Source organism: Manis javanica, chromosome 4 (genome assembly GCF_040802235.1).
Source record: "Manis javanica isolate MJ-LG chromosome 4, MJ_LKY, whole genome shotgun sequence".
In the NCBI taxonomy this organism is placed as follows: Eukaryota; Metazoa; Chordata; class Mammalia; order Pholidota; family Manidae; genus Manis; species Manis javanica.
The window spans coordinates 130,695,169-130,806,332 of NC_133159.1; the positions used below are offsets into that span (position 1 = coordinate 130,695,169).

Below are 111,164 nucleotides of genomic sequence, written 5' to 3' on the forward strand. Positions count from 1 at the left end.
TCATTTGATACTTCTCGTCCATTTGTTTTTATGGTTAAACTCTGAAAAAGCTGTCTATTAGTACTTAAGTGAAAAGGCTTGATATTTTGAACAAGGAACCTTCTATTGGAAGTCCAGAAATTGGGGTACAGTTGAAAGATGAATATAGGAGAGCAGTAATCATGTAATTCGGTGGGCAGTGAGGGGATATGTGACCAAATATCCTGAAATACTTAAACTAGTAAGAGGAAAATTGGTCAAGTCAGATACATGAGGAGCTGAAGGGACAAGTGGATGGTGTGAGAGTAGTGGAAATTTAATATTGGTAAGAAAATATGGGTCAAGCATTGGAACTCAATGGAATTGGGGACGTCAAGGAAGTATGGGGCATTTCAAGGATCTCAAGGTATAGAAAATGGACTAATGGGGGAGAGTAAGGGAGTGGGGAAGAAAGTGATTGATTTTGGGATTGCAGTGAGTTTAATATTGTGGACAACAGCGATGGGGTGAATGTTAAGGAAGGCTGCAGCACGATATTGGAGGGATAGTAATCCAAATATTTGGGGAACAACAGAACGGATCCTGAAATAAGGGGATCAGATGGGACTGGAAATTTCAGAGACTATTGGAGCAATGTTAAAATTGTAGGGAACTGAAAAGAGGAGACTGAAAAAGAGGGATTTATTACATCAGAGGTACCATAATTACAGACATTTCCAAGTACAATATATGCAATATTAGAGCACTGCGTTTTGACATATAACATTCGAGAGTAAACAGAGATGCAGGTGGGTGAATAACCTGCTAAGGTGGGTTTGGCATTAGGCCTTTTTGGGTCTGAGATGACAAACACTTAGGGATCGGGTAGTTTTCCAGCACGAATTCTTGTCAATGACTGATTCCCCAACCCCTTCGTTTTGGGTCGCATAGCTCTGGAAGGGCTCTGGGCCAGAATGAAGCCACCCTGCAGTTCCCAAAGACACAAAGACAGCCCTCCCGTGGACTCCACCGGGGCCCCAAGGTCTCATCCCACGCAGCGCATCAGCTATGGGCCTGCGTCCCAGGAACTCTGCAGCAGCGGATCCCAAGCCATCCGAGGAACTCTGCAGCAGCGGATCCCAAGCCGTCCGGGACGCGACGAGCACTTGGCCTCCTGGCATGACAGCTCCTCCGGCTATGGGCCGCAGCTCGGCTCCGCAGCGACAGCGGCAGCAAAGCCTAAGGCAGGAAATACGCGAAGTCCGGGTCAGCGCAAGCTCCTGGGTGCGCTGCCCGCTACCCTGACAAACGCTGCTCACCTTGTCCTGAGCTCCAGCGGCGTCCGCTGCGCGCTCAGGTTCGCCAGCTCCCGCCCCCCAAGCTCTGACTGCGCCAGCGCGGGGACACAGCTGGATCCTCCTGGGGGCGATGCAGCATCACAGGGCTCCTGCCCAGCCAGGGGCCAGGGCGCCGACCCTCCGCACTGGGCCTTCTCTGGAAGGCCAAAGGCTCAGGTCTGGCTCATCCCTTATAGAACAGAAGGTTGGGCTCGCTGTGCGCGCCCCAAACACAAAATGATGGGCCCCCTGCGCATGTCCCTACCTCAAAATTGTAGGGTCCAGGAACATTATCCTAACGATAAATAGGGTTCAACTGCACCCGGAGATTCTAAATGTTGGGTTCTGACTGCCTCCTCCCCTAATCTTCAGGTGCAAACAGGCCCTTCCTTCATTATTAGCAGCTGCTTCGGACGCTCCTACTGATGGACAGTTACACAAAGGTAGTGACAAGCAGGGAAGAAAAAAAGCATCAAAAGCTAGATGAAGGGGGGTACAGCGTGTCTCCAAAACACAAAATGACGATCCTCTCATTCCCGCCTCGCGCCCTTCCCCACCCGGTCCCGCCCTGGCCGCTCAGGCAAGCTGTAAATGGATATAGGTGAAGATGCAGGAGGTGATGGAGAAGGCGATGGCCGCGTAGATAAAGATGGAGAGGTGCGGGAAATGGTCGAGATAGCAGCCCTCGTCCAGTGGCGGCGCCTCGTCCTTGGGTGGGGGTCGCGCACCGGCCTTCGGGGGCAGCCCGGCGCGGGCCCCCTGCGCTCTCCCGCCCGCGCGCCGCCCAGCCTTCTTGCCCGCGGCCGACTTGGGCGCGCGGGCAGCGGGGGGCTCTTCCGGGGGAGGCTTGTCAAACAGGCCTTCGGAGTCAGCGTCGGGGTCCCAGGGTTTGCGCTGAAAGAGTTCGTCAGCCATTGGCGAGAAGAGCGGGGTGGCGGGTGTGCGGGGTCTGGCGGTCGCGTCCGCGCCGGGTGCGAGCGCAGTGGGTCGCCGCGGCTGCTGCAGCGGGGTTTATACCCCTGAGGGGCGGAGCCAGCCGAGCCCCTTTCAGACGTGGCTCCTCTTTCCCTGGCTCCTCCTTCCGCTGCCAGCCTGTTGCAGAGGTTGGCTCTCCAGGTTCCAGCTCCGGGATCTCCAGGCCTGGCGGCTCGGAAGTCTCCGTGAACCCTGGTTTGTTTCCATGGCAAACTAACGCGCGGGGGTTCGGTGGGTGGGGCTCAGGAGGGCGGGGATGCGAGCAAGGGGTACCCAGGGGCCCGGGGAGCGAGAACCGGGCTTGGCGAGGAAGAAGCTGAAATGGAGACTGCCAGGATCCCAGATGACTGCGGAGCTTCTCCAGGGATCTCGCTCTCCTTTTAAAATAAATGCTTATTGTGTGTGTCTTTTAAATTTAAAATTTAATGCATGAAAAAAACTAATACAAATTCTTTGTAGAAAATATGAAAGCACTATGAACAAAAACAGTAACAAAATGAAGGTTCCTACAAGCCCAAGGTCCAGAGATAGCACGCACGGTCAACATGTTGGCATTCTTCCCCTCCTCATTTCCCTCTTTCCCTACATCTACTCCTGTTTCTGTTTATCCTGGGGTTTGTCTTGTGTGCTTCACCCATAAACGCAGGATCCTAGCCTTTAGGGCATCTCCCAGATGATTAGGAGCAAGGACTTTCAAAGGCCACCTGATCTGAGCCCTCCTCTCACCCACCTCTTGGCATCCACCAGGCCCTTCTCTGGCTTCCACTGGTTCTGCCACAGACTCCTAGGCACCGCCATCTCCTGGCACCTCTGTTGCACCCAAGGTTCCAAGGCTGGTTGTTGTCCCCTTGTGGAATGTGGGGAGAACAGCCCTAGGACTTGTTTGGGTCTCAGTGGGTTGGAGGGGTAAGCTGGAAGGCCCTGCCAGTTGCAGCACAACCAACTTAAACTGTCACCAGGGGACTCGTGGCCTCTTGCAAGTGGAAGGAACCAGAGGCAGGGTGCTGGAACAGTGTCACCGGCAGGCTGTTTCCCTTCTCTCCATCTTACAGTATTGTCAAGTATTTCCTGCGGGGCCAGAGCTTACCACATAGTGGTAGGTGGGCAAACTGTGTTGAGTGAGTGGCTGTTGGCAGCTGCAGACTCACAGGGTTGCAGCTTAGCAGCTCCACCTGCAAGAGCTGCTATTTGGTGAGGAGGTGGAGAATATGGGGCCCTCTGACACTGTTGTTGGGCATGTAAAAAAGTGTAGTTCTAGTTTCTGTGGAAAAGAGTTCGGCAGTTGTATGAAAAGTTAAGCATATACTTACCTATGGCCCAGGAATTCCACTCCAGAGAACTGAAAACATGTCGCGCGCCCCGTCCTCGCCGGCAAGAACAGCACGCAACAACAGCAGGATTCTTCTGCAGAAAGCTTTATTCTTCAGCTCTTTGTGAAACAAATGAGTTGGGCAGGACCTAGAGGGGAAGGAGAGGCTTGCTTATATAGTTCTCATGCTCTGACCTGGTTGGTGCGGCTCCATATGCCTTATTAGCATAACAATTTGGTGGGTCTCATTGGTCCTTATGCCAAGGCGCAATTAGCATGTAGTTTAGTGGTGTGGGATGATTTGTCATTAGGAAGTTCGGGGCCTTCCGGCTGCCCTGCATTGGGCGCTATTTTCTGAGCGCGGCTGCCAACAAAAACATATTTTCACAAGAAAACAGGCTTGTACATGAATGTCCATAGCAGCATTATTGGTAATAGCCCTGTCTTGTTAATGGGTTTCAGCCCTGGACAAGTTCACTATGGAGTCAGTGAGACGGAAAAATGACAATGGAACATTCTTGGGGTGAAAAGGTTTATCCTCAACTTTATTCCCATGATGGCAGGTCAGTCAATAGAATCCCATCACTCAGAGTGAATCTGCACGCAGCAAGCCAGTCTCTGTCTCTGGGCCTCTCTACCCCTCCAGCCATCTCTGTCTCTGTCCTCGGCGCTGCCACCACTCCATCTCTGTCTCTGTCCTTGGTGCTGCCACCACTCCAGCCTCTGCTCTTCTGCAGCCTTGCAGCCGTGTCGCCCAGAGCATTGGGCAGAGCTCTTTATATAGAGTCAATAACAACGTATTGCTCACACATGTGTAATGAGCAAGCCAACCAGGGCCAGGAATCCTGGCCATGGAAACCTTCACATTATCCACAAGCCCCAACCTGGAAACAATGAACTGTCCATCAAATGGTAAATGCATAAACAAAATGAGGTTTATTTGTGCAATTGAGTAATATTCAGCAATAAAAAAGTGAACTACCTATAAATGCTATGACATGGATGAACCTCAAGAACATTATATTAAGTCAAAAAGGCCAGATGTACAAGACCACAGATTGTATGATTCCATTTATGTGAAATGTCCAGAAAAGACAAATTTACTTATGGAAACAGAAAGCAGAAAGCTGGTTGTGGGGAGAGGGAGAGGTGCATAATTGCAAAGACGTGCAATGCAACTTTTTAGAGTGATAGAAATGTTCTGCATTTGGAATGTGGTAATGGTTGCACAACTCTTTAAATTTCCTACAACTAATGGATGTGTACAATTAAAGCAGGTAGCTCTTATGGTATATAAATTATACTTCAATAAGACTATTGTTTTTTAAGAAAAAAGCTGCACTGAGTTATCATTTTTTCAGATACCAGATAGGCTAAAGCCAAATAAATTAAAACATAACTATGTGATTTTATTCACAGTTTTGTGGGTCATTTGGGATGGTCTTCTGGTTGGAGTTGATTCAGCTGATCACCATTGAGTTTTGTCATTTGTCTGACATATCAGCTGGAGGTTGGATGATCTAGGATGACCTCATGCCCATGTCTGGAGGTGGGCAAGCTGTTAGTCATCTGACCTAATTCTCCTGCACATGGCTTTTCATCCTCTAGCAGGCTAGGGTGGGCTAGTTCACATGGTGGTCTCAGGATTCAGAGCACAGCAGGAAGGTGAGCTATAAAGCATAAACACTCCAAGTCTCTGCTTGCATTATATTTGCTGTCCCACTGGCCAAAGTGAATCACATGGCCAAATCTGGATTCAAAGCCTGTGCAAAGTCACACTGCAAAGTTGTGGGCAGAATTAATGGCCAATTTTTGCAATCTACCACAGAGAAAAAGAGAGTTAAAAAACTCCTCTGTGGCTATATGGCTAGTAAGTTGCAGAGCCAGGATTCTGGTGCTCAGTTTTTACCTATGATGCCATATACTGAATGGCGTTTTCAAGGAGTGGTGTTTGAATGTAGTATGTGAGATGGGGAGGGGTTGGATATATAGCCAGAAAGAAAGTGAGACTTTATCCTAAAGACACTAGAAATCCATTGCAAGACTGAAGTCATTTTGGCATTTTAGAAAGCTCACTCTGGCCATAGTATGGAGTCTGGACAAAAGGGGAAGGGGTTGGTGGCAGAGTGACTGATGAGGACTTTATTGCATTAGCCTAGGTTAGAGATGAAGAGAGGGTGAAGTGGCAGTGGGGACGAAGAGAAGAGGGCAGAGTCAAAGGATATTTTGGAGCTAAAATAGGATTTTGCTGAGCTCTGACAAAGGAGGGAAAGGGGTAACTGAAGCTTCCCCAGCAGGTCTGGAGGGAAAATTATGAGTTATTTTGTGGCCATGTTGGCTCTGAGGTCCTTATGGGACATATGGGAATAAATGACCCTTTGCCAACAGTATCCCAAGGTGAAAGGTCTAATATAACAATCTAGATTTGGGGATTATAGGCATGGGGCTAAGGTTGAAGTCATAGGCATAGATGGTTTGCCCAAGATGGTGGGAAGAGATGAGGCTTTGCAGAGCATCCTGAGGACCACCAGCCTTTACAGGATGGGCTGAAGGAAAGACACAGATGAGAAGTCAGAGGAACTCAGTTTGGGGATAAAGAACTCCAGGGAGTGGTTGAGGTCAAATTCAGCAGAAAAGTTAAAGATGATCTGAGTGGAGAAAATGCCATCTAATTTAGCAATCCAGTCATCAGAGACCTTTGCCAGAGCTTGATGTTTGGGTGGTGGGGGAGATGGGCAATAAATCATGGATGGCTGAGATGTGAACAGGAGGTGACGAAATGGAATATTCTTTTAGGGAGTGAGAACATGTTTCAGACTTGGAACAGAAAGTATGCTCTCCAGTCATTCTGATGCTTTCTACCTGTAAAATATTTGGAAAATCATTTCATCTCTATAGGTCTTGGTTTTCTCCTCTGTAAAATGGGCTTCAGAATATATACAAATTGAATTCTAATAACAATAAAATTAGGTTCAGCATTTCCCTAATGATTGAACACCCCTAGGGATAAATGAGACACTATTAGGTGGCACATGAACGCATTTAAAAAAATGGCTCTGTATTTATTTTGCTGTGTTTCAGAAAAAGATAAAGCCAGCATACTGAATTCAAGATTTCACAGATGTTATTACTGCTTAGAAGTCTAAACATTTCTAAGTGAGTTAAAATTAAAGAAGACCATTAAGTAAAGAAGCTAACAGATGTCCTACAGTTACGGCAAAAATCAACAAGCCTGAATCAGGAATACCTGAAATTTGGGAAGTGCTGGGACAATGCATGTGCAAATGCTCTTACACTGTATGGTTCTTTAGAAACATGAGTGATTATTATTAAAAAATGGTCTTGCTTCACTGAAGGTAGTGGTGAGTCCCAGGAGAAATGGAGGAGGGGAGTTCAACTCCCCCATAATCTCCACCAGTCACCCATTCTTTGATATGGCAATGTAGATTTTCTCAGTTTTATTTGAAGTGTCATGTGAGGCAAACAGTTTTAAGTCGCCCTTATCTCCTTTCAACCGGATTTATTACTTTCAAGTCTCTTTGCTGTTGGAAATCCTGAAGCCACCTCTGCATTGGTCCGTGTCTGGAGCCTCGGTTCTTCCACTGGGCCCCAAGGCCCTGGGCCAAGGAAGTTTTCAAGTTGCAGACCAGAAGGAGAACATGAGAGCATGCATGGAAGAGCTGTGTGTGAGGCTGAGACATGGAGAAAGCCACAGCAGGTGGAGTAAGCAGTGGGGGAAGGCTCAGGAGCAGAAGGGAGCCTTCAGCAGGGCCAGGCCAGGACTTGGTGGGGAGCGGCTGGCTAAGTGAGGGGTGAAGGTACAGATGTGCTTAGCCACTGCAGGGGCCTACTGCATACTAAGACGCATGAGGCTGAACAGCTTAGAAAGTGTCCCTAGGAAGAAACTGTTATCTTCCACCTGGTCCATCTGTACAGAAATGAACATAGGGCAGAACAACTCTTGTCCCAGCCCAGGAGGTCTCCTGGGGCTCTATTTCTCAGAATTGCCAACTCAGTGGGCTCACCTTCGAAGACGCTTGGCCTGCGCCCAGCAATAAACCTGCCCCAGACCAGGGAGCTTGGGGACCCAGACAGCCCTGAAAAGGCATATTCCTGAAGGTCACCAGCTGACCTCCCTCTCTGCTTGGTGCCAGAGTATTCCAGGAAAACCCTCGTGAATTCAGGCCCAAGAGCCAGAATCCACCAAAGGCCCTGACTGGACAAAGGCTGCCTTGAGCTCCTGCCTCTGGACCTGCCCAGAGCACACATCCCTCTCGGAGGTGAGAGAGCCAGCCTATTCAAGAGGATCTCTGCTCCCAGGCTGATGGCAGGTCTCCATCCACTTAGCGGGATCTGCCTGCAGGAAAAGGTATGCCACCTGCGTTAACACCAACTGGGGATCTGTGTCTGCCAGGCTAAAGGCCAGCTCTGAAAAGGCCTCAGTTCAGCCTGGTGGTGATGCCCCTATGGGGAATCCCAGAACGCAGATACTAATGCTAATACTAGTACGGGTACCAATAGCAGTAGCAATACTAATACAGTACTAATACCAATATGAATATCAATTCCAATACCAATAGTCACAGTGACCAGTTACTGAGCACTGATTGTGTGCTAGGAACTGTGTCCAAAATATCTGCAAAGATGGCCTCAATTTTTATTATGACTCTGTAAGTCAAGCACCAGTATTTTCTCCAGTGTTTAAATGATGAAACTGAGGCTGGAGAGATGCAGGAACTTGTCCAGGATCTGCCACTGGCACTTATGGTGCTAGGGCTCCAATCCAGGCCCCTCTGACCAGAGAGACAGGGCTACACCTCGAGCCCTTTCACCCACTCTAGCTGCCCATCCCAGGCCTGCCTACCTCCAAGGACTATGTCCTGCCAGCCTTTCCTGGGTCTCACCCTGAAGCCAAACAGGACCATTCCCTTTAGAATCTATAAGCAAAGCAGCAGTAAGATTCACAAAAGTCCTTTTAGCTCACAGTGCTCATGCCCAACTGAGGAGACAAGCTTTGGTGATGGTGGTAGTAGTGGTTGTGTGTGTGCAGGGGAGTGTGTGTTTGGCGGGGAGAAGGCCTTCCAGGAATCCCTGCTGTTTGGGGTGTAGCTGTTTGTCCTTCTGGAAACCATGACTGCTTTTAAGCTGGCTGCTGAATTCTCTCCTGCCAGCCCCAGACCTGTGCTCCGTGTTTTGGATGGTGGCAGGGAAATCAAGCCAGGAATCTCTTCTCATGGGCTCCCACCCACACCCACAGAAGATGGGAAATCTCAAAGTGTATTGTGGTCCCCACACTGAGATGTACTTGGATCAGAGGGTGAGGGGCTGAATCAACTGTGGAATGTATCATGGCACTTTCAGCTCACAGCTGGGACCACTGGTGCCATGCCCCATCCTGAGATGCTTCAAGGGCTCATGCCCAACCCCAGTCATCCCTGTGCCATGTCCAGGCCCCTACTGAGAGTGGAGGGCAACGATAGTTGCTGAGTAGAGCTAGAGAAGGGGAGGCTGTATGGAGACTGGAGCTCCAGGGGGCCGGGAAGCAGCCAGGAACCTCTTTCCAGGAGATGTGGGGAGGCACTTGGGAGGTAAGACCCATGTGGGCAGAGGCTCTAAACCTCTCTGCTCCCTCTACCCAGTTCTATGCATGTTTCATTGTCCCATCAGATTTCACTTACAAAACACAAAGTCAAATATAATTATTTAGAATTTCAAGACAGTGACCACAAACATTAAACCTCAAGTTGGGGCCATGTGCAGCTCTACCAATTGCACACACATGAAACTGGCCCTACTCACACCCTACCCCAGGCCTAATTTAGGACTTGGGCACTGACGAGTTCTTCACCATCATCATTGAGCTCCTGTATCGAGTTATTAACTCCAGTGGGTTTTCTCATACTAGACAGAATTTAGAGCTTTCAGCTCTCAGCTTCACTCCATGGCCTAGTAAGCAGTATTTAATGACCAAGGCTGTGCCCCTAAAGACTCTTTGTAACATGTAGATCCTGGGGTTCTTCTTAAGCCTTGTGCTCTCAACAGCTCATCACAGCCTGTAGTGTGTGGATGTCTCGTCTAGCAAGGAAGGCAGGATCTGAAGGAAAGAGAGAACCCCCCAGGTCCCTGGGCAGTGGCATGGCCTGGGGAGACAGGATGGAATCAAGGGACTCCCTTGGTCAAGCACTTGTCTTACTCTGTCTCATTGCTCCATTCATTTCCTATGAATGACCCTGAGCTCCATGTACTCAAAGACCATGGGAGATACAGGGTCCTGGCCCCAAACTCTGCTAGAGAAACTTCTATTGTATGATGGGTTGTTCTAAATATTCTTAAGACCAGCCAAAGACAGCTCCAGGGCCAAAGGTGACTTGCCCTGCTACCCCTAAGGATCCTCTCCTTCAAACCAGGACTTTCCAAGTACTTTTCCATCTTTCCAATCTATAGTAAATTGTCAACACAAATACACCCTTGAAGTGTTTGAGTGAGAAAAGAATTGTGCGAGACTGTGGATTGGTCAGTAGGAGCTACTGGATCAACTAGGAGACACACAGGATGTTCTTGAGTTCACTCCAGCTCAGTGACAGAAATGGCTGTGTTGATGTCCAAGGTTGGGGTACAGGCCCTGGACTTAGAGCTAAGGTTAGCTCTGGCTGTGTTACTTTGGGCCCAACCTTTCTCTTCAGAGGGTCTCTGTTCCCCACTACCAAGTGAAGGAATTAATAGTTCTATATCAGGTGAGGTGAGATTAGTCCATTTCAACATTGTCAGTGCTGAGAAAACTGGTACCACCTCTAAGGGAAGCAATTTAACAAGACATAGAAAGTCATGAGGATATTCATGTATTTTGATACAGTCTTCTCACTCCTTAGTATTGATTTCAAGGCAATGATCTAAGGATACAAGCTTGCTGTAAAAAGACGTGTATTGCAGTACTTACTGTGGTAAAACGCTGGAAGCAAACTCAATGTTGGAAAAAGAGTAGGATAGTTAATTAAGTGTTGGTGCATCCATTGTACTGAATCATGTGTAGTCATCACAGAGGATTATTTTGAAAACTCTTAAGCAGCTTGAGAGATGCCTGTGATGATCTAGTTCAAAGTAAAAAAAATCAAGATTTAAAACCACATGTGCTAGGTTGACAGCTAGATGAAAATGTGTTTCGACAGAGAAAGGCTGGAATTGGAAGGGTAGAGATGGTCATTTTTAAAATTTGTTTGGGCAGTAAGATCATGGGGCATCTTCTTTCACATTTTTCCAGATGTTGTGTACCATTGTTATATTATTTTTTGTCAACAAAAGCAATTAATAGATGAGTAAATCTAAGTAATGGTCCCAAGAGCCACTTTCAGGATTAATAATACCCTGCAATGTTCTGGTTGGTGCCCACACAGACTGAGGACCTTACCCAACTGTCTGGATGGCCCTGCATTGCCTAGCAACCACCAGCTCCATAGCAGTTGCTAGGCAACCAGGGAGAGCACCAGAATTTCTCATAGCCTATCATCCATACTACTGCCAGTCTCTTCCCTTCAAATTCTCTCCTTAGTGTCATTCTCTGTTCTAGGTGTTCCTCATCCTCTCCTGCTCTCCCTCCAGGTCCTCCAAGTGCCTGGGGCTAACCTGCCAGCAGCACTTAAATGGGCCCCCACAATCACATAGCCCACTATGGCACAGGTGACCGCTGGTTCCATAGGACCCTCTTTCCCTGTTCCAGGATTAGGGTCTGTACCAGAGTATGTGTGTGGTTTAAAGCCTGTAGTTATCTTTTCACTGAGACAAGTATTGCCTACAGCCTCCAGAGGCCCCTGGCCCTGGCAAATTCTTCCCCCCTTAGGGAGTGATTCGAGAAGGGCACTGAGATCAGCCCCAGGCTCCCAGACAGCAACAGAGTGTCTGACCCAAAAGAAACATTAAATCCACAACTCTTGAATAAATTCTTTGATGGGGCCCACATGGACATCTCCCTGTTCTAAGGAGCTTACCTTAAAGAGAAAGAAAATTCATCTTTGGATTCATCTGAATACAGTAATCCTGGGGAACCCCCAGCTTCCCACCTATGTTCAGAGTGATCATGCTGCCCTGCACTTCTCATTTCCATCCTCCCCAGAGTGTTGCTCTGCCATCCATCCTGAGGAAGTCACCTTCCACCTCTACCTGATCCCCACTGACTGCTCCATTCAGAGGGGGAGCCAGAAAGGCCAGACCAGGTGGGCTGATGGCAAACATGAAATGCAGGCAGAGGGCCCCCTAGACAGGTTCTTCCCTGGAGTGGCCTTTTATAAGTGGGAACAGTGATGTTGTTGGGGGTTGGGTTTGTTCTCCATTCTTCTCTCTGCTGCAACAAAAAATTGAAGGGCAAAGACACAGTGGTGAAGCACAGTCAAAGTTGTATTTGAGTATGCTCCAAGGGAGGAGGCCAGAGTCAAGGCAGACAAAGGCAGGTTTATTTGAATAAAGCAGAGAGTTAGGGGAAGCTCATTGAACTCCTGCTGAGCATTAGGCAAATCCCTTGCCAACTCCTGAAGCCAAGGTCACCTGACATCCAGGGTCTATTTGAATCTGCACAGCGTGGGAACTAAGTTCCTACCACCCCAGGATTTGGGGGAGCTGCAGAGCACTGGATGGAGTGAGATTATGTTCTGAGATCTTCCCAAAGGCAAAGAAAGAAGATTTTCAGGTCAGCTACTAAAGAGCACGATGGTACAGCTGCAGTCCTGTCTGGGTCACCCAGACAATGAGAATTTGCAAGCCTCAGATCAGAGCTCTTAGCAGGCCCTCCCTACTTACCTGGAGTCCAACAGAACAAAGGGGAGTAAGAGCAACCTCAGAAAGGAGGTGCACTTAGGCGTTTGGGGTCTGGGGTTTTATAGGGCTTTTTGGGTAAGGGCCAGCATAAGGCATGATATAAACAAGTGATTCATAATTCCTTTGAAGTTTTGTCTTAAGAATAGGGTTATTTAGGTGACTGTGTTGGTCCTGATCTCAGCATTCTTTGTCCACATAGGTTTATTTACAGTTCAAAGGTCTTTTTCCTGCCCTGGTTACAAAGTTACTTGATTAAGGGGATGGAAGATGAGGAAGAAGAGCATATAGGTTAAATTAAAGAATAAGCTAGGCCTTTTCTGGCAGGCTAAGTAGATTTTACAATGGCATGATCTAACTGGTACAATGAAGACATGGGCTGCACTGATACTTTGCTTTATCTGGGGAATATGCGGACGTTCCAAGACATTCCTGGCCTTTGAACTTGAACTAATCATCTCATTAACTCTGCCAGTCCTTTCTGGCTCTTTGGTTTTATCTGGTTAACTCTTTGAGTCTCCTTTATTCTCACTCCACCCACTCATATCTATTTTTCTGCCTAACAGTGTGAGTGAAAGAATATACCCTGTGCTCAGCTATGGACTGGCTTCCTGGGATGGTTCCTAGATTACCTGGGATATGCAGATCACTGGGTCCTAGATTACCTTTTGCCAACCTACCTGCAAATCAAAAGTATCAGTGGTATTTCCAATGTTTATGACCTGAGATTCTGAAGGATTGTACATGTCTTCTGAGAACCCAAGGAGGTGGCAAGAGAGCCAGGTAAAGGGCAGGCCTTCTTTTTGAGGTTGGGATGATGGCTAACCTGATTGTCAGCCAAAGAACTCCTAGGGTAAAGGGTATTTACTGTGCAAGAGTGAGAGGCTTGAAGGATGTGACACATTGTATTTTCTGAAGATGGCTGTACCAATATATATATATATATATCCCATCCTACATGCTCTTCCTCAAATGTCACCAACTGAGAGGTGGGCTCTATTTCCCTTCCCTTGAATATGAGCTGTAGAGGGTGGGGGCGGGCAGTTGTGATTGCTCTGATCTTCAGAATATAATGGAAGAGATGGTATTTGACTTCCAAGGCTGGGTCATAAAAGGATACAGCTTCTGCTTCTCTCCAGCCAGCAGCCCCAGCCTAAGATCTCAGCCCTTCCAAATTTTTAGTGTCTTGAGCAAAATAAATATGGTCATTTTTTAAGCCACTAGGGTTGAGGATGCTATGCTAGGTAGCCATAATACCTGGAAGAGTGGACAACTAGAATTAAGGAAGAGCATGGCTACATGAGAAATTAGGCAGAAGACTCAGTTGGAAATGGAGACAAGTCACGCAGCAAGGAGGGCCACCTGAGCCCTGGGCTGTTTAACAGTATGATCTTCCCAACTAGAGAACAGCAGCCTCTGGCACAGTGGAGGCTCTCCTGTCTCTTATAGACACCAACAATTCTGTCTATTGGTGCTGGATCTGACTGCTGAGAAGACATGTCAGTCACCACATTCGGTGTTGACTTTGCATGATCCATGGGACTTTGCTGAGCTGGCACAAGAGTATCATTGTACACATGGTTCAAAACCAAATCACTCCCACAGAAAGAGGTCAGGGCTCTACCTGCAGCAGAATGTTCAAAGTCACAGCTGCCCAGAGGTGAGACGAGCTTGCTCAGAGGTTAGTGGGCTTCCCATCACTTGAAATGTTCAGGGATGGGATGGCCATCCCTGTATGTGGTAGCATTTTACAGCTTTACTCAAGATAACTTGACATACAATGGACTTTACATATTTAATGTGCAAAGTTGATGTGCTGCCATGTGTATAGATCTGCAAAACCATCGCCACAATCATGATAGTCAACATATCCACCATCTGCCAGATTTTCTTGTGCCCCTTGGGAATCTCTCCTTCCTGTCCCTCCTGATGGCCCCTTCATTCATCTCTTACTACAGGTTTGTTTGCACTTCCTAGATTATTATGTAAATGGATCACTCAGTGGATACTTACTTTGGCTGCTTTCCCTCCCCATCATTATTTGAAGATGTATTGTGTTTTTATGGCTTTTGCCCTTTTTATTGTTGGGCAGCATTCCATCATCTGGATATACCACAACTTGTCTCTCTATTTATCTGTTAATGGGTATTTGGGTTGTTTCCAAGTTTTGGCTATTACAAATTAAATGTCTATGAATATTTGTGTACAAATCTTTATATGGACATGTGTTTTCATTTCTGTAGGGTAAGCGTCTGGGAGTAGAATGGCTTCCAGCACCTGAGAACCTAATGGGAAAGGGTATCAGGGTGTGTGTGGGCCTCACTGGAAGGATGCAGACCCTCTATTAAGTTCCCTTCCTCATCACGGTACAATACCTCACTCTACTTTTTCAGCTGTGGCTGATATTCCTGAACCATCTGTCTGGTTCAGCCTCTGCAGAGACTAAATATTTTAGCCTTTGGAAGGGTAAGGGAGCAGCAGTGGCCCCTGCTGTGTGTGTGGGCATGGGAATGGGGGAGATCTGGGTGCCTACCTGCTTCTAATACAGACTTTCAACAAACCCTGCCACCTTCAGCTTCCCATGCTTCAGACTTCAGAGGGACTCAGAGCTACAGTTCCCCTCCTTCCGGGGTTCTGCAGTACAAATAGGCTTCTTTTGAACTCTGCAGGCTTAAGTTTTCATCTTTCCCTGAATGATGAAGTTGTAGTCATCTGCTTTCCATCTTCTAAAATTTTTGTTGACATCTCTCATTTGTTCTTGTATTTTCTCCAGTTCTCAATTCTTCTGGGATTGTACTTGTTCTGTTACTTCACAGATGTTTTAGGGGGATGTCAGGATGGAAAGGAGATAACTGTGTATATAATATCCATATTTAACTGGAAGTCACTGCTGATTTCCATAGTATAAATAATGTATATGCATGCATCATTCAATTTATTGAGTGCTTTCAGGTGCCAGCTATCCTCTAGGCACTTGAGATGTATCACTGATTCATGCTTTGAAAAACAAACAATTAAGGCAGGGTAGGGAGGACTGGGATATATATTGTAATATTAGAAAGGATGGTGAGGGTAGGCCAGATTGAGAATGTGAGATCTGAGTAAAACCTTGGAGGAGATGAGGGAGTTAGCTACATAGTTATGTGGGGTGGGGGGGAGATCAAAGCAGGCAGATAAAGTAGTCAGGAGAAAAGCCGTAAGTGGAGGCATGTCTGGCAAGAATAGGTTGGGGAGAATTGGAGAGGTTTGGAGAAGGGCAGTAAATCTTATATGCTTGATTCTATTTTTTTAAGACAGTTAGAAATTCTGTGTTTTGTATAAAGACAAAACGTTATTCATGACACTTGTTAAAATGGTAAAGCAGACTTTATTCAGGACTATTGTGATAGGTATAGAGACTACTGTTACGGCTTTTGCAGGAGGGGGTAGAGAATGGGCTCAATTCCAAATAGAAAGAAACTTGGAGATTTATAGCCAAGGAACAGAGTGGGCTGGGGAGGGGTAGTGGTGCAGGGGTTGGTGGGAGGGGGATGTTTGTCCATAGGTAGAAAACTACTAAGAGGGTAACATCATTCTTTCCTAAGCTGACCTAATAGGATTCTTGCTGAAGGCAGGCTGCAGTGACCAGACATCACTTGGGGGATGTGGGGGATGTGAAATTTGATTTGATATTGGGGGTGATCAGATATTGAGGGTGGGGGATTCTGGCTGACCTGATTTAGCAGGATTCCTGCTAAAACTAGACAATGCAAAGAAAGACATGGAAGCCCAGAGGTCAAGGCCTCGTTGGGAAGAGGTTCAGAGGAGCCTGAGTAAAACTGGGTCAAGGACAGGCAGTGTGTACATAAATGTATGTGCTTATAGAAATTGCAAATAAGTGTGGAAGGAGACACATAAGGTTGTTATCAGAATTCCTGTGTTCGTAGGCATCCATAGCAGTACTACAAACAGCAAGGATGCCTGTGGGCCAAGGGCTGGCTGAAATGTCACCTCCTCCGGAAAGTCCTCCCTGAGCATCCCAACTGAAGCTGTGCACTGAAAACCCCTGCCCCCAGCTATCACACTCCCCAATTTTTATTTTCTTGAAAGCACCTAACAGTACCTGAAATTATATTCTAGTGGCAAGATAAGAAATCGGTACGTAACACATTTATAAGATAATTTCTGTAGCTTCTGTTATCATTAGCACCAAAGAACAACCTCAGGGACAAGGAAGGCAAGGTTTGCTGCCTGCCTGCCTGCCTGATGTTTACTCACCTGAGTAGTTGTGTACCAGCCCTCACACACATTGGCCCGTGTCATCCTTAAACAACCCTTTGAGGAAAGCACTATTATCCCCTTCTTATAATCTGATAACCGAGGTTCAGCGAGGTCAAGTTTAGACTTTTCCAAGATCGCTTATCTGGTGGGTAGTTAGGATTTGATTCCCAGCCCCCTCCCTTTCCCTCAGAATCCCAGCCACAGCTGTTAGAATCAGGGTGCAAAGCAGACAGGCATCAGTTTTTCCCTTCTCCTCTCCCAACCGTGTTCTCTTCCGGCTTTTCTGAGACTCGCCCGACTTCGCAGCTGGCTGTCATGGAAACGGCTCCAGATTTGGGAACAGTTTTCAGAAGCTTCGCCAACAACAGGCCGCGACAGGCTGGGGGCAGGGTGTGTTGGCGGGGAGCTCCGTGGAAGGGGCCCAGCGGCTGTCGCCAGCCCCTCCCCGCGCCACCATGCAGGTCCCTCTGGCTTCCCGCGCACCCCCCGTGCCCCGGCACCCGCCCGGGGCCAGCCCGCGTACCTGCCCTCGAGGACCGAGCGCCGCCGCTGGGGGTTTGCCGGGACATAGCCGGCAGGGGGAGCGAGCCGACCTTGCACGACGTGGGGGAGAAAGCCCGGCTGGGCGCGCGCCCCGGGGCGACGCTAAGGGCCCTGCGGCCTGGCGGCTCCCCGTCCCCTGCCGCGCTCTCCGCTGCCAGGAGAGTCATTCTCGAACTCGGCACACATACAGCTCGCCGAGGCCTCCGAGCGTATTGGGAGAGGGCAGGTGGGTGGGCACACAAATAGGTGAGGCGCTCGACTTTGGTGGTTTGTGTTTGGGGGTATTCGCTACCGTGATTTGGGGGAACAGCATTCAGTGTCTAGATATCGGTCTCTGTACTTGTCTGTCCTTTGTTCTCCCAGGAGAGAAGAATCAACTACCATCACCAGAATAAGGTGCAGTTTGCCCCGGAACATGTCCGCTCACTTTATTTGGGGTTGCTGCTGCATCGTATATTTTTGTGCACTCAAATGTTTTGTGAGTTGGGGAATGTCCTTGCATCACCCAACGTGTTTGTTGGTCCGCGTGGAACAGGGTGTGTGGGGGTAGCCTTAGAGGTAGCCTCAAGAACCGTAGCCCCTTTGATGGCAGGGCCTAGGGTTGTGAGCTTGGGGACCGTGGACAGTAGAGACCCCTTTGGCCGCTCGCTCTCAGTCGTTGGAGTCTTTGCGTCCCTTTGTTTTCCTGTGCTGTCTGCAAGTCTGTGGCTGGGTTCGAGGTCTCCCAGGGATGAGCCAGACCTGGGCGGTTCAGAGAGCACCCCACGGGGAGAGTCGGCGCTCTGGTCCTGGTCTGGGCCGGAGCCCTGTGATGATGCACCCAGGAGGAGGCAGCTGTGTCCCTACGCTGGTGCAGAGCCCAGAGAGCCAGAGTGCCACGGACGCTGCTGGAGCGCGGGACACGGTGCGTGGAGTTTGTCCGGGTAACGGGATGCGCCCCCAGGAGCTTGAGCTGACTTGGACTGTATGCTCTAGGCTTTGCTGCCACTGCAAGCCGGGCCGTGAGGAGCTGTCCTGCCAGGAGGCTACGTTCCATACGTGTCCTGGATGGCATGGGACCCACAACTGCAGACCTCTCGGCATGCAGGCCCGTAGCTGGAGTGCTGCGCAGAATGCAGGGCGTGGGTGGGGTCCACCAGAGGGTTGTCATCTGGGACTGTGGAGGCAAGCTTATACTGTGGGGAGAAACCCGGAGGCTTAGACACTGAAATTCGAGAGATCTCTTGTTCAGCACTAAAATAGCTAAGGTGCAAGGTGGTGTTTCTGCTGCAGGAGGCCACAGGAGGGGAAAAGAGGTCAATAGCGCAGAGGGGAAGAGTACCTGCGGCTTTTATGGAAGCAGTGGGAACAGGTGGGAGGAGTAGGGGTGGGGGATAATTTATACAACTTTTTGAAGAATGTCCTCACTTGAGAATTCATTCATTACTTAAATAAAGCAAACATTGGTTGAATCTGCCCTGTGCCTACTGGCCGAAGTAGTGGGGATGTAGGGTTTTGCCTAAGGAGGGTGTGGGTGGAGGGGACTACTAATGGATCATCTTATTAGCTAATTGTGCTGGGAGGAATTGTTAAGGGATGCATATGAGGCAGGTATATCAGAGGCTGGAGGCTTGTGGATATTGCCAGGATTGTATCCCAATGGCACTGTATAGTGTAGAAATCGTCTTGGAGCAGGAGCAATAAAGCTCTTTTCTCTGCACAAAGATCAGCTCTGAGCTCTTTTTGCACTCCCAGGGGCTGAAGCTGCCCACTTAGGGAGGACTGAGGACCTACCTTTGAGCAAAGACAGGGATCTCGGTGCTGGTCAGACCATGTCTCCCAACGGATTGGCTGGTCTATTCAGAAAGGGCCTAGGTGCCCCTGGGAGCAAAGGCTATTGAGAAAATTCTAGGACATGGCTGCTCACACTCAGGCTTTAAGCAGTAGTGCCCAGCCTCACAGGACCAGAGTCCTTCCAATTGGCCTTTCTCTTTCTATTGACCCATCAGTGTCTAGGCTCATGCTTTCATGCCCCTTCTTGCCTCTTTTCTCCTAACAGCAGGCCTTCTGCCTTCCCAGTGGTCTATTCTTGTCTTTCCATTAGAACTCAAAAGCTCCCTGGGCTGCTCCTTTGCATTAACTCACAGTTCAACACATCTCTAAATTCTAACGTCTTCCCCATATTCCTCAACCTTAGGGTCCCTGTCTACCCAGCATTCTGCCTTGCTGTCCCCAGTTTAAGAATGCTGTTTCATAATATGCAAAGGCCTGCTGACCCCTAATAATAGGGTGGTGGGGAGGTCATGCTCTGATAGTGCCCCATTTGGGGCCCAGATAACCAGGAGTCAATAGAACCCAGAGTTGATGTTATAAGGAGAAGCTGGATATACTGCATTTTTGAGAGGGAGTAGAGATTTAAGGGACACCGGAAAGGCATTAAATTCATTAAGTTCCTGTCTTATTCCAAAAGAGACTGAAAGCAGTGTTTTTTGTAGGACTGGTTGCAAACAACAGAAAAGACATTGGAACTAAAGCAAAAAAGGGAAACTATAAGGAAGCAGAATGTCTCATAGGATACAAGGGTTCAGATGGATCATGGCTTTGGCAACTCTGGAAGCAGCAACTGGAAGCCTGGGCATTCCAGGTCATGTATGGTCTCCATCCCTCTTCCCTGCTTCTCTCTCCCATCTGCTTCAGTTGCTTTCCTACTACAACCTGGCTTTCTCTATTATTGCCAGAAACTAGCCCCTGCTAACTTCTCTGTGGCTCATCTGCTGGGGCTAGGAAGAGAGGGTCAGTTGTACAAGCATGGCTATTTCTGCTACAGTTTAGCCTGGCTGTGGCGGTGGGGGGGCTTTCTGAAAAAGGGAGGGCTGAGCAGGCATCCCACGGAGTGTCCATTACACTCCTCTCCCACAGGGCTGCTGCCCATGACACCAGGACACACACATACACCATCACAGTGTACACTGACATTACATACCCCAACTTCACAGCCCAGCTTTTCCTTATCCATGGTATTTCAAGGATGCCTGGGCCTAACAATCTATCTTTGTTATTTGAAACGACAAATAGTTCCTGCCTGTGCTGAAGGGACCCAGTCCCCAAACATGCCTGCATCTTTAAGCAGAGGTGAGGGCGGCTCCTCTGAAGGAATGGGCAGTCCCACCATAACTGTCCTGGGAAGTGGTTAATCTTGGGGTATCTGGACCTCTCCCTTGTGGGATATGTGGGTCTGGTCCCCACACCGAAGCCATTTTTGTCAGACTTTGGTAAAGTACATTGGCACAGGTGATCACAAGTGGAGCAGAATACAGAGCTTGAAGACAGCTCTGCTTTTACCAGCTGGCTACATCCCACCAGTTTAAAAAAAATAGGATTTATTGGAATTCAGTGGGTGCCATAGGGAATTTAAGAGAATAATTTCAGGCCTGGAAAGAGGAACAGAAGCCTATGTGGGCAGCTGGAGTCTGTCTGACAGTAAGGATGTCCTACTTCCAAATTTATGTTCTCAGCTCCACGTCCTGGGAATGTCCATGTCTAGAATGACAGTGAGCCACTTATCAGACAGGCACCTGTGTGGTAGGTAGGAGGGTGGGCTATGGAGCCAGCTTAGCAGGGGCTGAATCCCAACTCTACCACTTGCTCTCTGTGAGACTTTAGGGATGTTCCTTAACATCTCTCTGCCTCAGTTTCTTTGTAAGATGAGGATCATAGGAGTCTCCATCATAGGGTTTGTTATGGTTAATTGTATGTATCGACTTGACTGGGCCACAGTATCCAGATATTTGGTTAAACATCATTGTGGCTATTTCTGGGAGGGTGTTTTTGGATGAGATGAACATTTCAATGAATGGACTTTGAATAAAGCAGATTGCCCTCCACCAGCCTCATCCGATCTGTTGAAGGCCTGACTAGAACAAAAGACTGAGCAGGAGGGAATTCTTGTGGCAGATAGCTTTCTTTCCGAGTTGCACTGCAGTTTCAACAGGCTCTTTGCTGGGTCTCTAGCCTGACCCTGCAGATTTTGGATATGCCAACCTCCATAATCAAGTTCCTTCAAATAAATCTCTCCCTATAACACATCCTATGGGTTCTATTTCTCTGGAGAACCCTGAAAAATAAAGAGTTGTCCTTAAGTTTAATGATTTCCACATATAACACTTTTAGAATAGGGTGGGGACAGTGGCTGCACTAGCAGACTGTAACTTCAGTGTTTGCACATGTCTGGGTTCAGGTTCAAGGATGCCTTTGAATACACCCTTGGGCTATTGAAAATACCCTCAGACCCTCAGCAAGGGAGTGAGAGTTGTGTGAGTTTCCCCAAAGGTCAGGCACTCTAGCGATGGCATGGCAGGAAGTGGGAAGCTGCCCCCAGACGGCCTGCCTGCCATGACTCTACTATTGTCACAGCACCAGCTGGGGAGCTAAAACCTGGAGGACAGGGCCTTGGGGAGGCTTTGAGCTGTCAGGCTCCACCTGCAGTTTCCTGGGGGAGAGGATCAGAGCTTCCTCTAGGGGAATCTGGACTTTACCTTGAGAATGGCGCATACTAGAATCAATGAATGGACGCTGGTCCGTGCAAGGGGATGCCGGAGCAAGGTGACAGAAGTGAATAGTTTTGTCCTGACAGTATTCTCTCATGCTTCTGGGGACTTACAATAGGGCACTAGCCATTTGGAGAAGAAACAAAGTCTAAGACAAATATGGCATACATATTTTTTCTTTTAAAAAATAGCTGAGGACATCAAATCTAGAATCAAGTTATATACCTGCCACATTCAGCAGAAAACTGCCGACAACAGGCCGCTGATCTGGCTTCTGTTCAAATCAGCAAGGTCATTGTGCAAGCTTTCTTGTTATTAAAGTCATGGAGAGCCAGCGTTTTGGGTGCAGTCCTGACAGTTGCATGCTTTCTGCACAAGCTTATCTATTTTATTTGGGACCAGAAAGCAGCCACAGTTACCAAGATCTTAGAAGAGAACAGCCTTCTCAGGATGTATGGGTGTCCCGCTAGGCTCCACTTCCATTACCAGACAGCTCTAAGAGTTGGGATACAAAAGTTTGGGAGCACTTGCCTCTCCAGAGGATGATCCTGACAGCCAGCCAGCTCTAGTGAGCAAGTTAGTAGTGTGGCCTGAGCCAGAGAGTCAATGGGTCCCTCTGCACCTGCTTATGCAGTACCTGGTATTGAGGCCACAGGTGTGGGCCCTTCCCTTTTCACGTGTTTTAGCATTTGTGCACTAGCCCTATTGAATCCTCTTTTGGGGTAGTTGTGGGAGGTTGAGGAGATACTCTGACCTATCTCACCCACCCAGTGAGCGGTGACAGCAAGAGATCATACCTACCACTGATCGCATACTTAACTTTGTGCTGATCACAGATCGAAGCACGTACACACATAATCTCATTTAACCTTCCAAACAACCGTCTGGGCCAGGGAGGCCTTAGAAGACACTCTGCAGGGCCATGTGGTTGAAAGTAAGGGCAGTGGTGTGGTCCCAAGGGGACAGCAGGGGGAAGTGACTCTGAGCGGGGGGGTGACTCAGTGGGAGGGAGATCCAATCAACCTGTGCTTCTCGATCTTGGGGTAGCATGAGTGAGGCTTTGCTCTCCTGAGGTGAGAACAACATTGGTATAAATGTTTCAATACCAGTGAGTTCAATTCTAAGATTACTCATTCACTGGGGCCGTGGGGTGGCCCACTAATGTGGAGGTTGTTGCTAGGATGGTCCACAGTATCACGAGGATGGTATGGTGGCCAGGAAGGGAATGAACATGTCTCTGGGGAGAGTTCCTTTACCATCTGCCTATTAATAACCCTTAATACCCACCACAAGCCAGGCACTGTGCTAGGCCCTGAGACTAAATGGGCGAGCCCCTCAGACATGGCTCCTGCCCTCGGGGAGCTTACCTTCCAGTGGGGGGAGGCCGGCAGTGAAGTAGGAGGGACAATGCCATGTGCTGAGTAGTGTGGGGGGACAGAGGTGCTACAGGACCGCAGGGCCCAAGTCAGGCGTAAGGGTGCAGAGTCACTCTGCAGGAGGAGACATCTGAGCTAAGACCTAGACTCCTTTCCCTTTGTGACCTCCTCCTTTTTCCCCTCTCCTGGCTCTAGGAATCCACCTAGACTTTAGAAGCAACAAAGCACAGTTTGAACTAGTAAAAACATAAGCTCAACATGGACAAGTGAAAAACAGATCTGTTCTTGCCACTATTCACAAGCCATTCAACACCCCCAAGGTATCCGTTTCCATGGTCTCCAGCCAGAGGTGGCCAGCGTCCCCTACCCCTCCTTGCATCTGCCTGGCACAGGGCGGGCTCTAGGCTTAGCTGCTGTGGTCACCAGACTAGGCTCTTGGGTCAGGCTTCAACAAGGTCTGCAGAAGTCCTGCTGGCCCAGGTGGATGTTCCCTGAGCAGCCATCATCCCACCTGGACAGGTGGCCTGTGGAAGCCAAGAGGCATCATTCGAGTCCTGTAACCTTAGAGCCAGGAGGCAACTGACGGCAGCTTGTTTATAGATGAAGAAATGGAGACCCGAAGAACAGTCAGGCAGAGCCAGGACTCACAAAAAGGTGTTCAGACTTCAGCTGCCAGGCTTGTCAGGAGCGCCCCAGTCTCCACCACTCCACTTCTCCCAGAGCTCCACAATTAGATGAGGATGGGTCTCCCTCAGGGCTCGGTAGAGTTGATCTTTACAGGCCCTGTTCCAGGACCTGCTGAAGCTGAACAGGGTGCGCATCTGGCCTGGCTTTGTGGCCTCAGCCCGCACCCTCTCATACTGCTCCTCACTCAGCACTTGTCCGTGTAGCTTGTCCAGGACAGGGTCCACTGATGTCACTCGAGCCACCAGCTGCTCCCGATACTTGTCCACGAAGTGCAGCAAGACTGGGGCATCTGGGGGCGAAGGTGAGGCTGGCAGTGAACAAAGCAGCCTCCCACCACAGCCTCTCCCTCCCATTACCCACCTCCAGCTCCCCTTACCCTCCTCATCTGCATCCCTGGCTCCTTCTCCCCTGTAATGGAATTTGGCCACCAGAAAGGCCCCTCTGTCCTCCTCATGTCAGCATCTAGCCTAGCACTCTGCTTGAGCTGGGGCTGGGGTAGGGTTCACAATGGAGGCATTTGAGGCTATCTGGTGGGAGGTGCCAGGGGCCAGGAGTAAGGGGGATGGGAAGGATCTTGGCTGCAGGGTACACGCCACTCTTCAGGACCTGATCCCTTGTGAGGGTGGCAATGATGGAGTCCTCTCCTTTCTCTCTTCTCTCCCCTCCAGGACCAGATAGTACACCCGGAAGTGCCATGGCTCCTGTGGTCTCTAAGAGCTCTTACTGACCTATTAGGGCTGGAGGGACCAGAGTGGCTGCCGGTCTGAGATCTCCTGGAGGAAAACAGAGATGAGGAAGCATGTGTAACAGTGCTGGTTATTAACACACATGATGATCCCTGAAACTCTTACCCACTTCTGAGAGTCTTTCATTGTGAGACGAAGCTATAGACAAACTCTGATAGAACCTGAAATAAGGGCTGGAAGGGGCCTTAGAGATTATGTAGGTGACTCTCTTACGCTTATAGGGAACTGAGAACCAGAGGCCATGATCATAGTGTGTGTGTGTGTGTGTGTGTGTGTGTGTGTGTGTGTGTGTATGTGTGTGTGTAGGAAAGGTGTCCAAATGAGCAACACCAAGTTCTCCCACAAGCCCCCAGACATGGTTTAATACAGTCTTGGCCTGAATGGAACCCTGGTGGAAAACTAACCAAGCCCCTTGCTAGATAGCTTAAACTATTTGAGATCTCCTTATTCTGAGCAGAAGTCTACTTCCTTGCCTTTGTTTGGCCTTCTAGACTCACACAGACTAAATCTATTTGTTCTGGATTGTGGTGTCAAAATTGAATCAAAATCAAGAAAATCTTAGCACTTGGGAGTTTGGAAAACAAACAAACAATAGCAACAACTAAGGGGCTTGAACAATTCTTGCATAAGGAGAAAGGGTAGTCCAGAGCAGTTCATGTGGGCAAAGCCTGAGGGTATGAGCAGTCCCGCAGTGCATGTGACCTAACACTACAGGGAGGTGAACACAGGAAAGGGGAGCCTTGGCTGTGGTCCTGGGGGCACCAGGTTCATTTCATGGGAGGTGTTCCACATGCTCCGTGCCAACTGGACAGTCTTGGAGTCTCTCCTGACCCATCTGCAAACAGGAGCATTTACTGAGGAAGGTGACTGAGATGGTAATGAATAAAAAAAAAAAATAAGAAAAGGAATGATGGAAGGAATTGGAGATATTTAACTTGCATAAGAGGAGACTTAAGGGAGGCCAAGATCACAGTCTTCAAGTATTTGAAGGGCTTTCCCTTGGGTAAGGAGATAGACTTCCTCTGTAAGCTCCGAGGAACAGAATTAAGACTGTGAGGAGGAAGAGACTGGCTTAATACCAGGAAAAAAATATGTATATCCATCCCCCTTCCTAAGTCACATCCAATACTGCTGCAGTTCATCAAGGATCACTGTATGAGACAGTACATACAGTACTTTAATATTTCTAACAATCCCTCAAGCTAGGCATTATGATCCTCATACTGCAGATAAGGAAGCTGAGATTCAAACAAAGTAAGTAATTTTTCCAAGATCACCCAGCAAGGTAAGTGTTGGAGTGGAATTCAAACCCAGGTTGGATGCTGAGGGGCCAGTTAGTTCTCCACCTGTGGCTGCACCCAAGCCAAGGCTGCGCAAAACCCTCCTCTTTCCACCACACTGGGAAGCCTGCTTGTGGCAGCTCAGAAGGCAGAGTCACCATATTTCAACACCTGACAAAGGCTGGTTGTCCTAAAAGGACTGCTTAAGGGATTTTGGTTCTTGGGGGTTTTGGTGCTGGACTAAGAGACTATAAGATTTCATTCCTGAAATTTCATTATTTGATTCTCTCGTCTACCTTGAAAATATCTGAAAGATCCAGGTCAGAGTATCTGATATTGCCAAGATTGGCTTAATTAATACAACCATATAACCATCTAGTACTTATTCTTTCATCTTACATCCACGCCACCATGGGAAGCTATGCCAAAGGCCTTGTGGATGTCAAAATCTGTTAATTCAAGGGCAGCATGTAGACACTCTGCTGCATGGGAGAGAGCATGGGGCTTAAAGTCAGACTGGCTTGAGTTCACATTCTGGTCACACCAGCCGTTATATAACTAGAAAAAGCCCCATCACCTCTCTGGGCTATCTCTTCTCATCAACAAATTGTGATAATATACAAACTCTCTCTCTCTCTCTCTCTCTCTCTCTCTCTCTCTCTCACACACACACACACACACACACACACACACACACACACACACACACACACACACTTTAACTGGCTTTCCCTCCCACTCTGAGCTCCCTGGCTTGACTTTACCTGGTCTCACCAAGGCTTCCCATACCACAGCCCCATTTTTCTTGTCTCTTATTTGCAACCTGATCCCTGACGCCAACTGGTCAGTGTAGAACTCAGAGAAGAGCTGGGATTCTCCAGGACTCCGATAGCAGAGCTCTAGTTCCTGAAGAGAAGAAGGGGTGTCACGTGAGTTCATCCTCTTTTGAGGTCCTTCCCGCCCTACTCAACCTCACAGGGCCACACATGCTCTCATGGACTGAACCTCGTTGCCACCTTTAAACACTGCTCTTTCCCTGATTTTCTACCAATGCCGACTCAGAAGGGTGGGCACAGCTGGGTGCTCTGTGGGCGAGTCAGGCCTCATTTTTAAATGTATTGCTCACACAAACTAAACTAGATCCTTCTCTCCCCCATCTTGAACCCGAACTCTCATTTCTCCAGCCCAAAGTCTGTCTTCTCTATGGGTCCTAAACTTGGCCACTGTCAAGCAACAGAACATGTATATCCATCCCCCTTCCTAAGTCCATCCAGGACAGAACTCCTGACTCTTAACTCTTTTCTAAACATCTTCCCTCTCCAATTTCCCCAAACTCAGGAAGGGGCACTGCTGCCCACTGAGCCCTCAGACTGCAGATTGAGGCATCAACCTTAGCTCCTCCCTGTCTCTCCCCACATGCCAAGTCCTATCGGCTCTCCCTACAATTTACCCTGAATCCAACAGATTTCCTCCATCGTTACTGCTACCTCCCTAGTCAAGCCACCATCAACTGCCTGCAGTGTTGCAACAGCCTTGGGACTTGTCTCTGTTTTGACTCTTGCCCTCTTATCATCCATGTTTACCCAGCAGCAATAGCATCTATATGAAAATAAATTAGTGTGTGTTACCAGATTTAAGACCCTGCAAAACTTGTCACTGCACTTAGAACAAAATCTAAGCTCTGTGCCTGGGCTGACAGGGCTGGTGGGCCCTAGGCAGCCTTGGCCTCTTGCTGATCCCCCCTTCTCCTCTCTTTTGCTACATTCATCAGACTGTCCACATGCCTCTGTGTTGTCACCTGGGGCATCCAGCTCACTCCTGCCCCTATGCCCCTTCGCCTGAAGCGCTCTGCTGTGGATCTTCAGGTGTCTGGACCTTCTTGTCACTTGGACCTCAGCTCAAATGTCACCTCCTCAGAGACGCCTCCCCTGACCACCCAGTATAAAGTACCCCAAGTCACTCTCTTACATGGCCTGGCTGTGTTTTCTTCACAGCACTTCGTGGGTCTGGGTTGCTATTTCTTCAGTTATTTATGGAGGGCTCACCCCACCAGGAAGGCGTCTCCCCAAGGGCAGGGACTTGTTTGCTGTGTTCAAACTATCCCCGCTGAAGACAGCCCATTGGCAGGGGGTAAATGTTTTGTGGGGTGACTGAATCATGTCTCTCACTCCCTGTTAACTGACACAGCAGGAAAAGTCAAGGTATTCATCCCTGGATTCATGTTTCCCAACTCAAAAGATACATATCACTTCCTCTTAACTACTAGACATCTATTCCATCTGCCATTATCACAGAAGGTGGTTCAAAGACTCATCTCTGAAAGAAAAGAGGAAAAAGCCTCCTACAGGCTGCCAGTCATTGGATGTGCTGACCCTAAGCAGCAAAATCTGGGCAATGGTGAGGATTTGGACATCATGGATGAATGTCCAGAGGTCTGATGTCCTCATAGGCAAAAGGCAGACCGAGCAAGAACAAAAGGCAGCACCTGATGGTCCAGGAAGTGACCTGATAGCCACAGCCAGACCTTGGTGCTGACACACAATGACAGGGACTGCCAGCTCGGCTGTGCTGTCCTCCTGCGGACATTCACAGTCTTGCACACTATCCCTTTTCAGACAGGTCACCATGCAACCCACAAAATCCAAACATCCCTCTTCTCTTGCTAAATGCTGCTTCAGCAGGACAGCTTTCTCCTTGCCCTGCCTAGAGAGAAGAGGAATTGAGGTTCCCAGTCATGGAATGGCCTTTGCCTTCTAACAACACCCAACCTAGAGCAAGCCTCCATTTCCTTGACCTTCCCACAAATTACCCAGCCAAGCTCCAAATCTTATAATTTGTTCTTTCTAACCCTTTTTTGAGAGATCCTGCGGTTCCCGTGGTGCATGTTCTCTTGCTGCAGCGAATACTAAACCCAGTGTGTTCAGCTTCAGGCATGTTCCTGTGGGTTTTGACTGCAGGGCATTAATATCCTATAACCCAACACATCTTGGTGCCCCCAGGTCAAACCCCTCCTGAATGTGACTCTCCCTCCCACTAACTTCCTTTCTCCCAATCTTTGAAGATTCCTGGTCACCCACTTGTCTGCCCATCAGTTCACCCTGTTCCTGGAGAAGCCCTGAGACTGGCTCCACAAGTATCCCCAGTTTGACCTCTGATCCTGGGGAGGGGTGAACATCCTGGGCTGCTCACCTTGGGGATTATTTCCAGTTTCTCTGAACCAGACACAGTGTAACGGGAGCCCATGTAGAAGGAGGTCAGTGGGGGTGGCTTGTGTATTCGCACAAACTGGAATTTCTTTTCTTCATCATCTATGGCCTGAGAAAGCATACAGAACGTGTGTGTCTGGCATCCTGCTCAAAGATTATGCCCCATGGCATCTGGAGTGAATGAAGGTTGGCACCCCTGCACCTCCCTTCCCCCACATGCTGCTACACAGAGAGCCCAAGCACTTGGCCTCTGCTATGTTCAGGATGGGAACTGGAGCATTGCTAGAGAAGAAGTGGGAATGGGAGAAAGGAGACAGTTCTGGGCATGGAGCCTTCCCATCCTTTTGACTTCTGGGAAGAGGCTTCAAAAAGCTGTCTAGAGATGAGTATGGAGCAGCAAACCCAGGTGGAGACCTCAGAGAGCTGGGAGCCAGGATCCCTGTCCGCAGCTGAGCTGGTCAGGATGGTTTGCCCACTTCTAGGTTCCCGCTTATTGGAAGTCCACCCTTGTCCCCAGTTGGCTCAGCAGGGGGTGCTCTGGCTGCCCTTCCTTTTGGCCTACAGTGCTCCCCCCACCCCCTCTGCCAGCCTTTCCGGCTCTAAGGGCCACCTTCCGAATGGAGCAGTCACTGGGGATCAGGTAGAGGTGGAAGGTGACTTCCTGAGGATGGAGGTGATGGTAGAGCAGTACGGTGGCAGTGATGGGGATGAAGCGCAGGGCGGCATGGATCACTCTCAGTACAACGCCCACGGGGGAGAAGCTGGGGTTTTCCAGGACTATGTAACAGGGCTCCACCCTTGCTGGCTTCTCCAGGAGCATCCCCTCCTCTTTAAAGTGGGCCACTTGGAACAGGCTGATGTCCACATGGCTTCCTGTCAAAAAATGGATTCGAGAGGTGAGGGTTTAGTGCCCCTGATTGGGTAAGGCTTGGCCAGGGCAGTGGGGTCCTGGGGCATAGGCTTGGGTCCTCCCTGGGGGACCCAGCCAAGGAAGGAGACATGCCTTTGAGGGCTGCAGGCAATAGTGTCTGCAGGGTGGGGGCACTGCAGGAAGCCCCACAGGCCAAACCCATACACAGGCCCAGATCCTGCCCCTGGAGCTGGGAAAGATATTGACCCCAGGGTTGCCTGTGCTGGTGTGGATTCTGTAGCTGTGAGGGCTGCTGAGAGATGCTGGCAGGTTTGACTCCAGGCAGGTAGAGCACAGGGAAGTGGGAAAATGGAGTAACTAAGGTTAGTGTCTATTTTTCAAGTGTTTGGCTGCCTACCATGCAGACTCTTTTTTGTGTGGAGAGCGTCTCCCCCCACCATTGTGTGGGTCTTGGGAGGAGACAAGCTGGGCCTCCCCCTTGGGAAGCTGCTCTAACATAGGCACATGGCCAAGACTTGATTAAGTAGCTGCTCCTCATCAGGACCTTGATACAGAGGGGGTGAAGCCCAGATGAAAATACAGAGATTCTTTTGTTAGCAGCAGTGGGGTGGAGCCCAGCGCCCGCCATGGCAGGAGGGTCCTGCAGTGTCTGCAGCAGAGTTCCCTCCTTATTTTGCTTGGTGTGACCTTGGCTGTGTCCTTAGTCTCTCATCACTCTTTGGTCACTGCCTTCTTTTAAAAAACAAAGACTTGTTGCCTTCTTTTGTTAAGTCTATAAGCTATTCAAGAATCATTCTCTACATTTTTTTTCTGCCTTAATCAGCCAGAACTGGTTTCTTTGATTGCAGTCAAGAACTCTGAGCGACGATGCATCAGGTGAGGACATGGATGCCACAAGAGAGGGCTTGAGGAATGCAGGATGGTAGGGGGAGAGACACTGGCCTAGAGGTCAGGAATCCGAGCTGCATCTCTGCGTTGCCTGGCAATTTGTGGCAATGCAGGTGGTTTCTGGGCAACAGAGGGAAACATTCAGCAAGCCGGACAGGGGACACCAGGCAGAACGTCACTGCCCGATGTTAATCCCAGAAGGGGCCATGGAGACCGTTACTTAAGTCTTCTCATTTATTCCTTGCTTTTTTTTGTGTGTGTATGAAAAGTAATAGCACAGTGGTGTATACCGTCTGAAAAAATGAAGATGCCTTCACCTCAGATCTCACCAAACAACACATCCAGGATTATACCATCTTTCCCTTTTCCATTAGTCTTTCTCTGCAGCAACACCTTTTCATGTTTCCATCCTAGTTCATGCAGCTTTGCCTCTCGCCTTTCCCGGAAAGAGTTTAAATAGTCACAGGCATCTGTCAGACCTTCCTAATGACTGCAGCATGTGACCTCTGCTGGTGGGATGAAACATCCTGTAATAAAAAACAACCACTGCCTCGTTTGTTGCAGCGTTGATGTTGTTTCCAGTTTTCCGCCACGATAAACAGTACTGCAGCGCGCATATTTCTGCAGAGAGCTTTTCTTTCCCTTGGGCTGTTGCCTGGGAATCAGTAAGTCCCAAGGGATGAGAAAAGCATGTGGAAGGATGCAAACATTTTTATGACCTCCCGTGTTTTGCCAAATTGCTTCTCTAGGAGGAAGTGCCACTTTGCACTGCCACTGGTGACACCGAATGGATGCTCTAACCTGACCCTCACGGCACTGAAATGTCCCTGCATGTTAGCTGGTGGAACTGAAACCCTTGGGGGGAAGTGATTTTCCCAAGGCCACATGCCAGTCACACTAGGGCCAGACCCCTCACTCTGATCATTGTCCATATGGACTCTCTGCACCACTCTCTATTTTTGGCTGAATTCTGGGAGGTGCTATGTGCCTCTGAAGCTCACCTTGCTAGGGTGACCAACTGTCCAGGCTTGCCCAGGACTGAGAGGGTTGCTCAGACACAGGGCTCAAATCAGGAAAATCCCAGGCACACCTGGGGGAGTTGGTCACTCTATTTCACAAACATATTGCCCTTTCCATAGACATACGCATATGTCGCAGAAGAATTTTCTCTAAGCCTGCTGACCAGCAGAGTATTTGTGCTGGTAGATTGGAGAGAGAAGGAAAACAACAGGGACAATCCTGGTCTGAAGGGGCAGAGGCTTGACTGGGGCAAGTATTGGCAGAAAGTCATCTGCCTGGAGTTGTCTTCTGTGCGTCTCATTAGAAATATGCAGAACCAGCCACCTTGGGGTGGGGTGTTTCTGTGGCAATAAATCCAGGCCCTATGGATACAGCTGTGGACAGGGATGACACAGGCATTGCCATCCTGGAGCTAGAGGTCCAACAGGGAAGAGAGACAGCAAATAGAACAATGACCAGTGTCACAAATGCTGTCCCTCCTCTTTTCCCAGCCTCGAGCCACTGTGGCTCCCACTGTCCAGGGGCCTGGGGGCTCTCTTTCCTTTAGACCCTGCCCCTTGGGCATGTGGCCTGATCCTGTGGCCCTGCTCTCCCTGCTGAGTGTGTCACTAAAGGCTCAGGTGAGCTGTTGAGGGGCAAAGCGACTATCCTGCTCAAGGAAGGACTCGGGGATCCCCACCAGCTAGAGGTGGGGGTGTAGAGAGCTGTTTAGCAGGGTACTGATGCAATGGCTGCTGGATTTGACTCCCAGCAGAAGCACTTACCAGCTCGGAGTGTCTGAGCAAGTTACTTAACCTCCTTGTGCATCATCTGCAAAGTGGAGCCAACAGCCTCCACCTCCTAGTTGGACCGTGAAGACTGAAGGAGTGTGTCCGCAAAGCACTTGGAGTAGCAAAGGTTCCCTGTTATGATTATGGGCAAAATGTGGCCTGACCAAGGACATCATAACTTGGCTATTGTGGTTCTTTCTATTTCTTCCTTCAATGGCTTGGCCCACTCCTCCTGGTAACCCTTGGCATCTGTGAAGAAACAGGCACTAAGAGCTTCTGAAGATGCATTTTGCTGAACCTCAGTCATTTTGGGACTCCATCACTGCACAATTCAGAAGGTGTTGGTTCCAGAGAGGCAACAGTTTTTTGAAGCATGTGGGATGACACAGTGGTGCCCAGCCATCTGGAGCAGCTGTGTTCCTGGGACAGGGAGGGTGGCAGGGGAGCTGGGAATGATCCCACTCAGGTGACTGGCTGTGTAAGCCTCCTTCTCCCCCATGGACAGCACAGAGAGTGAGCACACCAAAGTGAATCAATTCACTTTCCTGGATTAATGGCTGCATGGAGAGCAGAGGTCTGCATGTGCTGAGGGAGTTGCATGGTGGGGGAACAAAGGACCCAAAAGGGCAGGGCTGGCTTCATGGGTGCATGGCCCATGCAGTCAGACACAGCTCTGCGCTCAGAAGGGCCTTGTGCATGATTTAATGCTCTATTATTGTCTTGAAACTCTTAATTTTTGAAAAAAGAGCCACCCGCTTTCATTTTGCTCTGGGACCCGCCGGTTAGAGGTGGTCCTGTGGGAGTATGAGATTGCCCAGATCAGCGAGGCCTGTGAAGCTGAGATGCCAAAAGCTCTAAGTTCTAGTTATAGTGGGAGAAAACTCATCGTAGAAGTTAATAACTTGATGTAGGACCTCACCAGTGACAGTAAGGAAGCAGCCAGGGTCCACATTAGGCAGTGAGGTCATCGTTTCCAGGACAAAAAGCAGCTGCAGCCCAGACAACAAGTGGCTGAGGTCCCTGGAAGGGGCATGGTTCCCTGGCTGGGCATGGGCACAGCAAGCTCCAAGCAGCCTTTGTGCGTACTGCCTCTTGCTCTGTGTACAGAATCCGAAGGGAACAAGTCCTGTCTGGCCACAGGGTGAGGTCCAGAATGTGGTCCAGAGAAGGTTGGTGGGAACTGGGCTTGGGCAGGCCTGGGGTGGGTGTGTGGTTAAAGGGACCTGAGTTAGAATCCCAACTCTGGCCGAGCATCTTCAGCTCTCTGAGCTTCCGTTTCCTCATTGGTACATAAAGGGAAACTATAGTACCTAACTCACTGGGTCATTGAGAAAATCGTGATGATATGAATATAGATGGAACTGCCTTGCATGATATCTGGCATAGGATGCCCAGTATTGCTCATGGGTGTTATCATTAGCCATGTCCCAGGAGCACTCAAATGGAAGTGCCACTAACTTGCTGATTTCACTCCTGTCCAGATCTCGCCCATTGCCTGGTAGGCTCAGGCTAGATTCCTGTGTGCTTGGAGAGCCACCTCTTCCTTGGCAAGTCCCGTTTCCCAGGCGCATCAAAAGGATGTACAAGACTGATCGGGCACAGCTGGGGTGTCCTCATAATGGAGACGGGCTTCTGGCTCACCTACTTTTGAGAGGGTGAGGGTGGTGTGAAGGGGGCTGGGAGCAGGAGTGAAAGGCAGCTGTCCTCTCTCCCTGTGGGTGCATCCTGGCTCCAGTCTTAGATGCATGGGGATGTTCCTAGGACATCTTGGTGTAGAGCAGGGAGTGACAGTGTCGCCCCAAGCATCTCAGGCCGAGGGCAGACCAAGTTGTGCCACTGCTCTGCAGAGCTCAACCCACTGGCTCCACTGTCCACACCTCTCTCTTTGTGACAGAACCCCTCGGGAGTCCCCAGGCCAGGGTCTCACCCTATGGGGCAGGGTGGTAACCGTAGAGGCTGTATTTATTTATCACTCTTTGGATGGTCAGGTGGGAAGAAATAATTTGTCCCAGCTTGTTGTTGGGGCCCTCCGTGCTTTTCCCCCAGCTATTCCCCATGCAGATGGACTTACCCAGCCCGAGAGCGATCTCACTCCTCCCTCCTCCATGCTTTATTCTGGAATATTCCCTAGTGACCCTGTCTGCCAGGCCAGATGCCTGTGGACTCCTGCATCCTTTTCCTTGGTCCTGGCCTTATTTCTAAGTTTTTGTGGTCTCAACAAAAACTTCCCTGCTCCTGGGTTACAGGGAGGTCCTTGCTTTTCATTTTTCTCATTTCTGTTTCTTCTTTCTCCTAGTTTGTAAATTATTCTTCTTACGTATAGATTCTTTGATTGATGACCTAATATTTTAATGTGCATACTTCGAGTTAAGGCAAATCAATAACCTTACCTAGAGGTGATACTAAATATATTTAGTGACTCAGATGGCACCATAAGTTAATATATCAATCAATTCATAAATGAAACACTAAAAATATATCCCTCTTTGTTCTCTAACAGAACCATGCATTTCATAAACATGCTTACCACTGATAGAAGCTGTACCAAAAGTTCTTGATCAAGTCATTCTAGGATAATTAAATGAAGCTCCTTGTCTGAGTCATGATTTAACACTTTCTCATTAAATTGATTGACTTAAGGTCCTAGGCTCCAGGCACTGGGTGTGCCCCTGATGCCAGCTGTGCCCACACGGCCCAGTGTGGAGAGCGTGGCCCACAGTGCCGGTCAACAACGCTGGTTCTGCTGCCCAATAGACTCAGACACTCCTGCCAGCCTTGTCTGGGCTGGAGTGAGGCTGCCTCGACCGCCCATCCATGTCTGCACCCCACCCAGGCCCCAGTACTCGCCTCTGTGACCGACACGGTGGATGTTGTTAGATCGTTTATGGTCTCAGAAAGTGGAGAGTTTCACTTTCCTATACAGAAGTGTTTCTGCATTTTTAACCTGGACCGGCACAGCCTTTACCTTCCTTCTGAATTACTCAAAGACCTTAGAATTCTTTAACACTTTAGTTTGCTATTGTTGCAGGCATTTTAGTTCTCTCTCTCAAGTCCCCTGTACCGGACATTACTTGTTGCTCCATCCAGTCAATGTTTTGTTAGATTTGTCCATGCATGTCTTAGGAAATTGACTGCTCATTCCACCTTGCATCTCACACCTTCCACGTAGCATCGTTTTCCTTCTGCCAGAGGTACATCCTTTGGAATTCCCCTCAGGATCGATTTGTTTGTGGAAAGCTCTCTGGTTTTTAGTTTGTCTCAAGAAGTCTGTTATTCTCTCTTCTTAGAAAAATAATGTTTCTGTGTTTACAAATCTTGATTGACAGTTATTTTCTCAGTGCATTGAAGACACCACCGTTTTCTCCCTTCCATAGCTGCTGTCAAAAATCAGTTTTCAGCCTACTTGACAGATAACTTGTCTTTCTTTCTGGCTGATGTTAGGACTTCACTCAGACTTTGGGACTCCGTAATTTCACTATAATGGGTCAAGGGCTGGTTCCTTTCTCTCTCTTGCTTTGGAGTTTCGGGATGTTTCATTCTGAGAAGTCACATCTTCCAGCAATTCTAGAACTTACTCGGCAGTTCTCTCCTTGAATATAGCATCTTCTCCATTCTCTCTATCACATCCTTCTGGATTCTGATTCCATGTGTGCTAGGCCTTCTCATGGTATCATCCATCTTTTTTTTTTCATATTTTCTATAAATTTAGTTTGTTTCCAAACTTGACTTATCATTTTTAGTGGCTTATTACTTCTTGCTCCTTTTTTTAAGTCTACTTATTTCTTTAAGCATAGGAAGCCTACTTTATTTTGTGTTCTGTTTCTGATCATTTCAATATATGAAGTCTGTATGGCTTCTGGCCCCTGTATTTTCCACTGGTTCGCATTTATGGTGCCTGGTTTACTGTTTGTGAGAGTTTTGACTGTGAACTTCTATTTTTTGGGACTTTTCTGTGGGAAGTCTTTGGAGGCCAGAGAGGCTGAGATAAGTCTGTTACCCTTTATGGCTGCATTCCTACTGCAAAGGCCCTGTTTGATGGCTCCGCTCTCAGATGGGTCTGGTGACTGTGTCTTCTCCCTGCCTGCAGGAGGAGTCGTGGCTTTCCCTTTGTTGCTAGGCCCTAGGTCTCCCCACATTCCTGGGAGTTCACTTAGCCTTACTTTGCAAATAGTCCTGTCTTTGAAAACTCTTCAAAAATCTCAACTGGGTCTATCATCTTTTTCCTGCTGGGACCATGACTGACAGTCTGAGTAAAAAGCACTTAATAAATGCTAGTTATTATTGTTATTGAGTAGACCACTTTCTATTTAGGGAAACTTTCAAGTAATTCAGGAAAAAATAAATGATGAGCCTAGAGACAGACATGCTGCAAAAAAGGTGTGCCCAGAGCACTGTGGAATGAGGGGAAGCTGTCTCCACTTCTGTAATCCTCTCAGTCTCACTGAGGCAGCCATGAGCTCCTCCCTCAGGATGCTGCCATCCCAGGCCTATCAGTACCACCTGCCCTCTCACCCTCCCTCTTGCTTACCTTGGAGGGACACAAAGTGAGGGAGGTACACAGCCGCCAGGGCTCCTGGCTCGGCCTTGATGTCAAAAAGAGGCCCTGCAGGCACCCAGCTGTTCTGTGGGGCAGATCTGTCCAGGAACTGGTCCCAGGCACAGAATTCAATCTCGATGGTCACTGGCCCTTTTGCCACAAACTGGAGACCTGTGTTGGGCCAGTGGTAGGAGCCGGCCACAGGGAAGCGCACTCTGGGAGGAGAAGGGAGAGACAGACACTGACTTACTCTGCACCAGCCCACTGAGCACCTGCTGGCTGCCAGACCCCACGCAGGACACTGGGTCTAGCAGAGTGGCTACAAGCCCAGGCGTCAGAGCCAGATGGATTTGGGTTTGCGTCCTGGCTTCTCTGCTGTCTGACTGTGGACCCCTGAGCAAGCCACTGGACCTCCCTAATCTCAGTTTGCTCATCTGTAAGTAGGGATAATAATTGTGCCACCCTCACAGGGTTGTGAGGAGCCAGTGGCCTCAGCATGCTGACAGTTTAATATATGCCTGCAGGAGGTGAGCTGCTTCTGTAACAAAGATGGCGATGAGGATGCAATAGGGCCTAATGGCCAGTGATTAAGAACAATTACATGGTTACATTAGTGATAAACCCTTGGGACTAAAAACACTGTACAGAGATCTTAGGTGACTTTCCCAAGGTTCCCCATGTGGTAAACGGTGGGGTCCTGGGATGTCTTATGTAGGTATAAACTGGATGTGACATTATCACTCAGCTGAGAACGCCTGTGACAGCATTTGATGAATGGTAATGTGTTATGTAAGAGATCGTGAGTATGACTGTAGACATTTATTCCTTATGACTGTAAACCTTTGGAAGGAAAGGCTGTCATTATTATCTTAGAGCTCCTAGTTGCCAGTATGGTACTGAGCACATAGAAGATACTAATAAAATAGGAGCATATTGATGAAAAGAGATGTAAATGAAATTTAAGAGGTATAACAAGCCAAATACAGTGAGTGGACTTTGGTTGGATCCTGATTAGAGCGCATCACTTGCAAGGACACATTTTAGATAGTTGAGCACATTTGTATATGGATTGGGTGATTTGTATATGTATCAAGTGATTTGAAAGACTTATGTAAACTTTGTTCAACGTGCTAATGGCATGTAGTTTCAGATGGAAACATCTTTGTGGTTTTTGGAACACATCACAAAATATTTAAGAATAAAAACCATCCAACATCTTGGATTTAAAATACTGTAACAACAACAAAAGAGGGGAAAGTGAACAGTTGAAATAAATTTGGCAAAGCAGTTGTTCAGCTGGGCAACATGTACGTGCAAAGTCCCTGGGTTCTTTCTTTGGTGTAGGTTTGAAAAATTTCATCAGAAAACTGCCTTTCCCATAATAAAAGCACCTACCCAGGATCTCAGCCTGCTGCCCGACCCCCCGATTTGTCATCTGGGAAGGGGAGGGGATCCCATGAGCCAGGGTGGGGTGCTATCTGTCTGCAGGACCCAGGGTGGGGATGGCGGGGTGGCAGAGGCCTGCCTGGGACAGCAGAGCCCTTTACTCACTGGTATAGGCTTCTCTCTTTGTCAACCACCTTGGTAGCCACAGGCCCCGTGGGGCCCCAGAAGTCATCTTCAGTCCCCAGAGGCTCCTTGTGTGGGTCCCCAGGAGGCGCAAGAGACGACAGGCAGAAGGGTTCCACCTGTGCTACTTGAGGGGAGCTTCCCTCTGGAAACGGCAGGGCAGAGGTCAGTTCTGGCTTCTCCTGCTGGGGGTCCCCAGGCCTCAACGCTGGGCCATGGGAGGCCCCTCCCAGGGTGGTGTCTGCAGCCTCCGTCCCTGCTCTTGGGGGTGCGGCCTCTCTCTGAGGGGGCCCGACCCTGCTGCTCCTGACCCAAGCCCCATGGCCCAGAGGTGTTATTCTGCCTTAGCATGATGTGGGCGGACATGGCTCAAATGATGGCGGGGCTGTGGTGGAGAGGTGATTCTCAGGCCTTAGAAGCCCAGAGTGGGCCTTGGAGACTGGGGCCTGGTTCAGAGGCTGAGACATGCCACCTGTGTTTTGGGGAGGAGCAGCCCTGCCCCAGGAGCTGGGAGAGAGGGAAGCAGAAACCTGCAAGCCCTAGGAGTTGAAGGCTGTGCATGGGGTGAACTCTTTCCAAGTGGAAAACTGCCCTGTCCCACACCAGAGGCAGAGGGATGGAGGGGGTGACCTCCCACAGCTGCCCTGCGAGCCACCCTGTCAGCATGCTCCCAGCCTGGCCCCTTCAGATCACCTGATTTTAGTCTCTGCCGCTTGAGTGAAGATGTGTCACTCTTTTCTTCTCCACCTGGGTCCTCTTCAGGAGCACTTGTTTTCCTAGACACAGAGCTGCTCATTCTCTCTGACATCTTGGAGGGGGTGGGGACTGTCTACCTGACGTCCCCATTTAAATCCAACTCATCTTCTTGAACTCATGGCCACTGGTCCTTCTCCTGCAGTGTGAGTCTGTGACTGGCCCCCAGGTGCCTGTCCCAGGGCATCACCGCGGCTCCTTCTGTGTCCCTCCGAGAGCTGCCTGAGCGCCCCGTCACTACCTAGCACATGGCCCTGCTGTCTGTCCTCTTCTCCCACCTCCATGGCCTCTGCCCTAGTCCCAGGCTCTGGCATCTGGCTCAGACCATAGAATCCCTCTGGCCTTGTTGCTCTCCAGCCCATTTTCCATATAACTGATCTTCACATATGAATCTGGCACATTATTTTGGGGCTGAAGCCCTGAAATGTCTCTCCACTGCTTTTGGGGTAAAGTGGAAAGTTCTTAACACGACCCAAAAGGCCTTTTTGTGCCTCTGCCCCACCTCCCACGCGCCAACCCCACCTGTGCCACTCTCCCCTGCTCACTCACCTCTAGCCCAGGGGTTCTCAAACTTGGTGCAAAAAGTCACTCAAGGGCTTGTGGAAACACAGATTCCTGGGCCCACCCCGGAGATTCTGATTCAGCAGGTCTGGAGTTGGGCCTGGGAATTTGCATTTCTAGTGAGCCCTGCCCAAGGTGACTGCTGCTGCTGGTCTGTGCAGCCCACTTTGAGTAACACTGCTCCAGACAACTGGTTGCCTTCTATTCCTCAAAAAAAGCTAAGCTCAGAGCCTCTGCCTCTGCCTGGAATCAATCTCTCTTGGCCCAGCCGACCCTGCCCACTTTCAGAGCTCAGCATGTTCCTCCGGACAGGGTCAGACAGACCTGTTGATGCATTCACACCTCCACTGGGTGTGCTTACAGGTTGGGGGATGGGCCTGTCTCCCTGCTAGACTGAGCCCCTGAACATGGGCTCTTGTTCACTGTGGGGTGCCTGTCACACACGGTGGGCCTGCAGGGAAGCTTGTCCAGTGAGGAATGGCTCTTCCTCCTGAGCCTAGGAGCCCTTTCCCTTCCATTTCAGGTGAGGCAGAGAAGCCAAGAACCCTGGGCAGATGCACTGTGCACTCACAGGCCAAAATGCACCATACTTGCGGAACCTGGCATTGAGGGGAGGGGGCCGGCTGCCGTAGATTGCTCAGGAGCCAGAGGAACTCTCCTACCCTGCAGGCTCACCCCTGAAGCCCCAGGAGAGTGTCTGGAGGTGTCTGTGTGTGTGGGTGGTGGGGGTGGGCTGATCCCCAGGGCTCTCCCTGTCTCTGTGTCCCCCTGGTGGTCACTGCCTTCCACTTTTCAAACCTCACCCACTTAGCCGTTCACCGCTTTTCATTTGTTCATCTCCTTGCTGGAAGATGCTTCAGGCCGGAAAGGTTTAAGCAGAGGAATGATATGATTCTATTTACACTAAAAGAACAACCAAGCCATACCCAGGCTGCTGTGGTTTCTGTCTCTGTCTCCACCCCACATCTCTTTGCCCATCTCTTGGTTCTGGACTGGCCTCGGGGTCTCAGCCCTGTGCCAGGGTCAGCTGGAGGGAGTTCTGGGTCCCCCCACCCCCCTTACCATCTGTTGGAGATGAGCAGCCGAGGCTTCTCCTCCTCCAGGGCCCTCAGCATCTCTGTCACCTCCTCACTCAGCTGGGTCTGGTCCAGCCTGCAAGCACAAAGGAAGCCTGCTTGTCCCGGGACACCCACATGTTCCCGAGGTCCCCAGGGCTCAGAATCCTGGCATTTGCCACTTCCTGCAGGAACCTGGCGCATGTTGGGTTTCCTGGGTTCCCTGAGATGGAAAGTAGAGTGAGGAGACTTACTAGGGAGTGTTCTTGGGTCAACCCCAGGGAAGGGGAAGGGAGGTTGATAGAGGGAGAAGCTGGGCTGCAGTGCAGTCTCCATGGAGCTGACTCTATGGGGGTTCCAAAGCAGTGACGACCCTGCAGAGTGCTTCCCAACTGGGATGAGGGGCTGGGTCCTTATACCTCAACACAGGCCCACCCTAGGAAGGGGATGTGGTCTTGACCGAGAGGGTCTCATCGACAGCCCCTCCCAGTGGTTAGGGGTCAAGTTTTCATCCCTGCAGGGGGTCTGGGCAGTGCTGCACAGCACCCACCACAGGACAGCCATTCCTGATGGCCTCAAGGTCACCACTGGTGGGTCCTGGGATTTTCTTCCTGGAGGGTAGAAGGGTTGCTGGGAAGAGGGCACCCTGTTTCCATTCCCACAGACCTTGTGTTCCAGGGATTTCCTCTGGGCCTCTGCGTCCTCATTGCTAGCACAGGATGGACCTGCTCTGCCTGTTGTGAGTCACAGACAAGGCAGCAGGTGACAAGCCCGTGCACCCTACATGGGGCAGGGCACACACGCCTCACTCATCACTGCTATCAGATCTACTCTTCCCTGGCCGGGGAGTGGAGCCCACCACGTAAAAGGTTGTCCCAGAGCTCCTGGAGGGCAGGGGGCAGAAACCTCTGTGAGCTGGCTGCAGTGTGAGAGCAGGACCGGAAGCGTGGGGATGCAGAGTGTGTGACAGGCCCCCGTCGAGAGCCCCAGGGAAGCACACGGCCAGAAGCAGCCTGTGGACGTCTTTCAGGATGTGGAGGAGAGAGGAAGTGGCCAAGAGACAGTGAGGGGGTGGTGGCTCAGGGAAGGATGTGACTGGGTGGGCCTGCAGGATGGGGAATGAGGAGGGCTGGGGCTCGCTGCCCTGCCGCCGCTGAAGTCTCCAGGGCTCTGGGCCTGTTTCTGTCCCGCAGTCTTCCCCCAGGCCATTCTCTTGGCTGGACTGCTGCCCGGGACTGGGCCTGGTCACCTCTGTTCCTGTGTTTCTGCTTTGGTCTTGGTGTGACATCACTTCCTCAGAGAAGCCCTCCCTGGCCCCTCAATTTAATTCCATAGTTCCCTCATGCTATGTGTGCATAACACCCTGCACTTCCCCTTCACTTGGAGCTTAGAAATACATTTCTATGTATTAATATATGACTAACACCTTTCTCATCCCCATAGGACGTGCAGCCTTACTCATAGTTATTGCTTAATCCCGCCCCATTCTCTTCCAAGCATTGTCTTAGATTTTGCATGTATTTTATTTCATTGGAGTCCATGAGGTGGATATGATAGCCCATTACTCAGATGAAGAAGCTGAGTCTCAGATGAAGACCTGCCCAAGTCACATGGCCTGAGAGGTGGAGCTGGGAAGGAACCCGGACCTTGATCTGTCCCTTTCCTTTCCCCGTCCACTTCCACAGCACCCACATCCCTTGCCAGTACACCTTGCTCCCCTGCTCTGCCCTCTGCCCAGAAGGTGCCCACAGGGCCTTACTGCAGGAGCGTGAGTTGGCAGGCAGGGTCCCTGAGCCCTTGGCAGAGCAGCGTCGCGCCGACATCGTCCAGGTCATTCTGCCGCAGGTCCAGCTCTGTCAGGCTGGGGCTGGCGCTGAGCACAGAGGCCAGGTCCTGGCAGCAACTGGACGTGAGGCAGCAGCTGACCAGCCTGTAGGAGAGACGGACGTGGGCCCCCAGTCATCGTCCCCCAGTCGTAGTCCCGGAGCCCCGCCTCCTTGGGTAACTGGAGTCTAGTTCCCCGTTTTAGTACCTGCGGTGTTTTGGAGGTTTCCGGGGAGATACTAAAGGAAGACCAAGACTTGTCTGTCTTGCAGTAACCTTGGGCATTTTAATTTTCCTCCTGCAGCCAAGGAGCCACTCAGGAAGTAGGCAACCTCCTTTCTCACCCTGAATGATTCCCACGAATCCTGCCCACTCCTCCTATCAACCTTGTAAGATTCATTTGCCCAATGTTCCTCCTGTAAACCTGGCTCTAATCGTTAACTGTATCGACCATGCTAAATGCCCAGAGGTGGCTGACATGGGATGCTCTGGTGGGTTTCAGCAATGCAGGAGAAACAAGAGTGGACGTCTAATAGGAGAACAAGTGTTAAAGGGCAGTGTGATAGCTGCAGGCAGAATTGAGGGCCTATCCTGGAAGCCCCCTGAGTCCCCACCTTCTCTCTACCCCACGTGGAGGTAGGGCTCTCCCTCTGCCTCCCTCTGCCCACCCCCACTGAGAAGGGCCCGAGAGGAGCAGTTACAGCAGCTGCTGGAGCTTGCAGCCTGGCTGCCTCAGCTCCATGCAGAGGTGCTCAACGCCAGCATCTGTGAGCATGTTGAAGCTCAGCTCCAGCTTGGTCAGGGTTTGGCTGGCACCCAGCCCAGATGCGAGGTCTTTGCAGCCTTCAGCCGTGAGCCCACAGCTGGCCAACCTGTGGGAGACACACGCCCATGGCCTTGAGTTTACTCACTTACTGATCCCACAAACACCCACAGCACCCACTGAGCACCCACTCTTGGCCAGGCCTGTGCGCCAGGGGGAGGCCAGTAACACCCCCAGGTCCCCGAGATGCTCAGGTACGGGGGGGTAGACACAGAGACAACTGTCAGTTCAGATCCCTTTTGATCAAAACTCTCCCATGTCATTGAAGTTAAATTCAAGGTCCTTTACCTTGAATTTCTATGGGACACTGGAGACATCGCTCTTTGTCATCTCTCTCCTTATCTCAATGTCTTTTAGCTCTATCCTCCATGGCCTCCTCACCCTTCCTTAAATATTCCAGCCATGGTCCACCTCAGGGCCTTTGCACCTGCTGTTTCTTCTGCCTGGAACAATCTTCTCACCTAATTTCTCATGGCCTCTTCTCTCACATGCTTCAGGTCTTTGCTCAAAAGTCACCTTGGTTAAGATTCCTCAAGGGAGGAACAACCTAAGACAGGCACAGTCACAGGGGGGCCATCAGGTAAGAAATTGGGGATCAACAGAGGTGAGGCTTAGAACCTCACCCCCCCATCTTGAGAGAAATCTTCTGCATCCATGGATGTTTTGTTGCCCTTGTCTAGCTTGGATTAACACATAGTCTACAGGCACACACCTGATCATCTACATTTGCCCTCTTACAGCACTAAACTATGTTTTCTATCTTTAACTTGCATCTACCTACCACTTCAGTATTTTATTAAAAAAAATAATAATAATAAGGGAGAAATGTGGGATTCACATATAAATCAAGTATAAAAATCAAACGAATAATCATAATTGACCTGATTGTTTATAGTTCATGATGCGTGATCAAAATTGAAAGTTTCTGTGATGACTGCCCTTGCACTGTTCACCATGTAAGAACTTAATTCACTATGTAAGAAATTGTTCACCATGTAAAAACTTGTTCAATATGCTTCAGAAGATTGGAGACTGTTGAGAATCAGGCTTGGGGTTGATTAATGATTGTGCATTGAGTCCCCTATATAGAATTTTATTGTTGTTAACAACCATATGATCAATAAATATGAGAGATGCCCTCTCAAAAAAAAAAAAGTCACCTTGGTGAAATCTTGCTCATCCCCTCCCCTATTTAAAATTGCACACCCAGCCTCAGCCCCCTTCTTCTTTTTGCTTTCCTTTTCCCTACAGCCTACATCACATTTTATTTTACTTATTTAATCAGCTTTTTGTCCCTCACCCTCCAGGATGCAAGCTCCATGAGGAAGGAGTTTTGCCCATTTTTGTTACTAGCTGTCCTCCAGTGCCTAGGGCAGTGTCCGGCACATAGTAGGCACTTAAGAAGTATGTGGTGAATGAGTGAATGAAATAGTCTCAGAAGGACTAAGTCAGGTGCCACTGAAGGCAGAGGAGCAAGTGATTGATTCTGTTAAAGGAAGGAGGAAATGTCCAGGAGTGCCTTGGACGGTGAGTAGGAATCCATCAAGATGGGGGGTAGGGGGCACTTCTGGCTGGCAGAGTAGATGTGAAATTACAGCACATGTTCAGTTTAGTGAGGTTGGCATAAAGGCTACATGAGGGAAAAGTGATGTTTGAAGCTAAAGCTAGAAAATATCAAGGCCATGATAGGTCTTCAGTGTCATCATTAGATACCGGGACCTTGTTCAGGTGGCAGTGCTGAGCCAGTGAAAGATCTGGAGTTGGGCAACGATATGTCCTCTGCATCGCTTTGGAAGGATCCCCGATGGCAAGTGGGGCATGGCTGGACAGGGCAAGGCGAGAAGCAGGTGTTCCAGGTGGGAGATGAGTCCGTGGTCAGAGCAGGGCCACGGGAGATGTTTCATGTGGACCTGACAGCATTCAGGGCTTCTGTAGATGTGGGGCTGGGGAGGCTTCTAGAGTAGGTACAGAGTTGCTGCCACTGCCACTTACCGAGAGAGCAGATGTGAGGGGAGGCAGGCTCAGCTTCATGGACGTACAGCTGGGGCAGTTGTACATGGTCCCACATTTGGGGTTTAATGCTCTGTGGTTACCATCTGGAATTTCTTAATTTTATCTTTGAATTTGTGTTCATATGTGAAGTCTGATGGGACAATGGAGCCTCAGCTTGTGTGTGTCTCCATCTCCTACCACTTTTCTCCTTCTTTGGGAAGAGTTCTTGGCCACCCACTTCCCTGCCCCTTTTCCCATAGGGTCCCACCTAGCCTTCCCTTCTGCCCCTTGACCTTTGTCCCCATGGGGACCTGGATCAGGCACAGTGGGGATCTGGGTTAGGTATCTTGGACTAGGGCATGGCGGCAGCTGTCCCTGTCCTGGGCTGGCAGCACCATGACACACTTGGTGGTTTGGTGGGGCACATCTCTCAGCCACTGCTGGTTCAGGTACCTAGTGTGTCCTGGCAGTGCTCTGGTGGCATGTGCGTGTGTGTGTGTGTGTGTGTGTGTGTGTGTCTCCCATCCTCTTCATGTTGGGCTGGTGGGCCCAGGGAAAAGGGGAGCTGTCTGGCTTGACTTTACCACCACTCTAGAGCACGGGTCTGGTGGTTGGTGGGAGGAGAACCCTGGCATCTGGTGGGCTGTGTGGGAACGTTGACCTGAGGTAAGGGCCCCCAGGCCCCTGCAGGGGTCTGCACACACCTGTTGGTACCCCAGTGCCCAGGGAGTGCAACATTAAAGAGCAAATAAGAAACCCAAGGCAGGTTGAGAGAGACTGTGGAAGAGGGGAACAGAGCTTTATGTCTTAGTACCTTTCTCTGAACTTTTCCCCCAGTTTTTGAGCAAGAGCACTGCATTTTCATTTTGTATTGGGTTCTGAAAGTTATGTAGCTGGTCTTGATAGGAGGAGCAGGTTTTCTGAAGTCTGGCTTAGAACAGGCTGAGTTTGAGGAGTGTCTGGGACATCCCGGAGGAGAGTGTTGGGTTTGGGTCCATAGGCTAGAGAGGGATGCTTGGCAGGTGCATGAAGGGAGGAGGCATGGGTTTTGGGGGGGGTTTCTGCATAAGGAGGGAGGAGAGTGAAGCTGGATCTGGTTATGCTTCTCCTGGGTGGACGTCAAAGGCCCTCCCCTGCCCCACGGCTGCCACTCTAAAATCCCTGTCTCCTCGCTCTCACGGGACCTGCATTTCTCCTCCTTGTCTTTTTTTTTGGCTTCCTTCTGGACTTTTCTACCCAGCCTGGAAACCAAGGTCAGTGGTATCAGACATGTCCTAGCCCTCACATTTTAAAGTGTCCTTGGCTGTTGGTTCTGTTTCCCTGGACAATCTCTGCCTTTGTTGTCTGCTCTCAAACCTGAGCTGCAGAGTGTGGCCCAACTGCCAGGCATCCAGCTAGCTGATGTCCTTACAGATGTGGCTCTGTGCCTCGTCACCTGCTACTTCTTACTGCTGAGGGCCTTTCCCACATAGCCCCCTCCAGCCATACTCTCCCTGGCTGATGGGTCTCACACACCTGGCACATCTGGTTTCCAGCTGTTGATGTGCCTATTTCCACAGGGTATGTTTCTGCCCCCAGGACCTATCTCAGCATCAACAACCATGTCTCTCTTGTGTCTTGTGTCTTTGTTACAAATAACTCACCATTCAAGCTGTGCTGCATGGATTCTCCCTGTTCAAATCTCAACCTCCCCCAGGCCCACTGAGGACACTTGGCCTTGGGCTTCAGTATGGAGGCAGAGACCAACTGACCAGGGGTGGATGTGGGGGCTGGTGAAGGGCACAGGTTGCAGAGCCAGATAGACCTGGTTTTCAATCTTGCCTTTGCCAGTTACTAGTAGAAGATTCAGGGCAAATTTTCTTAACTTCAGGTTTACTTATCTGTAACAGGGATTTGTTGTGTCTATTGAGCAAGGTGGTTGCAAATGTCAAAGGAAATAGTATATGCCACGTCCTTAGAACAGTGCCTGGCATACAGTTTGTGCCTAAAGGACGCTGCCTGCTGTGAGACCCAAACCCCCTTGACATCCCTTCACCCTTGCATCCTTAGCGTCCACCAGCCCTTCTCTCTCCCTCCCGTCCCAGATGGGCCCCAGGCCCTTCCCTCCTGATCTCTGATTCCATGTCCTCCTGCTGCTCCCCAGACCTTGCTCTTTCTGGCAACCTCTCTTTCAGATATCCAATCTCTCCTCTACCAACCCCTCCTCCTTTGTGTATGGAATGTGCTCAGTTTTACATGCCCAGAAAAATCAAAATACTTGGCATCCTTGATTCTAGCCTACTCAACCTATTTCTAGAGGAACTCAGCTTCAGGAGAAACTCAACCATTAGGACTTGCCTGAGGGTCTTAGTCTTGCATTCAAAGGCAATGAAGCCCTGAGCTCATCCATGTAGAGCTGACCTCTCTAGTGAGGGAAATACTCATATCTGCCTTATCCAGGGTTGATAATCTCGGGAAAACCCCCTTCCTTCATGACCTTACCCCAGTGAGCCAGCAGGGACGGACCCTGGCTTCCCCAGGAGGGCGGTGGCGGTGGTGCAGGGCTGTGTGCTCACCGGGTTTGTGTACCAGCCCTCCCAGTTCTTGCTGTGTGTCTTTGGGCACATCAGTAAACCTCCTTGAGCCTTAATTCTTATCGTCTGGAAAATAGAAATGATTGCCCCTGCTCTGCCATTTTCACAGGTTCTTTTTGGATGGCCAAGCAAAATGGATATGGAGATTGTGAAGTTTTATACCAGTGAAAGGGGTGTATTGTAGGTTGGTGTCTTCCCACCGGGGTGTGAGTTTGAGGTGGAACCAGGATTTCTGAGTATCTTTGAAAAGCCTTTTCTGCTTGACACAGGTGGTTCTCATGGAATGGTTTCAGGAGGGGTGGAGCAGCCTCAGGTGGGCACCTTGATCCTCTCCTTTCTCTCAATTTCTCACCACTTTCTTCTCTTTACTTCTTTGGAATCTACCTCAGATTCCATGATCCATTATCACCAGGATCCTGAATGTCTTGCCTCTGACCTTCCATCACACCCCCCTGGCTAACCCCAAATTCTGCCATGCTCCCACTCCCACTTGTGCAACAGGGCAGGTGGCTGCCACTATGAAGCATGACCGCAGGCCTCCAGGAGGCCTGGCAGGCAGAAATGTCCCACTCTATGCTGGCCACCTAACATAATGCTTTTCCTAAACCTCCAACACACCAACCCTCACACCTTCAGCAGACAACTCAATTCTTAATTCACAGAAGAAAATGCAGCCATCAGATGGGAACCCATCAGCTTCCCATGGTCAAATCTACTTGCCTCTGTGCCTACGTCCCTGTGCCCTGTCCTCATCTACCCTCCTGTTACAGTAGATGAGGCATTTCCCTCTCCTCCTAGGCCAGTCTTTCTCCTATCTCCTCCCCCTGAGGAAGGGAAGACCATCAGTTAGTCCTTCTTCATCCCTTCTCCATCAATATTCAGACTCAGGATTTTTCCTTCTTAAGTCCAAATAGACACACACACACACACACACACACACACACACACACAAAATCTTTAATTGGTCCCACGTGTCCTGTTTTAGTTCTTTCCTCTTCTTCACTATGAAAGTCTGAAAAAAGTGTTTCTATTTGCGGTTTCATTTTTCACCTCTGTCTCTCTCTTCAGTCCATTTTATTCTGGATTCTGGCCTCCTCACATCACAAAAGCTGTTTCTGCTGAGGTCATCCACGACTTCCCTATCACTAATACAAAAGACAATTTTCAGTCTATTTTACTTGGCCTCTCAGCAGCAACAACTCCTGCTGACCATACCCTCCTGGAAACCCTCTCCTCGCTAGTTGCCATACACCGTACTCTCACGGTGCTCTTCCCGCCCCACTGGCTCCTTCTCAGGCTTCTCTGTCAACTTTTCTTGGTCATTAAACATTGGAGGGTGCCCTAAGACTTGACATGCAATCTTTTCTTTGCATATGGATTTGAGGATCAGCTTGATCATTTCTGCAAAAAGGCAGCTGTGATTTTGATAGGGATTGAATTGAATCTGTAGATCAGTTTGGGGAGCACTGCCATCTTAACTATTAATTATAATTTCCCTGGACAGAAATTACAATAAAATGTTGAATGGAAGTGACAAAAGTGGCCAACGTTGTCTTGTTTCTGATCTGAAGGGGAAAGCAGTCAGTCTTACCATCAAGTACAATGTTAGCTGTGGGTTTTTCATTAGCTGTCCTTTATCAGGCTGAGAAAGTTTCCTTCTATTCCTCTTTTGTTCAGTGTTTACAATGTGACAAGGTATTAGATTTTGTCAAATGTTCTATCTGGGGTTATTGAGATGATCCTGTGGTTTTGGTCCTTTACTCTAAGGACAAGATGTATTATGTTGATCAGTTTTCCTAGGCTAAACCAACTTTGCATTCCTGGGATATTTGCCACCTGATTATGGTGTACAATCCTTTTTATATGTTCTTAGTTTTTGAAGATTTTTGCATCTATAGTCACAGGGGATATTTGTCTGTATATTTTTTTCTCTTGTGATATCTTTGATTGTCGTCCTCTGATTTTGGTGTCAGGGTAATGCTGGCCTCATAGAATGAGTTGGCAAGTGTTCTTTCTTCTCCAATATTTTGGAAGAATTTGAGAATATTGGTGTTCTTTAAATGTTTGATAGAATTCACCAATGAAGCCATCTGTGCATGGAATTTTCCTTTGTAGGGAGTTTTTGTTAACTAATCCAATCTCTTTTCTTTGTTATAGTTCTATTCAGATTTTCTATTTCTTCTTGAGTCAGTTTTAGTGGTTTGTATTTTTTTAGAAAATACTCCATTTCACCTATGTTACCTGATTTGTTAGCTTATAATAGTTCATAATATTCCTTTATAACTCCCTTTTTATTTCTATGAGGTCAATTGTGATGTCCCTTCTTACATTCCTGATTTTAGTAATTTGAATTGTATCCCTTTAGTCAATCTAGCTAAAAGTTTGTCAATTTTTGAAAAAAATGCAACTTTTGGTTTAAATATTTTCTGTATTGTTTTTCTACTATTTTATTTATTTCCACTCTAGTATGTATTATTTCCTTCCTTCTTGCTTTTGGTTATGTTTGCCTTTCTTTTTAAGCTTCTTAAGGTGGAAGATTAAGTTATTGATTTGAAGTTGTCATTATTGTTTTGCTATATTCCTTCTTTTTCTCTCCTCCTCTTTCTCCTTCTTTCTTAAATAAATATTATTTTTTGGAATAATATTAGGTTCACAGAAAAAGTGGGCAGAAAGTATGGCAATTTCTTCCTATATATCCTTTGCTCCCACATGCAAGTTGGGCACCAGAGTGGCACATTTGCTGCAGTTGGTGGAGCTCACTACACATCAGCATCACTCAAAGCCCTTAGTTTACATTAGGGCTCACTTTTGGAGCTGTACATTCTATGGGTTTTGACAAATATATGACATGGATCCACCATTATAGTGTCATACAGAATAGTTTTACTGCCCTAAAAATCCTCTGTAATCCACCTAGTCATTCTGCGCTCCCCACTATTCCCTGGCAGCCAATAATCTTTTGACTGTTTCCATAGTTTTGCCTTCTCCAGAATGTCATGTAGCTGGAATCATATAGTATGTAGCTTTTTCAGATTGGCTTCTTTCACCCAGTGATATGCATTTAAGTTTCTTCTATGTCTTTTTATAGTTTGATAGGTCATTTCTTGCTATGAATAATATGCTATTGAATAATATGAATAATGTAGCACTGAATAGTATACCATTATCTGGATGCATCCAGTTTATTTATCATTCCCAGTTTATTTATCCAGTCACCTGTTGAAGGATATCTTGGTTACTTCCAAGTTTGGGCAATTATGAAGAAAGCCTCTATAAATATTCATGTGCAGTTTTTTGTGTGGACATAGGTTTTAAACTCATTTGGTTAAATACCAAGGAGTGTGATTGCTGGATCATACAGTAAGAGTATTTCAATTTTGTAAGAAACTCAGAAATTGTCTTCCAAAGTGGCTGCAACATTTTGCATTCTTACCAAATTGCTCCTACCAGAGTTGCTGTTGCTCCACATTCTCACCAGCCCTTGGTGTTGTAAAAATTCTGGATTTTGGTCATTCTAATAGGTATGTAGTAGTAGCCTTTATTCTTCTTTTAAAAAATATAGGTATTTATAGCTGTAAATTTCCTTATACTACTTCAGTTAAGTAGCTGAAGCACTACTTCAGCTACATTGAATAAGTTTTTGTGTGTTGTATTTTTGTTTCATTTACCCCAAAGTATTTTCTAATGTCCTTTGTGATTTCTTCTTTGACTGATGGTTGTTTAATTTCCATGTATTTGTGAATTGCCCAAATTTCTTTTTGTTATTGACTTCTAATTTCATTCCATCATGGTCAGATAATATAATTTGTATGGTTTCAATCCTTTTAAATTTGTTGAGATTTGAGATGGGGCAATCTTATTTTTGCATAGAGCTTTGTTTGAAACCTGCTTTACATTTCCACGTGAATACCTCAAAGGAACTTGAAAGCAACATACACAAAGTCACACTCATGACACCCATCCTCCAGTACTCCCTACCTCAGTGAAGGTGCCATTATCCTGTGAGTTCCTCTGACCAGAAACCCTTGATATCTCCCTCTCCTTTTCTCCATAAATGCAGTCCATTACTGAGTCTGGTTGTTTTACTTTCATGTATTTCTTGAATCTATCCACTTCCTCCCATCTCCACCGCCAACATTGTAGTCCAAGCTATCACCATCTTTACAGAAACTATTACTATTTCCCTACTAACTAGTTTCTCAACATCTACTTTTATTCTTCTCCAATCTATTTTTCACATTGTAGTCTGTTTCTACTTTGAAAATTTACCAATTTTGTCAGCCTTCTGCTTAAAGTCCCATTGAATTTTTAGGAAAAAAAATCTCCAAATTCCAACAGGACCGATGAGGCCTTGCATCTTCTGGCTCTCGTTGATTTTTGTAGGCTTATCTCACCCCTTTGCCCTCTATCCTCCAGCCACACTGGCCTGCTTTCAATTCCTTGACTTCCTATCCTTCTTCCTGCCACAGGGTATTTGCAAATGCTGTTCCCTCTTCCTGGAACTTTCTTCCCTCCTCCTCTAATTGGGTACATCTTCAATATTCTTCACTTCAAGCTTCACTTTCTCAGGAAGTTTTCCACTGGATCCCTCATCTGAGCCTTTTGTTAGTAGTCTTTTGTTATAATCACGCATTTGTTAGTAGTCTTTGATTACTGTTAGTCTCTTGCAAGCTTTGTGATGAAACAATTCTGTCTGTTTACCATAGTACCCCTGATACTTGGCATAGTGCATAGCCAAAGAGGGGATCAGTGAGTATTTGTTGAGTTCAGAGACCAGTCCCCCATCTTAGACTCACCTTCCATCTTGGGTCTCCTGCCCATCTCTGTTTCAGAGCAGACTCACCTCAGTGTCTCCAGGTGGCAGTGAGGGTATCTCAGGGCTTCACAAAGACTCTGTACTACACAGTAGTTCAGGAAATTTCCACTCAGGTCCAGCTCCTGAAGGTTCCCAGTGACCCGGAGAGTGGAGAAGAGAACCTTCCAGCAGGCATCTGTGATGGGGACCCAGCTGAACCTGAGGGAAGAAGAGAGGGACAGGAGAAATAAACATGACCTGTGTGTGGGGTCAGAGGTACACAGCCTCCCTCTGAGCATCGGGCTGCAACAGGCAGTGCCATTCCCACAACCGATCAGCCTCCCTGATGGCTGCACTGCTCCTGCCACCCTGGGCTAGTGTCCCTTCTCTGGGTGGCCCCTGCTCCTGTAGCCCTTGACATACTAAAGTGCTAATTTTGTGTGTCTGTTCCTCCCTCAGTCTGGGAGTTCTTTGAGGGCAGGTGCAGATATTTTTTTACCTTTTTAAAAAAATCTGCAGTGCTAGCATAAGGCACGGTACAGAGGAGGAGGCTGGGGATCTGGCAGCCTTCCTCTCTTCAGTGCAGACACACCTGTTGTCCTTTGGCACCACCTGGCCTTTCTCTGAGACCCTTTCCTTTTCTGGTCCACTCATGTGATCACTCCTTTCCTTGGGCCACCATTGCACCGTGTCCATGCCTCTGCTCCTACAGGTATGGCATTCTATCCTAATTATGGGATGGATGTCTGCCTTCTCTCCAGATTGTGAATTCCTTGAGGGCGGGGATTGTGCTTTATTAACCTGAGCCATAGGGCCTGGCATAAAATTGATGCTTAATAAATATTTATGGGTGAGTCATCTAATGTGGGAGATGGACACTCACAATTGCCTCAGTGACCAATATTGCAGTGGAGGTGGGGACACCTGGATGGGGAGGTTACCTGGAACTGCTGGGTTTGGAGGATGGTTAGAGAAAACACCCCGTCAACTCAGGTGCTGGTTTCAGGAGGAGTGCCCGAGGCAATAAGGCAGCATTGGCACAAACAAGGAAGTGAGTTTTGCTGGGAAAAATAGACTCTCAGAAACATGCATTGGGAGGTGATGGGGGAGATCTCAGGGCAGCTGTCAATGTCAACAGCCATCAAGGGGGTACCTGAAGCAGCTGAGTGAGAACCAGAGAGAGAAATGGAGGCGGGTGGGCTGCGTGGAGGGAGTCAGTGTGGAGGCGGAGGAGTGTCCAGGAGAGAAGGTGGCAGGCATACTGGGGGCAGGACCAGAAGCAGCTGTACAAGGCAAGGCCAGGGCTGGCTGCCGCCCAGAAGCAGGCAGGGCTGCCGCACAGTCGGCTGCTGCAGAGGGTCTTTGGTGGACAGGGGGTGGGGAGGCCCAATTTGGCAGTTAGAGGTCCTGGGGACCTTGATCCTTTAAGCCCCTGGGACCAGGCTTAGTGAGAGTACCTCCAGTGCCCAGGGGTTGGAACCGACCAAGGAGCTGGAGGCAGAGGGGTGTGGGGGTACTTACAGAACTACACTTGGGGGCCTCCACACTTGTGCATGCTGTCCACCCTCATTCAGTTGAAGCCTCTTCACACGGCAGCAAAATTTAATGCAGAAAGTGAACACCAGGAGCTCCATGCTGGTTTGGACATACATTTTTGCACCTTGGAAATGGGCCATTGTTCGTGTCAGAAACTCCTTGTCCTGAATCTCATATAAGCAACGGAGCAGCTGCGGATAGTAGGGCTGCCAGGAGGAGGGCTCGTGCTGGGCCTCTGCCTCTGCCCACCGCAGCAGCTCCCACTTCCTCTCCCGAGACAGCTGGCAGTTGAAGATGTTCTCCATCTCTTGTACCCCCTGCTCACTCAAAAGGCCGAACAGGAAACACATGGTTGGTGCCCCAAACAGGTCACGTCTCCCACATATTTCTAGCAACTTTTCCACACGTCTGATGCTGTTTGGATATTCACTCTCCTGTCCCTCCTCCCCCAACACACAGGACATTGCTGCAAAGAACTCCTGGAGACACAGGTGAATGAAGCTGTAGCTCAGAGAGTTGGGATACTTTTGAAGAATACCCGTCTCCAGGAGAGTGGAGCTGTTGGCCCCATGTAACCCGTGCTTCCTGAGGTCCTCCAGACTGAACAGGCTCTTCCCTTGCCAGATGCCCTCAGCAGCCAGAGAGCAGAAGCCCCTCAGCTGGGTTCTACGGGACTGAGCTGGGAGTGCCTGGGAGAGGTAGTGCAGACAGACGGCCGTGGTGGTCTGGGACGTCAGTGAGAGTTCTTCTCTCCTCTCCATCTGCCGCTTCAGGCAAGTGCAGACCAGCCAGCACACGAATGGCATGAGACACATGGTCAAGACGGCTGGGTTTGAGTCAACCAAGCTAAAGGCTCTGATTGCTTGACTTTCCTCCTTGAAATATTTGTAGAAATACTCCTTCCTGCCAGACTCAGAGAATCCTAGGACCTCCACCCAACGTGGCTGCTCCAAAGAAGGAATGAGCTTCCAGAGAGCCGTGGTCCGAGCTGTGATCAGCAAGGATGCCTCTGGAAGAATGGTTTTCTGCAACAAACTTCCCAGCAGTCTGTGTACTGGCTGTTGCTGGCTCCAGTGCAGACAGAGCTCGGACTTCTGCTCCTCCAAGACCCATTTTGGCTCATCCAAATCATCGAGGATGAAGAGCAGCTGCTCCGGCTGAGACAGGATCTGTCTAATGGGAGCCTCGGGGGCAGCACAGTCTTTTGTGATGAGCTCGGTGAGACTCATTGCCTTAGACTGGGCCAGCTCTCTGCAGCTGAAGTAGAAGACACACTGGAAGCGGTCCCTGTATAGCCGACCTTCTTCCCAGGCTCCTTTCACCTGTCTGGCCAGGGTTGACTTCCCAATTCCAGCAACCCCATGCAGTACGACTACGTGAGGCTCTTCCTGGTTACCCAGGGCTGGGCCAAATAAGTCTCCGATCTCAATCAAATGCCCTTGCTTCTCCATCATTCCATGGTGCCAGCTTCCTTTGACCAGGGACTTGTGATCTCTGGGGTGAGATCTGTGTAGAAGTAGCAGCTGTGTGAAGTTTTGGTGCAAATCATCATTTTTCCATGACTGTGTAGAGCAGGGCCTCTCTCTCCTCTGGTGCTGGTATCTATCTCTGATTTCTAAGTAAGGGAGGGAAAGATGGAACATAAAGGTATAGGATAGATTGGTTCATTCATTCATTCATTCAACAACTGTTTTAGTGCTTGCTGCCAGTGATGCTAAGTTCTTGTCAATGCAGTGGAAGAAGCATGGGCTTGGGGGAGATCTCAGCTCAAGTCTTGACTTGACCAAATCGTACTCCCCATGACTTTCCTTCATTCTGCAAATGTTAATCAAGGGCTTACTGCATGAGCCAGGGACTGCTGTGGAGGCTGGAGATAAAGAGCGAACAAAGCAGACAAAACTCTGCTCTCATAAAGCCCATGACTTGAGCCATTAGCCCCACAGAACCTGAGTTTTCTCATCAGTAAGTTGGGGACTGTGATATCTCCTTGTAGGCAGTCATGGAGGAGTGAAGGAGATAATGGATGGTGCAGCAGATGCTGTTAGTCCCTGACAGTATCCCCTCAGCACCCAACATTGAAGCACCTGCCAGGGATGTTCTTTTGCAAACACCTGTGGTTGTCTCTCTGAGGGCTCTCTCTCAGCCTGCTGGTTGGGGTGGGGGCAGAAATGCTGGGGATTTAATGCTCTAAGAGGAGCCCTCAAACAATGACAGATGGCAGTCCCTTGCCCCCCAGGAGAGACAACTCTGACGCATGTTCTATACTGTCTCCTAGAAATCTCTAGCAACATCGAGTGTCAGTTGCTCACAGGGGTAATGTATTCCATAATGCAAGTTACAATGGCTTCCTTCCTTCCCCGTCTCACTTGTGTCTCACCTACTAGTGCCTCCAGGGAATCACTCCCCCAGTAAACCACCTGCACTCAAATCCTGTCTTGCAGTCTGCTTCTGGGGGAACCCACCTGAGACAGACAGAAAAGTGATGTGTGAACTGTGAGGAGCTGAGCACATTTCAGAGACTGTCCTTCAGGGAGGGACCTCAAGCTCATATCTTAGATGTCAAATAGAATTCTTATAACCCCTTTCCTTCTTCTATTTAGAATATTCCAAGTGCCTCTCACTTCTCTTCTTAGGCAAATTTTAGAGATGGTACAAGTGACTCATCTGGGATCCTGAAGCCCAGTTCAACTTGGGAAACTTGCTGGGCTTCCACAGTTCAAGGTTACCTTTCCTACCTTTGTGGGTATATTTAGGGAAATCTGGGGGCATGTGAGGTGTGGGGGTCAATTGCATCTTTAACATTGGTGAGACTAAGGTGTCAGAGGGCCACCCCTTTCTCTGAAATAATGACCTATAGATCTGCTTTTACTGTCTTTTGTGAGAACATTTCTGGCCATCTGAAAATCTTCTAAGAACATCAGGATGGCCACCCTGGGTCATGGCTACAGGCCACTCCACTAAGGGCCCTGTGTCTTCCAAGGTGCCAAGAGAGGGCTTTGGTCTTTTTGTGCCATGTTCTCCAAAACATCATGGTTTTCATGGATTTGTTAGCATGTTAACATACCACAATCTAAATCCTCTGGATTTAGTTATACTTTAAAAATCTTTCCGCAATCTCCAATACCCACAAGCAAGTTTCATCTTAATATAATTTTAAACATGGTTTAGCAAACCCCAGCCAAATCCAGCTGGCCACTTGTACAATCTGTGAATGGTACATTTAAATCATTGAAAAAAAATTTTACATGTAAAAATCATATAAAATTCAAAATTTAGTGCCCATAAATACAGTTTCATTGTAATACAGCCAAGCCTATTTATTTTTGTATTGTCTATGGTTGCTTTCAGGCTATGATGGAGAGTTGAGTATTTTCAACAAAGACTGAATGACCTACAAAGCCTAAAATATTTACCATCTTGTCTTTTACACAAAAAATTTTGCCTACCTTTACTCTTCTTACGTCAAAGTGGAAACTAAGGGGTTTTTGCACTTGTTATGGAACTATTGTTGGGATATTATTTTGTTCAAGTTTCCCATTTGAAAAATTCCCTTAGAATTCAGAACTGGGGGAAAGAACAATAGCAAGATGGTTGAGTGGGCAGTACCAGTCTTTGTTCTCCCATAAAAAACAAATAGCTATCCATGAATGAAAATAGCCAGGCTCAAGAGTTCAGTTAAGAACTTACAGTAACACAATGGAGAAAAAAAATGAAGAATAACCACACAAAAAGAACTTCTGGGAAGATCAGCTTAGCATAAATACCTGGAGATGCCTAGGAACAATGAAGAAGGGAGAAAGCTACCAGTATCAGCCATGGTGCCATCATGGTCCCCAGTGGCCTGCTCTGGGGAGAAATCCAGCAGGCTTTGCTGTCGTGGACCTCAGTAGCTCCTACAACAGCTGTGGACTCCCTGCAGCTTTCAGAGAAGAGGACCCCATAGTGTTCTTTAGTGTGGACCCCAGTAGCTTGCTCTTCAATGGACACCAGAAGCTTTTGTCACTGAGGTAACCAACAGCCATAGCTACCATGGACTCTCCAGGGAGGGAGATGCTGCTATTGTACTGTCCTGGGACCAGCGCTGCCTGCCGCTACCACTTCTGTGCATGCCCTGGAGCCCAGGATCCTGGAGGTTGGTGTGTGCACCTGTGCTTTAGATGCTGGCTCTGCAGTTACTCTGTGTGCACCTATGCATCAGATACGAGTAACATCATCACCATGAGGGTGCCTGCAAGCTGGAACAAGTGCCAAAAGGGACCCCTTTGGCCATTATATCCCCAGTGGGAAAAAAAGAGATCAGGAAGTCCCCAACAGCCTTGACTTTTGAGGAACTGCAGTGCAATTTTCACTGACAATAACCTTGGATGACAGAGCTACTTACAGGGGACCACTGGAGACTTCCCTGGACCAGAAATGCCATCCTCATCCAACTAGTGTCCTCACACCCACCTGCACAGGATGGTCTTTTCCCACCAAAACCAGTCCATAAAGCCTGGAAGAGGTGAGTGTTCCATCAAATGCACTGACATCAATACAAGACTACCAGACATGAAAAGTCAATGAAACATGATATCACCAAAGGAAAACAACAATTTTCCAGTATCCAAACCTAAAATGAAGGGATGGAGAAAGATATTCCATGCAAATGGAAATGTTATTAAGTATTAGTAAAAACCTAATTAATAATATTTATTCATTAAGCAAATATTAATAGATTTGAAGGCAGAAATAGGCAGCAACATAGTAATAATGGGAGACTTCTAATATCCCACCTCAACAATGGATAGATCATCCAGTCAGAAAATCAACAAGGAAATATTGGACCTGAACTACACTGTTAATCCAAATGGACCTAACAGACATACACAGAACATTTCATCCAAAAGCAGCAGAGTACATATTCTCAAATGAACATAAAACATCCTCCAGGATAGATAATATATTGGGTCACAAAGCCGGTCTAAGAAATTTAAGAGGATTGAAATCATATCAAGAATCTTTTCCAGCCATACTGGTATGAAGTTAGGAATCAACAGAAGGAAAGCTGGAAAACTTGCCAATATGTGGAAGTTAAGCAGCTCATTTTTGAACAATTAATGGATTAAAGAAGGAATCAAAAGGGAAATCAATATGTGGAGATAAATGAAAATGGAAACACAACATAGTAAAATATATGGAATGCAACAAAAGCAGTTCTATGAGGGAATTTTACAGTGATACATGCCCATAGATATTTTAAGGAAAAAATATCTCAAATAAACAATCTAAAATTCCTTTACACTCAAGAAGTGAGAAAAAGAAGAACAAACTAAGTCCAAAGTTAGCAGAAGGGAAGAAATAAAAAAAAAAGATCAGGACAGAAATAATTGAAGCAGAGACTAGAAAAACAACAGGAAAGACCAATGAAAACAAGAGCTCTTTTTTTAAAAAAAAAGATAAACAAAATTGACAAATCTTTATCTAGACTAAGAAAAAAGAGAGGAAGCTTCAAATAATTAAAATAAAAAAGAGGAGACATAATAACTGAATCACAGAAATACAAAGGATCATAAGAGATTGCTATGAACAATTATATGTCAAGAAATGGATACATTCCTAGAAACACACAACCTATTATGACTGAATCATGAAGAAACAGAAAAACTGAACAGACCTGTACTTAGTAAGAAGATACTCAGTAATTAAAACTCTTTCAATGAGAAAAATACCTAGGAGTAGATGGCTTCATTGACTGGTTAATTCTATAAAATATTTAAAGAAGAATTGAAGTCAATCCTTCTCAAACTCTTCCAATGAATAAAAAAGGAGGCATCATTTCCAAAGTCATCTTATGAGGCAAGATCTACCCTGATACCAAAGCCAGACAAGGACACTATAAGAAAGGAAAAAATTACAGCCAATATCTCTGATGAACATAAATGCAAAAATCTTCAACAAAATACCAGCAAACCAAATTCAACACCACATTAAAAGGATTATATACCAGATAAAGTGGGATTTATGCCTGAGATGCAAGGATATATCAACATAGGCAAATCAAAAATTTGATACACCACATTAACAGAATGAAGGATAAAAATCATATAATCATCTCAAGAGGTGCAGAAAAAGCATTTGGCAAAATTCAACATCCTTGCAGGATAAAAACGCTCAACAAATTAGGTATAGAAGGAACATACTTCAGCATAATAAAGGCCATATATGACAAGCTCACAGCTAATATCATATTTAATGGTGAAAAGCTAAAATCTTTTCCTTTAAAATCAGAAACAAGACAAGGATGCCCATTCTTGCCACTTCTATTCAACATAGCACTGGAGGTCCTTGCTAGAGCAATTAGGCAAGAAATGAAGTGAAAGATATCTCTAAGGGAGAAGTAAAATAGTCTCTGCAGAGGACATGATCTTATATATAGAAAATCTTAAAGATGCCACCCCAAAATTTCTAGAATTAAGAAAAGAATTCAGTAAAACCACATGATACAAAATAAACATACAAAAATCAGTTGCATGTATATACTCTTACAACCAACTACATGAAATAGAACTAAGAAAGCAATACCATTTACAATAACATCAAAAACAATAAAATACTTAGGACTAAATTTAACCAAGTAGGTGAAAGACCTATACACAGGAAATTATGAGATACTGATTAAAGAAACTGAAGAAGACACCAATTAATGGAAAGATATCTGTGTTTTTGGGTCAGAAGAATTAGTACTGTCCATACTACCCAAAGTGATCTACAGATTCCATGCAATCACTATCAAAATTCCAATGGCATTTTTCACAGAAATATAAAAAAAAATTAAAATTCTTATGGACCCAGAAAACCCCCAAATAGCTAAAACAATCTTGAGAAAAAGGAGCAAAGTTGGAGGCAGATGATATGATCTTACATATAGAAATTTCAAACTTTTCTACAAAGCTGTAGTAATCAAAACAATATGCTACTGGAATACAAAATGGACACACAGACCAATGGTACATAATTAAAAGCTCAGACACCCCCCTCACATAATATTTGACAAGGGCATCAAGAATACTCAATAAAGAAAAACTAATCTCTTCAAAAAGTGGTGCTGGGAAAACTGGATATCTCCATGCAAAAGAATGAAACTAAACCTCTATCTTACACCACTCACAAAAAATTAACTTAAAATGGATTAAATGCTTAAATGTAAAATATGAAGCTATAAAATTCCTAGAAGAAAACATAGAGAAAACACCTTGATATTGGTCTTGATAATGCTTTTTTTTTTTTTTGGATATGACACCAAAAGTTAAAGCAACAAAAGCAGAAACAAAACAAAACAAAACCCCAAAACCCGCAAGTGGGACTACATGAAATAAAAAGCTTCGGCACAGCAGAGGAAACTATCAACAAAATGAAAAGGCAACCTACAGAATGGGATAAAATATTTGTAAATCATATATCAGATAAGAGGTTACTATCCAAAATATATAAAGAGCTCATACAACTCAATAGCATGAAAGAAACAAATGATCTGATTAAAAAATGGGCAAAGGACCTGAATAGACATTTTTTCCAAAGAGGATGTGCAATGACCAACAGGTTCTTGGAAAGGTGCTCCACATCACTAATCATCAGGGAAATGCAAATCAGAACCACAAGGAGATACCACCTCACACCTGTTTGGAAGGCTATGGTCAAAAACACAGGAGATAACACATTTTGTGAGGGTGTAGAGACAAGAGAATCCTTGTGCAATGTTGATGGGAATGTAAATTGATACAGCCACTACAGAAAACAGTATGGAGATGCCTCAAAAAATTAAAAATAGAACTTCTGTATAATCTAGAAATGCCACATCTGGGTATATATTCAAAGGAAGCAAAGTCAGATCTTGAAGAGATATCTGCACACCCATTTCACAGAAACAACCTAATTGTCATTTGGGTGATGAATGGATAAAGGAAATGTCATATATAGCTATAATGGAATACTATTCAGTCACGAAAAAGGAAATCCTGTCATTTGTGATAACATGGATGAAACTGGAGGGCATTTACTAAGTGAAATAAGCCAGACAGAGAAATCCAAATATTATATAGTATAACTTATATGTGAAATCTGAAAAAAGAAAAAACCATATACTCATGGAAGCAGAGAATGGAATGCTGACTGTCAGGGGCTAGGTGTATAGGATAAATGAGATGTGGGTCTAAGGGTACAAACTTTCAGTTATAAGGTGAGTAAGTTCTGAGAATCTAACATACAGCATTGTGACTCATGGAGTGGTTGTGGAATTTTAGTGGTTGTGCTGGTGAAGCACTGGGCACAGAGTCTGACTTAGAGAGTGTTCTGTAAATCCTTGCAGCCACATGAATTGTTCTAGGCCACTTGAGGTGTGAAGACCTCAGTGGAAATTGAATCTTTCTCTCCTGACCCCAGGCTGGTGCCCTGCCCACTGTATTGGATGATGTGTTTCCTGCAGTGAATAATGTACCGCATTTTAATTTCCAGGGGTTGCCTAGAAACAGTGCCTTATCCATATGGAGAGACTCTAGCAGTGGGATTTCTGCAGAAGGTTTGAGATGTTTGAGAGACCCTGTATGCTCATGCTGCCAACCTGTCCTCTACCAGCCTTTGCCCCACCCGCCCCCCTCCAGAAGCTCTGCAGTGCCTCACCTGTGCAGTGGTTTCCAGATGTTCCAGCCAGAGGCCACCTACTCTCAGGAGCCTCTTTTTTTCTGGGTTCTGGGCTGGGCTGAAGTGGGGACTCCCAGACCCCCTGAACCACTGTGGATATAGGGGATTGGGGTAACTCTTGGCTTGGCGATTCATGGTCTGGGGGTGTTGGACAAACTTGGCAGATGAATGAGAAAGGGTTTTCTGGGAGGGATGACAGAAAAGAGATTACCATTTACTAAGCATCCATTTTATTTCAGGCTCATACATTTTGAACTCTTACAGTAATTCTGTGATATCGGTGTTGGTAATCTAATATTTAAAATCATAAAGATAGAAGCACAATTTTATTTTCTTAGCTGGTCTGAAACTTCCTCTTGGTGAAAACTTCTATTAGGTAGAAGGATTTTGGTAAGCCACTTAACAGCAAATAGTTGCTAAGCAGCATTCTAAGGAGGTGGGCCCTCTATGTTGCCCTGCACTGAAACTCAGGGTATGCAAATTGGGGGCAGAGTGGAATTGCTCTGTGTCATTGTAAAGGAAGGAGCCAGAGAGACTGGTTATTGAATGGGGAGAGGGGAAGAGAGAAGAATGCTGGTGGGGGCATGAGAGGGCACCTTTGTAGGGGGAGAGATGTGAGTGGTGTACAATATCTTTGGTAGAATCTACATTATGCACTTGGACTTCTGTGCAAATGGATTTTTTTGTGTGTGTGGAGTTCAAAGACATGCACATTCTGTCCTGGGGGTTTGGAGGTGGTGTGCAGAGTAAAAACTGCATAGTGCGAAGGTTCAGATGAGGAAACTGAGGCACGGGGGATAAGGTGACCTGTTCCATGTCACACAGCAAGCAGGTAAAGTCAAGTTGAAAATTAAGGGCAATGGAGCTTGAGCTTGTGACGACCAAAGGGCCCAGGAGCAGAGCAGGGGCTGGGGTGGGCACAGAAGGAAGGGAAAGATGGAAGGAGGAGGGGGGGGTTAGGAATGACTTTCACACAACAAGGTAGGGGAGACATCACCACACCAGAAATGGGTAGTTCTAGTGGATCAAGTGCTGTGTGAGTGTGGACAAATGAGTTGCCGTTTCTAGCCCTTCACACTGGGAAGAGGTGGCTGTTTTAATGCTGTGATGGGAAGAGGAAGAAGCAAGGGTGTAGCTGAGGTCTGCAGCCTGGATGACTCAGGATGGCAGAGGCCCCAGTAGGCGAAGTCAGAAGAGGGAACTAGCTTGGGCTGGGGAATGAGCCTTCCCTCATCTTGGGTTCATCTGGAGAACAGAGTCCTCCTTAGAACTTTCTGGAGCACCCTGACCCCAAGGATCTTCGGAGTCCACCGAGATCATGAGCTGAGCAAGGAATGTGTCACACATGGGACCTGGTTTGGTAAGACTCACTGCCTGGCCTGCCTGGATCTCATTTCCCATTTCTGACATCAGAGGGAGTACAATTTCAACACTGGAGTGTTCCTGAAGGATCACTTGATCACTGATAGGCCTGCTGCTCCCACCACTCTATCTGGGCTGCCCCATCCTTCTTTGCTCAGGTCGATGCACCTGGGTAGAAACCCACAGCCTCACCTGGGTCCCTCAGCCTAACTTAGCAAGCCTTACCTTTCCAGCTGTGTGCAGATGTGTCACTCACGTATCCCAAATTCCTTATGTCTGAGTCCTGGATGAGCCCTGGGTGATCCAGGCCCTGGAACCTCTGCATCATGGCAGAGGTGGGCTGGCTGGGGCCTTCCAGGTTGGGTGTACTCGGGGAGTAGAGAAATGAAGGAGACTGGGCTGCTGGAAGCAGATAAAGAGGTGGAAGGCTCATCAGAGGGGAGGGGCAGGAGCCAGGGGCAGGGAGCTGAGGATGGGGTTCTGCATATTCAGCGGGTCTCCTGTCTCAACCAAGAGAGGTCAGGAGAAACCAGTGAGCCCAGGGCAGCCCATCCCGACCTTGCCAGAGGCTCTCTGGACAAGATGCCCTGGTAAGATGACAGACACCTCTGGGCAAAACATCCAGATCTGGGGGCCAGAAAACGTGCCTCTCTGCTGGTTCTGTCTCTGCCTCCCCTGAGAGTCACAGCACCTCTCTGGGCCTCAGCTCTCCCATTGGGGGCTGAGAGCCTCTGCTACCCAGGGCTGCTGACAGTAATAAAAGCAGCAGAGCTCCTGTTTATTCAGCACTTTCTAGGACTTAGACTGTGTTAAATGTTTAACACAGATTATCTCTTTAACCCCCCACACAAGCCAAGGAGGCAGGCACTTATGCTCCCATTTTACAGTTGGAGAAACAGGTAGAGAGCAGTGAAGCCACCTGCCCCATGTGGTAGCGCCAGGACTGGAATCTGCTTCTGCCCAGCTTCCAAGTCTGTGCTTATAACACAGGGTCAGGCAAGTGCCGCTTGGGAGCTGGGTGTGACACCAGTATCGCTCTCCCCCAGCGCCCTTCTGAATGTCATCTCCTCCCTCTCTGGCCTTCTGATCTTTCCCTCCTGGGCACTGTGAGGAGCATATGGGGTCCTGGGAATGCACTTGGCTAAAAGAAGGTCCAGCGAGCGTTGCCTAGTTTGGGCCTGGACCCCCTTGGGTAGGACAGTCCCAAGTCACTGCCTAAGGAAGGTCTAGTGGGAGGTTCATGGTGGGGTCCTAAGGGGGAAGGGATGGAGGCCAGGAGGTCCACAGTGGGCAGAGGGGGCTTGGTCTACTTACCTGGCATCAAGGCTGCCTCTGCCCAGGCCTTGGTGCAGAGCTCGCTCAGGCCCATCTGCTCCCAGGTGTGGAGGGCCAGGTCCCAGGCCTGCTGTTCCCCATACTGGGCCACCAGGCGTGAGGCCACCTCCATTCCTCTTGTCTCCTGGGGTTGAGCCAGGTTTGCACTGGGACAGGGCGTGTATGGTTCCTTATAAGACAGCCGAAGCTGAAACTCCTCCAGGTCTTTGTCCCTCATCACCTCCAGGTACCAGGCCAGCCGATACTGGGTTACCCCAGGCATCCTGCTTTGGCTGGGGGCCTTGGGGTTGACAGGGGAGGGGTGGGTGGTAGCTGGTGAGGGGCATCAGGCAGGCAGAGAACACCTCCTACTACGTCCCAGTGCAAGACTCCCCCGGGGAACACTCTTCTTCATCTGGCCAACTTTTCCCCATTCAGAACCCAGTTCTGTAAATCTCAGGACATCTGCCCATAGCTGGTGCTAGTGAAGGGTGTGAAGGGGGATGGCAGGAAAAGCCACGGGACAGAGGAGCCCGGAGGACCCAGGGAGACCCTGCAGAGGCCAGGCTCTGTAGAGGTACTGGGGCAGGGCCAGCAGGGTAATGATTGGTGGGGGGGAGGGGGGAAGTTGGGGTGGGAGGGCAAAGGACTGGGGTGTCCATGACACTCACTGTTCCGTGCCCCTGGGCGTCTTCCTCTCCTGGGACAAAGCCTGTAGGAGGTGACAGGAGGTGGGTGGCGTGGGGAAGTGGGGAGCAGAGGGTGGGCTCTCAGAGCCTAGGGTTGAGCTCAGAGCTGCCCACTCCCAGCAGACCTCTCTTGGCTCTGTGACACCAGCCAGGGAGCTCAGCCCTCACCCAGCCAGAGCGGAACAAAAGACACGCAGAGGAAACCTCATGGGGGTGTGGCCGGGGAAGGGGCGGGACCAGGACAGGCCCAGGCCAACTGAGGGCTCAGATCCCCTGGCTCAGGTAGGCCGCATCCACAGACAGGCTCAGACAGGCCCTGCGCTGGGCACAGACCAGGGCGACACACAGGCGTGCGTGTCTTCACGTGGGCCCCCAACAGCCCGTCACCCACAGCCCACCTGCAGCGCCGAATGTGACCTCTCCAGTTAGGTGGGTGTGGGGCCCCCAGGGGGCGCTCCGAGTCGGGGACCGAGTCTGTCTGGGCAGCTTCATATTGGCAAACACGGCAGCCTGGTCAGCGAGCACCTTTCCAGCCTCTCAGGGTTTTCTGGGTTTCCTGAGCCCCACTCCACATCCTGCCATGCTATGAGGGGCACCGAGGTGTGTGTTTCGGCCTAGGGGTGTCAGCTCTGTGGGCAGCTCAGCACTCAGCTAGTAAACATCCAGTAAACATTCCCCCACAGCAGAACAGCTCCAGCTCACTGCCACAAAGCCAGGCCTCTGGGGAGCGAGACCCGGGCTTGCTTTTGTTGTAGAATTGACAGAGGTTGGGGACTCTCGGTGGAGGAGTGACATTACTTAACCCATTTCCTGTTGTGTAGGAGTTTCTGGGGGTGCCTTGATTTGGGGCTGGAGGAACCCACCTGGGCTTTGGCTAACTGCTCACCTGGACACGGACCCTGTGTGGCTGATTCACTTCTCTGAGTCTGTTTGCTCATATATTGAACGGGATACCAGAGGTATGCTGAGGCTCGAATAAAATAAGAGCTCTTAGTAACCTTTAAAAATGTTATATAAATATTAGGTTTTTAAAAAAATGGCCAATGAGCACATTGGAGAGCATTCTATAGCCAGACTTACCAGGAGTGGGAAGTGTTGCCCCAAGATTGATTTGTGCCCTCCATAAGGGATCTGAGACCCCATCTAATAGGAGGTGTGGCCTGGAAGAGGGGTGCGATTTTTTTCTTTTCTTGATGTCTAATTCTGACACCAACTCTCTGGATACCAGCTGGGTGTCCTATAACCCAATTCTGACACTACCTGGAGTTAGTGCAGGCCCCGTGGGTTAGGGGCTCAGTCCCACAAGACTGCTCCCCACTTCAGATGCCAGTTGCAAATGGGGTGCTGAGGTTATCCACCCCTCTGTCCCATTTGGTGACAAATTCAGAGGTCTCCAGGACCCCCACTCAGATTCAGGAACTTGTTAGAATGTCTCATAGGGTTCAGGAAAACTTGACCTCCCAGTTTATTATAAAGGATACAACTCAGGAACAGCCAAATGGAGGTGATGCATTGGGCCCGGCACGGGGAGGGTGAACACAAGCTGCCACGCCCTCTCCAGGTGCGTTTCCCTCCCAGCACCTCCACTTCGGAACCCTGTTGTTTAGGGTTCGAAGGAGGTTTCAATAGTGGGTATGACCTATTAAATCACTGGCCTTCGTGACTGACTTAACCTCCAGCGCCTCTGCCTGGAGGTGGTGCCTTGGTCTTTCTGGCGACCAGCTCCCATTCTGAAGCTCTCTAATGGTTCCTAGCCACCAGTCATCCATTCACATACAGAACACACTCTTACCAATCCAGAGCACATAGAGCGCATACATTAAGTACCTTTGAACTATGATTTCCTCTTTATCCTTCTAAACAGATACGATATTCCCGCTGGCCACTAGATGGCACCCAGGCACCTTGTGTTCATTGACGAGCGCCAGCTTTGGTCACGAAGACACGCAGTGCCCTACCTCTGCGGCCTGAATTTTTAAAGTGATCTCTTTCTGGTGCTTCGGGTGTCTGCTCTCTTCCTGATGATTCAGGGCCTTTTAGGTGCACTTAAAAAAAAACTCCACTTTTATACAAATAATGCTAGTTTTATTAAAAATTAATAGATGAAGGCAATCCATATGTCCTACACCCCAGCAGAGGAAAGAGACACTTTTTTATATTCAAATGGTTATCACTTAAATCCAAACCTGGTAAGGGGGTACATGGTGGGGACTTGATAATGGGGGGAATCTAGTAACCACTGTGTTGCTCATGTGACTGTATACTAATGATGCCAAAAAAAAAAAAAATCCAAACCTGGATAAACTTGTGGAAAGTGGCCTCCTTAGTATCTCCCTCCTCCCAGCTGCGTTGGAGTGTTCCAGGTGTGGCCTCATGGGGGTTGTGAAGCCAGTCCTGTTTCCTCCCTGGCCCCCTCGCTGTGGCCAACACGGGCTCAGACACTGTGTCCGTCCTTCTGAGATGCTGGGCCCACGGGTCTTCTCTGGTCCTCCAATTCTGCAGGCACTGCTCTTTCCCTGTCTACTCCTAAGATGTGGGATAGGCCTCTCCCGATGCTCCACGGCACAGCCTAGACTGTGATAGGAAGGCAGTCCCCAAGGACGAGGGATAAAGGAGAGCGAGAACAGCAGGGGGCTGCTTCCAGTGACTGCCGCCACCACTGGTCTTAGAGCCGGCAGGCCGGGCCATCCTCGCCGCTCCTTGCCCAGCTCTGGCTGGGTTCCGTCTGACACGGGCAGATTATTCCCCACCCCTCAGATTCTCCAGCCACCTCCACCCCTTGGAGGCCCATCAGTCTGGCTTCAGACCCCCAGAAAGAGAACAGGTTTCCCTCACATCCACCTCACTCCCAACTCAGGGCCCCGATTTAGCCTCCCTCCAGGATGATTCACACCCGGAGGTCGGGCGTGTGGTCAGTCCTGCAGCCCAACAAGGCGACCCCAGCAGTTCGATAATTCACTTTTCCAATGTCTGGGTGTTTCAGGCTTAGGCAAAACTGTGCTGAACACCAAGAGTTGAAATCTTTAGTTAAAAAATATAACTAAATACTAGTTCAGCTGGTGCCCTTCCTCTCCCTCTTTCTAATCTTTTCCCCTGTGTGAAGGGCAGAAACCATGAGGACACTTGGTGTCCACCTAACCATGGTCTGCTTTCACTCCCCTGCGAACTTTGATGCGCATACACCCACCTGTATCACCATCTGCTGGAACTAAGAATGCGCTGTAGGAGCAAAGTTGTCTCATTACAGATTTAGGAAAAAGCCCAACCCACTTCCCTCCAGTACCGCAGGAGTAGTTTCAAAGGATTATTCACAGTAGAATACGCCTGCTTGCTCTGGTGTTCTCATTGGATTTTCGTAACTGCATTTCCATCTCAGCCAAGAGCAATGACCTGGGCTTTTGTTATATCAGTGAAAGAACCCAAAACAGGGTCCTCCTAGAACCCAGGTGAGGCACACCGAAGCCTGCAGCCTAGGAGGAAGAAATCATGCATGACGTTTTAGAAACCCCTTTCACTTTGAGAGCATTTCAGCCTTACAGAAAAACTGCGAGAATAGTACAGGGAACTCCCACAGAACCTTTACCTAGGTCCCCCAGTTATTAACATGATGATGCATGGGCTTTCTAACTCTGTACAGTTACTCCTATTTAATTTTATGCTTTAATTTATTTTTGCTGATTATTTGAGATGTCATGACCTTTTATCTCTAAAGACATTGGCAAGTATCTACAAGAATAAAGACATTTTCTTATATAACCTTAGTACAAAGAGTAAATCCAGCAGATTTAGCACTGATACAATACTACTATCCAATTACAGGTAACTTTTAAAATGACATTTCCCTCTTTTTCTCTAAACTACATTATTAGGATTACAAAAATGGAATGTAGAAATGTGTAGATAATAGGTAAAAATGTCCCTTTCACTTCCCCCATCCTCCCATCCACTTCATGGGGTAACTCGTGTTAGCATATTTTTTATTACAATTTTTTTATTAAGGTATTATTAATATACACTTTTATGAAGGTTTCACATGAAAAACAATGTGGTTACTACATTCACCCATATCCTAGAGTCCCCCCCATACCCCACTGCAGTCACTGTCCATCAGTGTAGTAAGATGCTACAGAGTCATTACCTGTCTTCTCTGTGCTACACTGTCTTCCCCATGATCCCCCACACCATGTGTACTAAACATAATACCCTTCAATCCCCTTCTCCCTCCCTCCCTATGGGCCCTCCCCTTTGGTAACCACTAGTTCCTTCTTGGAGTCTCTGAGTCTGCTGCTTTTTTTGTTCCTTCAGTTTTGCTTCATTGTTATACTCCACAAATGAGGGAAATCATTTGGTACTTGTCTTTCTAGGCCTGGCTTATTTCACTTGTGTTAGCATTTTTACATGAATGAAAATATGCTTTCTACCAAATACATATATAGGATATAATTTTGGGGGGAATTGATCCTTCTTCTCTTCGAGCATTTTGAAGAACTTCTATGTTAGTACATATGAATATGTTGTTCATGGCCCTTTCAGTAGTTGTATTTCATAGTTTGCAGGCACTATAATTTATTCAATCTGTCCAGTTAGCTTGTTTTCATATGCATTTTGCCATTACCAACCATGCTGTAATGAACAACTTGGTACACATGAATGTCTTTGCACACGCACATGAGTACCTCTCAGAGAGGTTCTGCTATATTCCTAGAAAAGAAATTTCTGGATTGAAGGGAACACACGTTAAATTTTTTTTTCGCTCTTCTTGGGAACTCACTTACATCAAGCAACTGCCCATTGCACCTCTCTGGTTTGTCCTCTGGGAAGTTTTTAAGTCAAGCATTTGGCCCATCTCTTAAACACATATATGAAATATAATCTTAAAGCACATGCTTCATGTACCACCTTTTAACTGTTAAATAGAGCAACCTAATACATATTTTATTGTACTTTATATCCTATATACATGTAAATTTGTACACTGACCCTTTCCAGAACAAGATGGGCTGTGAGTCCATAAAATGACTGAATCATGGTTTTGAGCCTCAGTCCTGGGAGTGGGGGAGGGTCGGTGGCAGTGTCCATTGAATGGGATGTGCTGCATCCGGGCACTCTGCAGAGCTGGCTCATGTTATCTTCCCAGCGATTTTCTAAGATGGGGTCATCATCCTCATTTGGCAGATGAGAGTTGACCGGAGAGACTCCAAAGCCCACATCCTCATCCCTGTGTCTCCTGCTACCTCCAGGGTCCTGAAAGGTGTGCTCCCAGGGTGGCCAGTGGGTGGGTCCACCTCCAATAAACTCATCCTCTCATCACTCTCAAGGCTGCTCCTGAAAGGCAGTTGGGGTGCAGGCCGGCTGTGCCCTTTGAGCCTCTCTGGCCCTCACCACTGGGGGGAAGCTTCTCAGAACACACCTGTGTCCACATCATTCCGTGGAGTGTCCCCCATGCCTCCCCGTGGAGCTTTGAGCCAGAAAACACAGGACAGACGACGGCTCTGAGCAAAGTATGCAGTCCATTGATGTCGGTTGGAGCGAAGGGGCTTTAGCTGCAGCAGGCAGACCTGGGATTAGCTGTGGGGCAGGACTTCTGCCCAGTGAGAGGTGCCAAGTCCAGGGACAAGCTATGGGAGGTAAGTGTGGAATTCTCTTCCAGGAACCTTTAGGAACAGGCCAAGTCTTCAGCCATCTGGGGCTCAGCATGGGGAAATAATGAGGCCCCTCGTGACAGCCCTGCTCATCCTCTTTAGAAAACTACAAATCCGAAATGTCACCTGGTCATTAAGCTTCATTACCCAAGCCTCTCTTCTGCTGACAAAAATCTTCTTCAGCCACCAGGTGGTGATAGTTGAACAGAAATAAGACCTCTCGGATTTGAATCGACAGAGAGCTGCTTGAAAAGCCTTCTGGAAGGCTCTGGGGCCAAGATGGGAGGTGGGGGGGGCCCTTTCCGCGGACCCAGAGCAGGGTCCTGCAGTGAGCTCACTGAGGTGCAGTTTGGAAGCTGAGGTCTCTAGTTAATCCTGTTAAGGCCCTAGAGAGAGACTTGGATGGATACAAACTAAGGAGGAGGCAGATGCCGCTCATGGGACGTCCCTCCTGCCTCTAGAATCTCCTGGGGTCCCACTCTGAGTGCTGTGGTCAGGGCATAAGACAGGGCCCTACTGCCCAGATGAGTGGGTCTGTCTTCTCAAGGAGGCTTGGCCCATAACAATGACACCCAGTTGACCTTTCGACCTGCAGCTTCTCCCAGACCAGTGAGGACTATTGCTACAGGGAAAAAGCCTACAGGGAGATGCCCATGATCTCTTACTTTTGCCTGTCCACTTCCTGGACTGTAACTTCTCTGAGGGCTGAGATTACATCTGTCTTGTACACAGTCACACCCCAGTGCCTAGGGTGGTGCATTAAGTACAGGTAGTGGAAGTTCAATGTGTATTCGTTGAGTGAAGGGATGAATGCATAGGAAGGTAAGAGCCCTGGTCCATGGAGCTGTTCAGGGTCCTGACCAGCACCTGGCTTTTTTTGGCAAACTGGTCCTTTGCCTGCCTGCCTTCTTCCCAGGGTTTTGCACAAACCTGTACGAACCTGTCCCTAACACATACTTGCTGAATTACATACTCTCTTGGCAGTATTACTGGGCTCCTGGTGGCCACCAGTGATCCTGCTGAGCTAGAAGGTCCAAAAGAGTAGTTCTCTCTGCATAAAGCCAAATGGGTTAAATGCCTCTGTCCTCATCTGCATCCATGAAGTCTTAAGTTTTCAATTTCCCAGTGACATTGAAATGTCACTACAGTGAAGGGTGTGTGGTGGGAAAGTGGCAAGAGATGGTGCTGGAGATGTGAGCTGAGACCAGATTGGGGCAGGCTGAAGGTATGAATTTGTGGGGCAGGGAGGGTTTTTATCCATCTCTGAGTGTGTCCTGCACAATTCCAGGCACAGAGCAAGCACTCAGTAGAAACCCCGCGTGATTTCTGATTGTACAGGACTATACCAAGGGTATGGACAGTGGGGATCTGGCTCTCAGCTCAGCCCCCTGGAATAGCTCAGTTAATACTCTCTGACGAGTAGGAGAGGAAGGATCCTCTTCCTACAAAAAGATTGATTTTGTACTTGTATTTGTTTACTCATGTCTGAATTGACTAAAGAAGCCAGTTCTTTGCCCTTCTGGATTGCTTAACACTATTTCAGATCTTTGTATGCCACAAGGGTAAGCTAGGGAAGGAAAAGGTCAGAATCAGGAACAAAAGGTGGAGCTCGGGACGTGACGCTAAGACCAGAGACTGTGGTTTGGTAAACAGGTTCTGTAGGAAGGTTCTTCTCAGAAGCCAGTGTGTGAAGAGGTCACATTTTAGAGCTACCAATATAAAGGAATCAGGAGGTGGATATGGGGAGTGATTTGGGGGAAAGAATTCAAACCTTGCAAGCTCTAGTAGGATGCAGCGAGCCCTGAAGTCAGTGCCCAACATGCATCAGCCACAGAAAGGGTCCCCAAGGCCAGGCACCCTGAGGCCTTGGTGTCAAAGGCAAGATTCCCTTTCTTTGTATGCACCCTGGGGTGCCACTCTTTGGACTCCGTCCTCTGCACCACCTTGGAAATACATTGAGACTGCAGAAGCCCAGTGAAAGGCCCTGTGTCGGGCGACTGCATATCTCCATCATTCTTCACATTAAGCTGCTGTTAAGCCACCTCCATTTCTGCATCGGCCTCTTCTCTTCATCCCCTCCACTCACCATCATTTCTTGTCTGGATTCCTGTGATAATCACCTCTCAAACCTTCCTGCCTCTGATTTCACGCTTCTAATCCATCCTCCAAAGAGATCTCTCTAGAACACAAAGCTTACCATGCTCCATCCCTGGATAAACCCCTTTGGTCACTTCTCATTGCTGTGTGGCACTCGAGGTCCTCTGATCTTGGTCCACACTTCAGGGCTTACTGTATCCCTCTCCCATGTGCGCTCACTCCAGCCTTGTCCTCTCAGGGTCCCCTGAGCCACCACGTTCTGTCACCCACTTGGTGCCTTTGGCCAGACTGGGCCCTCTATGGGGATGCCTTTCTTCTACTTCTCATCTAAGGTCCAGCTCGGGTGTCACCTCTTTCAGGAAGCCTTCTCTTCTTCCCCCAAGCACAGTCTTATCTTTGGCCTAACATAAATTATTTCTTTCTTGTTCCAGGGAGCTGTGGGCCTACCTGCCTCCCCTGTCCCTAAGGCCATGAGCTCCTGGAGAATGAGAATTGCATCTTATTTCTTTTCATATTCCCTTCCTTCCCCTGTCTTGCAGAGTGCCTGGCTTGTTGCATTTGGTGTGCAATAAATATCCGGAGAATTGTAAGGTGAATAGAGCCCATAGGATGATCACAGAGATTGTCCTGTGGGGACACACTTTTCAGTACAGAGGGATGGAAGCTAGGCAAGGACACACTGCAAACTCCAAAACTCCAAGGGGGACAGAGTGGGGTTCAAAACTACTGGGGTTTCTCCATCCCTTGGTCCCTGGACTGGCCATTGCCTCTTGCTTTTAGATGTATCCTTGTCTTTTTCTGCAAGCTGCATTTCCTAGGCTCCTTGTCACTGATTGCTCTCTAGGTTTGGCAGGAGATTGGAGCACGAACAGATGGGAGAAGTCAGGGCCTTTCCCCCTTTCTCTCTGCCCTGGGAGGAGGAGGGCACTTTCTGAACATGGTGCATCTTCATGGCTGTGCCTCAGCCTGTGGCCATCCCTCCCTCCAGGGCCTCACTGCCTGCTGGGCAGCCTCTGCTCTGGTTCTGGCTCGGGCTGGATGGCCCTGGCTTCTGGGTTTTGGTAACATTATCACCCCTCTATGTCCTGCAGCCCTGGAGGGACACTGGCTTCCTGCTCTTGCTGATTTTTGGGTTGCTGTTGTGTCCCTGTTTGACATCTTACCCTTCTCATCACCGCTGCGGCCCATGCTCTGTGTTAAATTCCCCGTGATTGGAATACTAGTGTGGTTTCATTTTTCCCACTGGATCCTGACTATTACGGTCTTCTTGCTGAGAGCAGCTGAAGGTTCAGTCTTGGAGTCCCTGGGCCAACCTGTGTCCTTACTTATACTCACAGGAATCCTTTGCCTTGACCACAGTGTTTCTGCAAGCCAGCCATTAGTAGCCCATATAAAAGCCAGAGAAGCCCCCTGACGTCATATGCCTTAGGATTCCCTTTGGGCGATTTTGGAGACCTGGATCACTGGCTGAAGCAAGCCTCCTGTGTCCTTTGGTGTGTCTGAGGGTCAGGGAGGGTTGGTGGTGCAAGACTACAACCCACACGAGCCACTACTTCCAGGGTGTTAATTCCCTTCTGTGCCGTGACACTTGGAAGAAGTATGTTTGAGACACTCAGAGGGTACAAACTTTAGGAATTCACTGTGCCAAGACCTGGTGCCAACAGGAAATATAAAACCATTGCTGAGAGGCCTGGCTGAACTCAACAATTGATCTGTGTAGGATTATTAACGGGAATGAGTCCATCATGTGGTCATCTCTGCTGTGGAGCAGTGATATCGTACTTTCGGGGACCCGACTGAAGCCAGGACCTGGGCTGGGTGGACCTGAAGCTGACCCCACAGGTGGTTCCCATGCTCCTTTGCAGGATGGCAGGAGGTGACGAGGCTCTTCCCAGCTTCCGTTGAAGTCAATATAGGGTTTGAGAAAAGGAGGGTGTGGCTGGAGAGGTGCATTGGCTGCTAGAAGAAAGTGGATGGGACCAGATGCAAGCTTCCTCTGGAGTACAGAAATGAAAATATTTCCTGACAAGTTTGACAAGTCAGTATGACTCCCATTGAGCAAGGAGATTGGAGGAGGGAAAAGACGAGGTGAGAGAGGGAGAAGAAAAGAGATCTGGGGGACAGAAAAGAAAAGGACATTTCTACAAAGGTCATTGAGGAGGGATGATACAATTCCATTTAGGGTTTAGAAAGATTACCCTGGCTGCCAAGGGGATGCATGGTTGGAGAGGGGTCAGAGTTCCATGATGGTTCATCTTAGAATCCAAGCAGTCCAGCTGTGACAGCTGGTGGATAGATGGGCCCGTCCATCCCTGGCCGGGGTCTGTGGGGTTCCAGTGGGGCTCACTTTGGCTTGGAGAAACTGGGGCCTTGGGGGCAGTAGTGGGTGAGAAGTCAGGGCTGGCCGGGCTCTGGGATGGGCATCCGAGCTCAAGGAAGGCTGGAGGATGGACTGCTCTGTCCTCCACAGCCTCCGTGGGCTGCTGCCTGGTGACTCAGCATGATGAGCGCCTTGCAGGTGGAGACAGAGGCTTAATGGCTGCTGACGAGTTGTGACAGTGTGGGTTTTTTGAGAACGCATGTGAAGGAGGCATCTCTATACAGCTACATTCCTTTATTAACTTAATGAGTTTGGCTGCTTTCCTGGAAATGCAAGTGCCATTTGGTACCATCGCTGCTGCTTCAGAAAGGGTGTCATTAAACTAAGAATCTGTAAGAATGCACAATGGCGATAAACGAGGCTGCCTGGGAGATTACCGAGTGTCACGCTGGCTCCTCGAGGACCTCCGGGATGGAGAGTGCTAGCGCCCTGAGGCGGGTATGCGGGTGTGGATGGGTGTGCTGGACATGCGAGCAGTTATCTGGATCATCCAGTCCATGCAGGTAATAATGAGTAGTAGTTGGAGGACTAATATTAAAGTCATATTAAAGTGAAGTTGAAGCAAAGACTTCAAAGGGGCTAAAACACCTCCCAGCACTTCTGTCCCCCAGTTGCTGATGCAGCACCTGGTCGGTTTCTAAAGGTGAGACCCAAGTGTGTGGCTTTGTTCTTTCCATGCCCGGCTTGGCATCAGACTGTGGTGGTGCCCAGCCCCACTGAGAGGGAACTCTGAAGCAAACTACTTCTTCCAAACACTGCATCAGACTTGGAACACCAAGGGCTGTGACTAGGTTACTCGGCAAGATAAGAAGAGAAACCTCTCTTCTTGTCCCTTTTGCTCTTTGGAAAGGGAGGGGGCTTGACACTGGGGAGACTTGGGAGGTCATCTGGATTTTGGATTCATAATATCATTGTGAAACCCTCTGTGTCTGAATTGGGCTTGGACCTGAGAGTTGGATGTGGACGCTGTGGGACAAAAGAACTTCCCAGCCCAAGACTTCATCATAACTCTGGTGATGCCAGACCCCCAGGAGCCATAGCGGCAGGGAGCATAGGACAGAGCAGCCACTGAGACCACCTCTCCCTCACTTTCTGATCCTTGCTGCAAACCCATCACGTGGCAGCAACACTTCGCAGGTGAGAAGCAGAGAATTCAGAGAGGTTAAGATTCTTGGCACAGCCCATCTAGCTGGCTTGAACTCAGAGTGTCTCGTGCTGAAGCTGGTCCCTCCTTGGTGCCTCTCCTTACCGATGGGGAAGGTGTATATTGGGGCATCCGTGTAAAGTCAGGTTTGAGCTCAGCCCAGCCTAAAGAAAAGTGTCTATGGTTCCCTCCACCTACTCTTGGCTTCCGTCCCAGGCAAGGATTCCACATGGTTGAGTGCTTTTATAAAATTTTTATTTTTCAATTACATGCTCATTGTAACAAATCCAAACAACACAAAAATGGATGAAGCGGGTGGAGAAAGGCCCCACCTTCACCTTCCAGGTCAAAACCTCTCCTTCTGCTCATGACACGTGGATGGTGGCTGAAGGTGCTGCTGGCTCAGGGGCCAGACCGCCAGGCTCTGTCTGGGCCCAGCCACTTACTGACTTGAAAGCCCTGGGAAAACGACTTCTCTGTGCCTCCGTTTCTCCTTCTGAAAAATGGGATCATAGCACTCATCTCATGAGGCTGTTGTGGGATTAAATATTTAGACAAGTGCCTGGCAAAGAATAAGCCCTCCACAGATCATTAGCTATTTTTATTGTATGTGGCTTTCAAAATCCAAAATGAGTATTAGCACGATCCATACTATGTGGCAACTTTCTTTTTCACTTTACACGATGTTGTCGACTTCTTTCCGAGTCTGTACATACAGCACTTTTCAAATGGCTGTGTAGAACTTTATTTGCATGGAGGTACTATAATGTATTTATTCAGATATGGGCAGACATTTAAATTATTTCCACTTTTTCTTTTTTTTTGCAATGTTACACCATTGTGCTTTTGTAAGATGCAAGTTGCAAAGGTGGGATCAGAGCATTCTAAGGTATATATTTTTTAAATTCGGTTACTTATTTGCAGATTTTTGGCAAATTACGGTGCCAATGATATTCTCACTGACAATGTAATAACGGTAAGCCTGCGTACCCAGTCTTACCCAGCACACTAAATTTACTCATTTTGTAATTGCTGGATTAAAGACATATCCAACTAGCTTTGTACATGATGAGGATATTTGATCAGAAGTACATGAGGTCCCTACTTTACACCATCAATACGTGCAAATAATATGAAAGAAACCAACAGCCCACAGAGAAGACAGAAAGCTCCTTCAGCACAATTTTGGACTAAAGATGAATGTGTGGAGGGAGCACCATTCAAGCTTTCTCTAATCCTTATGACACCTACTCATTATTACCCCCCATTTTAGAGATGAGAGAACGGAGGCATTGAGAGGTTAAGTAAGATGCCTAAGATCAGGCGGGTGGTGAGTGGCAGAACTTGCGGCTGAGTTCACACCTCCCTGACTGTCAGGATCTGCGCTGCTTGTTCAACCATGTAGAGGGCCATAGAAGCAAATACATTGGATTTGAAGGGCTTGGCGAGGCTTTCAAGAAGTGGAAACGGCACTAGCCCAGGACGCAGAGCTCTTATGGTTTGATTCCTGTGTGGTTTTCAACAATTTTCCCGTCTGTGAAGTAGAGGGGCAGAGTTTTAATAGGAAAGCCCTGGGGCTGACAGAATGTGCTTGTGTTCCTCTCCGTCCCCTGGGGATGGAGGGACGGGGAGGCAGGCGGTAAGACAGTTCCTCTGTGGTTAGACTGCGTTAGTGTCCCTGTATATTTCTACCAAACAGCCTGTGGTGCCTCTTGTGTGCCTATCGCTGCAGTAAATCCTCAGTGCTTCTGCTTTAAAAAAAAAAAAAAAAAAGAATCAGAGCCTTTTGTGTTCAAAAGCTGTGTCCATAAATCCGTGCTCCTTAAATGAGAAGGTGTGCATGGATCCATGAAGACAGGCTTTGAAATACTGATCAAGAAGTGATGCTATTTGGAGCACCAGGCACACTTTGTCCTACAACAAAACCAGTTGGCTTCTCAAGATGTTTTTGTGGCCCTGATGAATGATGACAGGGGTTAAAGAACCATGCATGGGGCCCCTTACCATCTGGTCCCTACCCACCTCTCTAACCTCCATATGCCCCAAGCTGCCACCACACCCAGCTGCTCACACATTCCTGGATGCATCATGCTTTGCACATACTGTTCCCACCTCTTTGATGTACTTTTCCACGTATCCACCCTGAAAACTCCTATGGGTCTGCTAAAGGCCAGTCTGAATGTCCCCTTCTTTCAGAAATATTACCCTCCTTCCCCTATCAGGGCTAATATCTGCCTTTTTATAAGTCTGGCTAGATACTGAACACTTCACAGGCAGAGTTAGTTCTGTCTGCACATCTAGCCATAAAATAATGTCACACATAGTCAGAATTTGGGTTGTTTAGTGAGGGAATGTTTGATGTCAGTGGGGGGACATCTGTGCTCAGTCAGCACAATGTGTCTGGCACATGATGCTCATTTAATTTCTGGCACAATGTGTCTGATGTTCCTGTGAGGGACCTGGATGGAGATGCAACGGGCAGATGCTTCACTGAATGCAGATAATGCAAACCTGAAAGTGATAGCGGACACATGGAATGATTATTCAGTATTTGAAAAGGGCCTTCAAGCGGCCATCAGGTGGGATGGGAGGAGAGCTTGCAGAGGGGAGAAGGTGGGGTATGAGAGGAGGTATATCAGTTAGGGTGACTTGAGCGGCAAAGAGGATAAAATCCGACTCCAACTGGCTTGAACCACAAGGACACACACTGGCCCATGTAATGTGCAGTCTGTGGTGTCAGGGTTGGCTCACCCCAGGGGCTCCGGGGTCCATCTTTCCACTCTTCCCTCATCTGTGCCCCCTCTTGCTTTGCCTTCCTCTGTGTCCAGATGGCTCCTATTACGGAGGCAGAAGAGAGGTAACAGTGTCTGGCTTCACATCCACATGTTGTAAAAGCCAGAGGAGGAGAAAACTTCTGGAAGATTTTTGATAAGAACAGGGAAGAATTTTAGAGGCATCCAGCCAACCCCTCCCTGGGTTTCACAGGCTCCGTTGGGTCATACATCCTTTCCTGAGCAAGGTGGTGGCCAGGGGAATCTATTGCTGGCTGGCTTAACCCTCTCTGTGTCTGAGCCTGTGGCAAGGAGACTGGGATTGCCCTGGCTGAATTAGAGCCTGTGTGGAACACTTGAATGCCACACAGTGGGAAGAGGCATATCAGTGTAATAAACCACCCAAAAACTTAGGGGTTTAAAATATCTATTTATTTAGTCCAAGTTCTGTGGGTCAGCGATTCAGGCTGTGCTCAGCAGGATGGCTCTTCTGTCAGGGCCTGACTTCTCATCAGCTGATGGGCCTGCTGAGGTTAAGTGATTTATGAGGTTGTTGTGGAGATGGCTGGGATGGCTGGGACTCTCTCCATCGTTGTCATCCTCCAGCAGGCTGGCCTGGGCTTGTTTACATGGCTCCATGTCTCTCGGTTCCAAGAACACAAAGAGAGGTCAGCCCCTGCACAGATACTTTTCAAGCGTCTTCTTGCCTCATAATTGCTGCTATCCCATTGGCCAGAGCAAGTCACACTGTAAGCTGAGGGGAATGATAACTCAATGGGTGGATACAGGAAGGAGTGCAAAAATTTGGAGCCATAAATGCAACAATTCACCATAGTAAGGAGATCTGATGTTGGGAGATAGCCACAACAGCAGCTAAATAGGACATATTGGAGGAATGTGTGGGTGCAGTATGTATCTGGAGAGGGGAGGGTTAATTAAGCCCATTAGGCAGGGAGAAAGGGGTTTGCATTTAGGACTGCAAATAAGAATCAAGGGAACTTAATTTCTGGTCAACTTTTAAACAGTGCCAGGCTCTGGACTAGCATATTGCATGTATTATCTCATTTAATCCTCTTAGTTGCAGGTAAAGAAACAGGCTCAGAGAGCTTAAGCAACATGCTCAAAGTCACACAGTGAGTAAGGGTGGATTTGAGCTCAGCTGTCTCTGGCTCCCAGGCCTGAAGGGTTCAGCTGAGGCAGGATGGCAGCCCAGGAGGAGGAGGGGGATGAAGCCAAGGAGGGCTGAATTGCAGGATTTGTAGCATCATCTCACCTCAGTGTTGGGTACACTGAGTCTGGATGAAGAAGGCTCCTGCTAGCACACCTTCCTGGACTGTGCACCCCTGGGAGGAGCACCCACACTTCTGCCCCAGCCCTCCTGCCCTGCAGCATCTAGTAGAGTAGGAATACGTAGCACTGAGGGGCCATGTCCTGTGTGCCAGGTGCTCTGCTAAAGGTGTTACAGCTGTCATCTCAGTCCCCACAACCTCCCAATGTGGAAGGTGCTGCTCTTGTCCCCATTCTGTGATGGGGCAGCCACAGCCAGGGAAGTAAGTACGTGTTCATATTCACAGTGCGAGGAGGAGCCAGGACTTGGAGACAGGGCCGTGGGGCCCAAAGTCCACGCTCTGAACTGCTTCACTACCCTGCCTCGTGGAGGGAGCCTGGGCACCAAAGGTACGGGTGGTGGGAGGTGGGAAGCCTGGATATGGAGACCCTCCCTGTGAGGAGTTGAAGCCTCGCCATCATAAACATGTGGGGGCTTGTTACTACTGGCCAAGAATTGGGTTAAGTGTTCCATATTTTTAAATTAATCCTCAGAAATTGGGGATAGATCCTATTAGTTTGCCCATGTTAGAGATGAGGAAACTGAGGCTCAAAGAGGTAAACTCATTTGCTAAAAACCATACCACACCATTAACAAGTGCCAGAGCCTCAGGCAAACCTGGTCCTGGCTGACCTCAAAGCGGACGCTTACCCACCGTGCCATCTTGCATTGCACCTGTGGCTCCTCCTGGCTGAGTCTGACAGTTACACCCCCAGGAGGAGGGAGGCCCCAGACCTCCAAGGACTTGGGACCTAGTCCAGCGTGAGAAGTCCAGAGCCACCCTGCAGGAGGGGTGCGGGGGGCTTCCCAACCTCCCCATTCTGGGAGGAGTGTGTCTGTGGATAAACCAAATCAGGTCCTTATCAGGCACACCAAGCTTTTCCTCTTTTCTTGCCGTGCTGTAAACCTCCAGTGTTGTGCCAGCCAGGCAGGCAGGAGTTGAGCAGGAACCGTGTCCTCCCTCCGACTCCAACATTTCCCATAACACTTTTCCTCCACAAAGTCATTAATAACGATATTCATGCCCACAGCATCTGCTAACGATTTATTATTACACAGGTAATATAACATTTTTGCATCCACAACATTTTTCATCCCAGGCTGAGTTCATCACAAATGACTCACAAGCAAAGAGCATTTCCTCCAGCAATCCATTGCAGGCAATGGCACATTGTTTTCTCCCCTTCACCTGGAGCAAGAATTTGCTACCTTCCCCCAGCTTCCACAACCTTCCCTCATTTATCACCTTTGCTCTAAACGAGTCACACAAGCTAACAGAGAAGGCCTCTGAAACTTTTGACTCAGTAGCTTCTGCTGGCAATGTTCAAAATACATGAAGGCCCTTCTTGAGAATGGAGACCCAGTTGTTCACTGAATGGACAAAGAACTTCTCCTCAGGGCTCTGTCTCACTACCTGCGTCCTGGAGATGTCTACAACACTGAGAAATCATGGTGTCTGGAGATGATGGAGGGGCTGTGAGGTTCGTTGAGTCAGTGAGGTGACAGGATGCTGCTGGGTGGGAGCAGGGCTGCCCCCAGCAGAGGTCCTCAAACTGGTGCATTTGCCATCGTTTTAAGGTAATGAGATAATAGCAGCTAGTGTTTATAGAGTTGTATAGTGTGCCAGACACTGTTCTAAGTCTTATATGTGTGTGTGTATATATATATATATATTTATATATATATATATATGTTTATTTATATATTCCTGTATAAAACACAGCACCCTCACAATCCTTCTGAAGTAGCTACTATTCATATTCCCATTTTACAGATGAGGACACTGAGCTGCAGATTGCTAAATGACTTGTGACTTGCCCAGCATCATACAGCTGACAAGGGGTGGAATCGGGCCTCAAATCCCGACGGTCGTGCTCTTGCCTGAACTCTTATCCACTCTGTTTTGTAGTGTATTTTCTTTCACTGCAAAGGAAAACCAGCCTTCTTACGTTCATATGTTGATGGTCCTGAAGACTATAAAGGAGAGATGTTGAGTGAAGCGGTGTGAGCAAAGACCATGAGTTTTGTAGAAAAGGCAAAGGATTGTACTCCATTCAGTGTTTTCTCTACCCTCACCGAACAATGTAAACCTCATCTCCCTTCCCCAGTGGAATCACCTCCCTCCACTCTGCATCTGTGACAGATCCTGGTGGAGGGGACATTCTTAGAATTGGAGGACTTGGGGTCTGAGGCCTGTTGTCATCTCTTCCAGGCTACATGCTGAAAGAAACACCAGTGTAGGTCCTGGACATGGTCTTGCACTAACTAGCTATGTGCCCTAGGGCATATTGTTTTCCTCTCTTTGCTTTAATATCTGCATCTACAGAACAAGGGGGTTGAACCAGGTGGTGACCAATGTCACATCTTGCTCTAATGGCAGTTCTAGTGCAAGAGGCCAAAATCATGCACCTGGTAAGCCAGCTGCAAATCATTTTGGTGGTGGCCATACGAAGCACCTTCTGGAGACAATTCTGAGTTCAAATTCAGGCTCAGAGGAAAAGAGTGCTTTGTCTGTTCATGAGTCTGCCGCAGACCCTGAAGGGGAGTGGTGCCTGTTAAATCATGTATTTGACACTGTAGTTCTGCTAACCTCATTTTTCAGATGAGGAAGCCAAGGCCTAGAGAGATTAGTGATTTTTCTAAGGCTTCACAGTGAGGTAATTATGGAATTGGAATTAGAAGTCAGTTCTTCTGCACATCTACTATTTAACAGTCACTGTATTCGGAGCCAGCAGAATAGCTAATAATAGCTGACATGTATTGAAAACTCTGTCCTTACTATATGTAATAGATTAAATTATTGTTCATCACTCATTCCTTTTGCCACAATCTCCAATCCAGAGGAAAGTGAGTGAGAAATATGTGCTTCTTGTATCATACCAAGATTTTGAGGTTGTTATGCAGCAAAGCTAACTGATACAGAAATTGGTACCCAAGGTGAAATGTTTCTCTAATAAAAACCTGAAATATGGGGCATTGACTTTGAGACTGGGTGGTGCGTGGTGAGGAGTGTTGCAGGAGGCTGGTTGAATGGCACTCATGTTATGTAATGGTGGAATATTTAGTGACGCTGTCACTTGCCATAACCTGGAAGGTAGAAAAATATGCCTAAAGCATTTGTCAAGTTGGGCGAAAAGATTTTGAGGCAAGAGGTTGAAAGTTTGAGCTGGCTGCTGCTAATTGCATTTGAGAGAGAGAAACTCAAGAGGGAATTGACCAGTTTGCAAGCAGAATTTCAAGAGACTATGGAGAGTCCAGAAATTGCCAGGTTGGAAAATAAAATGACTTCTCACCAAATCAAAGGTGTGGCCATTACAACACAAGCACAGGGAGAAGATCAAATTTAGGGCTTTGTATGTAAGATTCTGTGGGTTGTCTCACAGCAATAGCTGACTGATAGTTGGGCATTCTATTGATCACTCTGCATGCATTATCTCCTTTAATCCTTCTAATATTCCTATAAAAAGTAGTTTCATTATTGCTCATGTATGATGAGGCCAACCAACAGATCAGGAAATGATTACCATTGAAAAGGCAGCTTGTTACTCATTATTCAGAGGGGGAAGGACCCCATCAGTATGTGGGGCTACACCGGGAGGCACCAGGTTGGCCAGAAGGCAGAGGGGGTGTGGGGCAGCTTCTACTATGGGTTCCATGGGGAAGAATAGGCAATATAGAATAAGCAGGTTTAGGATTGGCTAGTCTGGACAATTTCAGCAGGCTCTGGGGTATAGAGGTAGCCCTGAGCCATCTGGTACCTCACCTTGGAGCGAGTAGGGCAGGGGACTATTAGCCTTAAGTCTATAGCCCAAGAGAGGAGGTGGTGGGGTGGGGTGTAGGGCTCTGATAGGTTAATTTGCATAGGAAAGACTCCATTGCCAGCAAATCCTTTACTGTCCCTAGGAATTGGCCAGTCTTGGGAAGGACAGTGTCTCCAAGGCCAGCAAGATCCCAGAGGTCAAAGCATCAGAATAAAAAAATGTGCTTAATGCAGTAGGTGCTAGTATTTCTGCTTTACAAATGTTGGAATGGAGGCTCAGAGAGGTCTTAAAGTGTGCCCAACGTCACACAGCTATAAGAGGCAGAGCCAGCATTGGACCTTGGTGCTGGATCAGACCCCAGAACCCATGCTCTTCATCAGAAACCTGTTCTGCCTTTTACCCCATAAGTGTCTCTGTTCTCTTTACTGTGAATACATGTGGGTATTATAGGCAGAAGAGCGGCCCCTCAAAGAAGTCTACATCCTAATGCCTGTTGGGTTGTGAGTATGTTGGGTTATATGGCAAAGGGGAAATGAAGGTTGGAGATGGATTTAAGGTTGCTAACCCGCTGATTTGGGGATGGGGAGATGAGCCTGGGTTATCTGTTGGGGGAGGGTGCCCAGTGTAATCACAAGGGTTCTCATAAGTAGAAGAGGAAGGAAGAAGATTCAGAATCAGAGAGACTGAAAGATGCTAGGCTGCAGCTTTGAAGATGGAGGGTGGGGCCACGAGCCAAGGAATGCATGCAGCTTCTAGAAGCTGGAATTGGTTAGGAAACAGATTCCCCCTAGGGCCTCCAGGAGGCACCAGCCCTGCTGACACCTTGATAGCAACCCAGGGGACCCATTTTGGACTTCTGACCCTAAGAGCTATAAGATAATAAATTTGTGTTGCTTTAAGCCATGAAGTTTGTGGTAATTTGTTACAACAGCAATAGGAAATCCTATTTGTGCAGTGAACATCCCTGAGTGTGTGACTTCTGTGTGTGTACATTTGTGGTTTTCTAAGTGTGCATGTCTTCATGAAAGTCTTAATGTCCTTGAGTGAGGGAAGCCACTTGGGTGACCACACCGGGTGCAGAAGCTGGAAGAAGATTGCTGGGAAGCCTGCACACTTTCTGTCTGTTCCTTTATTCATTGACCACAATCCAACACGACACTGTAATTTAATTCAACAACCATGGTGTGTCAGAGGCTCTATAGGTAAGTATCTACAGGAGTGGGCATAGGCATCTGTCAGGTACTTACACAGGTTCATACGAGCATTCATATGTGTTTGTATGGATGGACACATCGGGCATCTTTGTATGTGCACGTATGTAGGTAGCTGTGCTTATGTTTATGCATGGGTCTGTCTTTGCAGCATGGGGTGCGTGTATGTGGGTGCATAGGCACATGAGAACATGTGTACACTTCTATATGATGTGTGTGTGTGCACATGTGTGTACCAGTTATTCACTTGAAGATCTCAAGCCTGAGATCAGAACCCTTTTAATAGGCACCTTCCTGAGCCAGGCCCTGGGCAGAGAGGTAGCACAGGGTCTCTGGCAGGAACCATTAATTTGCTTTTTTATCCCTCAGGCTGTAGTAAAATGAAGCTTGTTTTCTATTTCTACACAATGAGAAGAAGTGTATTGATTTTTCCTCACCTCTGATTGTTCACATTAGAGGCTTGTTTCTGAGTAGGTGACACCCACATCATTGGTTTTACTGCACAAATATTTTTTACGGGTTGCTTTTCCCTCTTAGAGAGTCCTGGGTAGACCCCAGATGAGTCTGTTTTGTAGATCAGTGCTTCTCTGCATGGACATAATCCCTCCAAAAGCAAGTCCAGTTGTTCTGGTGGCCGTCTTTCAATGGTTCATTTGTTCACCCATTAATTGGCTTATAAAATTGTGTTGGGTGCCGGTGTTGTGTACACAGAATCCAGGCAGAGGCACGGGCTGCGGCTGGGGACACCAACAGGTCCTTGCTTCCTGAGGAACCATCACTCTGGGGCTGACATGTTGACCTAGAGAAAGCTATCCTCCCATCCTCCTGAGGAAATTCAGGGTTGAGGGAAAAAGAGGAAGACGGAGAGGGTGGGATAAAGAATCAAAGCACCAGGCCGGTAAGGTGTCTTCTAGCCTGTGCTCACCTGTGCTAACATCCCAAAGGATACCGCTGCCTCTTCCCATCCAATCCTCTTTGGACTCAAAAATGTAGGCTCCTCTAAGCCCATAAACTTGGAGGATGACCCTCTCCTCTGTCCCTGTCCCTCCCAGGCCAGCATCCGATCCCCTTTTTCATATTCCGACTTGGATTTGATACTGACTCCCAATCTCCAGCTTCCCTAGGAGGGATGTCTAATACTGCCACCCATATACTCAGCCCACCTTCGTTCCCGGGGTAAATCCTGAGAAGGGCGCCTGGGATGGGAAATGGCAGCCCCACCCCCAGATGATGCTGACCGTACAGACACCTAGTACTGACCCCATCCCAGCCCCAGGGTGTTGTCATCTCTCTGAGGTCTTAGTAGGATTCAGGGCTGATCTCCCTTCTTCAGGGTGGAGCTAAGAGCAGCAGTTTCTTCTCCCTTTTCAGAGAGAGCCCAGGCCCCCAAGCTTTAGAGGTATATCCTGCCACCAGGGAGGAGGAGGAGGGAAGACCCAGGCCCAAAGGCAAGAAAGGATTATAGCTTTTCACCATCCCCCAGAAGAGCAGGTTTTCTTTCTGGCAGTGTGGGGGGCCCCTAAGGAACTGGGGCTGCCTTGTGGGCTTGGCGGGAGGTCAACGATTCTCCCAGGAGGTGTCAGCTGGTGCAATAGAGGTGGCAGGTACTGGGGGGCATCTCCTATGACTTCAGATGGCCCCTGAGAGTCATGGAACCTTATTTTGCGGGGTTAAACAAGGAGCGATAATTGCCTCCCCAATACCCACCCTCCTCTTTGTCCTTCATAGGGGAAACCCAATTCTATTCCATGCCGCATTGGGCCTAACTAAATAGGGCTAAGCTTTCTTGGAGCTAGCGGCGGCTGTTTGGTTGTGAATAGAAGTGGTTGGGGAGGGCTTCTGAAAAAGTGCTTTAACACAGGGACAGGCTGTAGCATGTGACTTCTCATCTTTCCTCTTCTGCCTGACTTCTGCCTGGGACACAGAAGTACTGGCTAAAGCTCTGGCTGTCACCTTGGGTCATGAATAGCCTTGAGGACAGAGACCATGTTCTAAGGATGGTGGAGCAGAAAGATAGAAGATTCAGCCTCCTAATTACCATGGAAAACTTTCTGCAGATCCAGATCCTTCTATCACCAAAAGAAGTTCCACTGGCCAGTGTTGATCTACAGCATTAGGTTTCAGCTGAAACATGCATTTTAACATGGTTGCATAGATTTATATACACACAAATGCTCATCAATCACTTCTTTAAAAAATTATTTATTTCCATATGTTCTAAAATTGAGGTATAATTTATAAGCAGTAAAATGCACAAATCTTAAGTATACAGCTTGATGAATTTTTAATGTGTATACACCACTGTGACTACTGCCCAAATCAACATATGGAATATTTCCATCACTCCAGAAAGTTCCCTTACACCCCTCCACAGTCAATAGCCTGTGTCATTCCCACCCTTCTGTCACCATAGATTAGTTCTGCCTGTTCTTGAGCTCATACATGTGCTCATATAACATGTAGTCTTCTGCATCTTGCTCTTTCAGAGTGTTTTTGGGATTGATTCATGTTGTGTCAGTAATTTGTAATACTTTATTGCTGAGACATGTTTTATTTTGTATGAATACATCACCATTTGTTTATCTGTTCACCTGTTGATAGACATTTGGGCTTTGTTGTTTTTGCCTATAATGAATAAAAGTACTATGAACATTTGTTCTCACGTCTTATTATGATATGTCTCTCCCTCTTTAAATGATCATTAGGAATTTTCTGGCTCAGACACCGTCATCCTAGTACTGCAGACCTGGCCAGGCCTGGGTTTATCTTGGTCAGAATATGAAGGCTGATTCTTAGTTGAGCCTCCATCTTCTAGGGCAGGAGAGGAGGATGGTGGGTATAAAATTTAGCAGAAGGGAGAGAGAAAAGCAATTGGAGCAAGTTCACTGAAGGCTGAAAAATGGGTTGATGCCTTGGATGTTGCTTTTGGCAACATTATTTATTTATTAGGGTTTCAGCGAGAAATCATGGGCTTTCACATAAGCAAGGTAGAGGGAGCCTCAGGTCCCCAGAAGTCCTTGGGAAGGAAACGCGTGTCACTGGATGCCAGTGATGGGAAATTCAAAGTGAAGGGTCTGCTGTTCACTTGTCTCTGATGCCCTCTGGTTCCTAATCAACTCCCCTCTTGGGTCCTGCACAATTCAGAGGACTGAACTCCGCACTGGGTACTGGTTTCAGGACTTTGCAGAATTAGCCTTCATTTCTCCTGTGCATGCGAGTTCCACTGCCTTCCAGAACCCCGTGTCTTTGGCGGATACCCAGCTTTGGTTGGTGCCAGTCAGGGTGGAAGAACCACTCTCAGAGGAAGAACCACTCTGGGTGAACCCACTCTGGGTGGGTGCCCATACTGGCACAGACTTAGCTTCTGGGTGCATCGTCCCTGGAGCCCTGGCAATGCCACCAGCCCTGTGGCTCCTTCATCTGCTCAGCCTCTATCCTGGGTCAGGCCTTGTCTCTTCTCACCTGACCAATACTTGAGGGTCTCCTTTGCCTCCAGGCTGGCAGCCAGGTGATCTTTTTAAGACACAAGTCCTGTTCCAATCACTTACTTCATTACTATGCATTAGGGTTTCCCTGTTAGTCACAGGATAAATCCAAATTCCTAGTTACGGTCCTCTGTGATAGAGCTATATAGGAAATGTAGATTTTTTTTCCACCTTTTAAAAAAATTTTATTTTGGTATCATTCATATACAATCACATGAACAACATTGTGGTTACTAGATTCCCCCCATTATCAAGTAATATAGATTTTTTACATGATAGAGAAAGCCCTCAGTGATCAGGCGTGAAGTTACCTTCCCAATGCCCTCTCTTCCAACTCTCCCACCTCCAACCCCTGGACACCAGCTATGCAGAGGCCCCCCAAGCTCTTTGCCTATGCAACCCGGGGCTGGGACTATAAGACAGGTGAGCGGTGCCTCAGGTGCAAAATTTAAAGGGTACCCCTAAACTCAGGAACCAAGATAAATAATAATTTTTAAAAAATCAGAATGAATGCAAACACACCCCCTCTAAAACTCATGATGAATCAATATCAGAATTTTTCTGGAAACAGGCTCTGATGATGTGTGCTAAGCCATATTAGAGCTGAGGTAACAGGAAGATGTGCATTCTTATATGTGTGTTTTGATGTACTTTTAAATAAAAGGGTTCATTTAAATACTGAAACATAGAAAAAGTAGGTGTACTAATACAGCATTATTTGAAGTCTAAATATTTCATTTTTATGCAAGTGGGAATTTATTATAATTTCACCTTCCCAGCTTTAATAGAAACAAATGCCTCAGTAATAGGGGTCAGCTTCAGGTCCACCCAGCCCAGGTCCTGGCTTCAGTCTGGTCCCTGAAAGTACGATATCACGTAATGATGCCCTCTTTACTGGGAGACGCCTTGCTTCTGGGAAGGTGGTATGGGGCAGGGCCTGAGAACCAGGCCTTGAAACTGGGCAGCCTCGGGTCCACATCCCAGTACAGCTGTGCACTGGCTATGTGATGTGGGGTAATTATTTAACTGCTCTGCACTTCCGTTCCTTTATCTCTAGAAGAGATATAATAATGGAAGCTCCCTATTAGGGTTTTTGTGAAGTTTAAATGAGAGAGTTCATGCAAACCACGTAGAAAAGTGTGAGATCCAGAGTAAGTTCTCAAAAGAATAAAAAGTGAGTTTTCATCATCCCCAGGTGCGTTCTTACTCACCCTTCAAGACCCAGCATATGCCGGAAGCCCTATCTCTGACTCTTTTAGGAAGAGCTAGCCCGCTCCCTTCTCTGGACGCCCTGACCCCCCGGCTTCCCCCTGGGTGTCCCTGACCATGGAGCATCACTCTCCTGTGTTTAGCTTCTGGCTCCACCACTGGCCTGTGAGAGCCCAAAGGCAGTAGCCACAGTACGTCTTCTGGAAAACCAAGGCTCAGCAGTAAGTGGTGAACTTGCTTTGCCAGCAAGGGTGCCCAGACAGTTCCTGGTGCTCAGCTCTGGGCTGGCTCTGCTGTGAAGGAGAGAAGAGAAGTTTTCTGCTGCATGGAGATCATAGTCTGAGGAAGAGTTGACTGACAGGAGGAACAGTGAGCCCAAATTCCAGGCCGTCTTCAAGTCAGTCCTCCTATAGGCAGGGGAAGGGGAAGCTAAGGGTCAGGAAGGCTTCACCTGTGGGTGTCCTTATATCCAGAAAGAGGTGATGTTCGCGGATCTATTTTGGAGTTTCTCACATCCTGGGATGTGGGCACAACCGCTCATCTGAGGGGCCTCCTCCCAACTGGCTCTGCTCCAGCCTCTAAGACCTCTGGGGCCGCCTCTTCTCCTTGTCCATACAAGTTGGGTTCCAAGAGAGAAACAGAACACGGTAGACACAGGTACATGTACATGTGTATGTGTGAGTGCCTGGGGATGTGTGTGTGCTTTATGACAAGGAATTGGTGTAGGTGGTGGGGTGCTGGCCCTGCAGGCCCAGCCACTGGAAGCACAGGTCACAACGCTGGCGTGGGCTGAAGCTTCTGTCCTCAGGTGGAATTTCTTCTTGGGGGAAGCCTCAGTTCTGCACTTAATATCTTTCAGCTGATTGAATCAGGCAAAACCACATCTACCCAACATCCTCCCAGCAACACCTAGATTGGTGTTTGATTGAATTAGTGGGAACTATGGCCTGGCCAAGTTGACCCAGAAACCTGACCACTGCACTCCCCAGATTCATTTCCTGGATCTATGGAGGAAGAAGAAGCCAGTCGAGCCTCACTGCTCCTGTGTCAACCAAGAGGCAAGAATAAAAAAGGATTCCCAGGGGTTGGAACCCATATCTCTGATCACAAAGTTTAAGGTTGGAGAAGGTGCCAACAGACTCCCCTCAATAGCCCAGGTAGGAGCCACACCCCCACAAAGCCAGTGTGGACATCCTCCATCCTCCAGACAGGAGCAAGCATCTCCTTTGGGTCAGTGGGGCAGGAATGAGAGGAAATAATAAACCTGCTAAGAAGCTTGTTAAACCAGCACTTGCCACTCAGCATTGGGGAAGTTGAGTCCCCAGTGTTCAAATCACCCTGATGGTTTCTATGACTGTCTTACTCCATTTGGGCTGTTATAACAAAGTACTATAGATTGGGTGGCTTATGAAAGTCAGAAATGTATTTCTTACAATTCTGGAAGCTGTAAGTCTGAGGTCAGAGTGCCAGTATGGTCAGGTTCTAGTGAGAGCCCTCTTCCGGGTTTCAGACCGCCAACTTCCAGGGAAAAAGGGTGGGAGAGCTCTTTGGGATCACTCTTATAAGGGCACAAACCCCATTCATGAATTCTTCACCTAATCACCTCCCGAAGGCCTCATGTCCTAATACCATCACACTGGGGGTTAGGCTTCCAATATGTGAATTCTGGGGAGATGCCGGCATTCAGCCCATTGCAATCCTAAGCTTCCAGAGGAAGGTTCAGACAGCTGTCAACGTCAGCGGCCGGCTGTGCGGTGCCCGTGAACACACAGATACCACACTGACTGGTACTTTAACAATAACTTAAAACTGCATTTCCAGGGGACAGAGCAGCAAAACCCCAGGCCTGATTGTCCAGGAGACATGTTTGCCTCACAGGTCACAGAGCGAAAACTGTGAGAAGCAAACCAATTACAAGAAGAAAGAGAAGGTATCACGGAGCAAGCAGGGTTCTGGCGGTGTGCACAGTTTAAAAGCCTGAGTGGAGAAGCCAAGAAAATGCTCCTGAAAGGCCTTGGGAACATTTAGCCCTTCTTCTAGGGACTCGGCACAGAAGTCTGCTTATAGGCTTTAACATTGATTAGCTTTTTAAAGGCTTTTGACAAATGTACAGATGAAAGCAGAGAATCCTTATCAAGAGTGAATCGGGGCCAAAGAGAGGCAGTAAAGAAGTTGTCATGGCCCTTTTAAAAAACGGTTCTTACTTATTAAATAGAGCTTTGTTCCTCCAGCATCCTCCTGGGGTTACTAAAGACAAAGTGTGTATATGAAGGTATCTGTTTCCTCAGCGGTGGTGTGTGGGTTACTCAATCCCTACAGTTCACTTGGTAATTCTTGTCCCCAGTGGTGGAAGTGTGGGTTAGTTTGGGGTGTCGGTTTGCTTGGCTACTCACGTTGGGTTAGATTCGGCACCCCAGTTCCGTTGTGCACATCACTTCAGCCTGCAAGCCTCTGCCTCCGCTGCCCCTCCGGCAGGGCAGGCCCTCCTGCTGTTGCTCCAGCAGCCTGTGCTCACTGCTTCTTTTCATTTTCTGCCTTTAGATTCAACTCTCCGAAGAAGGCTCCTTGGCCTTAAACTCCCTCAGGACTGAGTTATGTGTTTATGTTCGGTCATCAGAGATTGTCTCCCATTTTTCCCTTATCTCCAAACTGCCTTTCACACTACTTTTGGATTTCTTCTTAAAACAACTTAGACCGAGTGGGGCGGAGCCAGGATGGTGGTGTGAGTAGAGCAGTGGAAATCTCCTCCCCAAAACACATAGATCTATGAAAATATAACAAAGAAAACTCTTCCTAAAATAGAGACCAGAGGACACAGGACAACATCCAGACCACATCCACACCTGCAAGAACCCAGCACCTTGCGAAGGGGGTAAGATACAAGCCCCGGCCCGGCGGGACCTGAGCACCCCTCCCCCTGGCTCCCGGCAGGTGGAAAGAAACCGGAGCGGTTTTTTTTTTTTGGCGAGTGCTTTTTGGAAGCCTTAAAGGGACAGGGACCCCAGTGCTAGGGAGGCAGGGTGGCGGGACCGGTGAGCGGGTGCCTGGGACCGGCGCCTGAGGACAAAGAATATCGCGCATTTTTCCCTGTGGGACTGGTGGGCGGGTGCCTGAGACCGGCGCCTGAGGACGGAGGAAATCGGGTGTTTCCCCCCCTTTTTTTTTCTCTTTTTGGCGAGTGCTTTTTGGAAGCCTTAAAGGGACAGGGACCCCAATATGAGCGAAACAGGGCAGCAAGACTGGTGAGCGGGTGCCTGAGACCGGTGCCTGGGGACAAAGAAAATCGCGTGTTTTTCCCAATACTAGGGAGGCAGGGCGGCGGGACCGGTGGGCAGGGGCCTGGGGCCGGCGCCTGAGGACAAAGAAAATCGCGCATTTCTCCCATTTTTTTCTTTTTGGCAAGTGCTTTTTGGAGGCCTTAGGGGGACAGGGACCCCAGTGCCAGGGAGGCAGGGGGGCAGGGCAGCAGGGCCAGTGAGCAGGGGCCTGGGACCGGCGCCATGGATGGAGAGGGTCACGTGTTTCTCCCTTTTTTCTAGGCGAGTGTTTTTTGGAGGCCTTGGAGGGACGGGGACACCAGTGCTAGGGAGGCAGGGTGGCAGGACCAGTGGGCGGGTGCCTGGGACCGGTGCCTGAGGACAAAAAAAAAATCGAGTGTTTTTTCCTTTTTTTTCTTTTCCTCTCTCATTGTTGCTGTTGTTGTTTTGGTTTGGAGAGTGCTTTTTGGAAGTCTTAAAGGGGCAGGACAGGTCACTTAGACCAGAGGCAGGGAATCTGGGGATCTCTGGGCACTCTAACCCCCTGGGCAACAGGGAGCAGAGAGGCCCCTTACAGAGATAAATAGCCTCCCAGCCGCTCCCCCTCCAACAGGGCTCCACCATTTTGGACGAGCGGCCCCAGCCAGGCTACACCCACAGCAACAGCAGAGAAAGACTCCATAGCAAACGAGCAGGTAGCAGAAGCCCTGTCTGCGCACAGCTGACAAGCATAAGCCACTAGAGGTTGCTATTATCCCAGGAGAGGAAGGGAACAAACCAACAAGAAGGGAAGCTCTTTCAGTGGTCACTCGTACCAGGTCTGCAAACTATCTCTATCACCATGAAAAGGCAAAACTACAGGCAGACAAAGATCACAGAGACAACACCTGAGAAGGAGACAGACCTAATCAGTCCTCCTGAAAAAGAATTCAAAATAAAAATCATGAACATGCTGACAGAGATGCAGAGAAAAATGCAAGAGCAATGGGATGAGATGCAGAGAAAAATGCAAGAGCAATGGGATGAAGTCCGGAGGGAGATCACAGATGTCAGGAAGGAGATCACAGAAGTAAAACAATCCCTGGAAGGATTTATAAGCAGAATGGATAACATGCAAGAGGAAATTGAAGGAATAGAAGCCAGACAACAGAAACATATAGAAACTGACATAGAGAGAGATAAAAGGATCTCCAGGAATGAAACAACACTAAGAGAACTATGTGACCAATCCAAAAGGAATAATATTCGCATTATAGGGATACCAGAAGAAGAAGAAAGAGGAAAAGGGGTAGAAAGTGTCTTTGAAGAAATAATTGCTGAAAACTTCCCCAAACTGGGGGAGGAAATAATTGAACAGACCATGGAATTACACAGAACCCCCAACAGAAAGGATCCAAGGAGGACAACACCAAGACACATAGCAATTAAAATGGCAAGGATCAAGGACAAGGAAAGAGTTTTAAAGGCAGCTAGAGAGAAAACGGTCACCTATAAAGGAAAACCCATCAGGCTAACATCAGACTTCTCGACAGAAACCCTACAGGCCAGAAGAGAATGGCATGATATATTTAATGCAATGAAACAGAAGGGCCTTGAACCAAGGCTACTGTAACCAGCACGACTATCATTTAAATATGATGGCAGGATTAAACAATTCCCAGACAAGCAAAAGCTGAGGGAGTTTGCTTCCCACAAACCACCTCTACAGGGCATCCTACAGGGACTCCTCTAGATGGGAGCACCCCTAAAAAGAGCACAGAACAAAACACACAACATATAAAGAATGGAGGAGGAGGAATAAGAAGGGAGAGAAGAAAAGAATCTCCAGACAGTGTATATAACAGCTCAATAAGCGAGCTAAGTTAGGCAGTAAGATAATAAAGAAGCTAACCTTGAACCTTTGGTAACCACGAATCTAAAGCCTGCAATGGCAATAAGTACATATCTCTCAATAGTCACCCTAAATGTAAATGGACTTAATGCACCAATCAAAAGACATAGAGTAATAGAATGGATAAAAAAGCAAGACCCATCTATATGCTGCTTACAAGAAACTCACCTTAAACCCAAAGATAAGCATAGACTAAAAGTCAAGGGATGGGAAAACATATTTCAGGCAAACAACAGTGAGAAGAAAGCAGGGGTTGCAGTACTAATATCAGACAAAATAGACTTCAAAACAAGGAAAGTAATAAGAGATAAAGAAGGATACTACATAATGATAAAGGGCTCAGTCCAACAAGAGGATATAACCATTCTAAATATATATGCACCCAATACAGGAGCACCAGCATATGTGAAGCAAATACTAACAGAACTAAAGACGGAAATAGACTGCAATGCATTCATTGTAGGAGACATCAACACACCACTCACCCCAAAGGATAGATCCACTGGGCAGAAAATAAGTAAAGACACACAGGCACTGAACAACACACTAGAACAGATGGACCTAATAGACATCTATAGAACTCTACATCCAAAAGCAACAGGATATACATTCTTCTCAAGTGCAGATGGAACATTCTCCAGAATAGACCACATACTAGCCCACAAAAAGAGCCTCAGTAAATTCCAAAATATTGAAATTCTACCAACCAATTTTTCAGACCACAAAGGTATGAAAGTAGAAATAAATTCCACAAATAAAACAAAAAGGCTCACAAACACATGGAGGCCTAACAACATGCTACTAAATAATCAATGGATCAATGAACAAATCAAAATAGAGATCAAGGAATATATAGAAACAAATGACAACAACAACACAAAGCCCCAACTTCTGTGGGACGCAACGAAAGCAGTCTTAAAAGGAAAGTATATAGCAATCCAGGCACACTTGAAGAAGGAAGAACAATCCCAAATGAATAGTCTAACATCACAATTATCAAAACTGGAAAAAGAAGAACAAATGAGGCCTAAAGTCAGCAGAAGGAGGGACATAATAAAGATCAGAGAAGAAATAAACAAAATTGAGAAGAATAAAACAATAGAAAAATCAACGAAACCAAGAGCTGGTTCTTTGAGAAAATTAACAAAACAGATAAGCCTCTAGCCAAACTAATTAAGAGAAAAAGAGAATCAACACAAATCAACATAATCAGAAATGAGAATGGAAAAATCATGACAGACTCCACAGAAATACAAAGAATTATTAAAGACTACTATGAAAACCTATATGCCAAGAAGCTGGAACACCTAGAAGAAATGGACAACTTCCTAGAAAAATACAATCTCCCAAGACTGACCAAGGAAGAAACACAAAAGTTAAACAAACCAATTACGAGCAAAGAAATTGAAACGGTAATCAAAAAACTATCCAAGAACAAAACCCCGGGACCGGACGGATTTACCTCGGAATTTTATCAGACACACAGAGAAGACATAATACCCATTCTCCTTAAAGTGTTTCAAAAAATAGAAGAAGAGGGAATACTCCCAAACTCATTCTATGAAGCCAATATCACCCTAATACCAAAACCAGGCAAAGACCCCACCAAAAAAGAAAATTACAGACCAATATCCCTGATGAATGTAGATGTAAAAATACTCAATAAAATATTAGCAAACAGAATTCAACAGTATATCAAAAGGATCATACACCATGACCAAGTGGGATTCATCCCAGGGATACAAGGATGGTACAACATTCGAAAATCCATCAACATCATCCACCACATCAACAAAAAGAAGGACAAAAACCACAGGATCATCTCCATAGATGCTGAAAAAGCATTTGACAAAATTCAACATCCATTCATAATAAAAACACTCAGCAAAATGGGAATAGAGGGCAAGTACCTCAACATAATAAAGGCCATATATGATAAACCCACAGCCAGCATTATACTGAACAGCGAGAAGCTGAAAGCATTTCCTCTGAGATCGGGAACCAGACAGGGATGCCCACTCTCTCCACTGTTATTTAACATAGTACTGGAGGTCCTAGCCACGGCAATCAGACAAAACAAAGAAATACAAGGAATCCAGATTGGTAAAGAAGAAGTTAAACTGTCACTATTTGCAGATGATATGATACTGTACATAAAAAACCCTAAAGACTCCACTCCAAAACTACTAGAACTGATATCGGAATACAGCAAAGTTGCAGGATACAAAATTAACACACAGAAATCTGTAGCTTTCCTATACACTAACAACGAATCAATAGAAAGAGAAATCAGGAAAACAATTCCATTCACCATTGCATCAAAAAGAATAAAATACCTAGGAATAAACCTAACCAAAGAAGTGAAAGACTTATACTCTGAAAACTACAAGTCACTCTTAAGAGAAATTAAAGGGGACACTAACAAATGGAAACTCATCCCATGCTCATGGCTAGGAAGAATTAATATCGTCGAAATGGCCACCCTGCCCAAAGCAATATACAGATTTGATGCAATCCCTCTCAAATTACCAGCAACATTCTTCAATGAATTGGAACAAATAATTCAAAAATTCATATGGAAACACCAAAGACCCCGAATAGCCAAAGCAATCCTGAGAAAGAATAATAAAGTAGGGGGGAATCTCACTCCCCAACTTCAAGCTCTACTACAAAGCCATAGTAATCAAGACAATTTGGTACTGGCACAAGAACAGAGCCACAGACCAGTGGAACAGATTAGAGACTCCAGAAATTAACCCAAACATATATGGTCAATTAATATTTGATAAAGGAGCCATGGACATACAATGGCAAAATGACAGTCTCTTCAACAGATGGTGCTGGCAAAACTGGACAGCTACATGTAGGAGAATGAAACTGGACCATTGTCTAACCCCATATACAAAGGTAAACTGAAAATGGATCAAAGACCTGAATGTAAGTCATGAAACCATTAAACTCTTAGAAAAAAACATAGGCAAAAACCTCTTAGACATAAACATGAGTGACCTCTTCTTGAACATATCTCCCCGGGCAAGGAAAACAACAGCAAAAATGAGCAAGTGGGACTACATTAAGCTGAAAAGCTTCTGTACAGCAAAAGACCCCATCAATAGAACAAAAAGGAACCCTACAGTATGGGAGAATATATTTGAAAATGACAGATCCGATAAAGGCTTGACGTCCAGAATATATAAAGAGCTCACACGCCTCAACAAACAAAAAACAAATAACCCAATTAAAAAATGGGCAGAGGAACTGAACAGACAGTTCTCCAAAAACAAAATACAGATGGCCAAGAGACACATGAAAAGATGCTCCACATCGCTAATTATCAGAGAAATGCAAATTAAAACTACAATGAGGTATCACCTTACACCAGTAAGGATAGCTGCCATCCAAAAGACAAACAACAACAAATGTTGGCGAGGCTGTGGAGAAAGGGAAACCCTCCTACACTGCTGGTGGGAATGTAAATTAGTTCAACTATTGTGGAAAGCAGTGTGGAGGTTCATCAAAATGCTCAAAACAGACCTACCATTTGACCCAGGAATTCCACTCCTAGGAATTTACCCAAAGAACGCGCAATCAAGTTTGAGAAAGACAGATGCACTCCTATGTTTATCGCAGCACTATTTACAATAGCCAATAATTGGAAACAACCAAAATGTCCATTGGTAGATGAATGGATAAAGAAGATGTGGTACATATACACACTGGTATACTACTCAGTCATAAGAAGTGGAAAAATCCAACCATTTGCAGCAACATGGATGGAGCTGGAGAGTATTATGCTCAGTGAAATAAGCCAAGCGGAGAAAGAGAAATACCAAATGATTTCACTCATCTGTGGAGTATAAGAACAAAGGAAAAACTGAAGGAACTAAACAGCAGCGGAATTACAGAACCCAAAAATGGACTAACAGGAACCAAAGGGAAAGGAACTGGGGATGATGGGTGGGCAGGGAGGGATAAGGGGGGGGAAGAAGAAGGGGGGTATTAAGATTAGCATGCATGGGGGTGGAGGGAGAAAGGGGAGGGTGGGCTGTACAACACAGAGAGGACAAGTAGTGATTCCAGAACATTTTGCTAAGCTGATGGACAGTAACCATAATGTGGTTGTTAGGGGGGACCTGATATAGGGGAGAGCATAGTAAACATAGTATTCTTCATCTAAGTGTAGATTAAAGATTAAAAAAAAAAGAAAGAAAGAAAGAAAAGGGGGATTACTCCTTGATAGGATAAAACTATTGGTAAATCAAAGATCAATGCATGCTTTAAATATCCTTAATGTTGATCACTTAAAGGGTGTCACAGGATCAGCTATGGAGGTACTCTTTTCTGATAATATTCCTTTCTCTTAAAAAAAAAAAAAAAAAAAAAGGCAGTTCCTGTGTGCTGACCTCCAATGAGTTATGCACAGTGGTATAGAGGGCATGTCAAAGTGTGGGCAAAGGGTCTGTTTGTTTCTATGCAGAAGATCAAGGCCTGGCTTGGCTACCCAGAAAATGAACTAAGATACGATATGAGGAGGAGCTTCCGGCATCAGCACTCTTTGGAGGACTTGTGCCAGGGGGATGATCATCAAAAAGCCTCCACAGGGATCTGGGCGATGCTGCGATCGTGGCTGCGTCCACCCCACCGTTTCCTGGACTTGCCATTGGAATGGGGAGGGAGATGTCTAGGCTGGCATGTGCATACAGTGAGACAACGAATTTGACCGGATCTGTACTGTTGGAACTCAACCAGGAGTTGGGAGGGGTGCAAGGTGTAGCACTCCAAAATCTTATGACTATAGACTATCTATGGTTAAAAGAACATATGGGATGTGAACAGATCCCAGAAATGGGCTGCTTTAATTTGTCTGATTTCTCTCAGACTGTTCAAGTACAGTTGGACAATATCCATCATATCATAGACAAATTTTCATTTCATTAGGGTGCCTAAATGGTTTTCTTGGCTTCACTGGAGATGGATGGTAATTATAGATTTGCTTTGTTTATGTCACCGTATTCCTATTATGTTAATAAGTGAGTGCAAATTAGTTGGTAGTTTAAAACCTATACATGCTTAAGGTACTCTACAAGAAGATATGTCAAAGAAATAATCAATCTTCCCATGTTTTCTTCCATCTCTTACCTCTATAGCTTTTCTTCTTCCTTCCTAATTACAACCCTTAAAAAGAATTCGTGCCTCATATCGAATTTACCGAGTATCATAATTCCTCCAGGTGGTAAAGATACCTCGAGACAAGTGCTGGGCATAGAAGCCACAGGGCATAAATCTGCAAAGAAGTAAAAAGCTAACCTTTTCAAACAATATTGCTTCTCTCTCACTTACCAACTTTACATTTCCCTGTATGGCCCCGGAAGATGACTGGTTAGCCAGAGACGGGTAAGATTCCTCAAGGGAGGAACAACCTAAGATAGGCACAGTCGCAGGGGGGCCATCAGGTGAGAAATTGGGGATCAACAGAGGTGAGGCTCAGAACCTCACCCCCCCTGTTTTGAGAGAAATCTTCTGCATCCGTGGATGTTTTGCTGCCCTTGTCTAGCTTGGATTAATACTTAGTCTATAGGCACAGACCTGATCATCTACATTTGCCCTCTTACAGCACTAAACTATGTTTTCTACCTTTATCTTGCATCTACCTACCACTTCAGCATTTTATTAAAAATAAAAATAATAATAATAATAAAGGGAGAAATGTGGGATCAACATATAAATTAAGTATAAAAATCAAATGAATATTCATATTTGACCTGATTGTTTATAGTTCATAATGCGTGATCAAAACCGAAAGTTTCTGTGATGAATGCCCTTGTATTGTTCACCATGTAAGAATTTATTTACTATGTAAGAATTTGTTCACCATCTAAAAACTTGTTCGTTATGCTTCAGAAGATTGGAGACTGACAAGAATTAGGCTTGAGATGGATTAATGATTGTACATTGAGCATTGACCCCCCTATACAGAATTTTATTGTTGTTAACAACCATTTGATCAATAAATATGAGAGATGCCCTCTCAAAAAAAAAAACAAAAAACAACTTAGACCTTATCACAGCTGATGCAAACACTCCGGTGGCTCTCTATTGGCTGCGAGGGTCACTGGGTGGTTGTTCTCCCCTCCTCCAGGCACTTCCCTTAATAGTGTTAGGACACACCTTCCCTTTGTGTTCCCTCCTATCTCGCCCACTATCCTTTCTCAGCCTCCCTTACTGTCTTCTCTCCATTTCTCAGACTTGGAAATGTTGGGGTGCCCCAGGGCTCAGTCCTGGTCCCTTTCTCTTTTAGCTATGCTCATAGCCTGGATGATCTCATCCTTTCTCATGTCCTAAAACATCATCTACCTGCTGAAGACTTCCAAATTTACACTTCTAGCTCCAATCTCTTTCTGAATCCTAGACTTACAAATCCAATCTTTTGTAAGTGAGAAATCAAGCCCAGTGAATCCAGTCTGTTGTAGGGACCTTTTCAAAGAGCCAAGTGTAGCAGATTGTGTTTTCCAGGGACAGCTGTAACAACATCTCCCACTTTACGAAGGATCCACAACCTTCCTCCCCGGGGGAATCCATGCCCTTTCTCCTTGAACGTGGGCAGAAGGTAACTATTTCCTCAGCGGTGGTGTGTGGGTTACTCAATCCCTACAGTTCACTTGGTAATTCTTGTCCCCAGTGGTGGATGTGTGGGTTAGTCTGGGGTGTCAGCTTGCTTGGTTACTCACGTTGGGTTAGATTCGGCACCCATTCGGTTAGATTTGTGACTGTCTTGACTGATAGAGTGTAGCTTAAGTGGGGCTCTGTGATTTCCCAGGCTTGCTCATGAATATTTCATACACTTCTGCCCTCTTCTCTTCTCTTGAGATGCTTTTGGAACCCAGCCATCATGCTGAGAGGAAGCCCAGGTGAACCCAGGGGGAGACCCTATGGAGAGGCCACATGGAGGCGTTCTGGTCAAGAGCCCAGCCAGTGTCCAGCAAACATCCAGCTTCAACCACTGGACATGTGACTAACAACACCTCCAGATGATTCCAAGCCCCAGCCATAGTGTTGCCCCCACTGATGAGTCCTCCCAGCTGAGGCCCCAGGCACTGGGAGAAGGGACCAATTGTCCCTGCTGGGCCCTGTCCCAACTCTGACCCACAGAGTCCATGAGCGTAATGACCCACCGAGTTTCAGGATATTCAGGACATGCAGCAGTCGCTGGAGCACTGGATCCACATTGGGAGCCTGGCCATCCTTGGCCTCGGTGAAGCCTGCCCCTTTTCTGCAGCTCCCTTTCTTAGCTTTACTCCAGATATGACCTCCCTTATTGTGTGTTCTTATGGTGACCTACCTCATCCTCCAACCCCGTTAGTTAGACCAACAAGAGAGCCCAGCCAAGACCCCCTGCGCCTGTCCCCGGCCACACTGAGCCTGGACCCACATGCTCAGTGCTACCTCGTGCCTGCGTGCCTGGGCACACATGACTCTCCTTGCCTGGCCAGCTTTTCTCTTTCCTGCATCTCTTCACTTCACAACCTGGAGAACCACTCACACTTCAATGACAAATCTCATGGTTTCTCATAAAGAAGGCTCCAGAAGTTTCCAGAACCAAATGCCCATAGAGTGAGGTCAGAAGTGGGATGTAGTAGGTGCTGGAGCCCCTATGTCTACTATAGGGCAGCCATTACCTGGCTCCAGAAAACTGTTGCTCCTTGGATTGTGGACTCAATGCGTGTAGATTTGATTTTCCAAGATAAGTCTGCTATTTTATGTAAAGTCTTCTGACTTTAAAATCTTCAAGCAGGCCAGACAAAATGAGCTGCCTCTGGCCTGGGTGCTGCCGGGTTGCAATCAGTGCCCTGATCAATCAGCCACCTCTCACCAGAGTGCATTGCACACAGTGTTTCTACAGAGCTTTCCAGACTGTATAGAACTAATTTGTTAATGACTATGTACTGTGAACTCTCCAAGGGCAAGGCTAACTCTTGTGCTCACCATCTCTGTAACCCCAGGGTTAGCGTGGGGCCTGATGCACAGCAGGCTATGGAGGCCATTCGTTTAGTTAGTTCAGACACTGACCTCTGCTGTCTTCCCCGTAACAGCAGCCCCCCCGTGGCTCGGAGCCCTGCCTCCCTTCCAACTGTGTCGTCCTTCTCCTGTTCTTGTGCAGGCTGCACTCCTCTGAGGCAGCTCTCCACGCTCTGAAAGCTCCCCGTCATGCCCCTGGCCCCCCACTCCTGTTTGGCATCTTGGAGCCTGAGAGAGTCAAAAGCCCTTCTGATGCCAGTGTGTAAATCTACTCTGAGACAGCTGCCTCTCCAGTCCTGTTGTCTTAGCTGAAGCAGGACACTTACAGCTGATTATCGCATTATCGTGGTGCTGATGTGCAGCACGGATTCCTAAGTTAGATCGCACAGCACTGAGAAAATTAGTGCTTCAGAAGAAGTTGTCTGCAGCATTATGGATGCTCCATCATCAACAGCGTTCCGGTATTCTCTCCAGAGAAACTAACAAAATACATACAACCACCGTTGCCTTCTGCACATCCAGATAAAAGGCGGCACGCCTTGATGTGGGGCACATCATTTGGTGATTGCAAAACATTATCTTTTCCTTATGAATAATAGAAGACATTTGGCTGGCTCATAATCTTATAAAAGCTGTAGTCATAGTAACATGTGTTTTACCCGTTAATATGAGATCTTTTCCCTCTTAAAGACAACAACCTATTTTACAATGTGTTCTTATTCCCCCAACGGTGCAATATCTGTTAGATTTGCAACTCCACCAAAGTCAGAGGTAGAAAAAGATATTGTCTTTGCTGCTGGTGGGATTCTTGGCAATTACCCCTGAGGGGTGACATAAAAGCCAGATTTCTTGTGGCCAAAAATTATAGTTTAGAACAAAAAAGGAAAGTCTCTGAGAGAAAGAATGATCAGTGATTGTATACAGCTTGGTCTGCCTATGTCTGCCATTTCCAAAGGCAAGAACTCAGGTTTTAGGAGAAGTAACGAAAATGGAGAGAAAATTCCACATGCACCCAAGCCCAGGGGTGTCTTTGCCCCTGACAGCTAGGTGGCTCTGCTGCGTGCTTGTGGTGGGAGGGAAGGGCTGTTACACAAACACGGGGAATAGTTTCTCTTATTATAATTGACGTACGCCAATAGGGGCATGGGGAATTTGTAAGAGCAAGCAGGAAGGTGCAGGTGTCCAGTGCCCGAATTGTTGAAGGAAGTGGGGGCTTATTAGTTTAGAGAGACTGGCTAAAGGCTCTGGTCAATTTCCTTTTCTTTTCCTTCTTGAAGCTTTGTTGAGATATAACTGATACATAAAATTGTAAGATATTTAAAGTGTACATTGGCATTTGATATGTGTATGCATTTGTGAAAGGATTCCTTTCATTTGGTTAATTAATGATGATGGCCAATTTCAAGTATCTGAGGGTTGTTTGGGGCAGACTTGTTTTGCGTGGCCCTGAGGGCAAGAACTGGTACCTGTGGATGGGAGGACACCCAAAGGAGGCATATTTCAGGTCAGTCTGAGGTGGGGATTTCTGCCTGTGTTGCTGCCCAGAGAGAGGATGGGATGCAAGAGTAGTTATGGTGCCCTGGGTCGGGTTCCCTGGGACATGACTCTGAGAAGTATTTATGGATGCACGAGTTTATAAGGGAGTGCCCTTGGGGTCAATATAGCGGCAGTGGGGGAGGGACAAAAGAAAGCCCAACTGAGCAGAGGGACGAGTTGAACTGTGATGAGCCACAACAGAGGCTTTGGCTGATCCCACAGGGAGCCCTGGAGTGGGATGGCCCTTTAGCACTGTCCTGATTGAGGCCAAGGAGGTGGCCCTTTGAACCTTACACTGACTGGACTCTGGGTGCAGCTGTCCCATGGGGGGGTTGACCTTAGACAAGGCTGCTTTCTGCAGCTGAAGACAATTCCAGAGCAGCTCAGCTGAGAGTCATCAACTGCTGGTGCCTTTGGAAGCTGGGAGAATGAGTGCCAAGGGCCTGAATGGGCTTTGGGGCAGCCCGCTGCCGCACCCACTGGAGACGGATACTTGATGGAGATACGGCCCCTCTATGATGTGACTCTGATTATCTTCCAGTGTTCACATTCTACAGTAACATAAAAGGTCTATTGAAGATCCCATTTATTCCTCATGGGGCATTCAGATGGATCCTGGATGGAGTCCAAAGTACTGTTTGCTTCACTTTGAGCTTAAAGCTCTTAGCTTCTGGGCAGCATCTGACCTATAGTCCTTGGTTCCAGATAGAACAGTTCATTCATTCAACTTCCATTCAAATAATGTTAATTGAGTGCCTTCTTCTAGGAGTTAGAAACACAAGAATGAACAAAGTCGTACCCCCCCGATGGGGTTACATTCTAATGGGAGAGGCAGAAAACAATAAACAAAATAATCTTGAAGGGGATGTAGAATGATTGTGCACACACTTACTCAAAGTAGTGATACTAGAACAATCTGAATGCTACAAAGGATTTATGCTTGTGAAGATCTAGGGAACAGAGTTCTAGGCAGGAGGAATAGCAAGTGCAAAACTGCTGAGGCAGGAGCAACTTTGGTATATTGAAGAAGACTTGTTGAGCTAAGTAGAGTAGGGGAACATGAGCCTTAGTTTTCTGCAGACCAGGGACTTTGTAGTTACATTTGGGGATGTAGAAGGCATTTTCAGCTGATGTGGTTCATTTCCTCACCTGAAAAGTTGGGACAATTTCACCTTGTAGGATTGTTGTGAGAATCAAAGGTTATGCTGTATGGAAGTGCTTAACTTAGTGGCTAGCTCATAGTAAGTGCTCAATAACTGCTAGATCTTATTTGTGATGTTTAGTTCTGAGAGCTGAAAGATCTGGGGCTTAAATCTACTTAAAATTCTATCCAAGTCCTTTCTCTGTGAGACCTCTCTCTCTCTCTCCTAGTCTTAATCTTTGTCTCTCTCAGGATCTACCTCTGTCTCTCTCTGTGTATGTCTCTTGGTCTATCTTTATCAATCTTGTACTCTGCTTCTGCTTATCTGTCTGCCTGTCTCTGTCTCTACTCTTTTGGTGTCTTTTTCTAACTCTTTCACTCCTTGTTTCTCAGTCTTTCATACTATCTGGTGTTTTTTTCTCTTTATCTCTGTCTCCCCCCTGTCTTGTTCCTGCCAGACTGAGAGGCTCGCTGTAGTCCCAGAGGACCAGGAGCAGGCAGCTCTCCATGGTGCTGACAAGGATGGTAGGTCTCAGCCTTCATCCCTCGTTAGGGAACAGAGATGGATGGTAGCGGTTTGCCTTGTGCAGCCAGTCAGCAGGGACTCTCCATCTGCTGGTGCAGGTGGAGGAACTCTCCTTAATGTGACCAGCTTCCCCAGAGCACATAAGACCCTGTTAGTCATGAGAGCAGCTGCTTTTCCACCCCTTTCCCACAAACACACTTAATTCTGCCTCATGCATGGCCATGCAGCCTCCATAGGGGACTGGAGCAGCAGGTCCTTCTTGGCCTTTGGACTGCAGTGAAGCAGATTGGAAGTGGATTTATTTCTCCTGCTCTAGTGGTACATAGCAGCTTCCCAGTGAGGGAGCCCAGGGTGGGCCTTCTGGAAGCACAGGCACTTTCTCCATGGAAACCCTTCTCAAGGAGAATGGTGGTGAAAAGCTATGCCACTTTATCCCACTGAGAAGCTTTCTTTAACATCACCTAAAGTGAGTTAAATGATGAGGGCTGTGGGATTTCATCACTGCTCTGGGAGGGCTCAGGGCTTGGGGGAAGGGAGGAGGCACTCTGGGAAGAGGAACAGTGATCATGGCACTTAAACCAGCCATGGATAAATTTCAGTGCTGGCCGCATCACTAACTCTGCATGATCTTGGGCACAGGACCTATCAGTTTTCCCATCTGAAACCAGGGACAAAAATATAGAGCCGTTGTGAGGCTCAACAAGAAAGCGATGCACACCTTCCACTAGTTCACAATTTTTAGTGCTTTCTAAGGCCAGACTCTGTGCTAGGCACTTTATGTGCATTATCTTATGTAATCCTTAACATCCTAATGAGGTAGTTGCTATTATTGTCCCATTTAAGAGATGAGGAAACTGAAACTCCTGAGGAATTATGAGGCCTGCCCAAGCCTACTCACTGAGAGAGAGAGAGAGAGCTGGGAAATAAATTCAGGTCTGTTTGACTCCAAAATTCTTGTCTCTTTCCTTGTGTCCTTCTCCCGTCCCTGTCTTGTGGGGCAAGGGGACAAGATGTCCCTGCAGCCCAGTAATCCTGGTGGAATAATGGAGGCCCAGACAGATGGCAGGGCTTGAGTTGGCAGATCCATTCTGAAATGTCCAAGAGGCTGACCTTGGACATACCAGAGGGCACTTGGAAGAAGAGAATTTGGATTTCCTTACCTCAGGGAGGGCACCATCTGCTCTGCGCTCTTTCAGATCAATTACCTTCAAAATTTGTGACTTTCACTGACACTTTTGGGCAGCAGAGGTTAAGGAGACCAGGTGTCTGCTTCCTTATTTGTCCAGAAAGAGCAAAGTTGTGCCCGAAAAAGATGCTTCTGAGAGTCCAGGAGGTACCTCTCATTGGCAACGAACATCCAGCCTGAAGATTCTGCAGAGAGCTGGGGTCCTTCCCCCACCTTCTTCTATCTGCAGCCTCAACTTCCAGCTCCAAGCCTCAGCCATCAACTCAGCGATCAACTAATGGCTCTTGTTTCTATTTTGAAGAAACCAAATTTACTTTCAAAGTGTTAGGTTCAAAACTCTAAGTGAGCCTTTCTGGGATAGATGAATAAGTTGGACCTGGGGGATGCTCATCAGGGAAGGATTCTGAAGTGAGCTGCATTGAGTTTCTACAACTGGGATATGCGGTTTCACAAGTGTGGGTGTGAATTTGGTCACATCTCATATTTTCAAATCAAAATAAGTTTAGGCTCCCACTCTCTAACTTGCCATATTTTTATGAAGCTCAGCAAATCTCTTGGAGATTTGGGTTATAAAAAAATACCTCAGAGTATATTCTGTCCAGAATGGTCTGTTTGACCTACAAAAGCCTGTGCTGGCAGAACTGGGAAATAGGACCAGTCGGCTGCAGGCAGGCTGGGTTTCAGCTGCTCTTGATGCTGTTGTGCCACAGAGATGGTTGTTGAAGACTGGTGTGGTACAATACGGTGTTCTGTCTGTGCTTTCTGGTTCATATGCCTGCACTGATCAAGTTGTTCTCAGGGCTGGTGTGCCTCAGCCTGGTGAGGGCTGGTCTTGCTGTTGGTTCAGGGTGATCCACGCCAGGTCTCCTGAGCCAATGGTTTCCTGGTTCACACTTGTGTTCTTGGCCACATCTCTATCACAGGGTGGGCTGGCAATGGGGGCTCTGCCAGCCTTGGCCAAATGTAGCGCCAAGACCAACTCTCTCTCACATGAGCTCAGGTCGCCTCTGCAGGCCTCCTCTCTCCTCAGGGTGGCTCTCAGCCCCACAATGTCATTTCCTGCTGATGGAGCCCTGTCAGGAGCATCAGAGTCCCTCAGAGATTCCAGCAGGTTTGAACTTCACACTTGGTGAAGATAATACTGCACATCAGCATATTTGTGAGAAGCTGCCTGAGGGCCCAATCTCCAAGACCCCTTCCTTGCCAAGGAGTATTGGCAGGAATAGCCCACATGTCGGTTAGAAGGTTGTTCAGCAACAGCTGTCCTCTGAGAAGCAATGGTGACTACTTACTGGTTTATGTGGGGATCAGGGGAGTTTTCCCAGAACAATTCGCTGACACTGAGAAGTAGCCACAGCATTTAAATTTCACTCCCCAGGAACGCTGGAATTCTGCCTAACCAGGTATCCTGCTGCACGTACAACAAACCATGAAGAAGCCCTCCCCCTTCAAGGCTCCGTTTTCCAGCTCTGATGGTTCCTGAGCCTGGAGCCTGAGTCTTCGCTCAAGCTTTGGGTTTGGTTTCTGCTCCAAATTCTGATAAATAGCTTAGTCCTCCACCCCCTTCTAGAAGGAAAGCCTCACTTTAGTCTGGCCTGTTTCCTTTCTGATTGGCACTGGCCTTGGACGAGGGTGGGGAGGCATTTATTTTTATTTTCCTTTTTTAATAAAATTTATTTTGGGGTAATTCTAGTTTACACAAAAGTTGCACAGACAGTGCAGGGAGTTTCTGTGTCCCCTTCACTCACTTCCTCTGATGCATGCTACATAACTAGGTACTTTCATCAAAATTAAGAAACTAACAATAGTAGAATGCTATTAACTAAACTACAGACTTTATTCAGATTTGGCTAGTTTTTGTACCCAATGCTCTTTCCTGTTCCAGAATTCATTCCAGGGTAACACACTGTATTTAAGGAAAGCATCTGCCTTTATCACTATGCCCCTGGAATTCAGCCCAAGGCTTCACAC

General features: G+C 47.6%; 2 protein-coding genes across 6 annotated transcripts; both read right to left on the bottom strand.

The window, feature by feature from the left end:
• Positions 1–643: 643 nt before the first annotated feature.
• LOC108390243 (uncharacterized) lies at positions 644–3,940 on the bottom strand. Its single transcript, XM_037026954.2, has 3 exons — positions 3,581–3,940; positions 1,278–2,647; positions 644–1,197 (listed from the first exon to the last, which is right to left on the bottom strand). Exon 2 carries the CDS (start codon positions 2,208–2,210, stop codon positions 1,872–1,874), a length of 339 nt encoding a protein of 112 aa, XP_036882849.1. The 5' UTR covers positions 2,211–2,647; positions 3,581–3,940; the 3' UTR covers positions 644–1,197; positions 1,278–1,871.
• Positions 3,941–15,816: 11,876 nt separating this feature from the next.
• On the bottom strand, positions 15,817–66,783 carry NLRP1 (NLR family pyrin domain containing 1). 5 transcript variants are annotated; one of them, XM_073234973.1, is made up of 17 exons: positions 66,596–66,783; positions 65,925–66,091; positions 64,836–65,012; positions 63,228–63,431; positions 54,558–56,187; positions 53,085–53,255; positions 43,555–43,725; positions 42,789–42,959; positions 41,037–41,126; positions 39,354–39,436; positions 38,643–38,805; positions 37,083–37,306; positions 29,616–29,878; positions 28,989–29,114; positions 26,564–26,705; positions 24,502–24,546; positions 15,817–24,062 (listed from the first exon to the last, which is right to left on the bottom strand). In XM_073234973.1, the coding sequence occupies exons 2-17, from the start codon at positions 66,055–66,057 to the stop codon at positions 23,752–23,754; spliced, it is 4,104 nt and encodes a 1,367-aa protein (XP_073091074.1). In that variant the 5' UTR covers positions 66,058–66,091; positions 66,596–66,783; the 3' UTR covers positions 15,817–23,751. The 5 variants fall into 5 exon arrangements, with proteins under 5 accessions (XP_073091074.1, XP_073091073.1, XP_073091072.1 ...); XM_073234972.1 differs by having other exon boundaries at positions 65,925–66,114; XM_073234971.1 differs by having other exon boundaries at positions 64,836–65,009; positions 65,925–66,225.
• Positions 66,784–111,164: the final 44,381 nt, after the last annotated feature.

Excerpts from the sequence above, each read along its gene's own strand:
- LOC108390243 (XM_037026954.2), bottom strand. The coding sequence starts at position 2,210 with ATGGCTGACGAACTCTTTCAGCGCAAACCCTGGGACCCCGACGCTGAC.
- NLRP1 (XM_073234970.1), bottom strand. The coding sequence starts at position 66,207 with ATGCCTGGGGTAACCCAGTATCGGCTGGCCTGGTACCTGGAGGTGATG. Across the intron at positions 56,188-63,227 it reads ATCTGGAAACCACTGCACAG|AAATCAGAGATAGATACCAG; the intron begins GTGAGGCACTGC and ends TCCCTTACTTAG. Across the intron at positions 42,960-43,554 it reads TGCAAGCTCCAGCAGCTGCT|GCTGGTCAGCTGCTGCCTCA; the intron begins GTAACTGCTCCT and ends TCTCTCCTACAG.